This window comes from Cebidichthys violaceus, unplaced genomic scaffold (genome assembly GCF_023349555.1).
Source record: "Cebidichthys violaceus isolate CVI_PGR_0920_01 unplaced genomic scaffold, fCebVio1.0.p SCAF_10, whole genome shotgun sequence".
NCBI lineage: Eukaryota > Metazoa > Chordata > Actinopteri > Perciformes > Stichaeidae > Cebidichthys > Cebidichthys violaceus.
In genome coordinates, this window is record NW_027176263.1 from 17,641,165 (window position 1) to 17,785,343 (window position 144,179).

At 43.5% G+C, this 144,179-nt stretch overlaps 7 protein-coding genes across 8 annotated transcripts in view; 4 read left to right on the top strand and 3 right to left on the bottom strand.

Annotated features, from left to right (window-relative positions):
* Positions 1-3,550: 3,550 nt before the first annotated feature.
* kcnk18 (potassium channel, subfamily K, member 18) lies at positions 3,551-16,829 on the top strand. The gene is made up of 3 exons (XM_068718402.1): positions 3,551-3,893; positions 4,114-4,257; positions 13,141-16,829. Exons 1-3 carry the CDS (start codon positions 3,659-3,661, stop codon positions 13,971-13,973), a joined length of 1,212 nt encoding a protein of 403 aa, XP_068574503.1. The 5' UTR covers positions 3,551-3,658; the 3' UTR covers positions 13,974-16,829.
* Positions 16,830-23,982: 7,153 nt separating this feature from the next.
* slc18a2 (solute carrier family 18 member 2) lies at positions 23,983-46,424 on the top strand. 2 transcript variants are annotated; one of them, XM_068718413.1, is made up of 15 exons: positions 23,983-24,304; positions 26,990-27,326; positions 36,097-36,155; positions 36,245-36,328; positions 37,677-37,769; positions 38,078-38,167; positions 38,304-38,347; positions 38,738-38,798; positions 39,318-39,413; positions 41,211-41,289; positions 42,143-42,194; positions 42,659-42,722; positions 42,805-42,924; positions 44,176-44,309; positions 45,338-46,424. In XM_068718413.1, exons 1-15 carry the CDS (start codon positions 24,022-24,024, stop codon positions 45,443-45,445), a joined length of 1,704 nt encoding a protein of 567 aa, XP_068574514.1. In that variant the 5' UTR covers positions 23,983-24,021; the 3' UTR covers positions 45,446-46,424. The 2 variants fall into 2 exon arrangements, with proteins under 2 accessions (XP_068574514.1, XP_068574523.1); XM_068718422.1 differs by lacking the exon at positions 45,338-46,424 and having other exon boundaries at positions 42,805-42,993; positions 44,176-44,226.
* A 6,721-nt stretch (positions 46,425-53,145) lies between these two features.
* On the bottom strand, positions 53,146-92,010 carry pdzd8 (PDZ domain containing 8). The gene is made up of 5 exons (XM_068728160.1): positions 91,011-92,010; positions 81,624-81,749; positions 77,843-77,945; positions 57,681-57,843; positions 53,146-57,574 (listed from the first exon to the last, which is right to left on the bottom strand). Exons 1-5 carry the CDS (start codon positions 91,898-91,900, stop codon positions 55,215-55,217), a joined length of 3,642 nt encoding a protein of 1,213 aa, XP_068584261.1. The 5' UTR covers positions 91,901-92,010; the 3' UTR covers positions 53,146-55,214.
* A 2,230-nt stretch (positions 92,011-94,240) lies between these two features.
* Positions 94,241-109,182, top strand: edaradd (EDAR-associated death domain). The gene is made up of 6 exons (XM_068728172.1): positions 94,241-94,433; positions 102,711-102,769; positions 103,153-103,195; positions 104,240-104,292; positions 106,802-106,850; positions 107,483-109,182. Exons 1-6 carry the CDS (start codon positions 94,376-94,378, stop codon positions 107,869-107,871), a joined length of 651 nt encoding a protein of 216 aa, XP_068584273.1. The 5' UTR covers positions 94,241-94,375; the 3' UTR covers positions 107,872-109,182.
* Positions 109,183-109,693: 511 nt separating this feature from the next.
* On the bottom strand, positions 109,694-117,116 carry si:ch211-125o16.4 (neuroblast differentiation-associated protein AHNAK). The gene is made up of 5 exons (XM_068718435.1): positions 117,040-117,116; positions 115,236-115,327; positions 115,017-115,137; positions 114,715-114,890; positions 109,694-113,939 (listed from the first exon to the last, which is right to left on the bottom strand). The coding sequence occupies exons 2-5, from the start codon at positions 115,236-115,238 to the stop codon at positions 110,481-110,483; spliced, it is 3,759 nt and encodes a 1,252-aa protein (XP_068574536.1). The 5' UTR covers positions 115,239-115,327; positions 117,040-117,116; the 3' UTR covers positions 109,694-110,480.
* An 8,831-nt stretch (positions 117,117-125,947) lies between these two features.
* On the bottom strand, positions 125,948-137,429 carry exo1 (exonuclease 1). Its single transcript, XM_068718449.1, has 14 exons — positions 137,371-137,429; positions 136,311-136,507; positions 135,750-135,869; positions 134,442-134,565; positions 133,222-133,359; positions 132,353-132,565; positions 131,831-132,018; positions 131,609-131,711; positions 131,310-131,526; positions 129,605-129,791; positions 128,639-129,200; positions 128,381-128,470; positions 127,328-127,509; positions 125,948-126,485 (listed from the first exon to the last, which is right to left on the bottom strand). The coding sequence occupies exons 2-14, from the start codon at positions 136,469-136,471 to the stop codon at positions 126,374-126,376; spliced, it is 2,397 nt and encodes a 798-aa protein (XP_068574550.1). The 5' UTR covers positions 136,472-136,507; positions 137,371-137,429; the 3' UTR covers positions 125,948-126,373.
* A 2,234-nt stretch (positions 137,430-139,663) lies between these two features.
* yipf4 (Yip1 domain family, member 4) overlaps positions 139,664-144,179 on the top strand; it is a 5,148-nt gene continuing 632 nt past the window's right edge. The window contains exons 1-6 of the mRNA XM_068728185.1: positions 139,664-139,904; positions 141,069-141,225; positions 141,884-142,055; positions 142,422-142,499; positions 142,600-142,713; positions 144,092-144,179. The exon at positions 144,092-144,179 is cut by the window's right edge and continues 632 nt beyond it. Coding sequence (XP_068584286.1) covers positions 139,847-139,904; positions 141,069-141,225; positions 141,884-142,055; positions 142,422-142,499; positions 142,600-142,713; positions 144,092-144,179 — 667 coding nt within the window. The 5' untranslated portion in view covers positions 139,664-139,846. The remainder of the gene's footprint in view (positions 139,905-141,068; positions 141,226-141,883; positions 142,056-142,421; positions 142,500-142,599; positions 142,714-144,091) is intronic.

Here is a 144,179-nt window from a genome sequence, read left to right on the forward strand (position 1 = left end):
CAGATGTATTCTCTGTAAATGTATGAAAATTAATGCCTCATTTTTCGCATGAATTGTAATACAAAAAAATAAATGTATTCATGTAAGTAGTCAACTTTGGAAGTTTCATGGTGATATCTGTAAGCTAAATATTTACACGACTCACCTGTAGTGACACAAGCCCTGCAGCCACACTGATTTAAGTTTACACGTACAACACAATGAGATCAGATATGAACAGAACACAGTCTTCATGGATGCACTAGCTGGTCCCAGCTCAGCATTAGCATCAACAGAGTCAGTGAGGCAGATTGTTCAGAAGGAACCAAACTTCTGAAGCAAGCTGGTCTCCATCTAGTAAGTGTTCTGTCTCTCTGACCAGATGGTAGCAATGTGAAATGTTGGTTTAGTGGGTGATCACTGTCATTTGATGGCTCCGAGGTTCATACTGTACGATAGCAAGCAGTGCTAGACCACCAGCACGTGGCCTTCAGCATGGTCCCGCACCATGTTGCATTGCCTTTTTAAATGTTGCCTCAAATACAAACATTTAGCAATAAGAAGGGTTTCCCCCAAGTTCATCCAACAATAAGTCACAGTAACACAAACACAGCTGACTCAGTCTGCCTTTAAAAGCTGTGTGGTGTCCGGGGCCAGGGCCAGCGTCACCGCGCCTCATCCCTGACTAGCTGCTCTGGTATGGTGTTGCTGTTAACGTGATGAGTGGAGGCCAGAGCAGCGTGACTTTCTGCTGGGTGTTTATTTTATCCAGAACTTCAGCCACGATGTTTATTCCACTGATGCTGAGCAGACATAAGAGCTGTTGAAGTGATTTAGATTAGAGAGTGACGCCAACATTCCCTGGACCTCCCCTGTGCTGTGGTTCGCCCGTCTTACGCCGGTTATGGTCATTGTCACAGTGAACTGGGAAATTGTCAAAAACGATCTTATTTGAATCTTATTTATTCTAACCTGTTCATATTCTTTACACTACAGCAGCTTCTACATGAGTCTACACCACTGCTTTTGACAGTGTGTTGATTCAAAACAACTAAAAGTATGAATGCCTTTGTTGACCCCCAGCTTTTCATGCCACCATGAGAGTGACATTGTTTATTTCTATGACTTCACAACTGTTTGATGGATTGCCATACAGTTTGGCTTAGACGTTGATGCACATTTGGTGTATGACCAAATACCTAAAAACGAATGGCATGCCATCAGCCTCAGCTGTGCTTTGTGTTTAGACTTAATTAGCAAATGTTAGCAGCTGTAGCTTCAATCAGCGCTGTGTCTAACATGGAGCTCCTGGGTGGCTGCAGATCTATGTGGAGATTCTATAGCATCGAACAACATCACACACAAAATCATGCAAAGACATATAAACAAGAGTCAATATGTTTTCCAGATCGTGATCACAGTCCCTCAGTGTTTACAGCTTTTCATTGTAACTGTGGAATGTACACTGGTTGATGTACTTTTGCTAGTTAAATGCACTTTACTAAGTTGAAAAGTTAAAGGTATAATATGTTAGATTTGTCTGTTGCTCTTTGTAAACACTGTAGACTAGATATAAGAAGTGGACGGAGCATTGGTTTGTAGACTGCCGTTGTGAAGGCTTGAGTTTGGCGATTTCACCGTCGCCATCTTGGAATACGGCCGTCGACATCTTGGCTTATTTGCAACCGATGTACGGAAGTTACCATATATGGAATGGGGAGGAGCGACGTAGACACACCGGATACGTCTCTGGTAGCGCCAGAAACCTGTCAATCACAGTAAGCCCCGCCCCTAAAGCATCCCCTGCTTTATGGTCTGTCTGACTCTAAATGGAGCATAATGTACTAAATGAACATGAAGAAGACTGTAAACTAGAGATTGAGACCATAAACTCATGTTTACAATGTTTACTGAGGGAATAAATCAAGAGAGAAGTAGAGTCATTTTAGACTAGACTTCTATACAACCAGAGGAGTCGCCCCCTGGTGGACACTAGAGAGAATGTAAGTTTAAAGACACGCATTGGCTTCACTCTGCAGAACCGGAGGTTGCTGCCAAGTAAACACACAGCATTCAACGTCGGCCACTCCTGCTGGCTCCAAAAAGAAGTCAGTCCCCATAGATCCCCATGGTAAAATGTCCAACTTTACAGCAGAATGTAACGTCTTTACAGCCTGGTGCAACTAACGTTTTCATTATAGCTAATATCTCTGTTCATGACACCTGACCGGGGGGAGAATTTTTATATAAGTCACCGGTTTAAATTATATTGAGGCTTAAAGTTAGGCATAATTGAGGGCGTGGCCGCTTTGAGTGACAGGTGGGTGTCGTACCAGGTTGCTAGCTACTAGCTGTCTTCTCTGCTGCATCACCTGGGCCTGTCTCAGCTCCACCGACCATCCACCGTGCTCTTCAGAAACCTATGGGCGACGGTGCGGACACCACGTCCATATTTATTGCAGCGTATGGCAAGTGCCTGCTTGTGATTGGAGGAGAGTATTACCCATAGAGTCCAGTGGAGGGCGGAGCCTGTGTGGGTTTGAACATTTCCATGGCGTCCCTCAACAACAGCTCCACAGAAGACAGTCTCTGTTGACTTCACCAGCAACCAACTTCTTGAGATGTTCCAAGATTGTTAACCCCTAATTCCTTAACTACACATTTCATTTCCTTCTATACATCAAAATCAAGCCTAAATGATAAATTCCGTGTAAGCACACCTCCTACAGATGAATATGTAATAAAGTCAGTGTGATTCTCTTCACAATAAACTGGGTAACTTCACCAATTGTCAGTTACAACTTAAAAGTAGTCTAGTACCATCTTAACTAGAGTGCCTCGGCACATTCAATAGTCTCAACATATTTACTGTACATAAAGGGACCCAGTTGTTCTCTGACCCACAGTTGGTCCTCGCATGGGTCACTAAATATAGAAATCCTGCAGCACCTGTTGTCCCTGGTGCTTAACAAGGGCAAGCCTCTTTGTTTAGAGACATAATTGCTGTTGCAGAGAGTGGGACTTCATAAGAAAAACGGATCAAGCTGAATTAAGGCATATTATTTGACATGGTTGTAGACTATTAGTCCTTTACTAATTGTACAGGGATTGATTAGGCTTATTCCACCACTGGCTATCAGTCTGGGTGTTGGATGGATGGAATAAACTGGTAGAATGAGTTAAGTTGATATGCCTCAATGAGAAGCCAACAAAAGTAAAACGTGTATCGAGTTTAGTATTTAAAATCCACTAAACTCCTTGTGTTTTACTTTTGTTGACTTGACTGCTACATTTGTAATGGGGGTCATGTCTAGGTTACGGCTGCAGCTGTAACCTAGACATGACTTACTGCTTATTGTGATACTAAAAACCGTATCACGAGAAGCTGGTCTAGTGATGCTGGTATGTTTGTCAGGCTCAGTCAGAGGATGTAGTAATGGACAAGAGGCAATAAGGCACTCCCCGGAGGCTTCATCGCAGTGACTGAAAGGCATGTATGGATGATGTGGTGTCCACCGCCTCAGCAGCCTCTGCGCACAGCATAAAGCCACGCTGACGGACGCACAGCTGCTCTCCACACGGACTGAGAGGACTGCGGTGCAGCTGGAGGAGGAGGAGGAGGAAGAAGAAGAAGAAGAAGAAGAAGAAGAAGAAGAAGAAGAAGAAGAAGAAGAAGAAGATGTCAGTGGCAGTGAAGAGAGGAATCAGCGCTAAAGCCGAGTCCAGAAAATGCGCAGGGCGTTTCTGGAGGCTCTTTCCTCACCTTCTGCTGTGTCTGTCCCTGGTTGCATACGCAGCGCTGGGTGCGCTCATGTTCGAGCGCATTGAGGGAAAGACGGAGTCATCTAGCGAGAACCGTGACGAGTACCTCGACTTCCTTCGTCAGATTGTCAGTACCGTCCAGAACCTCACCAGTAAGTGACCACAAATATCTGATAACACTGTGCAACCAAACTTTTACAACTAACCTATAACATCAATGTACTCTTTATGATTTCTGATTAAACATGTGGCTGTTTGTTATATTTGCTTCCCATTCTATAATTATATAATTTTAGTAACTTAGGCATGCATAAAGCTTAAAGCACATCATTTGCTCTACACTGAACATCTTAATATGTTCTCTTTTTTCAGACAACGCCTCCTCCACACCTGTAGCCATGATGAAGGAAATGGAGAAAAAGATGCGTGACTTCAAGTCTATATGGTTTCAGAGACCTGACAGATGGGATTTCTTTGGCTCTATGTTCTTCTGCTGCACTGTATTCACAACAGTTGGTAAGTCATCATGATTGTCATAGCTGCTGCAAGTTGATGGCTCATATATGAAGGTATGTGTATGTGATGTATTTCTGTGAAAGTAATATCTCCCGTGGCTCTGAGGCAGAAAGTAACCCTGATGGTGTCTTAGTGAAGTCATCATGGTTAGGTATTTCAACTTGGCCTAATATATTGGCTCAAGCTTTTGGAACTTGACCCTCGAAGAATATCTCAGACTCAACGGTTTAAGTTCAGGTTTATCGGGCACTGCACAAGTTTGTTTGACTCTTATTTTCAACATGATCTGATACCATAAAAAAGTGATGAAAGTTACAAATGCAGACAGCTAGATGTTTCCCCTCCCAGCTGGCTCTCTGGCAGGGTGTCACCATTAAAGGGCCACCTTCACAAACACCCTGAAACCAAATGAAGTACACTGAAGGATCATGTTTCTTGGATAAACATTTTTTGCCTTCTGCATACATACGGTGCAATTAGCAAACCCTCGAGGTCTGCGTCGCATCAGTGACTTAAAACACCCTCTTAGGCCATGTCCACAACACTCCGTTTCCATTTGAAATGCATATGTTTTGCTACGTTTACACTGAGCACCAAATACGGAGGAGTTTGAAAAAGCTCCCGAGGACGGATTGAGTTGCCTCTTCGTGTGGACGATCAAAAACGGATACGGTTAAAAGCGATGACGTAGACGCCCATGTTCGGTACCTGATTGGTTCTTATCAGTCACGACGTGTCCTTCCCTGATTCGTCACGCCTCTATCACGTGACCGTTCACGGAAATCACAAACAACAACATTGATTACCGATCGACTACCAGGTTAATTCAACATGGAGAACTGATTACAGGTGTTGCTGACCTTGTTGTCTTTACTAGCAGCTGTTGTTCAGTTAAAGTCTGCATTATTACGGAGGAAGCAGCTGTTAATGGAGCGATCAGTGAGCGGCGTGACCAGCGGAGGAATCAGACCTACGGAGAACTTTCCTGTCCTTATTAATGATTATTTTGTTCTGCATAACTATTGTGAAATCCACACATAAACTATAAAGGAACTAAAGCAGTAAATGTTCTCCAGTAGGACAGAGACTTCAGTCACCAGCAGAGCTACGAGTGAGAACAGAAACAACTAAACAGAGGAAACGATGAGACGAGTGTTCACCACATTAATGACCCATAATCTAGTACACTATTATGTGTAAGTGTTGATTTAAAGGAAATTTGATGAGAGAGAGAGAGAGAGAGAGAGAGACCTGCAGCGCTGTAACTAAGTCTGAAAATGAAAATGTCTAAAACTTTCCACGAACTGTGTCTGTTTGAGTTTATAGAGGAAGACTTTAGAGAAGATCTTAAGTATCAAACACGATCTTTTATTATTAAGAACTACATTATTACTCTGTCATATTTTTTTTAACTAAGCAACCAATCTACTTCCTGTTTACATTGACACCCACATGCCCAGTGTACGTGAAGAGTCACGTGATATTGGTTGTTCAGGCGTTGTAGTCTGGACGGAGATCATTTAGAAAACGATGCTGAAACGCCGTGTGGACGGAGATGGTTTTCCCTCTAACGTTCTTCACTATTGGCTGACTCCAACGAGGCTCCTCTTTGGCACCCTGAGATAAATCATACTCACTACCTCATCAGGAGCTGGAATTCACACACTATAGACCACCAGTGCACCCGCTGTTTATTTCCCTGTTATACATAGCAACAGGAATAGAACGGGGGCCTGCTGGGCTTGATTACTTATAAGTGGAGTTACATCTAGTAACTACTATTTCTATTTTATACATGACGACCTCTAACACCCTTTGCTATCATTGACCACTGGAGACGAAGGCTCCAGCACTGGCTGAGCCATACAACCGGACGTCATATCCCTGTGGTATGACAGCACAACGGCAGAGATGGGAGACCGTGAAGAAGCCAGGCAATGTCCTCCAATGAGCACCGTAGCCTCTTAAGCAGGAGGGCGTGGACCGAATGTATCCTCCCCAGTGGGGGTGTGTTGCTGAAAACAGAGTCCAACTTCCCTGCTAGCAAACAGGTTGACCAAATCCACTGGCATATTGAAGCAACTCTGTCAGGAAGAGTTCAATTCAGTTCTGTTTTAGATAGCCAAGACCAGGAAAAAAGTCCCTCACTGAGTCAGTCAGTCAGTCCAGTCAGTCTGAGAATCCGGTCTGGGTTTTACTGCTGGTTTGTGGATGAATCACCGGCTTCTGTAAACAGCTGAGGAGAGTGGCTTTGTAGCGATCCAGGAGAATGAAGTTGAGTTGGATGTTTGATATGTTGGAAGAGCTAAAACAAAAAGATGGACAGATCCATTATTGACCACATGTCTTCTGATTGTTCTTGAGGCGGCTGTAGCTCAATGGGTAGAGTGGTTGACCTCAGCACTCAGTGGGTAGTCCCAGTGTCTGGAGACAAGTTGCTGCCCACTGCTCCTAATGCTTAGGGTGTGTTTAATGCAGATGTCAAATTTCATGTATGTAGCGGTATATATGTGACCATTGAAATAAAGTTTCCTTCTGAACCAGAAAATCAGAAGACTGAAGTCCCATGTGCGCCTTTATATAAGGAACCTATTTTGTCCTCCAGTGCCACTGTCCCAGTCAGGAAGCACCCTCCGCTTCTGAAAAGTGAAGCCAATGCAGAAGTGCCTTGAACTTGCATTTTTTTTTAATAGTCAGCAGGGGACAACTCCTCTGGTTGCATAAATAATTCATACTGTTTTAAAGTATATGAGAAAATGACTCCACTTCTCTCTTGATTTATTCCCTCAGTAAACATTGTAAACATGAGTTTATGGTCTCAATCTCTAGTTTACAGTCTTCTTCAATACAGCATGATGTTCATTTAGTACATTATGGTCTATGGTATGCTTTAGGGCGGGGCTACCTTGTGATTGACAGGTCTCTAACACAGCTTTTTCTGGTCTAGGAGTCATCCATTTTTTCATCGGACAACTTTAACCCTTTCATAGTGTGTTTTCAGTTCATGAAAGGTAATTGTAACATTTTTGGTTGCCTAAAAACGGCAGTCCACACAACAGTGGGTGACGTCAAGGTGACTACCTCCACTTCTTATATATACAGTCTATAGTCCTAGTAAAGCTGGAGTTGGAGATATGTAAGATGCCCCAGGAAGTTGGCAACAGAATAGGAGAGCGTATCCCCTCCTCAACATCCTGTCCTCCACGTCCACGTCGAATAGTGACGCTCAAGACATGAGAAGAGAAAGTTGAGGGGGGCTGCAAAGGAGGAAAACGTATGAGAGGAGGTGCTTGAAAGTGCCACCTTCAGGTCAACACTCTCCACTGCATCAGTAGAGAGGCTGTGTGAATGAGCGGAAATGAATGGGAGATTGGCATAGCTCAATTCCATGAACATTATTAAACACAATGGTATGTGAAGAGTGAGTTCCACCGGCTTTGACTCTACTCCCAGTATCAGTGTTTTAAAATCCACATCCTATGTGGGGAAAAAACTGCACTATGTCACACCATTTTCTCATTTTCACCGCCACAACCAAATTGCTGTAGTAATAGAGTGGAAATAGTGCATGTCAAACGAGTTGCCTTAAAGCGGGAGAAAAGTAACAGTTTCAGTGATAAAAGTCCCCCTGTCACCATGCACAATCACCAAGGGTCATTCCTGTGGGGGCCTGGAACAGTTAGGCCACAAGAAAAGGTGGAGGATAATAATAAAAAGAAATGGAGAAATGGCTCCCCTTGCTTCGTCATCACATAAACAGGAAGCCAGATTAAATGCTACATGTCAGTTAAAGACTCAGTCGATCACTAGGGACCTAAGCTATTCACCCAGTGTGCGGCCTTGCACCGTATGGCCTTGCACAGTAGCACTCCCTTGACCGCTGTGGAGGGATTGTTGCACCAGCTGGTGTTGCGAGCTGAGACAAATGTTTTACTGAGAGCTGTGTCTGCGTTCAAGGTGGCCAAGTAAAAAAGGCACGCTTGTGTTTAATAGTGGGTAGTTACTAACTACTGATTGGGCAGTGAGTGCAAAGATCCATGTCAGGCTGCCGAGGTGGAGCCTTGATGGGGTCAACCAATAGGGAAGCCCCTAACCAATAGCCAACAGGGTGTAGCAAATACAAAATAGAACTGATAGCAGCAACTTCTTGGTGTGCAAGTGCGACATATAATGGAGTATGATGTGATCTGAAACTGATCTTTTTAAGAGTAGAGATACTCCAAATTCCATCCATATTGTTCTCAAGCTTTCAGTTTTACTTCATCAACATCATGGTTACACCAAAACTGTTGCTGTAACATGGAACACTTTGAAAGCCGGCTAACGGTAAATGCTTCTTTAAAGCTGCTATAATCCCTTTTTTCATATTAACTTTTGATAAATGACCATATGCATTGTAAACGGTGTCACTCCACATAGCTTGGAACCCACACAGAATGGTTCACTAACTCTAAAGTCCCCTTCAGGTCTGCTGAGCTTCTCATTCACTTTCAGGTCATTGTTGCTGTGTTGTAACACGTTTGATGTATATATACATATATACATACATACATATATACATACATACATACATATATATATATATATATATATATATATATATATATACATACATATATATACATATATATACATACATATATATACATATATATACATATATATATATATGTATATATATATATATATATATACATACATATATATATACATATATACATATATATATATATACATACATATATATACATACATACATATATATATACATATATACATATATATATATATACATACATACATACATACATACATACATACATACATACATATATATATATATACATACATACATACATACATACATACATACATACATACATACATACATACATACATACATACATACATACATACATACATACATACATACATACATACATACATACATATATATATATATATATATATATATATATACACATACATACATACATACATACATACATATATATATATATATATACATATATATATACATATACAGTTGTGGTCAAAAGTTTACATACACTTGTAAAGAACATAATGTCATGGCTCTCTTGAGTTTCCAGTTATTTCTACAACTCTGATTTTTCTCTGATAGAGTGATTGGAACAGATACTTCTTTGTCACAAAAAACATTCATGAAGTTTGGTTCTTTCATGACTTTATTATGGGTTAACAGAAAAAGTGATCAAATCTGCTGGGTCAAAAATATACATACAGCAGTGCTAATATTTGGTTACATGTCCCTTGGCCATTTTCACTTCAATTAGGCGCTTTTGGTAGCCATCCACAAGCTTCTGGCAAGCTTCTCGTTGAATCTTTGACCACTCCTCTTGACAGAATTGGTGCAGTTCAGTTAAATTTGATGGCTTTCTGACATGGACTTGTTTCTTCAGCATTGTCCACATGTTCTCAATGGGATTTTAAGTCAGGGCTTTGGGAAGGCCATTCTAAAACCCTAATTCTAGCCTGATTTAGCCATTCCATTACCACTTTTGATGTGTGTTTGGGGTCATTGTCCTGTTGGAACACCCAACTGCGCCCAAGACCCAACCTTCGGGCTGATGATTTTAGGTTATCTTGAAGAATTTGAAGGTAATCCTCCTTCTTCATTATCCCATTTACTCTCTGTAAAGCACCAGTTCCATTGGCAGCAAAACAGCCCCACAGCATAATACTACCACCACCGTGCTTGACGGTAGGCATGGTGTTCTTGGGGTTAAAGGCCTCACCTTTTCTCCTCCAAACATATTGCTGGGCATTGTGGCCAAACAGCTCGATTTTTGTTTCGTCTGACCACAGAACTTTCCTTCAGAAGGTCTTATCTTTGTCCATGTGATCAGCAGCAAACTTCAGTCGAGCCTTAAGGTGCCGCTTTTGGAGCAAGGGCTTCCTTCTTGCACGGCAGCCTCTCAGTCCATGAAGATGCAAAACACGCTTGACTGTGGACACTGACACCTGTGTTCCAGCAGCTTCTAACTCTTGGCAGATCTGCTTTTTGGTGGTTCTCGGTTGACTCTTCACCCTCCTGACCAATTTTCTCTCAGCAGCAGGTGATAGCTTGCGTTTTCTTCCTGATCGTGGCAGTGACAAAACAGTGCCATGCACTTTATACTTACAAACAATTGTTTGCACTGCTGCTCTTGGGACCTGCAGCTGCTTTGAAATGGCTCCAAGTGACTTTCCTGACTTGTTCAAGTCAACGATTCGCTTTTTCAGATCCATGCTGAGCTCCTTTGACTTTCCCATTGTAGCGTTTGTGGGCGTTTGTATCCAATGAGCCCTATTTAAATGGCCTCAGAGAAGTCACCAGCTGTAGTCACTCATAATCACTCACAAGAAGTTAAGAGGCCATGCTATGAAGCTCATTTCATTGACACAACTTTCTAAGTCACCAAAATTGCTAATTCATGTTGCTGTATGTATATTTTTGACCCAGCAGATTTTGTCACTTTTTCTGTTAACCCATAATAAAGTCATGAAAGAACCAAACTTCATGAATGTTTTTTGTGACAAAGAAGTATCTGTTCCAATCACTCTATCAGAGAAAAATCTGAGTTGTAGAAATAACTGGAAACTCAAGAGAGCCATGACATTATGTTCTTTACAAGTGTATGTAAACTTTTGACCACAACTGTATATAAATAATAGTCACCAAAGACAAATTGTCTCAAAGACAACACTGGTTCAGTTCATTTCAATGTAAACTAGTAAGTTTGCAAACACAAAAACATATACATATATACACTTTGAAAACGATTACAGAGACACCTGCGTTCGCTACTTGATTGGTTCTTAGCAGTGACTACGTGTCCTTCCCTGATTCCATCCACATGTCTGCTCTCTCTATGCCTGTCTGTGTCTCAACTTAAAGAGTTCTCACCTGTTCAAACGTCCAAAACAACAGCAAAATAAGGTCGCAGGTCGACCCGGTCAGTTGGTCGACCTTCTTTGGTTTAGACTGAAATCTGTCAACAAATATTTGATGGATTGTCGGGTAATTGTGTACAGATATTCATGTCCCCTTCAAGATGAACGTAATGCAAACGTCAGCATGATAGCATTTAGCTCGAGGTACCGCTGTGTTTAAGTGCAGCCTCACAGACAGGCTGTTGTGTTAGCTTGGAACCTTAAACCCATTAGCTACCGATGTATCTTAAGATGTTTAATAGTTTCCTAATATTAGTTTCAGTTATTAGTGATCCATTTGTAAATGATTTTCTTTATGTTTAATATAATTTGTTAACTAAATTATGATCTTTGTTTTGTGACAAGTTTGATTCGTGAGAACTTTGTGAAGATACATTAGTTTGTCTGTTTCTTGACATGATAAGTGGTGGGGGGAAGCCTACTAATGGCCTTGCGGCTTTAGGAAGCCCACGACTCACTGGAGAGAGAGCACTCTCAGAGGAGAAGGCTTTTTGCATCACCACAAAAAGCATATTAGATGTTGTTAGAGGTTGGAGGTGAATTGTCTTCTGTGTCGGCCTGTTAGTCGGGAACATTATTCATCTCTTCATCGCCCGCATAATTCAAGTTTAAGACAAGGCTCCAATAGATCTATTGTTGTCTTACATTGTGTCATTGTATGAATGCTCATTGTTTTGAAAAAGTAGCATTTCTTGATTGATTGCAAGGTGTGTATTTTAAGACCTACATGCATCATTAGGCCCTGCAGGATTATCAGGCTGAGACATAACACATCTTCTAACAGGCAACAACATTCTCTGACCCTGGACTAACGCACCTTTAACCTGCCGTCCTACTCTCACCCAAGCAAAGAGCAGATAGTCTGCAGCTTCAACCTGCCTCATATCTGCTTACACTAAACGTCTGTGTTTGATGGCAGTTTAATTTCTCACTAAGTGTCCTACCAATATCACTATACCTGGTTCAAGTAAACTTTCCAAAGGAAACTCTGCTGTTAATGTTCCCTAACCTGTCTCACCAAAGAAAAGAACATGGTTTTATTATGAGTGTAAAGCGTACAGGCTTGGACAACCTCCAGGTCTACAAAGTGAAGCCAATGCAAAAGTGCATTACACCTGCATTCTCTCTAGTGTCCACCAGGGGGCGACTCCTCTGGTTGTATAGAAGTCTAGTCTAAAATGACTCTACTTCTCTCTTGATTTATTCCCTCAGTAAACATTGTAAACATGAGTTTATGGTCTCAATCTCTAGTTTACAGTCTTCTTCAACACAGCATGATGTTCACTTAGTACATTATGGTCCATTTAGAGTCAAACAGACCAGAAAGCAGGGGATGCTTTAGGAGCGGGGCTACACAGTGATTGACAGCTCGCCACAATGGCTTTGTCTGGTCTGAAAGTTGTCTGTGTTCACTCGTGTGTTTTCAGTTCATACAAAGGTAATTGTAACCTCTTTGGTAGCCTAAAAATGTCTTGTTCAGTTTGTTTGTACTTCATCCACTCGTGTCACTTCTGGTTCCAAAAAGCCACAATAGCGACGTCCGACGAACAAAATGTCAAACTTGAGGCTTCAAAACCAAAGTCCACAAACCAATGGGTGACGTCACTGGGACTATGTCCACTTCTTAATTGTATGTGTAAACTGATCTACAGACCACAAACGATGAAAAAAAGACTATTTCAACAAAATGGTGATGAATATTTTCTAGAATTCTAAATGGAATTACATCATATTAAATATATTAAGGCCATGGTTTTATATTTCCAGGTCCATTAATCAAACCTTAAATATGCTTTTTGGTTTTAGAAGTACACATTTACATGATTGTAACTTGAGCTCATCCACAGATCCTACCATTGCCCCTGTTTCTAAGTACTAAAGTGCTCATTCTCTCTATTGTTGTTGCAGGGTATGGGGAGATCTATCCCGTTACCTTGACCGGTAAGGTGGCGTGTGTCTTGTATGCCATGGTGGGCATCCCTCTCATGCTTTTGGTCATCCTCGATGTGGGAGACTTCCTTGCTATGCTGATGTCCAGGGCCTACATGCGCATTCACACCCTCTGCAAAACCCTCCGCTCCCACACCTGGTCACCGTGGAAGACTCAGAGGAGGCCAAGGGACTCAAGCGACCAGGCCCTGGAGGATGGTACCTTTTTTTACAGCCATGACATTGTGATCCATGAGCCCCTCGACATCCGGCAGGTACTTCACAGCCAAGCGGATGTACGGCAAAAGTCCATCCAACTCCAAAACAACAAAGAGATCTTTGAGAAGATTCTCGCCAGGGAGAACTTACTGAGAACGAGCCCACTGCTCAGGACCCTGTCCTGCCCAGAGCTAGACCGGCTGCCACTACCACCCAAAGGATTTGCCATTTGGGACTTCACAGGGTTAGGGGTTGGAATGGAAATGCTGGATGTACCCTTTGTGCTGATTATTTTCATTGTGATTGCCTACATTTCTTTTGGCGGTTTGATTTTGCCATTGTGGGAAAAAGAATTCAAGGGCTTTGACCCCTACTACTTCTGCTTTATCACCCTCACTACTATCGGTTTTGGCGATATTGTGCCACATCACCCTAAGTTCTTCATGCTGACCTCACTCTTCATTATTGTCGGCATGGCCATCATGTCCATGTCTTTCAAGCTATGCCAAACACGGATCGTAAGCTGCTACCGCCAATGCATCAAATTCATCAGCAGGGGAAATATGAAGACTTTCAAGAAATTAAGAGAATGACTAAGTAACCCGGAGATTCTCTGTCTCATGTCTAAGAGCTGTATGAGCTGCTTTTGACACATTTCAAAAGCAGGGGTCTGTGGGAACTGTCCCAGTGTTATTTGAGCTTTCTGCACAGTTATCAGCAAAATAAAAAGTGTGTATGTGCCAAACGTTTCGCCCAGTGAAGGAGAGTGATATTCAAAATGAGTTACAGTATCTCGCCATGGAATGAGCGTCAGTACTATTTGGTATTCTGGCAGTTGTTCTGCCTCACCGGACTGCAGAGGGTAGACAAATAGTCTTGCAATTGATTTCCAGTCAGAACTCTGGATTTCTGCACTTTCTCTCCGACTGGCACTCGTTATGATTGGGAAAACCCAAAACATACGTAGAGCGAGGTCTAAAAGTGTGCTTTAGGTAATAGTCAACGAACTGCAGAACAGAAAATAGGTATTGTGAACAGTGACACTTCAATGTACTTCATAGATTACACTTAATGTAACTTGTTTTTGAAGGTTTCATCATAACAGAAATAATACTCTCTTGATTATTTCTGCCTTCTTAGTATTTTTGCTGCCTTGTCGATAGATCAATATACCCATCGTTATTATCAACAACCGGAATAGGATATTCACATCGCGGCCCAGTGGTGATGTCCATATACTGTATCATCTTTAATTCTCTACCACTGTATTGTACAAGAGGAACTGGCAGTAAAGTGATAATAGAATATTAGAAAATAAATGTTAACATGCACATTTGGAACACATCACTAAAGAAGATCCGTTTTATTTTGGGCTTTCTCTTTTCTTATCCAGCAGTAGCCAACTTGCGATAGCCAATGCCGCCCCGATCGACCCGATCATCATCACATCAACACGCCACCATAGTCCCACCATGGGTCCAGCCAGGACAGCAGAGCAGAGGTTTCACTCCGTGTGTCCCGGGCAGCTTCTCTCATCTAGGGCTGGACCCAGGGCGGCACTACGGGGGCCCGGTGGCCCGGTGTGCCACTGGACTTTGCTGTACCAGCAGTGAACCCCGGTGTGGGTGATGGACTGCTGCCCAGGCAGAAGATTACTCACAGCCTTTAGTGGCACATTACACAACCACAGTTCATTCCCATCCAGAGCCTGCAGGGATTGGGCCTCATGTTTTAAACGGGTTTGTTCTTTAGTGGTTAGTATGGGTGATGCAGGAGAACTTGCCACATTCACCAATTTTCTTTTAATAAATTCTCCCTTCGGTAAGAACGCAATTTGAGCCATTTTTTAAGCCATTTTCAGTTTTTTGTTCATATTTTGCTGACATGAACCTGTCTCTGCAATTTGAATTACAATCCAATTCTAAATGTATTCATCATTAAGATAAATTGGCTATTTAATGGTATAGTATTGTATAACGCTACAATATCAATATAAACATCTCAAGCTGCAAAATGACTGAAATGAAGCACTAATTGAAGGTTGATTCGTCTCTGTATACGGTCAAAGGGAGGTGTAACAAGGCGTGTCATGGCTGACTTACTTCTTTTGGATGCATCAGCACGTCAATAAAAAGACAGTGTGGTGATATGTTGGCAGAGAAAGACGTTTGTTGTCGCGGTTTAGATTGACTGTGCTTCCACAAACCTGGAGCTTGTTAGTGTTTTAACTCCGCAGACAGATGTGTTGGCTATACAAAAATAAATTGAATCTCTGATTGATCCAACCTTATTTCACCATATGTTCAGGTACTTACCACAATTGGATTCATGGATGCGTGTCCCAGTCTACCATGAGTCATCAAAGGCCTCATCAGACTGTCACTCAGGCACATCTGGCTCACGATACCTGGAGTCAACTCACAGAGCAGACCGGAGGGCTCCAACGCTGAGCGCCTTACATGCACCTGTGCAGTGGTAGAGCGCACAGCTGGAGTTTTGAAGGCCAGGTAGCCTTGACAAAGTTGGTGGCGAGCTATTCTACAGCCCAGAGAAGCATGTCTGATTATTTCTAGCATATTCCACCAACTGCCCCAAAGAGGTTCATGTTTTTGCTCGCAGCACTACTCATGATAAGTAGTAGTAGTAGTAGTAGTAGTAGTAGTAGTAGTAGCCAACTTATGTAGTAATAATAGTATTTGCATTTAGCTCGTATATATACATACATATATATATACATATTTAAAAGCATATTCTGTGGCTTCTGATCATTTACAAGACCACAGTACATTTAAAGACCCTTGTTAATATAGTTATGTACTTTATGTTGGTTTTGTAGAGATATTAAAGAGTATTCCTCATTGTTGGAAGAAGCTGTTAACCAAACAAACACACACACACACACACACACACACACACACACACACACACACACACACACACACAGTTGTTTTAGTCTGATGCATGAACAGCCATCATGTGGTGTTAATGTGTATCAGAAAGCATGCCTCCCCTCACCTGATGACATTAAAAACCAGATGACAGATATTTTAATGTTCATCATGTCTCAGGACATATTTATTGGCTTTTAATCGATGGACGACGCAGACTACAGGAAACAGGTTTGACCAGCTGGGCTGGCAGAATCTGTGTTTCTTTGACGTTATATGGATTTATTACAAAGTGACTGTGGAAAGATGAGAGGAAATGAGGCCAGATAGATATGACTGACATGTGCCGAGATGCTGAAGACCTGAAGACCTGAAGACCTGAAGACCTGAAGACCTTCTTCTGAGGGCGGGTCTTAATTGCTCACAACATGTTCTGTGGAATTGGAACACGTTTCCATGACTTTAAAGAAAGGTTTTCTGTATTCAGTGTTTTTCTCTGTGCTCTTGTTAATGTTTTGAAGTGGGCGGGGCTTGGTTGGAAAAATGTGCGTCAGAAGGCGTTAGCGGGATTGTATTGACTCTTGATAAGAGTCAACAAAGAACTGAAATAAAATGTTGACCAATGTTTGATTATGTTTTGCTTATTTAGTTATTCATATTGATGTTACAGAAAAAAGAATAAGATTAGAAAGTAAGTTCAGGGGCCCACCAAGGTGCTCTGAAAGTTTCTGATTAACTCAGCCCTGGAGACAGTGGTCAACAGACATTTTATATTTCATCGTTTCAACTCTGCCAACAGGTCAAATGGATAACAATGCTGTCAGAATCACAGCTAGAAACCATCTTGTGATGGGACCCACCAGCGGCGACTCCAAATTGGGCAAAGGGCGTGAAGTGGGGGGCCAATGGGGGGCCAATGGGGGGCCAACTCTACTTTCATTTTGATCTCAGCACACGCCTGTAAAGTTTCGTGACTACGTCTTTCACGGTTGAGACAAAGTCTGTCCACAGACAGACAGAAATATAAAGACCTGGCAGAGTCCTCAAAGCCTCCTCTGTGGTAGTTCCCGGTGCAGCAGGACATTTAACACAGCAGTCGGCCTTCTTCTGCTCCGGGTGTCCCTGTCCACACAGACGCCGGCTCTCCGGTCCCCCTCTGTACCTTCATACAGAACAGCAAGGCGGAATAACGGTGCCAAAGGGCTAAACCTTCTATCTTCCTCTAAATCAACTCATGACTAATCTGAATCATGTAATGTAGCATACATTATATGCTGGTATAATAAGACATGTATCCTGGATGTTTTGGATAAAGAATAAGAAGTAGGTTCTGACCATGTTTAAAGAGGTTAAAGTCGTGGACAGTCCCTGTCATGGCACACCAGCATAGCACCCATTTACAGGCTTTAATGTGAGGAGACTGAATAATCAACAAGCATTAATACAGAGTTAGTGGGATGAGAACATTTAGAACAAACAGTGTGTGCACTTGTAGTTCTGTTAGCTTCTGTTAGCTTCTGTTAGCTTATGTTAGCTGTTAGATGCTATCAACAAAACAACAGTGAGCCGCAGAGCAGCGGCCAAAAGGTGAGTCATAAACAAACACTTATTGAATAAAATACTTTCTACAGAGTCTTAAGATGAGTGAATGTTAGCTTTAACAATAAGACATTTTCAAAATATAAAATGTAGTGAATAATAAAATGTAACAGTGAGCTGTGGCTCTGCTGGATGTGGATCAACTCAGTCTGATCCTCCAGCATCTCCTCTGCTCACAAACCTGAACATGATGAATAACAGTACTGTTTAGACTGTTATCAGCTGCATCAGGCCCATTCAAACCGGCTCCCCCAGACTTCCTTTCATACATTGGACTATGTATACTATGGCGTGGCTGAATGGGCGACTTCGTGCTTATTCTTTATTGAGGGATGTGCATGCTTCCATCCTGCAGTATATGCCCAGAAAATCAACGCTTTATCCGTCAATCCATTGCTTTCCATCTTGCATTAGTCCAGAGTTGTAACCTGGACTGAGAGACTAGAGTTTTTAACTCATTCTATATTTCCGTTGTCTCCAGTCATTCTCTGTAATTTGCTTAAGTTCAAAGATAGGTAAATAAATCCAAATGATGTATGATTCAGGATTTGGAGTTGTGCTGTACAATCTTAAAGTCACTACTAATAGCCATAAGTTAAACATATAGTGTAGAAAATAAGTATGAAGTACCGTACAAACCTCGTACAGAACTTGAGTTAATGCACTTGTTATATTCAATATGTTTTTATTTAGAGGCACACTTTACTACATGTTAACAAGTTATAGTATTTAGCTCTTATGAATTACACAACAGTATGTGAGTGTTTCTGCGCTACGTCAGTGGAAACCCCGTGGTAGTAGTGTTACTAGAGCACTAGATGGCGCTGCTGTAACAGTTTAGCAGCTCCCCACTGCTAGGAGGGAAGGATGGTGTTCCCAAGGTGTCTCTTTCTTTCTCTCAACCTCTCTCACAGCTTTCAGGGTGAAGTAATAAAAAAACACGGGAAACTCATCAAATCAAGCAAATGTAATTAGATACAAATGTCATTTATGACACCAAAATCGTAAAGCTGAAACTATTTGCAGTTTTTTTGGCCTGAATATTATGCTGTGCTTTGTTACCTGTTTTCTGTGTGATAATGTTTTTATTTTTCTAAGGCACTAAGAGCCAATATGCCTCAAAACTGCAATTTTATTTTCCCTTTGAACCTATATCCTATGACCCCAGTGGTAAACAAAAAGAGTGGGATCCAGAGACCATCTCTCAATCTAAACCCCTTGGTGTCCCTTAAAGCAATCATTTTCCTTTATTTTGAAAGCTTAAGGAGGATGTGCGCTCAGCTACCTTAAAGCTGCTCTCATCGATATCAGTGCAATGGCTCAAATGACTACATGTAATGTGTTGTAGTGATAAACACAAAGAGAATTATGACCCAATTCTGCATTTTTCCCCAATGTTCATCAACCTCAGAATGAACTTTTCAAAGCAGAAGTATTAAGGAAATATGTGTGAATTAGAGAAAATATGAGTGGGAATGCCGGAAATGTGTAAATAGTCAAAATATTGCAAAAACTAGTTTCCACTTGGCTGAGGAGGAAAAGCTGTATGTATGGATAAACACTAAATATGACAAAGTGCAGAGGAGCTGGTGTAGTTAATAGATTAGTGAATAAATCATAACCTACATGAAGCATGCGACTAAAACGTCTCAAGCTTCTGTTCCACTGAGGAAACTAAAGCATCACATGAGGAGTCATCTTCTCACACTGATGCATGAAAACAAACAGGTGTGCAGGTGATGGTCCATCGCTCGAGTTCGTCATGATTAACTCATAATAATAACAAGTACAATAGTGGATGGAGAAAATGCAATCGATCTTTTTGCTTATTTTCTGTAGATTTGAAAGGAAACTTGAGTGACCAGAGGTGATGAGTACATGTAGAGACAACTCTTTGACACCTCGGTCAAACACACTACTTCCTGGTTACTCAAGACGTAAGCCTGTCTGTCTGCTCGTCTTCTTCTTGTGTGTTTGTGTAGCCTGTCCTCTCTCTAGGTTCCATTATATATATATTTCATTATGTTGGTTATTCTGTTCACACAACATCTATTGCATGTCTGTTCTTCAGTCAGTTGCTCTTGCTGAAGTCCTGTTCATTTTTTGCTGTATTAGTGTTTTGGGGAATCTTTGCCCATTCTGCAGGACAGATGGTGCTGTTTTCTGTACAGATTGTAAAGTTCCTTGGGGCAAATGTGTGACATTGGGCTATCTGAATAAAATGTAGTTGGCATTGACTTGTGAAGACGACGCTGCAGATGGCAGCCTTGGCACCGCTCTCTCTCTCTCCTACTTCTTCTGTTTGTGTCTCGTTTCCAGCTCTCCCTCTCTGAGACGTTAGGATCCGCCGCCCTGTGCTTCACTGACACCTGGCGTGGTGAGCACATCCCGGACTAGTATTAAGAATAAAAAGAATATGCAGTGAACAGTCCAAAAAGATGAATGTAATGTGTATGGAGGGATGACAGCAGTGAGACCTCTGATAATCTGACTCTCTGTTTCCTCTCATACCAGTGCCATACCAAAGGTTCCCCAGCAGATGTCACCATACGGTAGGTTATCAAACCTTCACAACAATGACTGTCGACAGGTGTTCAGCTTTATTAGTCACATACACACAGAGATGGGCAAAAATACATCAAAAGGTCAAATAAATGTATTAAAATAAAATACAAAATACTGGTGCCAGAAAATGTAACAAAATACAATACATGTATTTTGTATTTAAAATATAGGAAATACTTTTTTCTCACAATTTGGTATAGCAGAGCATTCAGGTTTGGGATATATATATATATATATATATATATATATATATATATATATATATATATATATATATATATATAGAGAGAGAGAGAATATATTCTATATATATGTATAGAGAATTCTATATATATAGAGAAGTGAAAAGAAGAAAAGTGAAGAAGAAGAGAAGTGTAGAAGAAGAGAAGTGTAGAAGAAGAGAAGTGAAGAAGAAGAGAAGTGTAGAAGAAGAGAAGTGTAGAAGAAGAGCAACGACAGAACAACATGAACCGACCCGTGGGCTCTCTCTCGCCCCCTTCAGTGAGGCAGAGGTACTGTTTGCCTCTCTGTACTTCACTGCGGTTTATTGTCAGATCAGAAACACTAAACATGTTCCACACAGACGTGAAATACATTATTCTATGTAAAGAAAGGACATCTAATAAAAGAGTCTCCAGATATTACAGTGGTGACAAACAATGAGACAGAAAAAGACTCAACAGTTAGTGAGGATTCACAGTGAGGAGAGGAACAGCTGGTCTCTGTCTCACCTCACTGTCTCCTCTGTTTGAACAGGACATGACATCATTCAGAGATTATGATTATACAAATTATTGAAATGATTGGAATCATACAGAAATCACATTTATAGCACAGATCAGTAGAGAAATATTAATATTTATTTTATTTTAGCATTATTAGTTTTTTACTCTGCCTCCCCTGATGTATACTATAAAAGCAAAATATAGAATTAAAACCAGTTGTTCACAGGTAAAGAGCCTACATCAATGACTGTACTGAGACATGTTGTCCACCTGGCCAACTGTAGAATGTATGAAATAATACAACTAAGAATACTTTCATAATATGCCTATTAAATAAAATAAATTGGATATTTAATGTTTCTTAGTTATTCTAAATCTCTCGATAAGGTTATCATGAACATACAAGCTCCCAGTTTTATGATTCGTGGACAAAGTATTTTGAGTATTTTAAAAACAAAATTACTCCACTCTAAAGTATTTTGTTACAAATTACGTTAGATTAGGCAGTAAGCAGTACAGGCAGTAAGCAGTATAGGCAGTAAGCAGTACAGGCAGTAAGCAGTATAGGCAGTAGGCAGCAGGCAGTATAGGCAGTAGGCAGTACGCAGTATAGGCAGTAAGCAGTACAGGCAGTAAGCAGTAGGCAGTAGGCAGTATAGGCAGTAAGCAGTATAGGCAGTAAGCAGTATAGGCAGTAGGCAGTAGGCAGTATAGGCAGTAGGCAGTAGGCAGTATAGGCAGTAAGCAGTATAGGCAGTAAGCAGTATAGGCAGTAGGCAGTAGGCAGTATAGGCAGTAGGCAGTATAGGCAGTAAGCAGTATAGGCAGTAAGCAGTAGGCAGTAGGCAGTAGGCAGTAGGCAGTATAGGCAGTAGGCAGTAGGCAGTAGGCAGTATAGACAGTAGGCAGTATAGGCAGTAAGCAGTATAGGCAGTAAGCAGTATAGGCAGTAGGCAGTAGGCAGTAGGCAGTATAGGCAGTAGGCAGTAGGCAGTAGGCAGTAGGCAGTATAGGCAGTAAGCAGTATAGGCAGTAGGCAGTATAGGCAGTAAGCAGTATAGGCAGTAAGCAGTATAGGCAGTAGGCAGTATAGGCAGTAGGCAGTAGGCAGTATAGGCAGTAAGCAGTATAGGCAGTAAGCAGTATAGGCAGTAGGCAGTATAGGCAGTAAGCAGTATAGGCAGTAAGCAGTATAGGCAGTAGGCAGTAGGCAGTATAGGCAGTAGGCAGTAGGCAGTATAGGCAGTAAGCAGTATAGGCAGTAAGCAGTATAGGCAGTAGGCAGTATAGGCAGTAAGCAGTATAGGCAGTAAGCAGTATAGGCAGTAGGCAGTAGGCAGTATAGGCAGTAGGCAGTATAGGCAGTAAGCAGTATAGACAGTAGGCAGTAGGCAGTATAGGCAGTAAGCAGTATAGGCAGTAGGCAGTAGGCAGTATAGGCAGTAGGCAGTATAGGCAGTAAGCAGTATAGGCAGTAGGCAGTATAGGCAGTAGGCAGTAGGCAGTATAGGCAGTAAGCAGTATAGGCAGTAAGCAGTATAGGCAGTAGGCAGTAGGCAGTATAGGCAGTAGGCAGTATAGGCAGTAAGCAGTATAGGCAGTAGGCAGTATAGGCAGTAGGCAGTAGGCAGTATAGGCAGTAAGCAGTATAGGCAGTAAGCAGTATAGGCAGTAGGCAGTAAGCAGTATAGGCAGTAAGCAGTATAGGCAGTAGGCAGTATAGGCAGTAGGCCCACAGGGTGCTCAGCAGCGGGTGAAAGTCAGCCCCAGATTCACACTTGTTTTGGAACAGCTCTCTCCTTTATTCTTTATCCGTACTTTATTTGCATTTTTCCGACGTTGTATTTTGTATCATTTTTGTAGCTCCTTCTTGGATCCGTGCTTACGACCTCGCTGATGGTCACTACCTTTTTATAGAGGTCGAACTCAGAAGAATCCAGCCAGGGGGCGGGGTCTCTGCAGACACACACACCTCCACACACATCTAGTGGTCTTCAGTGATGATGAAGAGGGTTTGGTTTTGTATGAGTCTATATGCAAATTACCATTGATTTCGTTGAGGAAAATCCTTCCCATTCAGCCTTTTAATTATTAAAGTCCTGAATCAGATGTTTATGGCTTTACTTTTGGTTTGGTGTTAATTCTAAGCACAGCTGACCTCAGATAATCCAGTCAATCAGTCAGTAGTTACTATGTTCAATTGACAAACTCATCCAGCATACAGAGCTGTCATCCAAAATATGAATAGTCCTGGGAATGTTAAATAAAAAACGTGCAAAACATTGTAATTATACGTTGTGTCTGTTATTATTCTAGTCAGGTTTTTAAAATTATATTGTTGTCTGTGGTTACATCAGTGGCAAAGAAGCAAGATGCTCTACGTGCTGCACTCTGTTTAATTAATGCTAATGAAGGAGCGTGAAAGCAGACCCACAGACACATGAACCATGAACTAGTGACCTGTGAGCACAGGTTGATGTCTGTGAAAACTGTTTGAAGCGAGATTACTTTGAGCTCTATACATCCGAGGTCGCATCGGGTCAGTACTGGTCTTTGCATCATCAGAGGATCTGTGTGTGTGTGTGTGTGTGTGTGTGTGTGTGTGTGTGTGTGTGTGTGTGTGTGTGTGTGTGTGTGTGTGTTGTTCTGCTATCCCGTCTATTGGTTCGGCAGCATCGTTGTGTTCTGATCTGATGTAGTTCTGGCTTGACTGCGGGTCTGACAGGGACCTACAAATAAAGGGTGACTGACGTCAGCAGCGGGTCCAGTCAGTAGAAAGACAGCATCTCCTCCTCCCCAGCTCCGCTCGTGCCGCTGCTGTTGGCCCTCGTGCATCCGAGGTAAGACGTCTCACTGTTTCACACATGCAGCAGTGTGTTCCACATTTCACTTCTCCTCTGCTGCATGTGGACTGGAAGGATTTGTTTGAATTACTGACCCCTCACCGCCACTTGTGTCCCTCCAGGAGGACTTGTGACCCGTTCTATTGTCTTGCTGTTTTCCGGACTAACACCATGGGGAGATTAGACGCGCTTCGGCAGCTTAATTTGATCAAATGGCTCAGAGAGGAGAGACAGTCGAGGAAACTGAGTCTCTTCATTGTGTTCGTCGCTCTGCTGCTGGACAACATGCTGCTGACTGTAGTCGGTAGGTGCACTCCTGATTTTTTTTTCTCCTACATCTCTGCAAAGTTTTTTGTTTTTTTGCGCAACAGGTAGTGCAGTTTACCGAGTCTGTCCAAATGTGCCCAGTTGACTTTCGATTATAGCGCATCGTGTTGCCGCACAGATCAGCGCGTTCCGTGGACCAACCTACATCGTTATCAGTGCCACGGTCCCGAGTGTGACACGTTTAGTAAACTGTCAACGTATAATCTGGTCAGTAGCGTGGCTGAAATATAGTGCAAGAGGCAGGTCACCAAACTGGAACATGATTTATTGATTTATTAGATTCAGTTTGAATTAAGATCTAACAACACGTTGAACGCTACCAGATGTGATTTGAGCTCAGTTGAAATAGTGAAAGCTCTCCAGAGAGGCCATGTCCCTCAGTGAGCCAATAAAGTAACAATAGCAGACTACTAACTGATAAATGTCAGTGCGTATCGATGGCCAGGCTGTTATTTTTTCAAAAGCTATTCTTCAATCATCATCCCCATCATTTCAGTATGTATTTAACACAACCTGCCGCGCGCGCACAATCAGCAGCCTTGTTCTACCTAATAATTCGTAATTTACCCCTGAAGGCACGCCATCATTTCCGCCGATTATTCCATTAAAACATATAGTTTTACATCAGTATTAATGGGGAAATGAGAATGATTTGAAGGTGTAAATGAATGGGCTCGGTTTAGTCAATGGCATATGTCCACAAATGTGGACAAGTTGTACATCTAGGCAATACGATGAGTGTTAGCTGGATAACATGGTCCTTCCTGTAACACGGCACTATTCCCTGCACTTCTCCCTCATGCACAGAACTCCAGCTGTTTGCAGGTGTTGGCAAAACAGATCTTTTCCTCATAGATGGAACCACTCTCATATATATATGGAGAATTATTATAGAGACAAGATCCTGAATTAAGACCAAATAAAGCACATCACTGGTATGAAGCAGACCGTGGCACTTGAAGAATTATTGATTGAATTTAATCATTGAAAGATAAATTACATCTGTCCGTACAGTGCGGCCATCAGAGACTTGGCCAACTATGATACTGGATCATATCATGTCCAATATCACGATCATGTATTTAATCTGGAGATTGTATCGACGACAGTGCCATGCATAGTCCTCCACCACATTTTAAATTCAACATATAAGTGTGTGTTCATTATTTAACAGTTTATTCTTTCTTTCTTTTAAACACGAAATGTAAAAATGATTTATGGTTTTCCATGTTCATCATTTTTGTTACTGTGTTGATGACTAGTTTGTAGCCTTACTTGTACTGCCAACAGTCTGGCTATTGCTTTATAACCTCAGGGTTTGACATGCTGTATTTGAAGGACTTGTTTGAGCTCAGTGAATGTGCCCAGTGCTGATTGATAGGTCTGTCAGTTGAGAAGAACAGCACATCAAATATTTACTGAAAGGGTGTGGCATTAGTGTTGTGCTCATAATGTCTGTTGTGAGGAAAAATCACCAGTTTCGAGAACATCATTTTTTGGACATCAATATCTACAGTAGTTTCATAAATTGTCACATTTTTGTTAAAAAGAAAGTCTTCCTTTGCAGCCTTAACGTTCGCCTGGTGCTGTATCGCTCCCTCCTACCTGAACAGTCCACTCAGCTCTATTTAAATGTTGATGACTAGTTTGTAGCTTTTCAATGTACTGCCAATGAAACAGTCTGGCTATTGCTTTATAATCTCAAGGTTTGACATGCTGTATTAATAACCATTGGCCCAAAGTCATATTTGAAGGCTTGTTTGAGCTCAGTGTATGTGCTCAGTGGTGATTGATAGGTTTCTCAGTTGAGGAGAACAACACATCAAATCTGTTCTGAAAGGTGGCCTTGGGGTTTTGGGTGAAGCCAAAAGACAACATGATGTTGCATGTTGCTCCCAGCGTCTTCCTACTATTATTTTCTGACACTACTCTGCTTAAAATCCCCCAATAAAGCCATAACATTTGCTTAACAAATAAATGCCCCAAAAAATATTTGATATATATATACATATATATAAATGATCTAGGCTGGTACACTAAATGCTCAGCCCTAATGACATCATCTAAGACTTAATTAAGGCTGTATGTTTTTAATAGCTTCACCTTTCCATCAAAATGAAATAATCTACAGGTAGTCTGCTTTGTTCTTTACGTATTTCTCCAAAATTCTGCATGAACTTATGAAACTTCTCCCAACACCCAGAACAGTAGAGGTGAATGGAATGTTTTGTAGCAGTCAAAGATTTGTGACATAATAAAAAGCAGCGATGAACTAGTTACTGTGGCTAACTCACAGACCTCGCTGTCAACAGGTCCTAGGATCACTGTCAGCACCAAGGCTGATTGTTTCTGGATGGTTTTGTTTCATTCCAATGGAAGCATTTAGTTTGAGCACCACAAATGGTGGCATGAATAAATACCACTAGGGCTTAGTGAGAAATGTTGGGTTTAAATTTTAAAAAAGGTAAACAACTCACGGCTTCTTTGAGGGTTCTTTCTTTTTTTAGGGTAGTCCTGGTGATTCACCCTTGAAGAACCTTTCTGTTCTCTGCTGACATGTTTTGCAGGGGCATCTGGATTAGCATCAGGCTAGTGAGCATCAGTCAGTGTCTGTGTACAATTTCATTGCATCAATTTCCTCTCGCCTCTTTATGCCCGCTAGTTCCCATCATACCCAGCTACCTGTACAACCTGGATGAGTCAACAGACGTGACGTTGAAGAACACCACCCTGTCTCAGCCGGGTCCTCCAGCAGCCTTCCACAACATCGTGTCCTTATACGACAACACCGTCAGGTCTTCGGGCTCCAACACCACAGCCAGGACTACTGACGTGGTCCCTACGCCTCCCGCTGCCACACAGCTGCCACACAACTCCTCCGAGTGCCCCCAGTCTACCAGCAAGCTGCTGGATGAGAATGTCAAAGTGGGAATGCTTTTCGCCTCCAAGGCCACCGTACAGCTGATTACCAACCCCTTCATAGGGCCACTCACAAACAGGTAGGTTGTTGTGTCTTCATGTCTCTCGCTGTGTTGATGCTTCATTTAAGAAGCATTTTCAACCTGGAACATTGTTATTGCCTTTGTTATCGCAGCCTGGAAATGCATGTCACAGAGTGAGCAGAAGCAATCTGAAGTCACACAGTTGTCACATAATGAACAGATGTCATCCATGATCATCATCTTTATCTTAAACCACAAGATGCCATTTACTCTAGCATACAATTTAGGAGTCAGTATTGTTTACGTCACAAAAAGACGAGGATAGATAGATAGATAGATAGATAGATAGATAGATAGATAGATCACAGAGTGACATAATGTTTGACACAGCACTGACCTGAGATGGCTTGAAGAGACATTTGCATTTACCTTGTGAAGAATCTGACGTTCTGGTTTGCTTTGAACATAGGACTAGACTTGGTTTGTTGTTGTTACTGAATTATACACTGACTCGTAAGTCTTCCCCTCCTACTGGTTACTTCAGAAATCGTCAATTGTAACATACTGTATACGATGTATCTACACTAGTGTATGCAACTTTAGTGATAATCCATGTCTTATGTGGCATTTGATACAGACCAGCTGGTGTATTTTTTGACATAATGCAAGAAATGTATGAGAAAATAAAAAAAAGGAAATGATTGTATTATATATCAGTTATTTATTAAGCTGCCAGCCCAGGGCCAATATGTGGTTAAAAATTCCCCTCAAGTTTGGAAAGCTGTCCAGAGGTCAAGACTGAATACTATTGATGGTGTTATTCAACATACAGCACATATCGAAGAGCAGTAACATAGTCCCCTTTCAGGTTCTAGGGCAGAAAACCCAGACAGTAAACATATCTGTTTAATGTCATGTTGGTTCTGAGGGTGTAGTCATTGATCATCAACCCTCAGAACACTGTCATGTCATGTCGGCCACAACAGATCCAACCCAACTAAACCTAATTATTAAATACACATTATGTGTGATTGCATGTGTGCATGTGCACTTGTCTGTTTTCATGGATGTTTGGATATGGTAATCAAATTTCAACCAACACAGCTGATGGGATGGCAACTAAGAAATAAATGCACAGCCTCTGCAAGGAAAGCCAAATCAACTCTTTATTTAGAATGAATTCATCTCGCACACTCAAATTCTGCAAGGCAGGGAATTCTATGAAAAATCAAAACACAAATTCTTTACCTGCACATGTCAATTGTAATAATTGTCTATTATTGTTACGACTGAAAAACCCACAAGAAAAAAACAACTAGGTGCAGTTAAACAGATTTTATTTGCCAAAACAGGTTCGGTACAAAGGAAATCCATCACGTTATTAGGCAAAAAAAGAATTAGTGGAACGCTTGACTTGACAAAGACAAAGTGGCACAGAGACAAGAAAACACAGACTGAATACCCAGAGGAGGTGAGGAAGATCAGGCACAGGTGAAAGCAATAAGGGTAGACAATCACACAGGTGGGAAACACACAGCACCAACAACTAAAACAGGAAATAACTGAATGCTGGAGTAAAAGAAACACACAACCCATGGAGCAGAATGTGGAATGGACCCACAAACCGGGGAGCCAACTTACAGGATTCAAGCCACATGGGAAGGTTCCTAGCGAACAGCCAAACCTTCTGCCCAGGCTGGTAGGCAAGGAAAACCCAGGACCCCAGTCCCACACCAAATCCCTTGGGAATCCATGTAGCTACACAACCTCCGCCTTCTCCTTGGCGGTAGGAAACTTTGGTTACAGGATGAAAATCAGTCCACAGCCGTGAGGATGGCAGGTGTTACCTTTAGAGGCGGTAACCCTGTGATGAAACGGTTAAAGAAAGGGCCTGGCATTCCTGGCATTGAGTTGCTTGACTGACCAGATGTATTCCAAGTTTTTATGGTATGAGAGTGAACAGCCCAGACTCGATGTGTGCAGAGATGAAACTCTCCCTCAGCCTGTGAAAAGCCTGATCTGTCTTGGAAGACCACTGGAGCATGAGGTGAGAGAATGAGAAGGAGCAGCGATGGAACTAAACTTACTGAGGCGGCGTGGAAATCACACCTCTCAGCTTTGAGAAAGAGTTGGTTGTGCAGGAGATGCTGCAGGACGCTGGCAAACATGCTGAGCGTGGGTCTACTCATACGGAGAAGGATGAGCACGTCATCCAGGTTGTTAGATCCGGGAGACCAAGCCCCAATACAGGACTATAAAATACACAAGCTCTCCGTTTAAAGGGTCCGGATCACCAAGCCCGTTGGGTTTTTACCCACCTCACGGGATACCTGGTGATCTATTGACGCTGGTGGTCGAGGAAATGCGCCTGACTTTCTCACTGACGTCCCTCCTGACGTCTGCCCTGCTTCTTCTGGCAACTGCACACGGCTGAGAGGCCCTCCTGGCCGAACGCAGCTGTCAGTCGTGGCAGTTAATGGCAGCTTTCGTCTAATGGATCTAGGCTCTTGGTAAGCTGCCGATCGGGGTCCTCTTGGCCGTGGGCAGAGACAAAGTCCTCCAATTCTAGGTTGAGTTAGTCATATGAGGACATATTTCAACAGTCATTTCTCTCTTTTAGTGCTCTTAGTCAACAGAATCATCATTTCAATTGCATTATGGTTATTAAATCACTTCATATTAATTCATGATACATAAATGCATGAATCGGCTCTTAGGTTTTACTCAATTTCTACTCATGTAAGCTCTGTGTTCTCTGGCCTGATCTTTTTAGTCCAGTCTTCATCCCTTTTACTGAGGGCAGCTCTTCTAGGATACACAAAGACTGACTGATGCAGCATGTGACGGAGAACGTCGTTTACCAGAGCCTGAAACACAACTGAGGCGTGGTGAGACCAAATGGCATAACAAGATAACGGCCACTAGGGGTGTTAAATGCTAACAGAGCTTCCCTTGCTGTTAGCCTTAGATTATGGCGATGTCGTCTACAGACATGCTGCTGCTTCCTCTCTCAAATCCTTAGACTCAGTTTCTCCTTTAGAGCCCCATGACACTCATCACTGGACTTAGCTTATTGGTTGCCAACAGGTTCGTCGTAACAACCTTATGCTAATATGTCAGAAGTTGCAGTTACAGCTTGGTTTGTTGCCATCAAATGGCCACAAATGCTGATAATAATTATAATAATGCTGAGTTAATGAACTTCCGGTCTGCAGCTTGGAGACTGTTAAAGAGGTCTATACCTGCGCTACACGAAAAGTGTCACAAGATACCTGTTGTTGTGATCTGTGATTAAAATTGACTCGACTTGCTGCATCATAGAGCGGTACTGTAGGTTCAAAAGTCTGGTTCTGTTCAATCAATATACTGTAAAAAGCTGATTCTTTTGGACCTATAAGACATAGAAGACACATACGACATATAAGACATATACGACATATAAGACATATACAACATATACAACATATACGACATATAAGACATATAAGACATATACGACATATACGACATATAAGACATATAAGACATATACAACATATAAGACATATAAGACACATACGACATATAAGACATATAAGACATATACGACATATAAGACATAAGACATATAAGACATATACGACATATAAGACATATAAGACATATACGACATATACAACATATAAGACATATAAGACATATAAGACACATACGACATATAAGACATATAAGACATATAAGACATATACAACATATAAGACATATAAGACACCTATGACATATAAGACATATAAGACATATAAGACATATACGACATATACGACATAAACGACATATAAGACATATAAGACCTATAAGACATATACGACATATAAGACATATAAGACATATACGACATATAAGACATATACGACATATACAACATATAAGACATATAAGACATATACGACATATACGACATATAAGACATATAAGACATATACAACATATAAGATATATAAGACATATAAGACATATATGACATATACGACATATACAACATATAAGACATATAAGACATATACGACATATAAGACATATAAGACATATACAACATATGAGATATATAAGACATATATGACATATATGACATATACGACATATACAACATATAAGACATATAAGACATATACGACATATACGACATATACAACATATAAGACATATAAGACATATACAACATATAAGACATATAAGACATATACAACATATAAGACATATAAGACATATACAACATATACAACATATAAGACATATGAGACATATACAACATATGACATATAAGACATATAAGACATATCCAACATATACGACATATAAGACATATACAACATATAAGACATATAAGACATATAAGACATATCCAACATATACGACATATAAGACATATACAACATATAAGACATATAAGACCTATAAGACATATACGACATATACGACATATACGACATATAAGACATATACAACATATAAGACATATAAGACATATAAGACATATAAGACATATAAGACATATAAGACATATACAACATATAAGACATATAAGACATATAAGACATATACGACATATACGACATATAAGACATATACAACATATAAGACATATAAGACCTATAAGACATATACGACATATACGACATATACGACATATAAGACATATACAACATATAAGACATATAAGACATATAAGACATATAAGACATATACGACATATAAGACATATAAGACATATAAGACATATACAACATATAAGACATATAAGACATATAAGACATATACGACATATATGCCATATAAGACATATACAACATATAAGACATATACAACATATAAGACATATAAGACATATACAACATATACAACATATAAGACATATGAGACATATAAGACATATACAACATATAAGACATATAAGACCTATATGACATATACAACATATAAGACATATAAGACATATACGACATATACGACATATAAGACATATAAGACATATACAACATATAAGACATATAAGACCTATAAGACATATACGACATATACAACATATAAGACATAAGACATATACAACATATAAGACATATAAGACATATACAACATATAAGACATATAAGACATATACAACATATAAGACATATACAACATATAAGACATATAAGACATATACAACATATAAGACATATACAACATATAAGACATATAAGACATATACAACATATAAGACATATGAGACATATACAACATATAAGACATATGAGACATATACAACATATAAGACCTATACGACATATACAACATATAAGACATATAAGACATATACGACATATACGACATATAAGACATATACAACATATAAGACATATAAGACCTATAAGACATACGACATATACAACATATAAGACATAAGACATATACAACATATAAGACATATAAGACATATACAACATATAAGACATATAAGACATATACAACATATAAGACATATAAGACATATACAACATATAAGACATATAAGACATATACAACATATAAGACATATACAACATATAAGACATATAAGACATATACAACATATAAGACATATGAGACATATACAACATATAAGACATATGAGACATATACAACATATAAGACATATAAGACCTATACGACATATACAACATATAAGACATATAAGACATATACGACATATACGACATATAAGACATATACAACATATAAGACATATAAGACATATACGACATATACAACATATAAGACATATAAGACATATACAACATATAAGACATATAAGACATATAAGACATATAAGACATATACGACATATAAGACATATACAACATATAAGACATATACAACATATAAGACATATAAGACATATAAGACACATACGACATATAAGACATATAAGACATATAAGACATATACAACATATAAGACATATAAGACACCTATGACATATAAGACATATAAGACATAAGACATATACGACATATACGACATAAACGACATATAAGACATATAAGACATATAAGACCTATAAGACATATACGACATATAAGACATATAAGACATATACGACATATAAGACATATACGACATATACAACATATAAGACATATAAGACATATACGACATATACGACATATAAGACATATAAGACATATACAACATATAAGATATATAAGACATATAAGACATATATGACATATACGACATATACAACATATAAGACATATAAGACATATAAGACATATACAACATATACAACATATAAGACATATGAGACATATACAACATATAAGACATATAAGACATATACAACATATAAGACATATAAGACCTATACGACATATACAACATATAAGATATATAAGACATATACGACATATACGACATATACAACATATAAGACATATAAGACCTATAAGACATATAAGACATATACGACATATAAGACCTATAAGACATATAAGACATATAAGACATATAAGACATATACAACATATAAGACATATAAGACATATACAACATATAAGACATATAAGACATATACAACATATAAGACATATAAGACATATACAACATATAAGACATATGAGACATATACAACATATAAGACATATGAGACATATACAACATATAAGACATATAAGACCTATACGACATATACAACATATAAGACATATAAGACATATACGACATATACGACATATAAGACATATACAACATATAAGACATATAAGACCTATAAGACATATACGACATATACAACATATAAGACATATAAGACATATACAACATATAAGACATATAAGACATATAAGACATATAAGACATATACGACATATAAGACATATAAGACATATACAACATATAAGACATATAAGACATATACGACATATACGCCATATAAGACATATACAACATATAAGACATATAAGACATATAAGACATATACAACATATACAACATATAAGACATATGAGACATATACAACATATAAGACATATAAGACATATACAACATATAAGACATATAAGACCTATACGACATATACAACATATAAGACATATAAGACATATACGACATATACGACATATACAACATATAAGACATATAAGACCTATAAGACATATAAGACATATACGACATATAAGACCTATAAGACATATACGGGCCATTGTAATTCTGCTGGATTGAGTTATCATGATGTATTTGGTTGGTTGGGCTTCTGATTCAACAATTGCTTTAAAAACACAACTAACGAGTTATAGCCAAGGAGGAACCATTATTGTGTCTTTCAGTATATATCTATATTTATATATTATTATAGCCCCTACATTCTCAGCACAGAGCCAGGTTAAAGATTCAAATGTTTAGGGAGATGGAGAAACGATGAAGATGAAGATGCTCCAACATTACTGGCACACACCTTAAAAGCAGCATTTAGTGTCTCAGATGAGCACTCAGATATGCCGTAATTGAGGCGAGGAACATTAGCTGTCCTTGGTCACCTTCTCCTGACAGAGGACAATGCAAGGCAAGTCAAGCGTGTCAGGTATCTATGGGGGAATACAGCCGCTCTGATGTGCATGGCAGCTTTTAGCATTTTAATGAAAGAAGATGTTGTCATCCTCCTGCGGAGGGCTAACAATTGTTACTGGCATGAATGTGTCATGTACATTTCTAAATGTGCTTTGTGTTCATGGCGTTACTTGACACTGATTTGCTATGGAGTTTATTTTGACCATTTTGTCAGTTAATGATTTGGTATTACATGGTTGTGTTACTGACCTTATGTGTACTTGGTGTACAGCAGTATCAGCCCTCACTGGCTGAAGCACTTCTCATTTCAATAATCAGCAGTGCTCCACAGCTTCTGTCATGGACATTAGACAAGAAGCTGAAAAGAAAGAAGTTCAGCTTTGATTGAAGCCATTCATTTAATCTATATTTGTGTAGAAACCACAAACCAAGCCAGAAATCTGGGTGTAGTTATGGATTCAGACCTCAACCTGAACATCCACATCAAGACCATCACAAAACCAGCCTCCTATCACCTGAAGAACACATCAAGGATCAGAGGACTTATGTCTCAACATGTCCATCATGTGTCTTCAGTAGACTGGACGACTGTAACGGTGTGTTCACAGGTCTCTGTACAAAGTCAGTCAGAAAGCTGCAGCTGATTCAGAGTCCTCACTGAGACCAAGAAAGTGGATCACATCAGTCCAGTTCTGAGGTCTTCACTGGTTTCCTGTCCAACAAAGAACTGACTTTAAGATCCTGCTGTTGGTTTATAAAGCACTGAATGGTTCAGGGATCAGCTGCTACCTCATGAACCATCCCGACCCCTCAGGTGGTCTGGGACCGGTCTACTTTCTGTTCCAGAGTCAGAACTAAACATGGAGGAGCAGCGTTCAGTTCTTCTGCTCCACATATCTGGAACAAAGTCCCAGAAAGCTGCAGGTCTGCAGAGACCCTCAGCTCCTTTAGATCCAGACTGAAGACTTTTCTGTTTGCTGCCTTTAACTGAACCACATTCAAGGATATGAATCAATTTCCTGCATTCTACTACTGTATCTTATTTCTTACACTGATTTTTAATGTTTCAATGAATGTTCTTCATTGTTTTTAAATCTCCTCTTCTTTTGTCTTGTGTTTTGATGCTTTTAATGGTTTTATGTGAAGCACTTTGAATTACCGTGTTGTTGAAATGTGATGTACTAATACACTTGCCTTGACATCTCAAACTAATCCCTGCTTACTGTATAAATGCAGTCTGTCTTTTTCCTTTGTGTCCCTTTAGAATAGGATATCAACTTCCCATATTCGCTGGCTTCTGCATCATGTTCGTATCTACCATCAGTAAGTTCCAGCCGACATGTCGTAATTACCGGAGCATCAGAATGCTGGCACAATGCCTGACGTCTCTTGTCTGTCTCTCTGTTGTGAAGTGTTCGCCTTCTCGTCGAGCTACACGCTGCTGTTTCTGGCCAGATCGATGCAAGGCGTGGGCTCCTCCTGCTCCTCTGTGGCTGGTGAGGCCTCCTTCTCTCTTCTAGTGTGGTACTCCAGTCCAATGGAGCCTTCATTAAAGCAAATGCTGACTTACAGCTTGTTTGTAGCCTTGATTTTGCAAGGCGAGGTGAAGACTTATGGAAAGAGTGTAATGTTGGCAGGAGAGAGGAAAGTCGCTTTCTTTGATGCTCCAACAGTATAAAAGAGGCCTACTTATAGCACCTATTTATGTATTAATTAAGGATGTCAGAAGTGATTATCACTTCCATTGTAATGCTTCAGACTGATACTGAACTTTGTGAATTTAAAGGTTTTGGCAAGAAAACAACTGGGTTAAGTTTAGGATAAGATGATGGTTTGGGTTGAAATAAGTACGTTAGGTCATTTATGAACGTGGCGTTACTTATGTATGTACACAGACTAGCAAACCTGCTGAAATCTCACAGAAACTAATGGTGGAGAGCTCTCTTGCTTGGTCAGGAATCAAAGAGGCGGGACTAAAAAGGACACGCATGTGAATTCTATGCACAGCCTCCAGAAGTTCATCTGTGCGTATAGAAAATAGCTACTGTACATTACTGAGTGTAAAAGTCTGAGTCAAAGCAATGAGTTTGAAACAAAATGAAGCCATTCCCTCATAAAACGTTACGGTGAAAAAGGGACATTTACAGGATCGGTTTGTTATCTACCGGCCAAGAGCGCCACACACACAGAAACACCTAACTTCCTCAACATAAATTGTATCAACACAAAGAAGTAACCGCTATACTAGCTGTTGATACAGATACTTTTGGGTTGATATAAACGGGGCGGACAAAGTAATAGAAACACCTGTACCTCTCCCTTTAGCTGTCAGTACCAGCGGTTGGGTTTTCATGCGTGAACAACGCCTACAGCTTTCACCACTACCCTACTCTGTTATCTACCACACTATTGTTTCACACTTTTGGTAGCAAAGATATTGCAAAGCGCCTTATATTGTGACAGTATAGTATGTGTATTGAGGTCTTGCAATGTACTGCTGTGGACGGGGAAAGCAGCAAAAGATTCAATATCAGTTCAAGTGTACGCTAGATGTTTTCACCGCTTTGTCTTGCCATCTAACAGCTTTTCCCGACGGTTAACCGACGGTTAAATGAAGGCTCTTTTCAAAGTGAATTTAATCTGCTTAGTTAGAAATGATGAAGTCATCGTCGTCATTAAACGAGCTAACCTCGGCACACGTGAACGCCAAACTGTAGAACTCTTGCAGGATTTGCTGCCCTGTATCACGTGGCGTTAAATGACCCGTCTGTTACACGAAACACCACTAAAAACACCACTAAAGAGTGTGTTGTCATGCAGAGCCCGTTCATGTGTGTGTTTCAGGGATGGGAATGCTTGCGAGTGTGTACACAGATGACGAGGAGAGAGGCCATGCTATCGGGATCGCCCTGGGAGGTCTGGCTTTGGGAGTGCTAGGTATGGATACATATGCATATAGATAGGGCGGATGTGGCTCAGAAAGGTCCGTTTACAATCTTTACTCAAAAGATTACACATTGTACATCTGTCTACGCTAGGGAAATGTGTGGGGCTTCATAGAATGTGTACCGTATTCCATTGTTTTAGATCGATCCATGCAAATATGTCGTTTTGAATCAACTCGCATGTTTTTCAAATTTGAAACCTTTGCAATGTGAGCTGTCGTGTAGGAGGACATCTGCAGCTACTGCAGCGATCATGAAGGTGATCTTTCCACAACTGACCGTCCAGTGTGTCCTCCGCAGTTGGACCCCCGTTCGGCAGTGTGATGTACGAGTTTGTTGGGAAGACCGCACCGTTCCTTATTCTGGCGTTCCTGGCTTTGTTTGATGGAGGTACAGTTACATTGTTTCCTACATGAATAGTCACTGTAGCAGGAAAATATCATTGTTGAATATAATTTCACATATATGTTAAATACTATCTTTCGATATCTAGGCTTTCATTTACGTTGATTCACTGTCTTCACAGCTCTGCAGCTCATTGTTCTTCAGCCCACCAAGGTGGAACCAGAGGTGAGATGGTTTGCCTTGATAATTCATTTTGTTTGAAAAGAGGCCTAAAGGTAGTACTGTCAGTGTCCATATCTGTCTGGTAACTCTCACTGGAGAAGAAGAATATATTACATTACAGTAATCATACAAATACTATCAGTTAGTGAATTCAGTCCAGGCTATGCCAACCGATGCCTGGATTAGTCCTCAGAGGTTCTATTTCACTGGGAGTGTGTTGGCAAAGTGCGTAAGATATAAAGGAAGTATTAAAATGATTCTAATCTGCTTGGTCAACAGCCGATTCTGCTGAGGTTCGTAACCTTATCTTAAGCCTTGTGTGGCGTAGCGCTACGGCGTGAGCTTTCATTCCTCTCTAATAAAATGGTGTCTTTGTGCCTCCGTCCTTCACAGAGTCAGAAGGGGACCTCGCTGTTGACACTAATGAAGGATCCATACATCATAATCGCAGCTGGTAAGAAAACAAGCACAGCAGATGTGAGGAACCCTGATATCGCCTTACATCAGGGGGATAGTGTCGACCCAACAACCAGCTGTGTCCATTACGGCGGGACATTTCTCCCACTCTAGTAATATCTGGGAATTAATTTATTTCACAGGTGAACACAATAAATCAGTCTCCCTGCAGTGGTTTACATCCATGACCTGCAACACATTCCATCTTAAAGTCTCAGACCACCAGAGGGACAGAATCCAAAGGTTCTAGAGGTTTATTTTACGGCTATGAATTATGGATGTGAATCACTGTATGGTCCTCACAGGTAAGCTAATGTATGCAGCAGGACAATTGCACTTGTGTGCAAGTTTGCTTTTCCCGTCACGTCAGTTACTGTGACAACTAAGGCTGCAGGCTGTTTGTATGTGTGTCTATGTGCAGGCGGTGGAGGTCGGAGAAGGTAACAAATAAGGACCAAAGAACAAAAACAGACCATAATTGACACTGGGTCCACTTATCCTTCATCTTTCCCTCCAGGTGCCATTTGTTTTGGAAATATGGCCATTGCCATGCTGGAGCCAACGCTGCCAATCTGGATGATGGAGACCATGTGTGCCAGGAAATGGCAGCTAGGTATTACAGAAAACACACATTGTGCAGTATATGTACATTACATAGCTACAGGTGGTGTTGTTCTGTGGTGGTCATGTTCTGTCCTCACAGAGGTGAGAGAGGCAGATGATTAGAAACACCTCCACCACTACGACCTCGATGCTGAAACATCTGATTGACACCTCTGTGCCAGTGAAGAGTAAAGGACCCTGTCAGTGCTCTGCATTGTTTAACCTTCATTACAAACGCTTGCATGCTTTACATCACCGCCAACCACTTTCCAAAGCATAGTGAGAATGTCTAGAGTGAATCCGTTCCTTTTAGACAACCACTGACTTACATTCATGTTAACATCAGCAGGGTAGTGCATGGAGCCGTGTTGTTGCCTAGCGTGGGTCCGTGCACTATGTAGAGTTGATTTGTAGTAAATTGGCTAAAGCTTCACATACGACTGTTAGAAACGGACTTCAACTTCACACAGCGTAGCTCGTCACACTCTGTCCCCGCTCAGAGGTCACTTCATCGTAATCAGGAAGGCATGGTGTCAGACAACATGGTCTCAGAAGGTCCCATAAGGACCCAAGGCTTAGTAAGCAGACGACATCTCTGTCGTCAAATAAAAGACAATCAATTTCTAATCGTTGTCCGCAGAAGTTAGTCTCAGGGATGTTGTCTTACTAGTTGTACTAGTACTAGGTTTGTAGAGGAACGCTGAAGGCTTAATTAACTCAATGGCTAGATTTGAATTGTGGTTCAACAGGGAGAGCCGTGTGAAAAAACAGCAAATCATTTTTCTTCTGAATGGTCAGCAATAAAACAACCAACCAGGAATAAACACCTTAAAGAGTAGAGTTGATTGAAAGTCAGGCTGTAACAATTAACGAGGATGAAATACTGGAGGAGCCTAAGTTATTTTAAAACCAGACATGACCAGCTTTAAAAGAGTCCAGTCCCGTATAGTATTCAGCACCGCCGTGGTCCACTGTCTCTGGCCTCCTAACACTGGCTACTCGTGGCGTCCATGCTACCGAGAGGCAAGACCCACCATCAAAGATTCCACTGACCTGAGTGCCAGTGATCAACATTGACCTGGAACTAGCCTGGGATAGTGGATTATCGCTCCAGCCTCCGCTATCAACAAGCGCTGGCTCGGCTACTTCTTGACCAGGGTCCAGTGGGCTGTTCAGGTGAACAATCAGCAGCATAGCAGGAAAAGCATGGCCCTTCTTCACCGTGCAGTCCCTCCTCCTAGCGTTACAGCAGCTCTGCTTCCTGCTGACTGGTTGCTCACTGGCATCGCCCCGACTGAGCTCAGTCCTATCGGGTCCATTGTTCCGCTCAGATGTCCCTGTGCAGAGGAACAGGGCCCTGAATCCTGGGTTCAAATGTCTGTCCAGAGACTTCTTTCTGAAGTCTGAGCAGTGTGAATAATCTATATATTTGTCTCATTAACATAATATACATTCATTCTTTTACTTGGTGACTTGACGCAGTGCAAAAGTGTCACTGTTCATCCTGCTAGATATTCTGTACAGAGGCTCCCTGCAGCCTCTGCTGTTATTGGTTTGTTCCAGTTGGTTGTATATGAAGTCTAGGTCAGATAAAAAAGCATGGGGGGGGGGGGGGGGGGGACAGGATATTAGGTTGCCGTGTGCTGGCAGGTGGAAAGCACAAATCTTCATTACAGACAATGGAAGATGTACAGCAGCTCAGTGATGAGGCACTGATAGAGATCTGCTTATCCTGGAGAGCCTGCCCACACCTTCATCTCTCTTATCTGTGTGTGTGTGTGTGTGTGTGTGTGTGTGTGTGGCCCAGGCGTCGCTTTCTTACCAGCGTCCATCTCCTACCTTATTGGAACCTACATCTTCAGCACGTTGGCGCACAAGATGGGGAGGTAGGGAGAGAAATAACCCTTATCTGTGCTCCGTCTGCTCCTCTTCCTCTCTGGATCTCATATCTGCTTCCTCTCCTCTAAATGAGTTTTCTGGGGTTTTTGTGTTTGTGAGGCTGGCTTTATGGAGCCCTTGATAACACAGCTTACATACAGCATTAGGGGAGTTATGTGTGTATGAGAAAGTGAGAATGTATGAATGGATTGTATGTAAAGACTATGAAATATGATGAATAACTACATGTCCTTCATGGCAGTTTATTTATTGTACTTCATACATGTGGGTTTTTGGATCCTTTATGGATATATGATGTGCTCCATAAAGTTTTAGCAAATGTTGTATGATGGAGGGTCAGGTTTCAACTATTGTAATACACGTAATACTTCATGCTAGCTAATGTGAGTTACATTGAGGACTACAGCACAACATGGAGGGAATTGGGAGGTTTTCTTCGTAACGCTTCTCCACAAACTAAGGACTGAGTGCACTGCTTTTGGTTCTTCTACAAAAAGCACCAGATGTGTTTCCATATAAGAAATCACAGCATTTGAAGTAGAATGTTGGCTTTATTACCTGAAAGAAAAGGGGGAATGTTTGGAATGAGGAGGGGGATTTCAGCTTTATTCTTGGGCAAGTCATGATTGTGATTTCTAATTCAATTAACACCTCATCCCCTATCTCAAAATATGTCCTCACCTCCACATTAATCTCATAACTGAGGTCAAATATAATACTGTTTAGATAGCTATGTGTTGTATGTAAAACAGACTCAGGTTCAGGGTTAGGCTGTGATCCCTGTCTAACTTTAAGCAGAGACTACTGGTGTGGACTGACCTCGTCCTCTCTTTCCTACAGATGGCTTTGTGCTCTCATTGGAATAACCGTGGTTGGAATCAGTGTGATATGTGTAAGTATGAGGCAGACAACTGCAGCATAAGTGTGACTTCACATATCACCTTATGCTGAAACGTTGAAGTGGAGCAGAATGACTGGATTGTGAAGGATTTGTAGGGTGTGTAATAATAATACAAGCATGTCCTCAGCCAGTAGAAACACAGCAGTAGATCCTCTGTAGTGCTGTAATACGTAGTGTAAAAGGTTGATTTTCTCAAAACCAGGTTATGATTTGCATGTACAAAGAGAAGCATTGAGTGTGTTGGCCTTACTGTTTCTACGGTAAAAAACAACCAGAATGTCCGAATCATCAAGATCTTGGATCTCATTCATTTCTAAATATCATACTGACAGTGGGAGTCTGAGTTAACAGTGATTATAACACATCCAGCGTCTCTTCTCTAACAGAAGAGTTAGTCCTTTACTCTCACATGGAATACAAAGAAGACAGTTTTAATATTTGTCTCTGTGTTCTAGGTTCCACTTGCCAAAGACATCTACGGTCTGATTGTTCCAAACTTCGGTGTTGGTTTTGCTATCGGTAGGTCTGCTAAATGTGATGCTACGCTAAAGGAAGCAGTGCTGCTCTGAGTGTGTGACACCTGTGTTGTGGTGTGTTTCAGGCATGGTGGACTCCTCCATGATGCCTATCATGGGCTACCTGGTGGACCTGCGACACGTGTCCGTTTATGGAAGCGTGTATGCCATTGCCGATGTGGCGTTCTGCATGGGCTTTGCTTTAGGTAAGCAGGAACCTGAACACCTGAGCAACCTTATCCACTGATGATCTACAGGTCATGATGAGAGTCCAGGTACTGGACATCTTTGGATCATCTTGTGTGTCCAAATGAGGTGTCATTGTGGTACGTTATCGATATTACAATAACCATGTGTGTTTCCAGGTTAGTGAGAAGAAAAGCAGATTTTATAGTTATTCAATTTAAACTAACGTACCGTGTTTTTGTGACACGCTCTCATCCCAATGCTTCATGTACTGCAGCGTGGTTAGGGCTGCTAAGCCTCACATTATGATGCTCTACATCCCCCTCTAGCATCGGTTTGGGATGTGTCAGCGATATATATATATACACACGCTATACGTGACATGCATAGTGACTTTTCTAAATAAACGTGCGTCTTCACTGGAGGTTAGATTTGGGCAAACGGTACCCAGCCATGTTAACGCTCAGTCCACAGGAAGCTGTGAATGCTGTGGGAGAGAACTTCATTCAGGTCTAGGGACAGAGCTGCACCGACTGCACTGATGAAACGACGGTATTTGAGGCATTGGGAGGGAGAACAGATATCACTTTTCAGCATTTGTGTCTTCGTCACGGTTGTGGTACTTCACTCAGATGATGAGGGGGAAGTATTTCTTTCCCCTGTAAATAATCATTTACATTTTGTATTTTTACCCCACTGTTACTCAGTTGTTTAACAAGATATTACCCCACGTCCATATTACCCCAACTGATAAAAATTGTAAAATGTAATTATGCCATTTTTGTTAATCCTGATATATATATACCCTTTTATTATGAGCAGATTAACCTATTACCGCATTATAAACATGTTATTACTGGCATTTCATGACATCCCAATATGTTTACGCAGCCCAGTCAGCGCTCCCTGGTGGAGACGACTGTCTGTGTCTCGTGTGAAACCAAAAGTGAAAGTCGACACGTTGTCTGTAACGTGAGCCGCTTGTCACGTGACTCGTCGGTAGTCACGTGACTCGTCGGTAGTCACGTGAGTTGTGTCAGAACACTCGTTTCCTAAACCTAACTTCCTGTGAAGACGGAAGTTTATTTTAATAAAGAAACAACGCATGCAGGGCATGAAGGCATATTGACACGCCGTCACTGACTCACGCAAACCCAACGGTACAAAGGGTTGGTAGTTTGAAGCTTAGGAGCGCTGAACCACGCTGCAGTGTGTGAGCGGTCAAATAAGCCAAACTAAACTGGTGTGTGATCTGTCCCCGGCTGATGTAGGGCCATCTATCGGAGGAGCCATAGCTGAGAGTATCGGCTTCCCCTGGCTGATGACCATAATTGGGATCGTGGATATTAGCTTTGCTCCTCTCTGCCTCTTTCTCAGGAATCCACCGGGACAAGAAGAGAAAATTGTAAGATCCAAAACTCACTTGAAAACACTCAAATCCTGCACAATCACAAAATACTGAAGCTCTGGAAGACAAGGTCAACAAACATCATTATGAGAATGTTCTAGTTTGGATGCATTGGTGCTTTTTGGATGGATAACTCTAGATAACACTTTTGTCTTGCATTGCCTCTTAAGTCTCAAAGACGTTACTCTGACATGCAGTTCTATAGCCAAACCTCAAACAGGTGCATAATACAATCAAAGTAATTCTGCATACAGTAAAAGGCAGTAAGTGTCCTTGTGACCTATTGTATACTCATTCACACATCAAATGCCAATGTTTTGACGTGCAACAAGCCCTTATACACATCACGGCCGTAGCCTGTTATTTGACCAGTTTGTGGGGTAAATCAGGAGACGTCTTGGATGTGATGCTGTGATTTTATAGTGGAAACAAGTCACACAGCTGACTGGATGGCTGTGGATGGGTGAATGATGACATGTCGTGTTAAAGTGCTTTGAGTGGTCGGAGGACTAGAAAAGTACAGAGTCCACTGACCGTCACCAACGTCTGTCTTTAGCACTTCTAGTGATCAGACACTAGTGACAGGCAGAGCAAGACAGGGAGCTCAGTTGGCGGATCACACCTCAACGTGTTTCATTTAGCTTGTTCATTGGACAATGGCATGAATCGGTTGCGGTAACCCCGGTGCTCCCATCCCCCATGTTTGAAAGAACCCTCCTCTGGTAGATAGAACACAATAGAGTGGCCTCTACCGGGAGCTGAGAGAGAAGAAATCGACTTTCCTTTGAAGTGCCCTGTAATAGCGCTGTTCCCTCAGACACCCTGAACCCTCTGCTGGCTGTAAGCTACAGTGTCTGTTTGATTTTAACACGAGAAGTTGCCAAAGTGAAGAGTTTTCCAATTTTGCACACGGGGGCTTCAAACTACCCTGAATGAACCGTGTCCCATATAAAAGGTTTCACTAAGTAACAAAATGTATTTTGACACGTGGCAGAAACAAGTCTTTCCTACAATTGTCTTTTCAGGCCATTTTGATGGACACCAACTGTTCAATGAAGACAAGGTCCTACTCCACACAGGGGACGCACTGCCAGGGTGAGAACATGGATCCAGAATATGACGACTATGATTAACAGGACACCAGCTACGCAGGTTAACCCTTCAGAGGATCTATTTTGTTGTACAAAAAAGGAACACAGAAGAAAAAAAAAAACAGCAATTTAACGAAACAGTTTCCATGTGAATGTCCCGCATTCTGTCTTCACTGTTCTCTGTCCTTTTAGAAGTTTCACTGGAGCAAACCAAAGTTGTTCTTGATCTGTGGTTGCAAGCGCATTGTGTGAGAGATATTTTTTTAGCCGACAGCCTTATTCAGTAGAGAGACGTGTCAAAAAGCACTTTTTAGGTAGTAGAAGGGTGCTGAGCAACAAGTACGCTTTGCTGGTTTATTTTGGATACAAATCTTTCTTAATTTATGTGTCAGCTATTAAAAGTCTCCTTTTGATTCACTGTTCGTCCATGATGCTGTGTAGAATATTTATTAACAGACCTTGTGCAAGTTGCTATTATATTGGGTAATTGTGCGGTATGTCAAGAAACTGTTTTTTGTTTAAAGTGCGGGTGGACCGGTTGGTCTGATCTATGGTCCTCTTTGCATTGATGCAGCTACAAAAGTACACAGTCAGGACTTCCCACCTGTTCTGGCTGAACTGTGTGGAAGTCAACAGAATGTGAGCTGCTTGAGAAAAGGTGAATAGATACACAATGTCCTCCTGAGCATTATGGCAACTTCGGTTAAAAAGATCATTCAAAGTTGCTGTCCGTAATGTTGTTATTTAATAAATCATTAATACTGTAAATTCTCAAATAGTGGCCTTTATTTACCTCAGTGGTAGGAGAACCAGGCCTAGAACAGGCCTCTGTGTTCTAGTTCAAACAAATTCAAACCTTTAATTAACTTGTGTTGTCTTGATATTCATGAGCCTAGATCCAGTCAGCAAGTCCATCAATACAAGCTCAAAGTCATGTTACACCCACCAGTATGCTGCACTGTGTCTCTTTCTAACAGAAATACTTGTTTTATGCAAAACATTCTCATTCCCAACTCGTCAAATACCGACGCCTGATCAGTGGCCCTGCGTTTCAAAGCGACGCTCTAGGAAACCTGTAGCGTCAGTTATGGACGGGACGCAAGGACGGCGTGTCAGCTTCTGCTCGTTACGTGCGTGCTGTCTTTTTGAAATAAACTTGTGTTAACAGAAAACATACGGTTTATGCTTGTTACATGAAATCTCTTTACAAAAGAAACTTCCAACGTAGGTTTACTTATTTCTGCAACAAATGTCTTGGTTAGGTTCAGGAAAAGATCATAGTTTGTGTTAAAATAAGTACGTTTGTAATGCAAAATAACTGGTGTTAGTAAAGTACATAAGTTACCTCATAACCTAAGAAAACCACCGTAAAATAAGTCAACGTTACCTTAGTTTCTACGCAGGACACGAAAAGTGGCCTCCTGAGGGAAAGTCCTTCGTCTAATAATGATCCAGGTGACATATAACTATTACTGTAACAGTAACATATAACTATTACTATAACAGTAACATATAACTATTACTGTAACAGTAACATATAACTATTACTATAACAGTAACATATAACTATTACTATAACAGTAACATATAACTGTTACTGTAACAGTAACATATAACTATTACTATAACAGTAACATATAACTGTTACTGTTATAGTAACAGTTATATGTTACTGTAACAGTAACATATAACTGTTACTGTTACAGTAACATATAACTGTTACTATAACAGTAACAGTTATATGTTACTGTTATAGTAATTTTCATTTTATGACGTCATCACCCGTTAAAATGGTAAAAGTCAGATTTCTTTAGTATCATGGTGATGGTGCTGTTAGATTGCTGTTAGACTGTGCCTCTGTGTGTGAGAAGCTGTGGACAGTGACAGAGATGAGGACTGAGTGCCGCGTCGTAGTTTTGAGAGATTATTGTTTCTATAAGTTCTTCAAAATAATTTGAATGTCAACATTACGAATGAAGCTTTGAACTATTCGGTGCAGCTGTTGTTCGCCGCGATGGTAGCTTTAATTGTGATGAGTTGATAGTGCTATCACTGCTAGCGTTACCTGTTATCTGTCGCTTTAATCAATGAACTAGATGTTCTATGATACACAAGTTTAACATCGCATAGCTTGCAGTGCACATTCATTTCAAAACGTGTGGTTACTCTATTCGTTGAACAAACATGGACGTCTAAACCGAGTACTGGATCCCTAGCAGAGGCGCTGAAGGCCGTCTCGTGTGTTGGTAACGGACGCTGAGGACCACTGACCGAGTGGCGGCATTTGACGAGTTCGGGGTGAGAACTGGTTGTGATAGTTACTCATTGATTCCATTTTGTCATTTTCTGATGATTGATTTTAAGAGAATGAAAGACGTTCTGCAGAGTTTCAGAGCCGTCCAGCCTTCCTTTTACCGTCACGTTGTTGATGTGAACAATGTGAACAATGTGAAGTGTCAAGTTCATTGACAATAGCTTTAAATTGAAAGAGTAATTAACTGGTAAAAGTATTTCTGTTAAAAAAGAAGAACCCAGCCTGTAATTGTTCACACTAGCCACACTATTTGAATGAAGAAATAGAGAGAAGCCATATGTCCACAAGTTCCACACCATAGTCATGCTTTCACAATGCATTATCATTATCATGCATTATCACCCAATATAGTCTGGCTGATAAAAAGTGGCTAATTTAATAAACTACAAACTTCCACACGATCTCACACACTTACTCGATCTTTGCTGTAGGCCTCTCATTGCTACTGATGCATGTTTTTAAATAATGTAAAACTTCCTAGACAGACATGCATCCAACACAGCATTATCTTAAAATGTATTAATGAATTAATAAGATAAATGAGATAAAGGTAGATGGTGCGTCGCAGCAAATATGATATCCGTTCTGTTCAGGACTCTCCAGCTCTCCGTCCCCTCATCGGTCAGCGCCGTCAACACTGTTTGATAATTGGTCAGAAGAAGCTTAAGTGTCAAAGTTCACCAAAACTGAACTTGAACCAAATGATTTGCACAGATGTCATTGGCCTTCATTTTGCATTCATGGTTTTAAATGCGGCTGTGGCCATTGGGAGGAAAGCTGCCGACGCTGCACACTGCTGCACACTGCTGCACGTCAGTGGCCTCCTTGGACACTCAGTGGAACTGAGGTAGAAAGACCTAGAAAGCAGCGAGCCATTGGTTCTGGAGAAAACCCCTCACGCTTAAAGAAGAGACTAGCAGGTAGTTCAGAGAAGTCCAGACCTGGAAGGGAAGCAAAGTCACACCTGACAGCTGACATATTAGCTTATATAACTTATTATTTTACAACAATGTTATTAGATGCAGCTTCTGCATTGATTTGTATTAAAATAGCCACACGGTTTTAAGTCCAGCTCTCTTTATCCAATAGACTGCTCAGTGAGACGTAGTTGTAGTCGATGTTCAGGCACAGACAGCAGGAGGAGAGCGAAGTAGAAGGTGGGAGCAGGGCTGAAGGCAGTTGTGAAGAGCTGAGCCAGAGATGAAGGCTGGGGAGGCTGGGGAGGCTGGGGAGCTGACGCTTGGCAGACGAGGCACACGGAATGAACATGTACGGCACAGTGTGAGCTAGACCACAAATAGAACACTGTGTTTCATAGTGACACAGGTTCTCTGTGCTAGTGCAATCTAGAGACATGTTGAACATGTATCGCTGAGGTTGGTGAGAGTCGTGGTGAAGACGATGAGGACGATGAGGACGAGTTGAGGGCTGTCACAGCCTGAGGGAAGAAGCTGCTCGTTAGTGTGGTGGTGGTACGGCAGCTGATACTTGGTGAGCAGGCTGCGGCTGGGTGGGTTTTGTCGCAGGCACCTCTTCTCACCGATATCACTGACGCTCAGCAGATGGGTACCAACCTGATCACCTGATTCCTAGGAACCTAAAAGTGTTCCCTTGCTCCACCTCAGCTCCATTGATGTAGACAGAGGCAAGTGTCTTTGTAAAATCAACAGGCAGCTCCTGGGTTTGAGCGATGTTGAGCAGCAGGTTGTTCACTCTCTATTTGAAGTCTCATTTCTGTTTGATGACGGCAGCGTCTTCTGCAAACTTCCCAACAGACTGCTCCTCATGTCTGGGCTAGCGGTGGTGGGTGTACAGCGTGAACAGGAGGGGCCTGAGCACACAGCCCTGGGGGGCTCAGGGGTTCAGCACTAGAGTGGAGGAGGTTTGGCTGCTGATACAGAACTGCTCGGGTTCTGTTTGTGAGAAAGTGTTTACCAGTCTAGACTGGACCCTGCAGACTTGTTAGGTGCAGGGACTCTCTCCTGGGATGAACAGATGGGTGGTCAGCGCTGTCGTTAGCGTCGAGGTCTCCCTCCAGTCGGCTGATACTTTAGCTTTGCCTCCTCGTCACCCGACAACAGTGGAAGCAGCAGTAAACCGCCTTTTGATTGACAGCTCGACGGATCTGCCCACCGGCTGCTGCGTGGGGGAGGTGTCGGCGTTTCTTGGCAACGTTGTCACTTCCTGTGTGTTTCTGCCCCAAGCCGTCATTAACGTTATTACCGACTTGTTTCCCCTGCTATGACTAGTCCAAATGTCAGCTGTGGAAAAGGTTCTCTGCCTCGTGTGCCAAGTGGTTGGTAGTGTATTTATATATATATATATTGTATTCCATTCACCGATACGCAGTGAAGGAACAGCCTGACGTCTCGGGGAACACTGATTTGCTTTCTTGCTGAGAGTTAGAGGAAAAGATTGATCAACTATTCCTTTAAAGTAAAGGTACCATCAGGGAATATTGTGTGTTTATATTCAATATTCTGACATTTACCAACCCTACCGTGAATAAAAAGCCTCTCAAACACTGAGCTCTAATCCCTCGAATAATCCCTCTAGTAATCGACCTCATTGTTGCTCATTTCAACATGTCACACTGGAATCATTTATATTAAGGTTTTTTTATTTCATACAATCATAACCATTAGTTCAATAATAATGATTTTTCTGATAACACTGACCTGAGACCTGATGTTTACTAAAATACCGATATCCGCCTTACAGTTGGGTTCAACACAGCTGACGCCGCTGGTTGCCTCTTATTCACAGAGATCAAAACATTTTCACGGCCAAAGGCGTTGATCGTGTCCTTCAGTCAAATATCCACTTTTCTACAATGGATTTGGGAAAATCAATCACCACCACTGACAGCGTAGGCAGACTAGTCGAGGCTGGAGAGAGGCAGGATGTCAAGCAGCATCTATTTCTGAAGTATTCACACAACATGCGTTTACCATGCCTTACATTGTTGTTGCAGTTATTGTACAATCATTAATGTCTGAATAACTGGACGACGACGTGCTCCACTCTCAGATGGACAGCACAAGGGTATTCAGTGTTTACATGTCTTTAAATGTCTTTACATGATCTCAGCGGTTTATCCTCAGAGGACAGAGCCAACACCCTGCAGAACGTTAGACTGAACACTAACGACGACCGAGGCTGCACTGGTACAACACTGTGGGAGCTGTGGTGTAGATAATTATTATTAAAGTATTATTATAATTATGAAGAGCTAACGACAGTCTTGTCTTGTTCTGTATGTTAACTGCTGTGGTCATGATTGAGTGGAAAACAGCTGTTTTAATGTTCAATTACAGGAAATGTTGCTATATTTTGGCCACATGTTTAAAAAATGGTTTATTTGGCTCCGCCCCCTGAGATTCAACCCTAAGCCATGAGATAACCCCCCCCCCCCCCCCCCCCCCCCATTCCCTTTCATACATTTTTTTTATATTTATGAAAGGTAATCAGATTCCATATATTTGTGAAGTTCTACACTAGGAGCTGATTTATTGGTAGCGCTTGAAGAAGGCTCCTGTAATGTACTTAATGTTCAGAATCTACTAATGTTCCACTGTTCTGTCACATGTAGTGTTCTTTGATTTCCTCGTAAACTTGCTGATGGGTTGTGAAAACTACTCGACTGTGTCGGTGAAACAGCACCACGGTTCTAACGGCACAGAACCGGAGCGGCTGGTCCAGACATGTGGAGGTCTGAGCCGGGACTCAACTCGCTGCTCTGAGCCTCCTCTCATCGAGCTGCTGTTGTGTGGATATTCAAATGTGTGTCGTGTTTGTTCACCCAACATCTATTGCAAATATTCACAAACATACACGTGTGTGCTGATGTCAGTGTGTGAGCTCTCCTACATGTACTTCATTGGCTGGATGTTATCTTTTGTTTCTTTTTGTCTCATGAACCCCAGATCCTCTATTAAACGTGGTGTACTCTGAAAGAAGACGTTTCCTCCTCAGAAATGACATGAAATGAAGCTAGAGAGAGCTTTGGTGTGTTACAAACACTTCTGGTGTTCCTCTAAAGGCTCTTTTCTGTCGTTGACGTGACCGTTAGTGAACAGTAACGTGTACAGGTACCTGTGGAGATATATAAAGGCTTTTCAGTTCGGTAACTGGTGGGAGACAGCAAAATGAGCTGCCGTGACGGGGAGACGTGAGAGCGGACGCACTGTAATCAGCCTGTCCATCTCCACACTGGGCTTCAGTTACTGTGCAGATCCTCACGCTACACCTTCCCTCTGCTCTAAGAACCCAAAATGTCTTTGCATCAGATCTGCACCTACGAAGGGAGACGTGTAACTCTGAGGCTACGTACCCAACGTATGTAAAGAAAAAGAAAAACAGGTTCCTCAGCTTCTTCTGCAGGAGCTCACATCACGACGTCCTCCTCAAGGCCGGCAGCGGAGACGGGACATCACGTCTGAAGAGAGTGGAGACGGACGAGTGACGTGCCGCTTCAAAATGAAATGTCATCGACGTAATCAAACGTACCGACACCACGGTAAACAGAGATTAGACGTCGGTGTTAATCTCCGCCCTAATGACACAGTAGACTCGCTCTGAAAGGTCACAGCCGATACAGCAGAGCGTTCATACGCCGAGCCTCCTTTGTTTTAATGCAGAGCAGAAGACACTGCTGGTGTGTTCATTAAACGTGTTCTATGTGGACACTAAAGAGCCTCGTGTTGCTCCATGTCTGCAGAACGCAACGCACAACCACTTTGACCCAATTACACAAAAAACTGATCTAAACTCACATGGACTTCTGAATGCAGACTGTTGTACACACCAGTGAGTGAGTGAGTGTACGTGTAGTAACTGAGTAAACGTGTAGTAACTGAGTAAACGTGTAGTAACTGAGTAAACGTGCAGTAACTGAGTAAACGTGTAGTAACTGAGTAAACGTGTAGTAACTGAGTAAACGTGCAGTAACTGAGTAAACGTGCAGTAACTGAGTAAACGTGTAGTAACTGAGTAAACGTGTAGTAACTGAGTAAACGTGCAGTAACTGAGTAAACGTGCAGTAACTGAGTAAACGTGTAGTAACTGAGTAAACGTGCAGTAACTGAGTAAACGTGCAGTAACTGAGTAAACGTGTAGTAACTGAGTAAACGTGCAGTAACTGAGTAAACGTATGATCACATACCGTACACAAGAACTCAACCTCATGCTATAAAATACCATCAGCTGACTTGAAGTGAAAGAAGTGTGTTGTGTGTGTTTTATGTAAATGAAGCTGAGACTCAGACTCCAGAGTTAGTCCCCGTGTCTGAAGGTCATCTCATGTGGATCAACAGGAGGTTCAGGTCTTGTGTCTGGGTCTTTGTTGCTGAGGTTACATTGGATCACAGACTGCCTTCAGAAGTTCTTCTGTGTGAGCGGATCAAACCACAACGCAGAGTGATGGGGATTCATTTGAGCTTGTTTATTTAGGTTTATGTACAGTAAAGCTTCATCACATGAGCCTTTTGAAGAGTGTGTGCCACATCCCTCACACACACACACACACACACACACACACACACACACACACACACACGATGAGAAACAAACGGCATCTCGACCTGCTGACGCCGCGGTGGGCGGTCCTACTGTAAGTGCAGTTTCAAAGGTTAGGGATGGGGGGGGGGGGGGGGGGGGGGGCAGAAGCATTTGATTATGAGATCTGTGGAAGAGCACATTGTAACAGATGCAGCAGCAAAAGCAGCGCCTATCAGGCCAGGAGGAGGGGAGAGAACACCTCCACACACACACACACACACACACACACACACACACACACACACACACACACACACACACACACACACACACACACACACACACACACACACACACACACACACACACACACGTTTAAAGAAAACAGAAGAGAAGTCACAGACATGGGGATTCATTCCTGATTATCAGCTTCATTTCCTACAAAAATATTGCACAAAAGATCTGGATATACAGAGACGAGAGAGATTTGACGCGTATAGCAGCCGGCAAGCCAAAGATCACGCGAGCAACACGTCTCCTACAGACAACAGGACATGTGCGTTTGCTTCTCACGGGTTACTTCTCGTGTTGCATTAGCTGGGATGAGTCCCTCTGATATCTGAAGAGAACCGGAGTCCTAGCCCTGATGCCCATCCCCCACCGGACCGTTGGCCCTTTACTGGTCTTTCAGTCCTTCCCAATCCGGACCAAAACCTGCTGCTGATAGTTTTAGAAAGCCTGAAAACTCTTCACATGTACTCAAAACGGACTCACTCGTAGATGTGCTGGAAATGCGTCATGTAAACAGAAAACAGGAATAGTTCAGGGTTCCAGGGTGGATTTGTTCTCAGATATGTGAGAGGGAGCTACTCCCTCCTCAGCCTCACCGTCTCTCTGAAGGTGTGGAGGATGAATGAACAGCTGCTCATGTTAGAAACTCGCTCACAGGCTACGCTGACTCTGGACGGGGAAGGCAGCGCCCCACAACTGTACACACCAAGCTCAGGGCTGAACATACATTCATATGGGCATGAAAACAACTCATGAAGGCAAATAATCTGCACTACATGACATCTTCTGAAGCATGAAAATCATCTCCACACACACACACACACTAAACCAATGGAGGATGTTTACGTCATGAGAGCTCCTGGGAAACATTCATTCAGAGATTAATCAAAAGTTATGCATCAAATATGTATTTCTCACGTGACGGTTTGATCGAGTTTCAGAAGCTGACGGGGTGTTCAGCAATGTGACTCAACAGAAGTGGATTAATTAGGAGCTCCTCACCCCTGTGAGGAGCAGAAACAACATGGTGACGTGTGAGATAGGAGCTAACAGAGCAAAGAAAGACTCACTCCACTGATCAGAGAGCTCAGAGAGAAATATATTACTGTATAAAACAAGGCTCAACTAAAAACACGGACGGCTGGAATAAAACATGAGGTGGACGTCTAAACCTGCTTTTCCCCGGCAGTCTTCACACTGTTACGGACTCAAATATGTCACCTTCATACAGCTCCGTTACTCACAGGAAACTAACATTGATCAAATATTCTCCTTCCCCAAAAGGTTAGACGACTCAGACGAGTCGAGCGCAGAAATGTGCTCATGTTCTTAAGTCAAAGCGGCTATAGACAGGAGAGCGGACTGACGTCATCGCTTACCGTGACATTTTGAAGTTGCAGTAAAACAGAACTGGAGGACACACATGCAGCACTACTGAGGGCGGATAACAATGCAGCTCTCAAGCTTCCCTCAGGAAACCAAGAGCATGGAAACGGCATCATACTGTGCAAATCAAAACACCGACAACATGAATCTTTAGGGAGGGAACTCCTTTACCCATGGAAATAAAAAACGGGTGAATCAAACACCGGACACCCAACATTTCAATGGACTGCTGAAATTCCCTAATCTCCATAAACAAACTGGACACATTTTCATTTGGAGCCCACAGTCCACGTTTCCTCTTCTTTCTCCTTTCTAGTCTTTTTAGTGGAGCGCCTCCACACAGATCTGCTCCTCCGTAATGTCATCCAGCAGCTGCACCTCCACGGGGCTGCATATGTCACTGTCATAGACCTCTGTCCCCATCAGGGCCTCCTCCTCCAGGCCTTCTCCTTTGCCTTTAAAGCCCTGCTGCTCTGAAGGAGAGGTGCTCTCCACTGACTCCAGGTCCTCAATTCCTGCTCGGTAGTGGATCATCAGCAGCGTGAGGGCCTGGAGTCGCTCCCCGGACTTGGCCAGGGCAGTACTAATAAGGGCCTTGCGCCGGGCATCTGCAGCCTCCCTCTCCTCCAGCAGCAGGGCGTTATTGTGCTCCAACTCCTGGTCAATTTCCTGCTGCAGCTTGTCCAGCATCAACTCCAGCTTCTGAGAGCGCTCATCTGTGGGCAGCCCCCGGTACAGGTCGCGGCCTATCTCCTTCACCGCAATGAACACACTGTCGTCCAACCCACCTTCCTTGCGTACGAGTTTATTACTGCCACCGCTGCCGACGGGCTGCTTGGAGGGGCTGGCGCCGCTCGTGTAGGTCTCGGTATCGCTGCTCTCATTGTCTGAAGTGTTCGGCGTATGCTTAGGCGAGGGCTCCACCGCTCCAGGCGCCACATCAGCCACCTGCTCAACCAGCCGAGTCTTGGGCACCTGGCGGAGGTTAAGCAGGCGGGAGCTGGTGTTGATAATGTGACGCGTGAGGCCAGTGGTGGCCCGGTTAATGGTGGACTTGGCTTCAGGGTCAGCTCCGCGACGTTCAGTTGCTGCCACACAGAAGGGATTTTCAGCGAGGCACTTGTCCTGGCATTTCTTGTGGCAAACGTAGGCGCAGACCATACACTGAGAGGCTGCCTTGGTCCAAACCTTCTTCTTGCAGTATTCGCACCACGTGGGGTTCTGGAATTGGGTGTCCTGGAAGTTGTGACGAAGCTCCACCAACTGCATGGCGCTGTAGGCCAAGTCATCGCGCTGCGCAGCGGGGATATGCTCCCTCTCCCTTAGATCCTCATCCTGGAGACTCCCCTCTCGCTCCCTTTCTGCCAGCCCTCCTGGGTACTCAAAGTCCCCCTCAGCTGCGTAACAGAAGTTCAGAGTAACGTCTCCATAACACAGCTTCTCATTGAAGCCCTTGTGGCTGCTGAGGCTCCGTAGCGCAGTGCGACTGACGTTAGCTCTGGGCTCCGGAGGCCCCAACCTGAAGGTGCTCTGGTACTCGGCCGAAGATGTGGCCATGCATTCCAGGGCTATATGCTCCAGCTGGAGGCTGACATGTCCCAGGCACAACAAACTGCCCAGCTTAAAGGGATCTTTGCACCACAGAGCTACATTAAGGTACTTATGGTTGCCCTCTACCTCAAACAGGACAGAGGCCTTAGGCCAGCGTGCCGTCTGGTTACGAAACATGGTTTCTGGGGACTCCCAGAGGGAATGGTCCTCTAGACTGTCCCGTGTGCTGCAGGAGCTCTCGGATGCTTTGTCCTTTGCAGGGTCAGCTTTGTTGCTGCTGGTCCCAGTGGACGGGACCGGCAGCTCATCGCTGGACTCTGCCGGCCTAGTAGACTGCTTTGCCTCAGCCTGTTTGACACAGGTCTTCTCCGTGCTGCTCTTGTCTTCATTGGCTCCAGTGAGAGGAGCTTTTTCTGGAGACTTTTCAGTAGTGCTGATGGTGCTAGTCGTAGCAGGAACAGCAGTGACATTAGTCGTTGTTAAAGAATCAATGCCTTCCAAAAGACTGGTTTCTGAGGAGGCCGACGTCAACCGGATCTGAGGCCTTGGCGGCACTGGGGGGCGAGAGGGAGGAGGTGGGGGAGGGACAGTGGGGCGTTGCAGACCCTCCATTGGATCACTATGGGATTTATGTGGTGAGGGCTTTGGTGATTCTTTGGGCTGGGGCTTTAGTGGTGACTGGAGACCCACCAGGTTCAACTTGCGGTTAAGGATGGGTGATATGGTACCAAGGGGCTTCGAGGCCAGGTTGGCCACAGTCCTTTTGGGGCTTTGGTTTACTGTAAGGAAGGAATCCTCCTTAGTATCACTGGTATTTGTGGTGCTGCTGTTAGGGCCACCAGTCTGGCTAAGTTTGGAGTCTACAATCAACTCTTCAAACTCAGAGTCCATGTCTTTGCTGTCGGATATGTCAGAAAGGGTGGTGATGGGGGCTGGGTCTTCCTCAAAACCCCCTGGCTGCGAAATGAAACCAGTTTCCTCCAGCTGCCCAAACCCCTCCTGAAGAGTCCCGAGGCTTCCAAACGAGGAGGGGGTCTGGTGACGAACGGGTCTCTCATAAAGTACCACCACCCGCTCTCCAGCCTGCTTCAGCAGCTTGGGCACTTGAACCGAGGATGTGACTTTGACACCTGTCAGACGTTCAAGAACAGGAAACAGGTTTCTATCAGTAGTGTGAAGGACTGACATTTTTTTCAAAAACGTTTTGCTGACTAACAATTATCAAACATTTCAAACCTCCTATGGCGATGAGGCGATCGCCCCTCTGCAGGTCTGCCAAGGCGGCGGGAGAGTTGGGCGTCACCGTCTCGATGCTGACATGCACCGCGTCCCCCTCGCTGGCAGGAACGTGTCTGAACGTCATCCCGACGCTGCCGCACGGCCCCTTGGTGACCTCCGTCTGACGCACACATGTGAACAGAGAAGGTACGATGAGGACCGGACTTCATTTAAAAAGGTCAAAGGTCAAGCTGATAACTTAGTAGGACTGTGGTGTGCAAGAACATGAATAATGTATTATCAAAAGCAAGAGGTTCACTCTCCCTTTGTCAGTACGAAGCAGCACTTATTTATTCCTAAATGTGTCTAATTATTATAGATATTAAGACCTGGAGGAGATTTGGTGAATGGTAAAATTGTTTAGCGCCTTTCTTGTCTTCATGTCATCTCTCACACACACACACACACACACACACACACACACACACACACACACACACACACACAGACAGTGTAATGTGTTTAATTTTGGATTATTAATGATTTTGGTTTTGTTAATGAATATAAATGATGTACTGGTTTGAGATGTTTGTAACATATCTGGGTTAGCAATGAATCGACCACAACGGATGTCCATCAACACTTTGCTCAGTAAAAGGAACACGGATTTAAAAGTGATTAAGAAGTGTTCTGACAGAGAGAGGGAGGGACAGGCACAGTTCCATTATGTACACATTATTTCAGTAGAATGGAATAGCTTAACCAGAACATACTGTATGTCTTTAAAATGAATGTCTTCGTGTTAAAGGTCTACAAACAAACAATCTCTTTTGCCCAGATGCAGAATAATAAGAACGGAAATAAAGCTCGAGTTGACAAATGCCTCAAGTGCAACACTGACGTCTGCCTCCAGACGTTTGACTCAAACTGAAAGCAGTAATTCTGTGGCAGGAGAAAGAGCTGCAATTAAACCCCCCCCCCCCCCCCCCCCCCCCCCCCCCCCCCACTCCCAGCTGCCTTAATAACAGCCACCGCACACAGTCCAAGTCACGTATCCCCAACACACCTGTTGTGATGTGGAGGTGACAGGTCCTCCATCAGAGGACGGCCTCAGTTACAGTAGAAGACGTGCGTCACATGCTGGTGATCAGCGGTGAATGGAAACACATGCAGATGCAGTCTGGACTGTGATTGGGGGGAAACTGTCAGCTTACATACTAGAGACACATATGGTAGGATCCGTCCTGGTAGAGACAGAGCTAAATGAGGAGGAGGAGGAGGAGGAGGAGGAAGATTGTACAGGTGTCCTGGTTTAGAAGACAGAAAAGGAGGGCCGACATGATGTGGGTAGACGGAGACGAATGACTGTAATTTCCCCTGCTGTCATTTGTTCTGGTTCTGGTGGAAGGCGGTGATTGAGTTAGGACGGGCTGTGAATGAGCAGATAACCTACACAAGCTGGCACATGGGGGGGGGGGGGGCACCAAAGAGTCCAGGGATAGATGGAACTTTGTACTCATAAACCACTCAGTGTTCTTGCAGTGGTAGAATGTAACTAAGTACATTTAGGTTACTAAAGTACTGCACTTAAGTACAATTTTGAGGTACTTGTGCTTTACTTGAGTATTTCCATTGTATGTAACGTCATACATGGAGTCCACTCAGAGGGAAACACTGTCCTGTGACTCACTACGGGTATTTGACGATATCAGTGACTAGTCAGGCTACTTTACAGATTCAATAACTTAGAATAAGGATTTATTCAGTAGTAACACATTAATGCATCAATAATTATATTCCAATGACATCGGCCTACTAATATAAATTGGCCATTTTGCATAATGAGTATTTATTTCTTGGCTCAGCGTATGAATGGTTCAAAATGGTGTCAACTCAAAGAAAGAGTATATCGTAATCTCAAACAAACATGTTGCGCCGTGAAACATGAGATTACGTTAGGAGTAAACGGATTATTATTTCTCTGTTCTGATCCTGAACTTCACGCTGTTGTTGCGACGCTTGTTGGTACAAATTCATCAAGCGCTCTTCACTGCCGGTGAGACTGTTGTGCAGTTGTGGTGAACAAAGAGCCTGAAGCAGACGTCGGAGTTTACAAATCATCTGTCAGACGACATAGGTTGCCATGGTGATTTATGATGACATTTATTCTCCACGTTCATTCAGATTAAGGCATCATGATCTTTAAATCAACACGTTGGAGCTAAAAGGCAGACAGTCCTGGACTACTACTGAATACTAAATATGACAAATAGTCACTTTCAACAACAAGAATCATTGTCAAAGCTTTGTATGTTCTCAGATGTTTTAAGAACTCTCATCGTGTGTGTGTGTGTGTGTGTGTGTGTGTGTGTGTGTGTGGAGGTTTAATCTGATCTGACCATGTTACAGCTCTTCCACGAACACGATAACAACATTGTAGAGGCAACAGGTTGCTCTGGGGGGGGGGGGGGGGGGGGCGTGAAGGCTGACCGTTACTCAGTGTGGAGGAAGGTTCTGGTGGAAAACACCGTGAACCTCAAGGCTGTCTGCAACAACAGAACACGGACCAGAACGCTTACCCACAATATGCAACCATCAGTTCAGTCAGTCTCAGGATTATCAATCCTACATGCATGATGTTGTGTACATACACTCATGTTCCACTACACTAGCTGTCTTCATAACTGCACACACAAGTAGCTCCTGTGGATCTAAGAACGGTACATTTTGGACTTCTATTTCCAAACACACGGAGGGTCATACAGCAGAAATAGATGGATTAAATCATAATTTACTTCAACCCTATTTCTGAATCTAACATGAATGCATCAGTCTCACGTCCCTTGCTGTACCAACCAGAGTGGCTGGTTGTTCTAGTTATTCATCCAGCACATGCGCTAACAGATGGTAACTCCAGATCCAGCGCCGAGTGGGTCAGCTTCTGCTCGGCCACTCCAGAGTCACACTTTGAGAGCAGTGGCATTGAGCCCATTGAGTAACAGCTGCTGTACGGTGAGTGCAGGTGATGCACATCCCCACTGTGACCGGAGCAGAGCTGCAGCTGTGTGTAGACAGCTGCAGCTCCGGCTGCGATGTGGAACTGAGCCTAAAATAGATTTACAAAAGGTGAGTCCATTCTTCTGAAGTGCAAATAATGGCAATCTCCCTTTTCTGCACACTACACCACCAATACGTGCTCACGATCACAGACACTCGCATGTACCTGATCACATGTCGGTGCACACAGCACTCCAGTGATAAGACCGCTGGGTTCAGATATGAAGCTGGAGGTTTAAGCACTACAATAAACCCATCTTTCTTATCATCATTTTAATATATCATATCGTTATGCGATTGTGAGAACCAGACGGGAAAGGCAGGAGAGAGAGGGGATGTGGTGGGCCGGACTGGGACCCAAGCGGTAGGGACTCAGCCTTAAGGTCTCCCCCTCATCCCTATCAGTATAAACAGCATGTATGATGGTGGAGAGTGCGCCCAGGGAACCATGCCTGCAGCATAGCATACTTTAAAAAGTCCAGAGAGAGACCATGAGAATTAAAACAGAACGTCTTACAACCTAAAAAGATACTTCTTTACCTGAATGTTAAATAAACTCTCTGTTAAAAAGCAGTCTTCCAGTGTAAAGACCACCTAGCCAGACCTGCTGGACCAAACGCCACCGAGAGGGAGGAGCCTGATGGAAGCTAAGCTAACCCAGCTAGGACCCGAGGCCGCTCCACTACCCAGCATGCTCGTAGCGGTCTGAGGTTCGGTCGCAGGGAAACGGGATGCATGAAATCAGACTTGAGGCTAACCCGGCTGACAGGAGGCCAGTGGCTACTGAGCCCACATCTCTAACAGAGAGCAGGACCCGGGTGGACCAGAGGAGGAGGACTCTGTGTTTACATCACCATGCTTGGTGCTCAAACACAGTCAGAGTCGATGAACGATGTTTTCCTCACGTCCAACTATGAATGAGAAGACGTCGGCCACACTATCTGATCAGAGGGTTGGTTTGATTGCTGCTGTTTACGTTCCTCATGATGCAAATGTAAAGAATGCACTACAGCAATGCACCGCTGTTTGATGCATAATGACAATAAATGATCGTTGAATTAGGAGACTGCAGTCATGAGGTGCGTTCACAGCAGACGTTTGGTTCAAACTATCTATATTCCAGAGCTCAAACTGAACACAGAGAGGTTTGGAGAAGGATCAGAGGGTTTGGAAAGTATTCGTAATGAGGACAGTTTGGGAGACGAGGAGCACATTTCCTTGAAGTCAAAGAAACGGTAAAATAGGAGTCTTTGCAGAGAGAAAGCAGCGATGTGGTGCTTCACCAAACTGTTGCGGAGAAGAGTTTTCTCTCAGGGCTGAGCAGCGCTGACTGGACTAACCTCGTTAACATCGACCGAGACAACGAGCAGCTCTCGCTTCCTCGTCTCGGAGCAGAAAAGACGAACAAAGAACGCTGAACTGGCCAGATGTAAATGGAGTAATTCACTATCTATTCCAGCAAATCCAGTCTCTCTTTTATCTACACTGCCACAGAGAACAAATGAAAGGTTAATATGTTCAAATGGCAGCTATCACTGCTTTAAAGCTGCTTTTTTTTACCTCCGGGACCAAAACCCAGACAAGTCTTCCTTTGATCCCTGAATAAAACACTCACTGCAATAAAACCATCAATTTCACTTCCTGTTACACTTTCACATTAATGGGCTGCCTCACAGAGGTTGAGATACCACACACACACACACACACACACACACACACACACACACACACACACACACACACACACACACACACACACACACACACACACACACACACACTTGATGAAACGCGTGGTGTGCTCTGTCAAACAAGAATGAAACAAACAATGTTTACACATACAAAGTCCCGCTGCCCCAAAATACTCACCAGAGCATTAAATGTGGATTAATCCGCTGCTGAAAATAGTCCCAAACAAATCACCTCCTCCTGTTTTGAGCATTGTTTGCTAACATCTACTGTGGCCAGCTGTTTTAAGAAATTACCGAGCCTCTTTTTGAACACATATTTCTGGGGTGTGTTATTAAAACCATATTTTCCACACCCATCTTTGATCTCAACCACATGACCTTAAAGTGCTTACAGTGATGATGCTTTCACAGTTTATTCATGAGGCCTCACAGGCTGAAGAAAGGTAAGCGTCGCAGGCGCGGCTGATAACGAACACCAGAGTCTACAGAGTGTGCATCGAGGTCGCCCTTTAGGCCGTCGCCATCTTTGGCTTTTTGCAACCAGAAGTGACACAAGAAGGTGGAGCCGAGGACACCAAACACTGAATAAGATCACAGAGGTTATAATCGACTCTCAGGAAGTGAAAACACACGGTGAAAGGGTTAAAGTTGTAAGAGGAAAACATGGACCTGACAACGCCACGGTAGAGACCTGTCAATCAGCGTGTAGCCCCGCCCCTAAAGCATCCCCTGCTTTATGGTCTGTGTGACTCTAAATGGAGCATAATGTACTAAATGAACATCATGCTGTATTGAAGAAGACTGTAAACTACAGATTGAGACCATAAACTCATGTTTACAATGTTTACTGAGGGAATAAATCAAGAGAGAAGTAGAGTCATTTTAGACTAGACTTCTATACAACCAGAGGAGTCGCCCCCTGATGGACACTAGAGAGAATGCAGCTTTAACACACTTCAGTATACCAGATGATGGTGAAGTGACGGGATCGCTCCAGTTATCACAATTTATTATCAGTGAACTGGTAGAGCTAGAAAAGGTCAGGGGATCAACAAAGTCAGTAGGATTCATGAACGTCTCTGAACAGAATTTGTATTTTTTAGAGAACAGAAATGCTTTTGTACATAATAATACATAATTTCATGGCGCTCAATCCAATAGCTGTTAAAATAGTCCAGTCTACGTAGACATGGTGATGGACCGACCGACCCTGCCACCCCTAACCTGCTAGCATTGCTAAATAATATCAATTACAGAGCAGTAACCTCGCTAATCCGTATAGAGGTCCAACAGAAAACTGCTACTGTAATATTTGATTTTTCACAGCTGGAACTACACTAGACAACTAGATTTTACCGGTTTTAAAAGGGCACAGTGACTTTTGACTGCCAAAATCTGATCAGTCCATCCTTCTGTGGACATTTTAAGACATTGTCTTTCTAGGGACAACCCTGAAACAAAGAGTCCTGAATCCTTGACCCTTGGTGTAAATCTTCTACCGATTTCAAATAAAGAGACGCTGCAGCATTTTCTGAGAGTCGATCGCCGAGACGTCGCTTCATTTTGGTGAGCTATAACTCCCAAAAGGTGAAAGGGTTTGTTAACATACAGTTGATTTCAAAAGGCATCACACTGTGTCACCATGCTTTATCCACCAGATGAGGTCCACCAGGGTGGACCTTTGATAAACTCACATTGAAGCTCACACCGGTCAATGCGTTCGTGTTCTCGAAGAAGATAAATTCAGGTCAATTATTCATTATCCAGTATTACAACTGTAAACTGACAATGATCCTGACTACGGCCTGGAAAAGTATATTTAAAAAAAAGAAATCCTTATTCTTGTCCAGAAATCTAAAATCAGCTTATGTGGAGATGTTAAAAATGGGGTTATGTTCAGAGATCAAGTGGATCTGACAAAATCAGATCCACTTTCTCCACTGGGCTGTCACAGGGAAGCCACGGCTGAACGGAGCTTCTGTGGATTCTCCGGTTCTCGTTCCCTGATCAAAACCAGCTCCGACTTGACACGGATGACAAACGACTCGTGAAAGTGATGCAGCTGTAATTCACATCGCAGTCTAAATGCAGTAAACTAGCGTTGTCTATACCAACAGCTCTACTCTACTATATATATACACAGGTGTTTTTGAGAGGAATGGGTTGTTCCGGCCTCCGTGGAATAAGTCATCAGAGGGTTCTGTGTATACTGAAAGCAATCTCCAGGGAGAGGCGGCTAGCTGCAGGCTGGTCCTAAACCGCTGCTTGACAGATAGCTCGGGTGGAGCAGCACCTCCTGTTGCTTGGCTGAACATCCCTCTGCTCTCCAGCTGGTCTGGGAGGGTGTGTGTGAGACAGAGAGGGGGGGTGGGGGGGTGGGGGGGTTGAGCAAATCCTTTTCCCTGTCACTGCACCGCTTGGTAATTGAATATAATACCACATGTCAGATCGATTTGTGTATGGTTATAGGGTACGAGTCGCTGCAAGGCAAGTGCGCCGCAATTCCCTGCCACATCCAATTAGCAGCCCCAGTGGTGACGGGGGTGGAGGGGTGGAGGGGTGGGGAGCGGGGCCAGTAGCTCAGGTGTTTACGTGGGTGTATCAGGCTGGTTAACGGTATATTCTGTGTTCTCAAACACAACATCACAGACGCGGTTGAGTTACAGCACAAAGCTATCGGTGCACAGCAGGACTACCGCGACACCATCCGGATGTTTCCACGGAACGTTACTCCATCACTGTCGTCTTTTTAAAAGAGAGCAGCCTGTAGAAGACCAGGGTCTATCTGTGCCACCGAGCACACGTATGATCAGCGGTTTACTCCAAAGAACAAAGAAGATTTCACGTGTGTCTAAAAAATGAGTGAGATCCTACATGAGGGAAATAATCACTTGGGGCGGTTGTTGCATCGGACACCGTTAAAGAAGCTGCGTACCGAGTTCACTCTACGCATCTCATTAGTGACCTCATCATTACTCACTTAGATTCTCTTTTCTCCATTGATGATGAGCATCATGACTAAAAACACACATCCCTCCACGGAGCACCTTCAGTGGATTCATCACTCTGAAGTTCAGTCTACGCTCTCAATCTGAATTCTCAAGTTGCCTTTTTATCATAGGAAGCAGGTTTCAAAAGCAGTAAGAACAAAGGAGTCGTCATGGAGACGCGGGCTAACAAAAAGGTGCGTTGCCTAATTTGCACTTGTATAGATAGCAACAGAGGTTCGGTCGCCCACACGGCCCTTTTTTGTAGCTGTCACTGGCATCAGAAAAAGAATGATCGGTGGTGACGGTGACATCATCCTGGAGTAAGGAGCGACAGCTACGCTGTAAACTACGAGCTCCGCTTTACAGAGGAGAAACGCTTCATTTCCCTCCTTATCAATTTGGCATTTTTAGTCTTCCCTCTCCTTTGAGCACCGTCCGTCACGCAGACGCTATCTCCTCCTCTGCTTGAGACGATGAGACGCGAGTGAAACCCACAGGGAGGAGTCTGACCACTTGACCACATACCATTTACTTATCACTCGTTTAACATTTGCACAGCTTTTCACCTAATCTCACTCTATTGCCATGTTCACAGCGTCCGTTCACACCACAACGGACGAGCGTGGCCGGCTACATTGTCGGCGAAGTCGCCGTTGAAGTGTTGCTCAGGTGTTTTGTGTAAATACTAATGGTATTGTGTAACCTGCTGCAGCATATAGGCTAACAGCTGCATCCACATCTGGTCTCTGCTGGCCCTTTAAAAACATATTCACAACAGCGGACTGACACAAACCCTCAGTGATTCAGGGAGGAAGAGCACGACAAGAATAAATGATTTTATTTCATTTGGCTCTGCTGCTGCTCAATAGATCCTATATAATATCATTTCTGTTAAAGTACAAACAGAGAAATAGTCAGTGGTTAGCATCACTCTAAACCAGAGTGACATAGCAGAAGAAAAGCAGACGGGCACACGTCACGCCAGTCCTCAGATCCTTCAGAGTGATCGCTCAAAGATTAGAAGAGGAATCCATGGAGAGGCTTCCTCTGCTGGGTGTCACTCCAAAGGTCACATCTCAGACAAAGTGTACATGATACTGACACGCTCGGTAATGCTTCCTCTTCATACAGGGTTCCCCAGAAAGACAGAGGTACTTTGGTACCAAGTACAGGGACTATAAAGTTTAATCGGTGCTCTTCCAGTTTAAACGACAGCAATTCACCTCCAACAAAACCCGAAGCTCTATTCATACAGAGGCTCTGCAGCGCTGAAGAGGATCCGCCGCTGCACCAGCTGGGTTTATTCCCACTGAACCAAACATCGGCAGCAGAATGTGTGATTTCAGATAGCATTGTATCTTCCCCTCAGGCTCCGGAACACAAACAGGGAGTGTGTTGGTCCAAGCACATTGTTATTTACACACTTTGTTAAATGCTGTATCTAGATACAGGAACATGCAGAAAACAGATGTTTGAAAGACGTACTGAAGTGTGGCTAATGACCAATCATCTGGACTTCTGTAGAGCCATTCTGACACTCTGCGGTGAGGAACGGGTCATTCCCTCTCTAATGAGAGGCCATGCCTATAGGACCAGAGAAATACATTCCAAATGAAAATGGCAAGGAAGCTGTAATATGGCTGTGGCTTTGCCCGTCATGCACATAGCGGCTGGTCTATTGAGTTTCCTCCGAGGTGAATTGATCCATGGGAGAAGCGATTAGAAACAAACAGCTTGTGGGACCGACCTCTCATGTCTTTAATCTGCTTTCTGCGGCGAGGCCGGCCGTTGTCAAACAGAATTAGAAGAGGCCACTTAATTGGCCCGGCAAGGCGGAAACGAACGGCCAACGCGTCACCTGCCACAAGTCAATGTGTGCGCTGCAAAAACCACAACGCTGATCGTCTCCTTCAGGTACCATTTGATTATGTGCATGTTGACACGACAAACAAAGCCGTCGTAGGAGAGACGAATCATGAGCACATTGTCTCGTTTCCAGATTTAAAGAAATGTACAGAGCTGTTACCTTTAGGTTCCACATATTTCAGTTAGTATTTCATCCTGTTTGTCTATGTTTTATTTCCTAACATGAAGGTCTAAATGCTGTTCTGAACTGCATGAGATGTGTCTGTCACATCAGCATATGTATTCAAAAGTCTCAATGTATTAAAAGGTAGCATTAAATACTTAGTCGTGTGTATATATATATATATATATATATATATATATATCTCTCTTAATATTTATGTGGACAAACGTTTCATAATGAAACTCATTGAGCACTTTGACTTACTTCCTCTCAATAGTCAGCATTAGTTCTTTACTGGTGTCAAAGTCAAATTAGCATCACATTTGCTTGATTAGCTGAAGTCAGATGTTTGTATTTACTATTTACCATCGATTGAGTTAACAGAAAATGTCTCACATGAAAATAATCAAATACACCGCGATGATATTGCCCACTCCTACTGTACTCCAAAAAGTCCTGAATGGAAAGTGAACCTGTGGCCTCTCTGGTGCTTGAAGCACCAAATGACTCATTGTTGTAGGCTGTGTGTGTGTGTGTGTGTGTGTGTGTGTGTGTGTGTGTGTGTGTGTGTGTGTGTCATCGTCTTTCATCGGGTGTTCGGGGCAGATTAAAGACACAAAGACACCCTAAGTGGAACATCAAACAACCACTGTGATGGGGAAGAGAGGGGGTGTGTGTGTGTGTGTGTGTGTGTGTGTGTGTGTGTGTGTGTGTGTGTGTGTGTGTGTGTGTGTGTGTGTGTGTGTGGGGGGGGGGGGTGAGTCAGAGATGCTAAAATCACCTGAATAAATTGTCTGTTCTCCCTCTCCGAGCATGACTGGTGGGGAGTGTGTGTGTGTGTGTGTGTGTGTGCGCCTGTGTGTGTGTGTGTGCCTGTGTGTGTGTAGTGAACATTGGCTGTAGTGAGAGCGGATCAGAAATAGTGCTGTGGCTGATCCTGAGGTCTCAGGTGAGGCCTGTGGACTAGACTCTTGAAAGGTCTCGAGATGAACTGAACAACAAACCCTCTGTAGTAATAGTTACTACGAAGCGTACCGACGACTCCATCAATGCAACATGCGTCTACAAGCACTTTTATTTACGATGAGAGGGAGCAACATTGCAACAAAATTGCCAATGACTTAATTCCCCCCCCCCCCATTTCAAAAGTATAGCGCAGTGTGTTACTGTGGTTTACTGTCATGTGCAGAGCTGCTGCAGCTCACTGTACTTATGATGGTTAAAATCACAAGTGAATCTAACGCTTGGAACAGAAAGAGCAAACTAATGCAGTCAAGTACAGTCACTATCACCAATGAATAATTTACTGTAATCTGCCGTCATTATCCATACAATAAAATAAAAAAATTCTACTTCTTACATCTGCATGAATTGCTTCAGTCTGGAATCTGCAGTTTCTGAATAGTTGTTTAGATAATAGACTAGAATTAGAGATGCCTCTGATACAGCCTAACATGCTGAACCGGGGGTCGGCCGGTCAGAGTCAAAGCACTGATCCGTTATCACATCAGTTATCAGCTCATTTACGCTACATAGGAACAACCACAGCAGCACACGTCGCTCGCCACCCGGTCCGTACATCCTGCCCGATTCCTGCTGCGCATTCAGCAGCTCGGGTTACAACATTTTACACCTAAAAACATGTCAAACTATATAATAAGAGAAAGTTCTACGGCCTTCATTCTCTGTATGTGCAGTATGTGTTCATGTTCAACCTGATCCAGGCCATTCAACATTGACAGCAGTCATATTATTCCTAAAATCAGAAATTAGATCAAAAAAGAATTCAGGTTCAGCTGAAACGCCTTCTGCTCAGACTACAGCAGTCCACCACGGACAGACCCAGATCCGGCCTTCTACCCGCAGTCGCAGCTCAGAGCCTTTGCAGCAGCGTCTCCTCCTCCAGCCAGGAGCCGAGCCGAGCCGAGCCGCTCCACCGGTCCACGCTAAGAGCCGACACCGACACCACGCTGCTGGAGCTGCTGATACGGTTTGGCCCACCGGAGGGAAGGGAGGCACGGGACAACCCGACCCAGGACTGAGCGGGGCAGACTGGCAGACCCTGCTGCAGTAGAACTTAAAGGTTTACTGAAGGGACTCACGACTGTGGGTCCCACAGGGACCACGAGAGTCAAGACGAAACGAAAGCTCTTTGGAGTGTCATAGAAAACACCGTGTCTTCACCGTGCCCTCTGTGTTTAGGATGAAGAAATATATTGGCACGTTTTAAATGACGCTGACAACTTCTGATCGTAACAATGTAGTGTATTTAAAATAGAATGCAGGGACAAGGCAGCAGCGGTCTCACTGCTATACAATAGCGAATAAACAACCTAATTCTTACATTTTTAAATTAAATCTGTAATCTTTCAAAAATACCATATCAGATGTCTGAATGTCTGGCTTTTACTGGTCTAAGCCTTGAAAGTGCTCTCTGACAGAGACCCTAAACAGATCAAGATGCATGATGGGAAGACGTCCACATTTCCTGACTTCCTAATCACTGACGTCACATGCTGTGTGGAGAAAACCCCGTGCCTGGGAACAGTCTGGGAAACTGGATGATTTTGGGCTCCGGGTCACGAGACTAATCGCACACAACATGCAGCGGAACATCGGGCCTCATGCAGCTGTGAACACACACACACACACACACACACACACACACACACACACACACACACACACACACACACACACACACACACACACACACACACACACACACACACACACACACACACACACACACACACACACACACACACCGAGCGCAACCGGCTGCTGCTACACAACGAGACGGTGAGCCGTAGTGCTGCTGCGTACGTCCCTTCGGTCAAGCTGTCAGCAAGAATCAGCTTTCAGGGCCGACGATGGAATCGACAGGGCAGATGTGCAAACACGCCTGACAGAGCCCCCACCCCCCCCGACCTCAACACACACACACACACACACACACACACACACACACACACACACACACACACACACCTAATCTCACACTCTGTAATGGAACAGGCTTCTTTTACCCAGTTCACAGGTGGTCTGTGGTGTGCAGACTGAAGCTCACAGTACAATGAAGAGGCTGAAGTAAACGTTGACCAATGGGAGGCAGCAGAGATAAACGGACGACTTTCTGTGCCTCGTATAACAAATATATGATGGAAGAAGAACCCATCCACAGCTACAGGCATGGAGTCACCTCATATACATTCATATACACATACGCACACATTATATATATATATATATATATATATATATATATATATATATATATATATATATATATATATATATATATATATATATATATATATATATATATATATATATATATATATATATATATATATATTTAATTTATAAATATATAATTTCTACATATTTATAAATATGTAGAAATTATATATATATATATTTCTCACATATTTATAAATATGTAGAAATTATATATATATATATTTCTCACATATATGTATGTATGTATGTATGTATGTATGTATGTATTATATATAATATATATATAATATATATTAATATATAATTTATACATATGTAGAAATTTATATATATATATATATATATATGATAAATATTGAATATATTAATTTATATATATATATATATATATATATATATATATATATATATATATATATATATATATATGATAAATATTTAATTTATAAATATATAATTTCTACATATTTATAAATATGTAGAAATTATATATATATATATTTCTCACATATTTATAAATATGTAGAAATTATATATATATATATTTCTCACATATATGTATGTATGTATGTATGTATGTATTATATATAATATATATATAATATATATTAATATATAATTTATACATATGTAGAAATTTATATATATATATATATATATATGATAAATATTGAATATATTAATTTATATATATATATATATATATATATATATATATATATATATATATATATATATATATAAATAAAATAGAAATATATATATATAAATTAATATGATGAGCAACAAGGCAGCAAATCCTACAACACTAGAAGCTAATATTAGGGGTTTGGTGTTTGGGTTGGACATAGTTAACTAAATATATCGAGTCTAATTGAAATCTGTCTACAAAATACCAAATGTTCATTCTGAAAATTGTGAACGGTAACCCCCTAAGTTGCTAAAAGAGGACATGTCCTTAGTGTCTTCAGAGGTAACTAAAGACTCCCTGCAGCCACAGGGTTCTAGGTTCCCATCTTAAGACTGATCACCTGTTCCACATCCTGCTAACAAACAAGCAGACAGTACAGGACCAAAGAGTTCACCTTCTGGGTCCGGTTCATGCAGTGAAACTATCTTTATTCAAGAGTGCACTCTTTCAATTTGAGAGCATGACTGATTGATTTCACTTCAACTGTTGTAATGCTGTCCCTCAAAACCCCGTCCTCCCACTCAGACAGACCCTGCTCGGGCTTTGAGTTCTGCTCAGACAGACCCTGCTCGGGCTTTGAGTTCTGCTCAGACAGACCCTGCTCGGGCTTTGAGTTCTGCTCAGACAGACCCTGCTCGGGCTTTGAGTTCTGCTCAAACAGACCCTGCTCGGGCTTTGAGTTCTGCTCAAACAGACCCTGCTCGGGCTTTGAGTTCTGCTCAGACAGACCCTGCTCGGGCTTTGAGTTCTGCTCAGACAGACCCTGCTCGGGCTTGGAGTTATGCTCAGACAGACCCTGCTCGGGCTTTGAGTTCTGCTCAAACTTGGATATAATATTAATCAATACTCAGATATATGTTTTGCTCGTACAGGTTTCCTGCGCTGCAGCTTCAGCCCTTCTCCTCAGGCTTCCGTGTGCTCGTGAAACATCTGTTCTCAGGACTTCTCCTCTGCTGTTAGATTGGTTTTGGGCTGAAGCTGGAGTGCAGTAAATCTTTGCAAGCAACCATGAATCTGCTGCAGCTTTACAGTTTGAAACAGAAGCGAATCCAAACGTGAGCAGCGGCGGTTTGAGAGCAACACCAGGGTTTTCAGGGAAAGCATTACAACATCTGAACGAAAAATCAATAAGTCATGGGCTCAAACTGAAAGACGACGCTCTTATTTAAAGATAGAAAAGCTTCATACAATAAAAAGTCTTTGATTATTTTTTATGTGCCCAAAATTCAAAATTGAATCGAGTAGATCTGCGACAGCGGGACAGTGTGTGTGCAGCTCTGCTTTAACGGACGACATTGGGACCGTTGACGTTTTCAACAGGCCTTTATTTGGACAAACTGATCATATATGGGGAACATAACCGGGTACTGTCTCGCCTGAACAATTATTACAACTTAATAACAGCACTTTAAGCACTTAAAATTATTTTTTGGCAAGCAACCTTCCTGTTGTTAGACTGTACAATAAATCACTCAGGACAGATACAGGAGAACCTTCCTGTTAGACTGTACAATAAATCACTCAGGACAGATACAGGAGAACCTTCCTGTTAGACTGTACAATAAATCACTCAGGACAGATACAGGAGAACCTTCCTGTTAGACTGTACAATAAATCACTCAGGACAGATACAGGAGAACCTTCCTGTTGTTAGACTGTACAATAAATCACTCAGGACAGATACAGGAGAACCTTCCTGTTAGACTGTACAATAAATCACTCAGGACAGATACAGGAGAACCTTCCTGTTGTTAGACTGTACAATAAATCACTCAGGACAGATACAGGAGAACCTTCCTGTTGTTAGACTGTACAATAAATCACTCAGGACAGATACAGGAGAACCTTCCTGCTGTTAGACTGTACAATAAATCACTCAGGACAGATACAGGAGAACCTTCCTGTTGTTAGACTGTACAATAAATCACTCAGGACAGATACAGGAGAACCTTCCTGTTGTTAGACTGTACAATAAATCACTCAGGACAGATACAGGAGAACCTTCCTGCTGTTAGACTGTACAATAAATCACTCAGGACAGATACAGGAGAACCTTCCTGTTAGACTGTACAATAAATCACTCAGGACAGATACAGGAGAACCTTCCTGTTGTTAGACTGTACAATAAGTCACTCAGGACAGATACAGGAGAACCTTCCTGTTGTTAGACTGTACAATAAATCACTCAGGACAGATACAGGAGAACCTTCCTGTTAGACTGTACAATAAATCACTCAGGACAGATACAGGAGAACCTTCCTGTTAGACTGTACAATAAATCACTCAGGACAGATACAGGAGAACCTTCCTGTTGTTAGACTGTACAATAAATCACTCAGGACAGATACAGGAGAACCTTCCTGTTAGACTGTACAATAAATCACTCAGGACAGATACAGGAGAACCTTCCTGTTGTTAGACTGTACAATAAATCACTCAGGACAGATACAGGAGAACCTTCCTGTTGTTAGACTGTACAATAAATCACTCAGGACAGATACAGGAGAACCTTCCTGTTAGACTGTACAATAAATCACTCAGGACAGATACAGGAGAACCTTCCTGCTGTTAGACTGTACAATAAATCACTCAGGACAGATACAGGAGAACCTTCCTGTTAGACTGTACAATAAATCACTCAGGACAGATACAGGAGAACCTTCCTGTTGTTAGACTGTACAATAAATCACTCAGGACAGATACAGGAGAACCTTCCTGTTGTTAGACTGTACAATAAATCACTCAGGACAGATACAGGAGAACCTTCCTGCTGTTAGACTGTACAATAAATCACTCAGGACAGATACAGGAGAACCTTCCTGTTGTTAGACTGTACAATAAATCACTCAGGACAGATACAGGAGAACCTTCCTGTTGTTAGACTGTACAATAAATCACTCAGGACAGATACAGGAGAACCTTCCTGTTAGACTGTACAATAAATCACTCAGGACAGATACAGGAGAACCTTCCTGTTGTTAGACTGTACAATAAATCACTCAGGACAGATACAGGAGAACCTTCCTGTTGTTAGACTGTACAATAAATCACTCAGGACAGATACAGGAGAACCTTCCTGTTAGACTGTACAATAAATCACCTTTCAATTCATTCATAATTAAATCACGTGTTTGATAAATATCAGTACACTTTCTTACAGAATTGTGACAAAGACATGAACTGCGCAGCATATTTTAAAAAAACAAAGTCTGGTGGACACACTATGGACGTACAGTGTCTCTGGAACTTCTGTAGAGGCGGTTCTTCTCAGTGGCTATGTAGGCCAATACAACATCATCTGCAATAAGCTAATATTGTCTGATGCACCAACCCGGCCTCTGTCATTGTGTTGAAGTGTTTCCAAGCACGAGCACACACAGCGTTCGCTCATTGAAAGGTACCGGCTATGTAAAAACAGAAGAGTCCGGCTGAATGACACATTATCGTAGAGCAAGCAGAGCAACGAGGCTTTTTATGTTCAGTAGCGGTAGCATGAACGTATGCTACAACCAGCTAGCTAGCCACAATATGACTAGAATAGGGCCATTCACATGATGCATCTCAGAAACAAAACAAAAAACACTACTTTCATCCAAGTGGCGATGTGAGAGTGATATTTAGAGAAGAAAGAAAAGATATCTGAGCACGCTGCAGCGTTCAACAAGTGGAACTATTTCTATCCTGGAGCGAGCGTTGCTTCATGAAGAATAGGCTGCTGGGAACGCCTTCACAAGCCGCCGTTCTCACTTCTAAGCGCGCTGTTGTGCGTCTACATTGGCGACTTTGACGCAGAGCACACTGTTGTCACAGCGTAGCAGAGCACACTACCATCCCCCACCCAGCGTCAGAGAACAAGCACAACCGGTTTGAGGCCGCAGGCTGTGGCGAGATGAATGAATGCTCCAGCTGATGTTCAAACACACTGTGATTCCAGGTACTAGTGGACAGTAAAGCAAATATTTTTATTTAAGCATTCAAATAACACCGAATACGGTTTGGCAATTGAAGCACTCGACAAACATCCTGTGAGCTTGAATAGCTCGTTAAGAACCGGTACTGTGACTTTCTATTCGGTGTGGAACCAGAAGGTGAACATCGGACACAAAGTGGTCGGACCGCTCAGCCGGCTGTGTGTCTGCATCGTGACGCTCGGTGCTCAGCGTAGTCAGAGTCGACGCACAACGTTTCCCTGATGTTGAACTTTTATGTTATCTTCCCGATGCATATTAAAAAAAAAAAAATGCAAAACAGGAATTGTGTGAGGTCATCAGCAGGCACATGACAAGCTAACTGGATAATAACACACAGGAGCACGTTAACAGGAATATTCCTGGCAGCTACAAAGCCCTCCCCCGCCCCCACTTTGGACAATCAGATCATACTCCCTGCTGCTGCTGCCTACATACCCCCAGCTAACTGAACCATCAGAAGAAGCTATGGTCTGAGTGTGACGCCACAGCTGTTCTTCACAACATGCTTTGAATGTACAGACATGTTCAGGGGATGCCGCCACCCAGGAGAGAGAATACACACGGAATATAGTTGTTTCTTGGGATTTTTCTCATGTTGTAAAATCTGCATTTTGTTGTACAATGACAATAAAATAGCCTTGTAACCCTTTTTTGGACGATATAGACGTTAAACCAGCTAAAAGCGTGCTGAACACAGTCCCCGATGAGAGCGGCTCTCGCCTTGGGGAGACGGACACATGGTGCGGTGAAAAGCAGGAGCATGTGGCTCACGGCGGGTAAATTGAGGGGATATGTAAATGGCATGAAAAACCATTAACATACACGAGACAAGCGGCTGTTTTCATAAGAGGAGCTCATATCTGGCAATCATCAGGGGGAAAAGGGAGACAGCCAGAAAGACGGTGAATTGACCTTTTCCAGATGGTATAGCCTTTAATCTGTCCTACAGAGTCCTGCAGGGGACACGCAGACTGCACAAGTCTGATAAAGCGGGCTCAAATGCCACTGTGAATCTGCATTTCTATGCCTATATTAACAAAAAAGGGACACAAGTGCTTTGAAGTGGGTCCACTTGGAGCGGGCCGCGCTGAGCGGTTCACATATTCATTACTCACTGGATGCCGGCTGCACCTTTAACCACCGTGAGCTCAGTCCTGGAGAAACGCTGTTGCTAGCTACAGTATGTATTCTTACACTGTTGAACGGCATGCTGGGTAGAGCTCGCTCTCCTTCACACGCAACAGGATCAACAGACACGTCGTTTCTCAGGGATTCAGACGCTGGACAGTCACGTCTCCCTCTAACAAAAGGCATAACACGCCCCACAATGCTTTTCACATGTTACAACAACAACAACTTCAAAATGAACTAACGTACGATTAAATTGATAATTGAGAAGCTAGGTGGAACGTCTGCCTCGCTCGTGACGGACAACGATCAATTCAATGGAAACCCATCAAAGATGAGAACAGAGAACAATCGTCTTGCTCTTCTGTTATCACAGAGCGGTCATGTAATAGAAACGTCTCAATTATCCTGATTCAATAATTTCATCTTGATAATCATCAAAATATGCTTAAAACTCCTATAATGGCAGTAAAACCTACTGGAATGTTTTTATTGCATCCCATATAGTAACCACGTTTTTTATAGTGAACACAATTCCCAAGAACAATTTTACTCATAAACTTATTTGTAATATTTCAGTCTACAAACAGAAACACGGAGCACATATTGTGTAAAAGGACAATGAGCTGCTGCTGCTCTGGGATGAAAGAAGTGACAGAGTAGGATTATGTGCTTAGTAATGAGAGGCCTGATCTCTCACTGCCCCCTGCTGGACGACGATGACACTCCTCCAACGTCATTCAAAGCACAGCGCCCAACAATTACTGCTCGACACAATACAAATCTTTGAGCCGCTGCAAATGTCATTCAGAAGTGTGCGGCGAGGACAGCGGCGGCATTAGGCTTTGCCGGAGCCAGAGCCGGTGATTACGGCTGACATTTCACTCCAGAAGCGTCATTAGTCACTTCCAAACCAGCCTGATGTGATAGCCGTAATATCTCTAAATTGCAGCAATTAGAAAAGGTTTGCCGGAGGGGCCTGAAAATGTTCTGCGCCGCTCAAAATGTCAACAATGGGACAATCTCATCAGTGCAAGGATGATGAAAATAAGCTCGTATTAATGTGTCAATAAAGTGTCCGGCGTGTGTCATTAGAGGAAGCGTCTGTTACGCGCCTGAGAGGCTCTGGTTTGGATATTCACAGCATTAATATAGCAGCAAACGATTATCCTCTATGCAGAGACATAGAGGAGTAAAGTGGAGCTCCCTCTGCGCTTCTCCCCGCTCTGTTCAGTGGGCCGGATGCGTGCCGTTCAGTGCATGCGAGCGAGCGCGCCGCTCAGCTCACGGCCGCCGCTCAGCTCACGGCCGCCGCTCTCACACGGCCTAACGGCCGATAACCGTCGATGTGAGTGTAGGAGGAGGAGGAGGAGAACCCACCCGTTTGATGGAGCTGCGAGTCTTCTCCTTCCACTGGTGGCTGCTCAGCTCCAGGGTGCAGTGCACATAGGTTTCTCTGTCATAGGAGCCCAGGATGAACAGTCTGCAGGGACATAGAGACAACTGAGAGTCTGACACAAAGACATTTAAGCACCAATTAAGTCAAATCCAGGTGATTTGTGCTTCTTAAAGGAGCAGTGTGTAGGATCTAGTGGTGAGGCTGCAGATTCTATCTGATTGTCATAACTGCATAACCCTCCGCTCACCCCAGCCTGTAGAGAGCTACGGTGGCCTTGAGGCACACACACACACACACACACACACACACACACACACACACACACACACACACACACACACACACACACACACACACACACACACACACACTGAAGCTGAGTCTTTGACTGTTATACTTCAAAAAGTACTATCGCTTCAGTAGAACTCGAGTTTGACTTTGATTGTTGCCCGTTTAGTAAATACAATAATTAATATAACTAATAATTTTACATGTTTTCGAGGACTTTAATGCCTTTTTATGTCATATGAAAAGCACTTTGAATTGACTTTCATTGAATTGTTTGTTTGAATAATTTAAAATGAAACAATAAAACACTGCAGTTCATACCAAGAATCTAAAATGCAAACCAGCAGTGTTTGATCTACCAACACCACTAACCGCTGCTGTGTGGTAATGATCCTCGTAAAGAGGATCCGATCAGGTTTCGCTCTTAACGCAACGACCCGAGGTCATAAAGGCTTCATTGGTCTTCACCCCCGCATCATGTGAGAGGGTTGATGACGTCCTGCATCGATACAGGACATCGCTCCTATTCACTGCCAAGCCTCAGACATCACCTGCCACTGATTTGAGACATGAAGATCCGTTTACTGGCCATTGCTCGTGCAAGAACTGCAGTAAGATTTTCATTTTGAGATCTTTACATTGGAGAAGCTAGAATGAGCCATAGTTTGTCTTTCTGCTTGAAGGAATGACTCACAGAGCTACCATCACTTGAGTTATGCTTTCTTATATTGTCCACTCATTAATACTGTAGCTACAAAAGGATGAAGCTGGACTTGAAGCAGTACACAGGACCTGCTTGTGTACTGTGACGCTGGAAAGAAAAGTTGATATATGGTTGGCTACTGCTGCCCCCTGCTGGGCAGAGGAGGTCAATGCATCCAGCGCTGAAGAAAAGGAGTTCCCTGAAACTAAAGACACTCCAGCCATACTTCAGGAGTAGAGTGAGACCAGTACGATCATCTTCAGGGACACCATGCTGACTTACCTCAATAAGACTAACTGTTTCACATGTCCTGATAAATGGGTGGATACACATTTACAGCATACAACAGTAAACCTCTAACAACCGCTGGTTGAGCTGAGGTGTGATGATCTCACTGACCAGGTGGAACACAGGCTCAGTGCTGATATAGAAGAAGGTGATGTAAGAGGGTATGGGGAAGAAGAGAGTCTGTACCATTTTAATGGGCAGGACATGCATTTTTAATGGATGAGCCTGATCTGATCAACCACATCCACACACACACACACACACACACACACACACACACACACACACACACACACACACACACACACACACACACACACACACACACACACACACACACACACACACACACACACACACGTGTGTCTCTCAAAGGCAGCTCTATCAGGGTGAGCCTGGGCTAATTGATTTGACTGTTTGGCCAATTAAAATTTAAACATGCCAGCTTCATCTCAGTAAGGAGAGCCTGGTGATGAAGAGTGTGGTCTGTCCAACATGATGGGGTTTGTAGATGCTAGGGTTAGAAGACACTATATGATGGAGACTGCCTCCGGCACAGAGATGAAGAGGAAACGGGTCAAATTCCTCTCTGTAAAACGAATATGGGCGGCAGGTTTATTTTGTCATTTTCTCTCTGAAAAGTCTGCTTGGAACTCCATTCTCAAATGCTGATTCAGTAAAATCACACGTTACCTCGAGATATCCGATATCAGATATCCGTCTGATACCGACTCAACCAGCTGGATCTGGTGTCTGTGACAATAAGCCGCTCTGGCATCGGATACCATTATTTAAATAAATACTAATTTGGTGCGTTTATATCGTTGTAGTTATTTGTTACATTGTATGTTACAAAGTTAGGAAAGCAATGTATAAGTCAAGTCTGACAGACTTGAATATTAAAGAATGCAGCTTGTGTTATCAGGTCCAGGGCATTAGATGAATAACCGGCATGGTCATACTCACTCTCACCAAGATATGAAAATGAGAATGACTTGATGATAGTTTGGAGCCGTCTGACTGGAAATAAATGTGCATGTCAGCATAGTTTTTTAAACAGGCTTTGTCACGAGTACTTTTACACAGATCGTGAATATTACGTGTTTACAGGTTGATTTTCTGAACTTTCATACCGCAAATAAAGGCCTCAACCAATCACGTAGTGCAAACTGTTCTCGTCTGCAGAACAACACAGAGGCCTTGGTGACCGTGACAAAGGCAGCGCAGAGTCGTTGCGCTCCTTCCGATCGTACCTTTCACAATAAAAGCACTGGACATATGCGCTGCCTAATTGTTTACCAAAGGAAAATTCACTCAGAGCCTTTTGCTAAGAGGAAAGGTTTAAGTTATACGCTAATTTGCATCGCTGCTGGTGTGAATAGTTAAAAGTTAATTGTCATGTTTGTATATTTGTCACACCCCTGGCTTAAAAAGCCTTCCTTTGGTATTCCGGAGGGACTTTGATCATTTTGATCAATTCTCTGTAAGAAATGGTATCGACCCGACATTACTACAGCTCAGGAGACATAAATGAGCAAGAGAACGGCCGTCATATACCTCCATCATAATGTTCTTATACCCTCTAAACCAGGTTGTATCTGGACCTGGACCTTCAACCGATAGATAATTGAGGATTATTACATTTTGACGTAGCGCTTTTATTTTAACCGGCGCAGTTTTTTAAGATAAGGATAAGGATGAGGAAATTCTCTTTGAATGGACCTCGCTGAGTCTGCTCTAAACTGTCAACAGCTCAATAAGCGTGTGAACAAACAACAATGTTTATTACAGATTTATAGAGCGGAACAATTGACTGCTGCGTCTCAAATCTCCAGGTTCACAGGTTCCAGATAATGCTATCTCCCTGACCCCCTAACTAGACTCAAAGGGCTCCACGGTGAAGAGCGCTGGAGGTTTAGTGGGACAAAGAAACCAATCATTGCATTAGCTAAAACTGCACCGCATGTATACGCAGTGAAAACCAACGTGTAAAACATGTCATATTGAATTTTTCATTTGAGGGTTTTAAAGGAAAGTTTAACGGAGCTAAATGCTGTCCTTTGTTTGACAAGAAAAAGTTAAACTCAAGTAAACCGGTAAACAGGTGATAGGATGATGATTGGGTATGAAAGAGACATCCTGGAAAGGCTCAGTGGCTTAGGAGCAAAGACGAGGTTCACCACACTGTGAGAACCGTGTGGGCCAACTGTTAAAGAACAAAATGCTAGAACGGTTCCTAAAAGTGCAACCGGCAGAAGTAAGAAGCTGCTGTTATGAACGACACGTCACCACTAGGCTGTATTGCGATGGGGGGGGGGATTGTCATTTTGAAAGCCTCGCCCTGAAGTACACCGTCGTCTAAATATCACAGGATGATGTCGCATTTCATTTTCACAAAATGGAACAAAGGGGCCCCAGACTGCAACACACATCGGTGTGTGGACAGCGGTGCCCAGGTCCATTCAGCGTGTGGGAGGTCTCACCTGCTACATTCATTGAGGGTGACTTTGAGTCGGCCTTCCACCAGCCTGCTGTCCTGGACGGACAGGTCCAGATCACAAGCCGAACCCAGCAGAGGCTGCACTTGGAACGGGAAGAAGGGCTTGTATCTGTAGAGAGACAGGAAACAACCTTTCAATTCAGGACCTCCATGATGGCACGGGTACAAACTACCTGAATCACAAAAGAATCTCTTAGCCCTTACATACTGTTCGGTGAATTTTGACCCGTTTTGACATTTGACAGCAGTAACAAACACCCCAAAGCCGTTCTTCTAGCCTGACAGTGTATGACGGGGGGGTACATCCAACGTTTTCTCACTGAGCAAGCACAGATAAGAGGAGAAAATGGAACTGAAGAGCTTTGAGAATGTCAGTTGAGTGTTGTCAACTGATCGGCCGATCAATTTCATATTTATGGTCCATTGTATGGAGCAAACAACCCCCATAGATGACAATAACAAAGTAACAGGATGACATTTAGACGTCTGACTTTAGAATGGTTGAGATTATTTAGTGGGGAACAACAAGTTGCTGTCGGAATCAGCTAAAATCGAGAGGTATAACGAAGCGTTATTGTCCAAGAGGTCATAGATGAAGTCACGGATGAAGAATCTTTGTAGGCCAACCCAGACGTTAGCGTCAGCCTGGTTCCCTTGACAAAAGGCCAGCGGGATGCTCTGTGGAAAACAAATGTTTAGGATACAAGAAGTCAAATGTTGGCACTCAATCAACCAGACTTAATTAGATTGGAGGAACCTGTCCACCGGCTTTAAACCCACACGGTGCGGAAGGCATCAGCTCTGGTTTGCAATAGGTTGTCTGTGGAGAATGTAGGCGGGGTCACAGTGAATGCTGGCCACACTGTGACTACCTCTGCAGGGTGTGGTGCCCGGTGGACAACTTTGTGTTCATGAAGACACTCATTGTAAAGTATAAACATGATGTCTGAGAGCACACACCCGTCCTTTGCTATTTTGGGCTCTTGGAGCTACTGTCGTCTGCCTGGGGCTCTGCTGTTCTAAATAGTCGACTTTGTTCAAATTATCCACATTACTGGTGAAACTGATGTTACAGTCCGTCCATTCAAATACTCTGTGGCCACAGACACACAGTCACGGTTCTGTCAACCAAAAGAGGGACAACTCTCCCACTGTTGATGCGAGTATCCTCCTCTGTTGACCAGACCAACAATGGTCACACTACTGACCAGAACCAGACAAACAATGGTCACTCTACTGACCAGAACCAGACAAACAATGGTCACACTACTGACCAGACCCAGACAAACAATGGTCATACTACTGACCAGAACCAGACAAACAATGGTCACTCTACTGACCAGACCCAGACAAACAATGGTCACACTACTGACCAGACCCAGACAAACAATGGTCATACTACTGACCAGACAAACAATGGTCATACTACTGACCAGACAAACAATGGTCATACTACTGACCAGACCCAGACAAACAATGGTCATACTACTGACCAGACCCAGACAAACAATGGTCACACTACTGACCAGACCCAGACAAACAATGGTCATACTACTGACCAGACAAACAATGGTCATACTACTGACCAGACAAACAATGGTCACACTACTGACCAGACCCAGACAAACAATGGTCACACTAATGACCAGACAAACAATGGTCACACTACTGACCAGACCCAGACAAACAATGGTCACACTACTGACCAGACCCAGACAAACAATGGTCATACTACTGACCAGACAAACAATGGTCATACTACTGACTAGACCCAGACAAACAATGGTCATACTACTGAGTGCCAACCAATGAGCTTCTAATTAGAGGACAACCCGCTCTAGCTCTGAGCCACAGATGCTGAAAAGTTTTGGAAATTAAAAAAAAAAGTTTTTCCCCACTGATATCCAAACACACTTTTTCGTCTTTCCAATTTGCTCCGTTAGCTACTACAATCCACCCAAGCGTTCCTTTGATTGGCTGTATTTGTGTAAACTTGTAAGAGAGCAGACAGAAGCAGTGAGTGAGAGGAGACGGCTGAAGCTGGAGCGCACCAACAACATATCAGAGCAGAATCAGAGCCAATCAGAGCGCCAGCAGTGGCTATCTCAGTGTGACGAGCTTTGATGGAAGCAGTACAAAATCTAAAAGGTGAAACTAATGAGTCATGCTTTCTAATCTAAAGACCAGGCTCTTAATTAAAGTCCCATGTGAGAGCAGGATGAGTCATCGAACATCTAAAACCACTTTACAGGAGAAAAGACACTGATACTAATGCTTTTCATCTCACTGGGTCTTTATAGCAGACATTGTGCCACTGAATGTTAAAAGCAGGAGGAGACAAATCACTTGTAAATAGGTAATGGATTAGGTATTGAGCCAAACGGTGTCCAACACTTCTATAAGAACAATGTGTATTTGGCCACAATTCATGAGAAACATGACCAGTGAACTGAGAAGAGTTCAAACAGAACGACCCGCAGGAGGAGATCTGAAGTCTTAATCAAAGTGAGGAGCGTTAAGAAGTGTCTTCAGCATGTCATCTAAAGGTTAGTGTGCGTGCTCAGGATGAAGTAGTGGAAGGAGAACTTCTAGACTCTCTGGGTCACGTGACCTCTGGGGAAAACAATCACCTTCAGCAGCTACTCGAAGGTGCATTTGAGCACTTTCTAAATAAAAATACAGTTTTGTATCCATTGATCAAAAAGTAGCCATGTGCAGTAATATGGAAAACTGAGAATGCGATACATTGAGATACAGTGAGATGCACCTCTATCTATATAGAGCTGTGAATTTTAAGATTCTCTTTATTCTTTTGTGCTGGTCCGATCTGATCCATGACTCAAAACCGTGAGTTTTATGATCTGATGCACCTCTAGTGTCCTCCGACAGTTTTAATGTGTGTTGTTAATGTGTAGTGAGCTGGACATACACCACCAATGCAGCGTCTCAGCTAAATGAGGATCAGTGTTAGCGATCAATAACTGTGTCCTCTGTTGGAGCGATTGGTAACCTGTTGTGATGTTGTCCAAATCTATCTATCTATCTATCTATCTATCTATCTATCTATCTATCTATCTATCTATCTATCTATATATATATATATTCGGTGATGACATATTGCCCCCTAGTATTCATTGGCTGAACGGTCAATTCATCATTAGACTTTTGCGACATCAACATGCATCATCTTTAACCATCTAACCGATTCACCAGCCCCAGTCCAATGATCTGTAATCAATATCAGTGAAGTCATCTCCCGGTGTCTCCGTTCACGTTCCTCTCTTGAACAGACAGATTGGTATTTGACTGAGGGGGGGGGCTGATAGGGGACATCTGGCTGTGCAGTAGACGTAACTGTGGCACTATTTGCCGTGACACTGCAAAAAGAGGTGAAAGTAACATTAAAGAGCAGTTAATGGATGTTGTTAAAGCATAGCTCTGCTTCCAGCTCCAGGCTACAGCGGTGTTGTTCTACAGACCTCGTCGTCTCTGGCTGCTGGGCCGTCAGCCCAGCCCAGAGCTGAACTACAGCGACGGTCCAATCAATGCACCCGTCTCCTTCCGTCTATGGGACAAACTGAGAGGCTGCAATCAAATTAGTGAGCAACAGCAGATTAGAGTCGGGTCGATTTCTGTTTTTTCCGGTCCGGTCCGGTCCTTAAACTGGTTTGATTTCATGCAAACTGGCTGAGCCGGCATCCGTGATTATGACACGTTCTGGCAAACTAAAAATATTGTTGATCAACTCTGACTAGATATGAGCACCAAGCATCACCAGCAGGGCTGTCAGAAGTAGCCAGAAATGATGTTAAAATATTTGTACATACATTTTAGAATAATCTGAACCTATTGTTGCGCATCATGTTCCACTAGTGGAGATTTTGAGCTGAGATTTTGAGTCAAATGCCTGGTTTCTATTTATTCCTGTCGCTCGATTTGAAAGTGCAGCGATGGACGAGGAACAGCTGATTCCTTGTTTCCTACTTGGCTTCCTATCTTGTCTGTCATTTCCAGTAAATATAACGGTGTAAAACGTGGAGTTTTTATTGTTTAGAAAGTACAAACGTCAGAAGACGGCGAGCAGCGGTTGAAGCGGTTACATCTCCAGTCTGATCTCGAGCACAGCTGATAGGTAGGTGGTGTATTTACACGACGTGAAACAACTACAGACACACACACACACACACACACACACACACACACACACACACTCTCTAATAACAGAGCACGGCTTTCACTTCCATTCTGTGCTGCATTCCTGCTGATGTAAACATATTTGCATTAAAATAAGACGGGTCATTTTTCAAAGTGCATCTCCAGGAAGCAAAGCAAAAAAAATTTGGAACAAAACTTTTTACCAAAAATGAAATCCACAGAGCACTGCTGTCACATTGTTCATCTAAGAGCATTGAGTAACACTCAGTACTCTTCTACTCTGGACTGCAGCTGTAGGCTGCGTGCAGCATGACGGCTCCCCAGAGGTGAAGCCAAAACATCTGGATTGTGCTCCTGAAGCGCTTTCTACGAGAGGAGCGCGCATGTTCAACGACATCGCAGCCGATCTTCACCGCTTAATTGTGGGAAGCCAAAATTGTGAATGCGATGAACGTCCCATTAATTGTGCGGCCCTAACCCTAGCACACGGCTCCTCTGCTCTCACCCTCATCTACACAAAACAAATTCATGGAGCTGGAATGATGATTAGGGCGAAATAAGACCATCCCAGATTAGGCTTTCAGCATCGGACTCCCCCCCATAGCTGAGGTTGGGACTCGTGGGTGCTGTAATGCCTGGATTACCTCCAGTGGGCCGCGGTCCCAGACCAGCCCTGCCCTCCACAGAACCACCATCTGTGCCACTCAGCAAATCCCAGGGTCCAGTGCTCATTCTCTGAGGCTGCTCTTCATTACGTCATCTCATCACGCTCACTCACTCACTCAGCACGGTTGTGGGTGATACACATTCACACACGTTTAGAGGTCCTCCGTTTGCTGCAGTTCTCTCCCAGACAAGTCGAGGCCAATAAATAAGCGTTTAATAAGGCAACACGGATGCTTGTAGTGTCAAAGGTCAGTCATAATGGAGGCGAGTAACAAGGTCTCCTGTAGTGTTTGTAGATAAAGAATCCCTCCACTAACGTCACAACAAACTATCACACTCTTCTGAAACACAATCTTAAGTTTAGGGGAAAACAACTGGATGGTTGAGGAGAGCGTTCAGGAACTAGAGAGGCCATTACTTCAGATCAACGAGGTTGATGCATTATTCAAGAATCGTGCGTAGGTTAGCTACGTCAGGAAAAGGTGCTCCAACTACAGTTGTCGAGCTACATCCTGTTCCGTCACTTCAGTTCTTTTAGTGTAGCCCGACGTCACACACCGTCCTCAGAGGGCTTCACACTGCGTAGGACACAGGACGTCCTGTGACCCCCGCTGGGAGAGGAAGACCCCTCCAGGACGTCAACAGACCTTCTCCTGGGACACAAATAATGAAAATGACTACGCAGTCGATCCACAGGACAGACACATAGAACAATATCACAATGATTACTACTGCTAATAACAGCAGCGGTGGACAGACTAGAATGATAAGCAGTGACAGTAACAGTAATGTTCAGCGTTATTGTAAATAATGCTGAACATCTCAAAATTTCGACTTACTATCTCAACAGCTTGCTTTCACAGCAGAGTAAGAAGCTGCTATAAGGCTGTATAGACATCAGCCCACAACGTAAATCTAACTGTACTGCAGACGGCATTCACAATAAACAGTTCAGGACATAGATATATATATACACAATAGTCGGCCTAGCTGACACTTTCTCACAGCGCATACCTCATTCCCCAGCCCATGAGCAATCATTTGATGACGTCTGAGATAAAGGTCTGTAGTTTCACACACATCATCAGACATCGCCAGGCTGTGCTCTGCCATCAGTTCCACACAGGGCGGAACACGTCCTTAAAACAACAGTCCTGTCGACATACTTCTGTGTTCATTCAACAAGTATTCACAGATGTTTATGTACAGTATGTACTGGAGCAGAGAACAAACCAAGGACCAAGGTGACGGGCTGACTCCACATGTGACTCCATGTTACTGATGGACGCTTGTTTATTGAAACCCGTTGTTCCCCCACAGTCCAGCACAGCAGCACTGTGGTGTGAACTGATGGTGCATATTATTAGTATTACTGATGGTGCATATTATTAGTATTAAGAGCCTGTATTCATGTCATAAGGTCCTGAGCTCCTCCTCACACTGACAACGCTTCATAGAACCTGGAGGAGCATGCTGGTGACGTGATGAAGAGTAAACCGGGTGTTTATGATGAAAGGGTTCAGCTTTTACTGAATCAATTCATAAATTATGAAACATATTTCATTAATCTGCCCGTCAGTTAAGTATTTAAAGGCTGCCACACCTGTAATATCAATGTGATACATACAATACTGCATCAATAATTATCAAGGACTAGTAGTAGTTTGAATACTTTTGTGATTTCAGTTAAGTACGGTTTTGTGTGTGTGTGTGTGTGTGTGTGTGTGTGTGTGTGTGTGTGTGTGTGTGTGTTCTTTGTGAGGTGGTCTGATACTTTTGAAAGGCGTGACTTAATAGTTTCATACAAGTTTGGCCCCAAAACAGAAGTAAAGGAAGAGATGATGATATGACGATGAGGAGGAGCTCCTGTGTCTAGAATGAACACGGTGGTGGTGTGACGGGTGGTGGTGGTGTAACGGGTGGTGGTGTGACGAGTGGTGGTGGTGTGACGGGTGGTGGTGGTGTGACGGGTGGTGGTGGTGTGACGGGTGGTGGTGGTGTGACGAGTGGTAGTGGTGGTGTGACGAGTGGTGGTGGTGTGACGGGAGGTGGTGGTGTGACGGGTGGTGGTGGTGTGACGAGTGGTGGTGGTGGTGTGACGAGTGGTGGTGGTGTGACGGGTGGTGGTGGTGTGACGAGTGGTGGTGGTGTGACGGGTGGTGGTGGTGTGACGGGTGGTGGTGGTGTGACAGGAGGTGGTGGTGTGACGGGTGGTGGTGGTGTGACGGGAGGTGGTGGTGTGACGGGTGGTGGTGGTGTGACGAGTGGTGGTGGTGTGACGGGAGGTGGTGGTGTGACGGGTGGTGGTGTGACGAGTGGTGGTGGTGGTGTGACGGGTGGTGGTGGTGGTGGTGTGACGGGAGGTGGTGGTGTGACGGGTGGTGGTGGTGTGACGAGTGGTGGTGGTGTGACGGGAGGTGGTGGTGGTGTGACGAGTGGTGGTGGTGGTGTGACGGGTGGTGGTGGTGGTGTGACGGGTGGTGGTGGTGTGACGAGTGGTGGTGGTGTGACGGGTGGTGGTGGTGGTGTGACGGGTGGTGGTGGTGTGATGGGTGGTGGTGGTGGTGTGACGGGAGGTGGTGGTGTGACGGGTGGTGGTGGTGGTGTGACGGGTGGTGGTGGTGTGACGGGAGGTGGTGGTGTGACGGGTGGTGGTGGTGGTGTGACGGGTGGTGGTGGTGTGACGGGAGGTGGTGGTGTGACGGGTGGTGGTGGTGGTGTGACGGGAGGTGGTGGTGTGACGGGTGGTGGTGGTGTGACGGGTGGTGAGGTTATTCTCTCGGCTCTGAGGTCTAATCAACCGTCTGCGGCGTGAGGTCACACACTCAGGAGGTAGTGTATCAGTAGGGGTCAGGTTAGCGCGCGGCTAACTCACCGGTGTTAGCATCTTTCGACGGCTCTGGTGAAGACGAAGCTAAAGTAAATCATTAAAACCATATTTTGGTAGAAAGGATGAGACGTTAGAGTTCAGTTTTACACTATTAAAAGAACTCTTGTAGTTCACAGAACGTGGTGGTGGTGGTTAGGCCGGCTCAGATCTAACCGGACCTACGTCACCTCCAACGTCTGCGTAGCGCCTAGCGACCGGTCTAAAGTAAGTCAGAGCAGCTCAGCCTAACGCCAAGAGCTAGAAAACAGAGTTCCTTCTGGAAAACAGGAGGACCTGGTATCAGAAGTCTCCGTTTAGTTTAGCTTTCTCTCATAGAAACGTTGACTTCCCTTTCCTCTCAGTCTTCTGTTTGTCTCACTTCTTTAAACTCAATTCCCATCCCTACAAAACAAGTTCTAAAACCGAGTCTACTAGATCTACGCTGCACCCAAAATCATATTTCATAATCTACCGAAATGTTGCTTGAAATGTTGCGATGTCACTGTAAAGACAAGATCTGCGTTTAAAAGAGGAACTGAAAGCCATCCTGTGGACTTCTGTCATGAAAACAAAACAGAAAAACTCAACCTGACGTCCATTTAGTAGCTTCTTTCCAGAGCTTTCAACTGCATCTCACAGTCTTCAGCGTCTACATCCGCATGAAGAAGACTGTGAGATATGGTTGAAAGGTCTGAAGAAAAACAAAAACATCAATAAGTGGACTGTGACTTATTATTTTAGGGTCACAGCACCAGTTCCACGGTCAATAATTAACTTTCAATCTACGCAAACACGGACGCAAAGCTTGTCCAACCGGTGAGCTGAGGAAGATCATTGTGAAACACTCGAAAGCTCCAGAACACATTGGACCTTGTGGTGGGATTGACTTGTGAAGATCAGGTTTAGATGTCCTGATGATTCCATTACCAGGTCCTCCTCCTCATGCAGCCACAGTTAAAGGACAAATGAGCCATGTGGGCCTGTTGCATACCGACTCTAACTGGAGCAGTGTCGTCACAGCAGAGGAGTAAAGGCCCTGCATGCGGAGAAGAAACAATGTTGAAAAGACGCCATTGTTCCACAACAGAACTCAAATGGAGAGGAAGGAGCTATTCACTGCTGGAAGAAACGGACAAGAGTGGGAGGCAGAGCAGCTCCAGTGACACTTCAGACAACTAGGAAGAAAGTCAGAAATCCTTCGTTTTCACTTCCTTTACCAATCAAGTCAAGCAGTGCTGTAGTCGCCCACTGTTCTGACAGCATGAGCTGCTCTCTCTGGATGAACTAGCGGAGGAATCAGAGTGAGAAACGCGTCACGAGATTCTTAAATGTCATTTGAAAACTGAATGAAGCCACTTCTGTACTTTGTTTCAGACAAACGCACTTCCAATGGCGTCCTCATGCTATAAGACGGGGAAATGCTATTAATGTCATAAGATGTTATTGTTACACCAGTGGTGTGTTTCATGTCGTCCACTGTAACAGCCTAACCCACATGAGAGGATAAGACATGTTATTATAGGCCTTATCTCCTATCCTTAGGAACGGAGGTGTTTGCTATCATTCCGGTCTCTACAGTATCAGCCGTACTGGGCCTCTGTGGGTCTAAAGCTCGGTGAGGACTTCCTCAGCCCACATTGCTGTAGCGCGGTCACATACACGGTGTGTGCTGGAGCCTACCTGATCTTGTAGTTCGGTAAGGTGTGTTTCTTTTTGATCACCCGTTTCAGCTGGTTCACTATGATGGAGGTGAGCTGAGGCAGCGGCCTTCCCTCAAACTGGGACTTCACCTCGAAGTCCACCAGCGGGTCCTCGAGGAAGGAGAAGGACCAATGGGAGAAGGGCATGCGCGTGAACTGCAGCCTCAGTCTACCCACCACGCGCCTCATCTTGACGAACAGGTAGGCAGACTTCCCAAACACCAGCTCGACGTCGATGGCGAGGTGGAAGCCGCCATTGTATTCGATGTCCACCTCGAAGTCGAGTTCCTCGGGCATGCCGTCCTCGTTCAGGTGCACCGGCTTCATAAGTTTGGCCGTTTTAAAGACCGGCAGAGAATTGCCCAGGGAGATGTCCCTGAGACTGAGACCCTCCAGGAGCCGACCTGCCGTCTTGGTCTGCAGCAGCTCCTCAAACTCCACCTTGATCTTCTTGGTGAGCCAGTGTCTGACCGCGGGGGTGTCTCGCAGCTCTCGGAATAGGAACAGAAATATAGCATTTAGGAAATTGCACGTTTCGGGTCTGGCCGCATCCGCGGGCTCGCTGACAGAAGGCGGTGGCGGCTGTTGTTTGGGGCTGCCGCTGCTGACAGCGGCTTCCTGCTGCCTCGCGGAGGCGGCCTCCTGCTGTTTAGGTGCGCTAGCGTTCGATGCCGTGCCGTCCTGCTGCTGCTGGCCTGGTTCGGCATGTTGGGTATTAAAGTAATCCTTCAGCGCGTTCTCAGGCACTACTTTGACATACTGCACTGTCCTGCCTACGGGCTCGGGGCTTCTCCGGTATATCAACAGGAACTGTAATATCAACGTAACGACCGCTCCGGAGAACGCGGAAATCAATATTATGTAAATCATGTCGAGCGGCTACCGTCCCGAGGAAAACGCGTTTTCATAATCAAAGGTTTAGCCGCGTTAACAAAGCAAGTTCCACCTGGTCGCTCTCAAAGCTGCCATATCATCTGCTTCTTTCCTGAGCTCCAGGCTCCTCACCTGATTGGACGAGCGGATCACGTCGCTGTGCGTGATGACGGAGGCGGAATGTGTTTCTTCTGATGCGTTCACGGTATGTCGGATTTACCACCCGTCCGCAAGAAAGACCGGTTTGAGTTGACCTTATCCACCATAATACGTCATCTGTTTTCTCCGACCTGCCCAACGTGTGTGACTACAAGCGACTAACACTGATACTGCAGCAACTCAGTCCGGTGATCTCTGAGATGGCGTTATCAAAGAGTAGAAGTCATATGGGGGAAAAGACGCATTTTTCCTGGATGATGAAGTGAGCTACGAGCATACGTGTGTCCGCATATTGCTGCTAAATGAGCTGCTTTTACTTGTTTTAACAAGTCGTTTAATATTTGAATGTTCGCTATTATTGAATTTCAAGTTATTCCATCTAACCACATATTGTCAGATCAGGAAACGTCCTCGTTGTTGTGCAATACCAATGTATGACAATTAAACAAGAAACATACAAAAATGTGATGAGCTTGTATGTTGTTATGTGAGATCAACACACACACACACACACACACACACACACACACACACACACACACACACACACACCTCTGAACATAATGGTTCCTTATTATTTTTACTTTAATGCCTCAGTTTTAACTAAACATGTCACCATAAATCGAGTAGCAACATTTAAAGGTTGCCTTATATTTCTAAAAGGTAAATGAACACTAAACCACAAAAAAGCATGCTTTGCTCTCTGTGGGTTCAATTTTGCAAGTCTTTTACAATTGTTATAAAAGAATATTTTCCATCATGTATCAACTTAATGGCTTGTTCACTGGCAGTGGGACATAATAAAGTTGTCCAGGCCACACCGGTTGAGTCCTCAAAGGTCATATTTTGTCTCTGAATACAACTGTGTCACCTGACACGTCCCGCATCTTAAGGGGGAATTCTACCATTTCTCAACCTGACCTTTACAGTCAGTTTTGCATCAATAGGTAAACATAGTAGAATAGCCACCATTACTCCTGAGGACATTTTACAGTCAGCCAGAAGAAAATGTGACCTTAATGTAACAACCAGCAGACACATGCACAGACTCTTTAAGGGACAATCAAATGTGGAAAGAGGAACCTCTTTTGGGGATAAAGAATGGTCATGTAGGCCTCACAGACGCCTCTCTGGTGTGATATTAGGACCAAAATTCAGCAGAGAGCGCCAAGTCCAGCACTTTTTGGGGAAACTTGGGGGCAGCAGGTTCATAAAACATCTGTGGAAATCTGTGAAAAATCAGACGTATAGCTTTGTCTGACAACCAGTCCAAAACCCAAATATATCCAATGTATTAAGTATTAACTTATATATAGCAAATTCTCACATTTTAGAACCTGGAACCAAACTTTTGTCATTTTTGCTTCATTCTAAAAAAAAGAATATTTTCCATGCAGACCTACGGTTATTGTTTGCAGTAAGTAAACCGTATCAGTAGCTAAATTACTGAACATATGCAATACTGCATTTATCTCTCAATAAAAGTACATGAGCAGTTGTTGGGTTGAGTGTCACGGTATATATATATATATATATATATATATATATATATATATATATATATGTGTGTGTGTGTGTGTGTGTGTGTGTGTGTGGTTTGTGACTGAGGGAAAGAAAGTCAGTTAGATTTGATGAAAGGGGAAAGAACCTTTTCAAAACGTCGTACCTTTGTATTTACAAGTAGCTCTCAGATGACTCTCTTTCAAAGAAAAATAGATCTTTAAAACGAGGTTTTTGCTGCATTTCTATTTTCACATCTTCTATTATGACGTAACTTTACGTTATAAAGACCAGGACGCTGTTTTGACTTGAACTGGCCAGCTGGTGGCGCTGGGTGCAAGTCTAGGAATGACCAATGACTCTAGGGAACACTAAAGTTCCACGTTCCATGCCAATACATTGAGTTTTTGTAGATACATTTATGTCCACAAGTATGTGGACACTAACTCTCCACTCTGAACCAAAGTGGCGTGGGTGAAACGTGTGCATTGTCAGGCCTGCTTATTGGATTGAATGGTTCAAAGCTGCGCTTAAAGCTGCGAGGTGTGCAGCGCTTTTACGCATTCGCCTATTAACGACTTCCGAAATGAATATTGTTAAATTTCCGAGGGGACTGTGAAGGCGGCATCGGTCCTTGTGGGCTACCTTTTCATCACCAGGTGTTCCATTGGTGTGAGCTGCCGCCGCTGCGCTGCTATCGGCGCGTGCTGTGACTTCAGAGAGCAGGATTACAGTTAGTTTAGAACCTGTACACCTTACAGACAGACGTATACATAGATTATACATATATCTCACCTTGATCCATTCCCCTGCATGGCGGACGTCATAGATTCAACAATGAGCGGTCTGAGGGCGTTTAAGGAACCATTTGGTAAGTCAGATATCTCAGAGTTTTCATAGACTCGCTGGCTGTATTCGGTAGTTTAAACATACAGTGTGTTACAGTGTTGACTGTTTTATTCAAATCCGCTTTTCTTGTGTTTTACATCATCTCAGTGAAACATTGAGAGCTCAGTGGATCCTGCCACGCTGTGTGTCGTATTGTCTTTGTTGTAAAATACAAATCATATTTTACCATTTGAAATATTTCATTTTATTAGCTTAATTGATATATATGTGTATATATTTGTAACATTTTAATTCTTTGTTTCTGCACCGTTCGTTTGACGGGAAACAGTAGGTGTTTCCTGGTTGGCCATCTGCAACCACAACCAAGAAAGTTTCCACAATGTAAAAATTCCCTCACTCTAATAATAATAATAATAATAATAAACCGTTACCTTTTGATACATGACTACGTCTTCATCCACGCTGAGGCTCCGATCAGTAAAACGTGTGAGTGCAGATGTGTAGCTACGTTTGCTGGGGGTCTTAAAAAGTAAAAGAAAGAAGTGAGACCACTGGTGACCTTATAGCTGGTTTAATAGATAAGCCAGATGTGGTGATAAGAGCTTGTACACAGCTGTGCATAACGAGTCCATGGTTCCTCCTGCACTCAGCCCACCGAGGACATTTCTGACTCGTCGTCAAATTATCTGGTGGTATAGAATTTTGATGCACATGTACGTTATTTGCACAAAGCTGCAGTACTGTTGCAGTGTTTTTATACACCCGTTCAGACGTCAGCTGTGTGCTCGGACTGTGTGGAGACCAGTGTGTCCATCAAATCATTATGTCATTGTTTTGGAAAATATTGACTTCCTTGGTCCCCTTTATTCAAAGGTTTACTAAAACAGACTGAAATACACATTCATCATTTTCTTTTGTAATGTGTTCATACCAGATATTACCTTGCTGTCCTCACTACTACCCAGGTGGCAGATCCCACACTTGTTGTCAACGCTGCCTTATAACTGGTATATGCAGCATTAGTAAGTGATGTATAACCATTAATAAAGACGTTAGTTACCCTGCCAAAAGGGTGCTTTGTTATTCCCTCAGCACTCAGCAGAGAAGACATTGTCTGGTTCAGTGAGTCATGTGAGACAACTCGTCCATGAGCATCATGGATGTACGCTTTCTGTTTCTTCCTGAGGCAGAAGCTCTCGTCTGCTCTCCGGCGCGTTGTGTAACACTAATCACTGAATGCATTAGTGTCTACAGTGGACTCACTCCTCTGTGGGCCTCGCTCAGCTGAAGAACGTCTCTGGTACCCTTTGACACTCTCCTCCATACACACGTCCATGTTTCCATCAGAGAAGTGTGGCTTTCCAGCGCTGTCTCAGCTCAGTCCACATGTACATGAGTGTACTACAGCGTTTCCTTTAGGTGTAACCTTTTCCTGCCTCTAGTTACCTAAACCACTTTCACACACTGCGTTTGGATGATGAGCTCGTCTTTAGTCGCACTGCAGGTTAATGGCTGTTTGTCTGCAAGCCTATATGATCCAAGTGTACACTGTAGTTCCCTTCCCCTCTAAACTGTAACTCGTTGCAGATCTTGAGTCGGTCTAAAAACTATGAGGCAGGATGTGTGGAGTTTTGGTTGAGTTGTAACTTCATTGGATTTTCATTTGTTCATTTGGAGACCTTATGCATGAGGAACCGTGATCTTCTTTTTATCAAGCGACAAGGATTGAGAGCAGGAAGTCAACTTGTGATCAGTTTTTATTATTTAACAGCACTAGACTGGTTATGGACCTTTGACCCCACAGCTGAGCAAAGAGAACACACACTAATGCGTTCACACTCATTGCAGCTGTGACAGTGGTGAGCACTGGTGAGCAGATGACATGTCGCCTCTCTTTCAACCTTTTGACTTGACCTTTCGTGTGCAGTGGCTGAAGCTGTTGGACCTCCTGTGAGTAGCTTTGTGCCTGCAGGTGGATGGGCTGACTGATGTGATCTGGTGTTGGCTCGCATTAACAGAGGTATGGGTGGTTTAAAGGTGATCTCGTCACTGAAACTTGAAAGAAGGCTTTTCTCTGGGCTTTGTAGGTGTTTTTGAAAGGTCTGTTCACCCCAATGACACACTAACATATTGTCATGTATGTAGCCATGTAGGTAGTTTTGGACGCTTTGTCCTGAGACGTGGGTTTTCCCCAGAAACAATGAAGGGAAGGGGAATTTTGACAAAATGACGTCCCAAATCGTCCTCAGCGTACTCTGATTTACCATTTCTTTGGTAGAAAGTAGTTCCAGTGAAAACTATTGACACCTTGTTTTGGGATTATCTTGAGCAACAATAATAATTGTTGAATTGTTGAATTGCTGAAACACAAACAAAAATGTGAAAATGTCCACGCTGCACTCCATCTTTGACCGCAGCGCGGGTTGCCATATATGATGGGGATAGGCTTGCGTGATATGACGGTGTGTACCGTGTGATGGTGGAAATATGTCCACCAAATAGAGATTTGGGAATACTGTTTCCACCGCGGTAGAATGTGACTCTAGCAGCCATGGAGGAGGAGAGAGTAGATACAGAGCAGGAGGAGGAGAGAGTAGATACAGAGCAGGAGGAGGAGAGAGTAGATACAGAGCAGGAGGAGGAGAGAGTAGATACAGAGCAGGAGGAGGAGAGAGTAGATACAGAGCAGGAGGAGGAGAGAGTAGATACAGAGCAGGAGGAGGAGAGAGTAGATACAGAGCAGGAGGAGGAGAGAGTAGATACAGAGCAGGAGGAGGCGTCACACAGTGGTTTGTGGACTACGGTTTTGAGGTCTCGAGTTTGGCATTCTGTCCGTCGCCCTTTTGGTTCTTGTTGTTTTTTTTGTGGTAGCAACCTGTCAATCAGTGTGTAGCCCCGCCCTAAAGCATACCCTGCTTTATGGTCTATTGTACTCTAAATGGCCATAATTTACTAAATAAACATGGTAAATTATAAATGGACCTTTCTAGTCTTCCAACCACTCAAAGCTCTTTAACACTACATGCCATCATTCATCCATTCATACACTGATGACAGGGGCTACCATACCCATTCACACACCACAGGCACCGCCTTTGGGAGCAATTGTGGGGTTAAGTGTCTTGCTCAAGGACACATCGACATGGACTAGAGGAGCCGGGGATTGAACCGCCCATCTTTTGGCCATTTCGCCTACTCCTAATCAGGGAACATGAAGCGACCAAACCTGGCAACTCTTCACTGTGATGACACAACTAAAGTGTCCTATTTATATTTCTCTTTGATTAAACCAACTAGATACAAGTTGGTTGCATCTAGTTGCCCCGAACCCTGGTTTCAGTCTTTATGCTAAGCTAAGCTAACCACATCCTGACTTTAGCTTTATACTTGACACACTAGATCAGAGTGTTATCAGACTTCTAATCTAACTCGCAGTGAGAACATGAGTAAGTGTAAATCCCAAAATGTTACCCAGGGCACAGTACAGTGCATTAAGTTATGTTAAAGAGTGTCGTGGGTTTTGTAGAATGTTTGTATGTGACTCAGAGGAGCATCCAGTGTTGTTTGGGAGGTCATTAAAGAGGTGATATCAGCATTAAAATACCCGTCTGATCCAAGAATACACACACACACACACACACACACACACACACACACACACACACACACACACACACACACACACAGTGAAAGAGTCACACTGTCAGCTATGTACTACAGGGTTTGTACAAGGTGTGTGTGTGTGTGTGTGTGTGTGTGTGTGTGTGTGTGTGTGTGTGTGTGTGTGTGTGTGTGTGTGTGTGTGTGTGTGTGTAGCTGCTCTCAGTCTAGACTTCACTGTGGCACGGGTCAGGTATTGACATGCCATTCACCTCCATTCATGTGTGGAAACAAACCCACGACAAAGCAAACAGCCCACGACACAGACTGGAGACATGGGTGGTCAAAACACGGAGAAAAGCCGGGTTCAGCTGTGTGGAATTATGGCCCTTAGCGATGTATTATGATGTGGTTTGTGTTTCATCTCTTGAACCTGATCCAGAGCGTGCCGCTACATGCCCCGCATTCCCAGAGAGGGAGAAACAATGCTCAACTGATCTGAGGGTCGACTTACACTTGATAATTGGGTAACTGGCTCTAAGTCCTAATACTTCACGCGCTATATTTATAAGAAGAATACCACCCAGGGGTGCCACGGCTAGTTGTGTACTGGTAGTTTTTCATTTTTTAACATATTAACTAGAAATCACCTGCAACTTACATTACTGCATAATTTCCCTAAAAATAGGAATCTCTCCAACTATTACTCCACTGAAACCCTGCTGGAGACAGTTAACCCATTACAGTGAGCACCTGCTCACCTTTACATTACGATTGTATCATGTGGTGCTACTATTTTAAACCTGTTTAAAAGAGTTTTGAAAGCTTTCTGCATTCGAGGAATTTTAAGGTTCGTCTGCTGCTTTTGTACCAACAAGGACTGTTGTTTGATACCAAATGGAACAATTCATCTCTTAGTGGAGAATGTTATTACATCTTTAATCCAAAATAAGAAATATTCATTACAGCCGTTAAGTTTTGATCTGTGCCTCTATGTACCAATAACTACCATCATTCAGTTGAAAAATGAAACGTCGTTTATTGAAGCGATTACATCTTCAAGGTAGCAAAGAGGGGCTCAGGTCGTCCAGGCCAGTGTCCCAGAAGACATCGAGTCCACATCGGACAACGTCACGTCTCACCCGATGCCGTCGTTCAGCGCCAACCGAGAAGCATCGTCTTCATGTAGTGAGGTAGAAAGAAAGGCTGTGGAGTGACACAAAGGAACACCAGAGTGTAGTGTGTTCAAGGTGTCAGTCAGCCAATGAATTATTGATTCAACACTCATATGCCCCCATAACTGATAGAGACTAATATAGACCAAAAGCAACGTGTCAATATTTCCTAGTTCACTTGTGTGGGCTGGGCTGCAGAACTGTGGTGGAGGGGATTTACCTTTCATTTCCTCCGTAGTGGATCAGATCGTCTGCCACGTCCTGTGTCTCCTCTGCTCTTTAAAAAAAGTGAAGCGGTTCAGTTCCATGATGAGAAATCCACTGATGGTGCAAGATAAGACGCTGGAAGTACACCTAGTAACTCATGAAGAGATGAAGTATCATACTGGCAGCCAAGAAACACAGCGCCACACACTGGAAAATACCACTTTGACATGTCGGGCGTGTGTGTGTGTGTGTGTGTGTGTGTGTGTGTGTGTGTGTGTGTGTGTGTGTGTGTTGTTTGAAAAGGCACAGTAATGATGCACATGTGCTTACATAGAAAGTTCTCTGTCTGGATCATGACGAGTGCTCACGTATGTGGGAAGCTTTTCAGAGCTGCAGCTGGAACGGTTGTCTTGTCTTGTGTGTTCAGAGCATCATGCCATCCAGCTGTGTACACTACTGCACTTTGAACATTTACTTTCTATGAATGTGTCGCATTTGAGCAGGTGAGGTTACGATATGGTAACCCTAGTGCTATAAGCACAGAGGGAGCCCTCTACTCGCCTCTGTGGGTCACGAGTACGCATCAGCCACTGAAACTTGCATTGGCGTAGTCAGTTGCTCAGTTTGTGTGTTGAAGCTGCCTCAACCTGAAAGTATACACCTTTTAATACAACGCTGGAGAACCAATCGGCCCGCTGAACCCGTTCCAGGAACGTCTTGATTCTTTACGTGTGGGAGCCCACGACGGCTAGAAACCTCACATGGCCCACGGCTGTTTAATGCCCTGAATCAGAATATTCAGTTGGCCGAATCTACGGTCTAAAAGGTCAGTCTGAGGTAGCGGCGTCGATCACGAGCTCCGGCTCGCTCTCATTGCAGTGAAGCATCGGAAGTAATCCCGCTGCCGCTGGCGTGGAATCTTAGGCGGCGCTCGGCAGGCCGGTGGCTGCTGAATAGCGCTCTCTGCGTGGTCTCTGCAGAGCCACTCGAGGCAGGTCTCGTGAAGATCTGTCAGGACATGACGGGAACCGACGAGGTTCTTCAAACAACAATTTCGTCTGTGGAGGTAGGCACTCAGAAGGCAAAACAGGAAGTGAAGAGGCATAGCCTAGCAGCAGGTGTGCTCATGTACCGTGGGGTCTTTTCCGGGTTGGCTCGCCCTGATTGGGCGGTTAAATGCCGATGCACATTTGCAGTGGGCAACCTTTGGGGAGTGCAGCAGATTTGCTGTTTTGTGTATGTATCATCAAGTGTGCTGTAGTTTTAGTGGAACATACGGTAGCGTAACATGGCGCCAGTAAATCTTACCAATGTCCTCTTAAAATGTTGCCCAGTAGAACAAATAAATGCACAGATGCATAACCTCGTTCAATATCTTTACTCTGAGGACAATCCAAAAAATCTGTACTGAAGACGGAAAATCAAATGAGTACTCGTCGTCCATTATTTCTTGCCACACCTATTATTTCAGACTGCTTGTATTCTTCATATAACATTTCCCCATTTCTAACTATAGAGCAAGGAATCTGTCTTCATGAATCCCTCCCAACAAGCAAGCTGTTCCTCCTCAATAGCATTTTCTTTTCCTCCATCAGACATGTACAGAATATTGCACTATACAGAAACATCGACAACAACTGCAGTCAGGGGAGCAATGAAAAGACAAGTCTTGTTTTATTCTAAATCTGTCTCATCGTCAACAAATCCCATGAAAAGACCCAAAACCAAGAATGTCTTATTCCACCTCAGGCTGGTATTCTTTGGTTTCTCCTGATTTGATTTTGATTCTTGGGCTCACGATTGGATTCAAAATTGATTCTCAACTCAAAACCAGTTGTGGATTCAGTGCTGATTTCAGGATCAGTTCCTGTGTGGTGTGTGCTAATAGTTTTTGAATTTTATTTCAACTGATTCCAATAATAGAAACAGACAAAGACAAAATGTAAACAGTTATTCATGTTAAACTTGCACAAAGACACGTTTTACTACTTTTTTTGTATTTCTCAATTCAAGGTATTACATTTCTTTGAAGTGTCACTGTGAAAATGGTATCTTGTGTGATAAGTCACACAATAATGCTGGACACAACTTGGACTTGATGTGTAGGATAACCATCCATCAGTAACAATGTCTGGGTTCTTTTAATACATAAAAAAAGACTTTTGTAAGCTGTAAAGTTTGAAGTCTTTGGCCCATTGGTTCCTCTACACAGTATTTAGGATACTGAAGACATAAACTGTAGGACGGTGTATGAGGGGATGACCCTAGACTACAGTGTGTGAGTCAACAGCTCTATGGCACAGAGGAGGACGATTACCACACAGTAGTTGTTAGTAGACTCCATTAATGTTGCTTTGGTCTATTAATGATATGATCCTAATAATCCTTTGACGGTTCCTGTGAGGTGTGTGTTTTTATATGTCTCCTGAGCAGTACTCAGTACTTCACCGTACATTAGGAATCTATTTGAGATATTTCTTTCTAAATGTGAAGTACAGTATACAGAGAAATCTAAAGGAAGAAGTAGCACTGCTAAATGCTGTAATGACAATGTGACTATTAAGCCAGGATCCAAAGTAGGTATCGCTTAGAACCGGGCTGAGCCGGGTGCTTTAGGGAGCCGTGGGCTGATGCTCTGTGACCTACATACATGACTGCTCTCTCTCAAGTGAACAACACCTCCAACGCAGCATGGAGGACACGGCCCGCTTACACCCGATCACCTAATCCTAATTCTACTGCTCCATGCAGAAATGAAGTGTCATCGTCGTAGAGTGTAACCCAAGAAAGGCCAGATGAGTTCTCTGTGTGGAGCCCTTTGGACACAATGGCTTCACAGTGACGCGGGCCGATGAAGGCCCGCATAGCCCCGCCCCCCGGAGCTGAAAAGCTGCCTTTGTGCTGCTCTCCCAACTCATCCGTGAATGTGCTCGTTAGAAATACTCCTTTTCAGCGCTGAAGGCGTTTCATTTCTCAGTTTTCCATGTAGGAACAGTTGTTTCATTGTTTCTAAGAACTCGTACGCTCTGAAGCACTAAAACCTGGTTTGCTTTTGGAGGGTAAACACAAGACTGACATAAATCAATATCATGCTTTTACAAATGCCTGTTTAGCTCCTGTCAATGCTCACGATGTGTCATTACTACCCAGTGCTACTGCCGACATTAACTCGTCCAACACAACTAGAACTCACTCGCTGGCTGGAGGAAGTGTTTCTTCTGCTGTTGATAGTCTGGTGATGAGTAGGACGAGGGTGATAAGAGTGGAGGTGACAGCATGTGGATGCCATATTGAAGCCTTTCCTTCTCTTGTAACAGACAGAAGCAGCTCTGAACCTGTGGAGGACACAGACACCACCAGCTTTGTGGCACAATTTGTAAGCACCCTTTTCTTTGATCTCTGCTCCACTCATGTTGTCTCGCTGCCTCATTGTCTTGACTTGTCTTCTCTCCAGTTTGCTTTGCACTGATTTCTCATTGTTCCTCCTCAGAAAGCAGTCTTACAGTAATCTGCTAAGAAATGTACCATAACTGAACACACTGTGCTGTGATTGGTAGAGCCCCAGGGCTCACTGGAGAACAGGTTGCGGCAGGCCGGTCTCTATCTTTGCACACTAGAGAGTCGTGTTCTTCCACAGGCACAGACCACATCTTGAATGCTGCTTCAGTCGTACGAACAGACTGACGATAAAGCCCCTGAGAGAAGCTTTCTCCTCTGAGCTTTGTTCACGTTCTCTAATGTCTCTTGTCTCTCCCACAGTCCCTGGAGGCCAATTATCCAGTGCAGGTGACGGATCCTAATGGTAAATAAGGGTCAGACCACGAGGTCCCTGTTACACAGCATATCATACACACTGTACATTGTCAGGGAACAGAGTGGCCAGCACAAACAGAACAAGGCATGGTAAAAACAAATACCTTCACTGTAGTAGGTCACATGGTAACCTCCGTCATACATCTATCCATCCATCTAATAGTCTCTAGTTGCTTCTTTTCAATCATTGTCAATGAAACAGATCAAGACCAGCAGGGATTGTGCCTTTTGAGCCCCTGGAAGGCTTTTATTGTGAAACATTTGTGCAGCAAGTGTTGAGCTCCATTGATGAGAGGTTAACAGCGATGTAAGAAGATGTGTTGAGTGTGTGTCAAATCAAACTTGGAAGTTGAGTTTGTGTTTCAGCAGCCAGGTTACAAACATGACAAACAAAGAAGGTGTGCAATAATAACAATAATACATGACAACAATACGATCGTAGGAATAGAAACCCAAAGCTGGGACTAGAGCTAGGTGTGACGTGGAGGAATGTTTGCATCGACAGCTGAGTCCTCTGAGATAACTACATTAAATATGTGAATAACACACAGGAACCTGTGTCTAACTTACAGCTGCACCAAATGACAACGCTGTTTTCTCCAAATATTAGTTCCCAGACAACTAAACTGCATGAACGTGTTTTCTCTCAGATTACGGTCGCAGTTTTAAACACGTCGTGAATTCAAACAGAACGATTTGGTTTAGTGGTTTAGTTTAGAATAAGAATGTTTGCTTCATTATTGAACTGTAAATTAAAACAAGTGAACTATGACTTTTGAGTTCATAAGGGACACAGACAGCAGTGTCCCGGGTCAAAGACTCCCTCTTTATGTAGACTAGGGTTAGAAACAGATTTGTGATTTGTGAAAAACAAACGTAAGAGACAGTGGATTTTTAGGAGACCAGGCCTCTACTTGAGACCTGACAGAACATTTTAATCTGCCTTCTGTTCTAAACCATTTGTCAGTGGTTATCAGTGTTGCTGCCGTGTTGTCCTTCCTCAGAATACACTGATGTCATGTGTCTCATGCAGATGCTGTGACGCTTCACCTGAGCTCCATGCCCTCCCCAGACAGAATAAGACAGGTCAGTGTGTGTTTGAAAGTCCCTCATCATCATCATCTTTCACAGAGACATCACTAAGGACGTATAGAAGTACACAGAATGATGTGACACAAAAGCTTCATTTGTAGCACCTCAGGCCCGCTGATCTTCCTCTTCTTCTTCTTTCTGAAAGTTTAATGTTTAATGTTGTTGAATATTCAACCACAAGCTGCTCAGCCTGTGGGAAGCAAGCACGCTTCATCATCATGAAGAGCATTAACATACTGAATGTCCCAGGAGTGTTGTAGATGCTCTTATTCCCTTTGAGCTTATTTTTGAAAAGGTCATTGGGTGAGAAGATGAATCACACTGTTCCATTCACATTGACCACCGCTGCACCTTTAACTGCGTTAGCGGAGATGCAACACACTTTGTTCCTTTGATTCATTTCCTCGCGACAAAACTTTCATGTCATTTCTCAAACAAAGAAAAAGAAAAGCGTGACTTATGCAGAAAATATGATTTAATGCACATACGTTTTAGGCCTCTCCAGTGGCAGTTCTAGATATTTTAATAGGCATCAAACAGAATAAACAGCCAATGAGATTAGAGAGATTCACACTAGCAGCAACAAAGAACCAGTGGAGATGTGTGTCCGTCCCCTGTGGTTCTTAACAAGGAGTGAAATCAGTCAGTTTATGTCTATGTATAACTGACACCCACGTGTGGTCCAATGTCTAACAGTCTGCTGGGCCAGAGCTCAGCCTGAAAGGTCTGTGCATTATGATATATTAGTGTATTCTCCAAATACATGACCCCATCAACCAGTCACCAATCACTATCATTACTACGCATCTCTTGATGCACATTTGGATCTAAATGCAGACAACCCTTGTTTTTTCTACCGAGGCTGAGGTGCTCTCTGTGGGCACTTCCTCATCTTGGCGGAGAGCTACAGGATGTGGTTTTGCTCCACTGAACCGGGGGTGCAGCTCTGAGAATCGCTAATAACTCAGCAGGAGCACAGAAGAGCGTTAACGTCATTCTCTGTCATGCAGCTTTGTTCAGAAATAGACTTGTGAGGAAATGTGAGTGTGAGCAGTGGTCCTCACCACTACGATGTACACACGCCTCCAGGCGCGGTGTCCCCATCCTCTGTGCCGTGTGCAACGTGGCTTTTGTTGAGGCATGTTTAACTGAACGTATCCACAGTTTGAGGCACATAACTTGAATAAGTGGAGACATGCACCGACCACAAGCTAACGCATATAACAAAAAACAAGTGGAGGAAAAAGCAATATAACGTGACAGCAGCCTACTGCTGAAGGTCGTCAAATTAGCCGGACGTCAACATGGAAAAACAGCTGATTCGTCTGTTTATGAAGCTTTGAAAATGTAACCAATAAACCAAACTTTCAGGTGAATTCTACAGTGTTTTCAACTTCACCATATGAGGATATTATCTTAGTCCAAAACTGTAAGGGAGTAGAATATATATATACAGTATATACCCCCAATATATTATATAATATCAATATAAAGGCCCATTCATACAGAATCAAAGCCAGATGTACAAATACATATTTAACTTAAAACGATGAAGACATTTAAATATGCTAATATGTTGAATTTGATTCTTTCATTGTCTTACGAGTCAGAATGAAGTTATCATTGAATTTGTACAATGACAACCAAAACAAACAGGTTGCTGTTGATGTGTGGAGAGAGCACAGACGTAATTTAAGAAGTGGGCGTGGTCACCGTGACGTGGTCACCCATTGCTTTGTGGACGTTTTAAAGCCTTGGGTTCATCATTTTGTTTTGTTTTTTGCATTCAGAAGTGACACGAGAGGGCGGGCGCTAACATGAACTTTTATGACGTGAAAACAAACGGTGAAAGGGTTAAAGTTAAAGATGAAAACACCTGTCAATCACTGTGTAGCCCCGCCCCTAAATCATCCCCTGCTTTATGGTGTGTTTGACTCTAAATGGAGCATAATGTACTAAATGAACATCATGCTGTATTGAAGAAGACTGTAAACTAGAGATTGAGACCATAAACTCATGTTTACAATGTTTACTGAGGGAATAAATCAAGAGAGAAGTAGAGTCATTTTAGACTAGACTTCTATACAACCAGAGGAGTCGCCCCCTGGTGGACACTAGAGAGAAGTAGAGTCATTTTAGACTAGACTTCTATACAACCAGAGGAGTCGCCCCCTGGTGGACACTAGAGAGAAGTAGAGTCATTTTAGACTAGACTTCTATACAACCAGAGGAGACGCCCCCTGGTGGACACTAGAGAGAAGTAGAGTCATTTTAGACTAGACTTCTATATAACCAGAGGAAGAAAGTTCAAGACTCTTCTGCATTGACTTGTCCTCCTTTTATATTTACATTGTCATAGTAACTAATGTATAATCTGCTGATGTGGTCAATGGTGACTGTTTCTGATGTCTTCATATTACAGTTGAGGTTGAGCATATGAAAGGAAACCGGTACACAGGATGTGATGTAACTATTAATCATTTGTGTTTCCCTTTCATTGTAGCCAGTTCAAGATGTTGAAGAATGTAGCTGCCCGACATCTACTTCTCCAGGTATACTGATCTGTTGTAATGATGATGTAAAATCATGACTTAATCTGCATTAATGATGCCTTCATCTGTTCATGGATTATTAACTGGACCAAAAATATTCACAGCATCATCAGCCTTATCAATGCTAGGACACTTTGAAAACATTCTGAATTTGTTAGCTGTGACGTTTTATAATTTGACATAGTGATCAAGTTCACATTTCTCTCAGCTTCTGTCTCACACGTTTGCTAGAGTGACGGTCAGTGTCTATCTGTGGACTCATGGTGGACGTGTCCCTTTATGGGTCCTCTTAGTGTCCCCACTGGGCACAGAGGTGTCTAATAAAGTCTCTCTTCAAAAGGCAGACGCTGAAATTCTACACTTTCTGTCTTCTTTAAAAGAAATACTTACTTCTGCCAGCTGTGAGCAAATGAAGACAACAGTACTGAGGGAGAACAAGTACGACCCAAAATGGCCGTACTTTGCCTTCAGGGGGCAGATGGTCTAAGTGACTGAATGAGTGAATTAAGAAATGAACTGAACATTAGTTGAGATATTTATTCCATTTCAGATTCTACGTCACTATACTGTAATTTGCAATGTACACACTCTCTTGTGCTAACTTAATCTTCCTTGTCCATCTCTGAGCTTAGACTACCCCAAAGAACTGCAGTTGCTGAGCAACCCCTGTGAAAAGTGCTGCTGCCCAGCACCTCCTCCCAAGATAAGCGATCTCATGAACGACAAAGATCTCCTGGACTTATTGCGGCTCAAGCTGGATCCGAATCACTGCACCATCAAAAACTGGAAGAACTTTGCAAGTCGCTGGGGGATGAGCTACGATGAACTGACCCTGCTGGAGCACCGGACCCAGGGCTCCTTGTCCCACAGCCCCACCCAGGAGTTCCTGCTGCGCTACAACCAGAAGACGGTCACCGAGCTCACCGAACTTTGCCGCATCTACCAGCGCATCGATGTGCTGCGACTGCTGCAGAGCTGGATAGAGAAGGACTGGCCGTCACGCTGGCAGCAGGCTCATTAACCGCCTGCATGTGTCCCTTTGGTCGGGGTTGTACTTGTGAGGGATCTCTTCTTCTACGTAAGCTTTTCATCGTTAGTAACTTTAGTACGTGATCTTCAGAAAAAGATCAAACAATGACCAACAGACAGGACAGCCATGCTGTTCTGTCTGATGGCCGTTCTGTCAGCTGCTCCACCGCTTTGGTCCCTGGTTATTTAACTGTTGGATGGAGCACCCTAACATTTTGTACAAATATTCATGATCTGAATGACCTGAATTCCTCCACTAGGGACCAATAAAGGCTCCTCCGGTCCCCGGGGCATGACTCCTATGACTTTGGGGAGCTCCTTACTTTTCCTATAGCGCCATCAGCAGGTGAAGATGTTCTCTTATCCAGTGTTATGGCTCAACATTCACTACATGGATTGGTGCATATTTTTGTACATTCATGGCTCCTAGATAATGTATCCTAATGACTGCTGATCTCCTGACTAGCACAACCAAAAGGTTGACATTTATAGTTTTGAGCGTAACGTCATAAAAACTATTGGATGGTTTGCGAGACATTTGGTGCAAACGTTCCTGTTCCCCTCGGGGTGAATTGTAATACATTTGGGGATGCTCTGCTTTTTTCTGGAGCACCATTACCACATTTTAATTTAATGAATCTAATACTCTGGTTTTTGACCATCAGCCTCAGCTGTACTTTATGTTTAGTGATATTAGCAAACATTAGCATTCTAACATGCCAATTGAAGATGGTGAACACGGTCAAAATGATACCTGCTAAACAATGGCTTGTTCATCATGTGCATGTTAGCATGCTGCTGTTAGCATTCACATCAGGTATTCATAGAGCCGTCAGCACGGCTGTAGACTCTGTCGTACTAATGACCATCTGACTGCATATGTCTGGAGAGCAAACAAGCCCAAAGGGAATGTCAGGGTATTTATTTTGTATTAAGTATGTTGTTTTATATTTGGAATGAACACTGATGCTCATACAGCATAGACGCCATGTCAGCAGGATATAAGTCACAACCTTTGAGTGATAACGGCATCGTGTGTCTTTTGTACCATGTTCTATTATCTATCATCCAGTGTGGCGCTGAACAATATCAGAGGAAGATTCTACTCACAACTATAATTATTATTTCATAGATATCTCCTTCATTTGGTCAAATCAAATTAGTTCCATTTGCAAACCAAAACTACAGTTTAAACTTTTGCTCACCTCAATGTTTTTTGATATTCAGTTTGAAGAAACAACAGAATTATATTTTTGTATTGCACTTGTTTTGTCAGTATGAAATAAACACATGTGAAACTCTGTCACAGCTTTAGTCATTTTAGGAAAACTAAGAAGCAACATCAACCTGAAAGGCAGCTGTCTGTTGAATCACACACAGTTACAACAGGCCTTTTGTTTTGAATAAGGAATTCTATTTTTATATTGTTTTAACTTATTTATCAGCAAAGCTTTATTTTATTAAAGCTCCTCAATTCACAAATCATTTCCAATGAGGTTCTTGGAAAGAAATACGGTACTATTGGTAAACTAGAGACGGCGTTCAGTTGGTACACTTCCAACTGACTCATTCCAAGTGATGCTACTGCATCCTCTGGAACGTTGTATTCAGCATGCAGTAGGTTAGCTGAACAAGTTGTTAAATGAGTAAGCATTCAGATCATTCTTCCAATAATTAGTACCAATTTACATTTCCTAGAAATGTCTTAGATAAATACGGATTTGTAGATTAATAACTTCTAAAGCATGCATTAATTTACTTTGCATAGAAACCAACAAATCATCAGTTTTATTATAGAAAGAATCACAAGCATATTGAATCAACTGAGTTATTTATTGAACAAAAATATCCACAAACACATTCACACAATTCTCTTATCAAGTAAAGATGTAAAGGTAAAGTAATGCTCTTCTTAGAAACTTAATGTGATCACATGCAATACTGAGGCAGTTATGTAATAAGTAACTTACTTCCAAATCAACAATGTTGGGGGAAAAAAAAGCTTATATAAATAACAAGAATATACACAGTTTATAACAACAAGTTTGTTCACTTTGCTACCCAGAGTTCTAACACAAGACGGATACTGTAGCTGGTAGTGATGCGTGGGTCAACCCGCGGGTCGGGACAGCTCGGGCCAAGCTTATTAGAAAATATCACGAGTTCAGGCTGGTGGCTATAAAAACTGAGAACAGAGTGTTCCAAGTCAGGTATTAATAACTTTGAGAAGCATTGTGTGAAATAGTCCACCTCTTCTTCCCCTTGTCCGTCCGCTTGTCTCTGTCCTCGTCTCAGACCTCAGTCCTAACAATTGTGCTAGGCTTCTATAATACATAAAGTTGCAGGTTTGTGGGTCAGGTGGGGCGCTACAAATTGGCTCTCATAACGGGTCCGATGGGTGCTGGTGATAAAGAACGCTGACCGACGCATTACTGGTAGCTTGCATTATTTGCAGAAAACTGTGGCAGGAGTAAATTAAACAGTTAATATATGTAATGGTCACAAACTAAGGCAAATAATTGGTTAAGTCACATGTTTTTACAATGTTTCCGGACTGAAGCTTTGCTTATCAGGTAAGCCTAACAGGAATCAGTCAGCATCTCAATCCTTGACATTAAGGCCAAGCATTTTGGAGAGGCCCAATGAAAATCTTTCATGTTCATCTGTGGGCGAAACTTCAGGGGCAACCAGGCCCAGTGCAGACTCTGGCTTCTCTACTTTGAAAGTTCCTCCTCTCACCAAAGAAGAATCTGCATCTGTAGAGGTACTGACATCAAGACTCGGGGCAGAGAGCTTCAGATCAATATCTGTTTTCGCTTCGGTTGGTGAGTTGTTATCTGAGTGTGTTTTTTCCTTTGACTTTTTCAGTCTCTCCATAATGTCAATCTTTCCTCCTGTTTTTGTTGATGCATTTAGTATTGGCAAGCGGATCCCTTTGCTGACGACATAATCTTTTGCCTCCGTGTCAAGTTTTGATAAGCTTAAAATATCCTCAATTCCTCCAATGCCCTCAAGGCTGTTCCTGGGCAGTTTGTGGGTTTTGAATACAGGAATGTCCTTCTCAGCATTAGACACCTCAGTTTCAGAGTCATCACCACTTCCTTCTTCACTGGGTACTGAACCAGACTTTACTCCCCATTTGAAGGGCCATCTTGACTTGCTTTTTGGAGAACCTTTAACTTCAGCATCTGCTTCGGCTGTGATATCCAGTTCAGGTGTGTTGAGGCTTGTCTTCACGTCAGGAGCAGAGACACTTACATCAGGTGAACTGATTCCTCCTTCAACACTGGGAGCTTTGACCTTCACATCAGGTGAGAATTCAAGATTTGGAACTCCTGGTCCTTTGATGGCTCCCACAGCAGTGCCTATGTTGACCTTTGGTGCCTCGATTCCAGCCTTCATTGAAGGATGAACACTGGGAACTTCTACTTCAGGACTTGAAAGACCAAGATTTGGAAGCTTGAAATGAGGACGATTAAAGTCACCCAGATGTGAATCAAAATCTAGATCTGGTGTTTTTAACTGCGCGTCAGGTCCTTTGAGTTCTGCTTTTGGTAGATCCAAACTGGGTCCTGTTACATCAGCTTTGGGCAAATTAAGGTTGACATGTGGACCCTTAGTATTCGGGGTAGAAAAATTGACGTCTGGTACACTGATGTTTGTGTTTGGGGCAGAAAGGTCAATATCTGTCTTAAGGTCAGCATCAAGATCTAGATCTGGAGTACTGAGATCTCCTTTAATAGTAGAAAGATTCAAGTTAGGTGCTTTGACATCAGCTGTTGGCAATTTAAGATTTACATCAGGAAGATTGACATTGCCAGCATCAACATTGAGATTAGGTTCTTTTACTTTTGGCCCTGATAAGCCTAATCTTGGAAGATTTATTTTGGGTAGCTTTAATTTTCCAGCTGAGGCATCAACCGCTGGAGTTTGAAGGTCTATACCAGGACCTCTCAGATCAGCCTTTGGTACATCAATGTCAAGATCTGGTGCATCAAACCCCATTTTTGGTGCAGACAAGTTGAAATCTGATGCTTTGAGGCCTACATTAGGTGCAACCACATTGCCTTTAGGTAAGTCAATGTCTGGGTTGATATCTGGACCATTAAGATTGAGGTCCATGTCTGGTACCTTCACATCAGCATCAATGTCACCCTTTAGACCCTTCAGTGTACCAAATTTGGGTTTCTTGAAGTTGAACCATTTCAATTTTCCAGAATCGTCAATATCTGGAGCATTAATGTCTAACTCTGGGCCTTTCAGGTCAGCTTTGGGTAAGTTTAGATTAACATCTGGTGCATTTATCTTACCATCAATCTTTGGAGCTGTGAGACTCAAGTCAGGTGCTGAAACATCGGCATCTAGATTTGCATCTGGACCTGAGATTGACCACATTGGCTTCTTTATGGTAGGCCATTTGAACTTCCCAGATGGACCGTCAATGTCTACATTTGGTGCTTTAACATCAACATCAGCTCTGGGTAAATTCAGATCAACATTGGGACCATCAAGTGATGCTTTAGAAAAGAGATTGAGGTCAGGTGCTTTTACATCAGCATCGATGTCAACATCTGGGCTTTTCACCTTTGGCCCAGAAAACAGGAACTTGGGCTTTTTGAGTGTTGGGAACCTGATTTTGCCACCAGCATCTGGTGCTTTAACATCAATATCAGCTTTGGGTAAATTCAGATCAACATCTGGTGTGCTTATTTCACCATCAATTTTAGGAACCGAGAAATCCACATCTGGTGAGCTCAGATCTGCATTAAGGTCCATATCAGCATTGGGGCCATGAAGTTTGGGTTTTTTCCACTTCAGATGAGGCCAGTTAATTTTCTTGTCAATGTCAAGACCTGGGGCCTGAAAGTCTACATTGGGGCCGTTAAGGTCAGCTTTTGGGAGAGTCATGTCACCATCAATCTTTGGAGTTGAGAAATTTAAATTGGGTGTGTTTAGGTCTGCATCTATGTCCAAGTCTGCTTTTGGGCCTTGAAGTTTGGGCTTCTTCCATTTGTGGTGAGGCCAGTTGATTTTGCCAGATGGAGGCTCTACATCAATGTTTGGGGCGTGCATGTCTAGATCAGCCTTTGGCAAATTAATGTCAACATCTGGGGCATTTATTCCACCCTTCACTTTTGGAAGAGAGGGATCAAGGTTTGCATCTAAGTCCAGATCAGCTTTTGGGCCATGAAGTTTGGGTTTTTTCCATTTAAAATTAGGCCAGTTGATTTTACCAGATGGGGTATCAATGTCCCCATTGAGATTTGGGGTTTGAACATTGAGATCAGGGCTTTTGATGTCAGCTTTGGGAAAGTTGATGTCAACATCTGGTGCATTTAGATCCCCATCGATCTTTGGTGTGGTGAGGTTGATATCAGGTGCAGACAGGTCAGCATTTAAGTCGGCATCCGGTCCTTTAACTTTGGGACCTCTCCATTTCATATGGGGCCATTTGATTTTGCCTGAGGGTGCCTCAATATCAGCATTTGGGGTTTCAAAATTCATGTCAGGACCATTCAAATCCACTTTTGGCCCTTTCAGGTCCAAATCTGGACTTTTAAGATCTAATTTTGGGGCTGACAGATTGAGATTTGGTGTCTCTAGATTTCCACTGACGGAAGGGAGATCGAGATCACCAGAAGCATCCATGTCTGCTTTTGGTGTTTTAATGTGAGGGAGATTGAAGTGGGGCATTGAGAATTTCGGGGCCTTGTATTTCAGGTTGCCTGTCTTGATTCCTGGTTTCTCGATGTCGAGTGAGGCACTGGGGGTGTTGAGCTTGGGAGTTGAGACACTGACATTAGGTGCTTTGAGGGTGCCATCTAGGTCTCCTTTTACATCTGGTCCAGTCAGTCCCAGTGAGGGCATTGAGAACTTGGCTCCGGCATCAGCTGAGGGCTTATTTAGACTGAAACCGGGAAGGTCTCCATTGAGAGTGGGACCACTTAGTTCACCCCCCAAGCCCTTTGAAGCATTTAGCTTTCCTCTCAGGCCATCAAGGGAAACAACGGGTGCGTCAGCTGATGCATCCAGTGACAGATCCTTTTTTAAGTTGAGCATCTGTTGGTAATGGAGTGATAAACAAATTAGGTTAACATTGATTAAAGCTCTTCAGTGTCATTAATAAGGTATAGCAAGCTCATACTGTTATCATTAGGGATGCCTTCCGACACCCGGTTCTAATCGGTAACCGATAAGACGGTAGTAAATGCCAGGAGTCTCGACATGGTTCGGCGTTAACGGTTCTGCTATTGGTACTTTTGAAGTTACGGAGTAAGATCACCGCGTTCAAACCTCCTCTCTCTGTCTCTGTCTCTCTGCTTTACTCTGACACACACACACACACACACACACACACACACACACACACACACACACACACACACCATGGCCGAGAGAAGAAGAAGATCCAGAGTGTGGCTACGTTTGATATTTCAGTAGATGCTGAGAACTCTGAGGTTGCTGTTCAATAAAGGCTATTTGTTTACATAGGATTAATGAAGCAATGTTGATTCTTTTTTAATTAATTGTCGTTTTTCCTCACAAAATAATCAAAAAGAACCGATAAGAGTATCAATAAGGAACCGAACCGATAAGAGTATCGATAATAGTACTAGCATCGATAAATTCCTCACGATACCCATCCCTCGTTATCATTACCACTGTGTTGGAGAACTGCTGTTACTATTAATATCATTTTTTCCAATTTAATTGTTTAAAATAATGTGCAAAGGAAGCATTTGTCATGGGTTTTAGGGATTTTTGAAGCGCCCTAATAGAAACTAGCATAGTAAGTCTCTCTTTTTTAGGGTGAACCAACCCTTGGGAATATTACCTTTGCCGGGTCTTTGAGATCTAATCCAAAGGAGCCAAGGTCAGCACTGGCGCCCAGCTGCTTCTTTGTCAGAACCTTCATGTTGCTATCATATGGCTCCAGGACCTTCAGGATCGTCATCACTTCATTCTTGTTGAGGTGGTCTAGGTGTATAGTGGCTGCAGCGATCTCATCCCCTGGAATCAAAAACAGCATGTTTCTATCTTTTCCATAAATCCTTTACCTACAGATGCTACTTGAGATTTCCAAAACTGCAGCAAGAACACCATGTGAGTTTCATCGTTGACTTGTTTTTCTCTTACCTGCTTTCAAGCCGCTCCTTGCAGCGACGGTGTCATCTGTGATTCCGGTGATGACGACTCCTTCCTCAGAGTCACCTAGGACCAGACTGTCTGAGAAAGCCCTGCTCTTGTTGTCCCCGTTCTGTGTTTACAAGTGGTTCACAGTACACAAGATGAGACGTTCACATTGTAGCAACTTTTATTTTGTGACAGTCACAATGTGCTTATTTTCATACTTACCATATTTCTTAGTTGTGTTTACATCCACATATCCTGGAATGTTTTACCAAAACACAAGAAACCATGGAAACTCCACACCACAGCGAAGTTATCTGTGAAACACCAGAGAACATGTATTTGATGTTAATGTAACTTAAATCAGTGACATAACTATATCATGGAAGATGAAGATGCAGGGAGGAATGCAGAATTCAACAAATAGTCATCGTCTCTATGAAAATCCTTTCCCTCTTTTATTTAGAGTCCTCACACAGAATAGAGCGAGCAACATGGTTTTCTGCTATTTCTAAAGCACCAGTTTAGGTTTCCAGTAGGTAATCAATTACCAAACAAGTCCACTAGGAATATGAAGGACATGAATGTTGACAAGTGATGGAAAACAAGCCATGAAGTCACAATAGTACACACATTATCATCAGAAGTCATGGACATAGAGGAAGAGCTTCATTATAGATGTTTGAACTGATCTCCATCAGCTGTCTGCAGCTCTCACTGGAGGTCAGTTCAGGCCTCTACCCAGAGCCCAGGGCTGTTCACCTGTCTGCAGCTCGAACACTTTCTGACCCTGACTGACAGGAGCACCGACGCCCACACACCACATCGCCTCACACTTCAGGAATCCACAGCTTCTGCCAGGCTTGTTCATGGGGAATGTGTGCGTCTGAACCGGTTGGTCGGGATGCATTCTGACTAACACGCCACGCCACTCAGCACGCATACGCAGACCTCCCTCAACCACACCCCGACATCTCCACATGGGACTGCCCATGTAATTCACTTGCAGCATAGTCGCATAAATAACGGCAGATAAGGCTGAAAGAAGTCCTAAAGACGGAGAATAGAGGATGTTCTGTTCCACTGAGATCCAGACTGTCCAATAATAGAGACGCTCCTCCAAAAGCTAACTATCATAACTGTTCAATATAAAATCAACAGCTTTGCTATGTGCAATTAGAGGCCTTAAGGAAAAGAATTAGTCACCTGTTGACAGGTACGCTTGGTGCATTGTTGTAAGAATATATAGATCAGGGGACTGAGCTTATTAGATCGACACGATTTCCAAAGCTGAAAGAAATATTGAAAAGCGACAGAAGACTCTGTGCATACTTTTACAAACCAGAAATCTGCAAGTCAAAAAAAACAAGAAAGGCGAGAAAGTCCCGAGAGATTGATAAAAGTGTGGTTAATATGAGTATTCTATAAAACAGGGCGGCGACGTCAACACTGATACCAACCACATCGCCTCACAGCAGGGTGTGAGCCAATGACAGCAGGCTGATATGTCCCAGTCAGAACAGAGTCACACTGACAGCTGCACTCATGAGCCATACTGAAGCTAACATCTGATCGACTCTGGATTCTTTACCTACAGCTTTGTCACTTTATTTGAATTATTAATTCATTATTGCCAGAAATCACAACATGTTTCCAAAGATCTTGACTTTGCAACAAGGCCTGAGATTTCTTTTTAAATAAAATTCAAAAGGACAGATTTTGAAATGATTACAAGGCAATACTAATTCCAATATATGTCAGGAATAAGGCTCTAGAACACTTTGATAGGATTCCTTTAAACCAACAATGTATCCTTGCACCGAGTCACCAAGTTAGTTTTCAGTTACAGTTTTCTTCCTAGAGCAACGCAGCATAAATGCTCTGAAGACGATAATAACGCACAAGCTTTCTATGTAGACATTTGATTTTCTTAAGTCACTAACAACTTGCTTTTTAAGACCTCATTTTAGCAAATGATCTTATCATGAGGTCCCATATCAAGCAGAGACAACACGTCTGATGGACTCACCGTATGCTGGAGAGACGACAGATATTGACTCCTCAGATTGTCACAGCAGTTCTGACGGGCAAGGCGGGATGGATCAGCCACTTAACTGGCTATAAGCTTAGAAGCGAACCAGGAGAGCAGGTTAGGCCGCATCAGCACCGCCTCCTCCAGCGCCCCCTGTTCCCCTTACGACACACACCCACACGCCTCGCATTCAAACTATGTCACAGAGACTTTTGCAGGCTTTTTCGGCAGCCGAAACCTGACTAGAGAGAGAAACACCACTCCTTCTTAACAGGACTAACCAGGTCTACAAAGAAATAACAGACAGCAACACTCCGATACACAGAAACTTGGCTCGCAATCACTTTTCAGCATTTCTGCTTTGACGACGCCTTCGCTCTGGCATCTCGAGGGTCTCAGGGGTCTTTTGATACGTTTGCAGAGCAGGGCCACAGAAGGACAACTAGATATGTCAAGGCCACTCATTCAATAGTAGTTTGTGCGCAAAAGTTATCATTAGCAACCTCATTTGAATTAGTTCATTCTCACATTCTGAATCATTTGTGGGTGCGGATAATGACTTTATCACTTTGGCATGCAGAAAGCCAAGTGATGCATTGCAGCCGCCCCCTGCTGAAGGCACCTGGTCAGAGGATGAGTTATCAACACAAGCTGTGTGAGACATTATTCTCTGTAGCTGTCTGTATAGTTGGTCAGGGGAAGGCCCTGGAGAACATCATGGTGGACGGAAGTGTTTGGATGGAAGCTAGTGTGTCGGGCTGGAGCTCTGTGTACACACTCATGAATGAACAATGTGACTGGATTCAGGATAAAGGCCTCATGTGCACAGATGAATAAATTGTGGCCTCAAATGTTCTCTTTGACCACTCCCGGGCTCAAGGATCGTAACACTGTTTCTGCATACGTTTCCCAATTACAATACAAAGGTTATTGATTTTTGACTTTCCTATTAGGAATAAAAGAATACTTTCATTATTCCAAGCTACAGTAGTTTTGATTTGTTTTGGTACATTATGAAAATCCAGTTGCAGAGCTTTAATTAATGCTCTTGATGTTTGTACAGACGTCACAGTCAATCGACACATTACCACACTATTTATAGCATTCAGCTACAGGAGCAGACATGACTATCATGTGTCAAACAATAGTGCTTGAATTAAACATGAATTATAAATACATTCTGTTGGTGAGTCAATATTTGAATTTGATTTGATTCCTAACAAATCTGCAGGCAGCACTGGATCTTTTATGGCACGTCTCACATAGATACTGGTTTGTGACTGGATGGTGGCTGGGACAGGACAAACACCTTCACCTATGTTCTAACTCTAGTAACACAGAATTACATAAAGCAATAGTCCCATCAGTGAACCAGTGAAACAAAGGTGGAAGGTCCATTGGTGGTCATGTAAATGTGCTTCAGTACAGAACTTAAGTACTACGTTACTTGAGATTTGATGGTACTTTATTACTTCATATCACTTAAATATCACACGTTCTACTCCACAGTAAGATTTTAGATGTAAAATGAAGGATCCACTTGTAAACAATACAGATGAAGAACTACTTCTTATTGGTTTAAACTACCTCTACTGCAACAGCAGCTGCTTACATTCAACACATCATGATAGTGATTCAATAACAGGAGACATTCTGCATAATGAGTACTTTAAAACGTGACCTGTGTCTGGTCTTTAGTTGAAGGCAGGACTTCAACCTGTGGTGTGTTTATGAGTTAGTGACTGACGGCTAATCTCAGTCTGCTGCAGCAAACACGCATGAGCCGCATGCTGAAGGACCGCTCATGCATGTTTTCTCAAAACAACATTTTGAGAAAACAACCTGACGCAATGTTGAACACAGTCTTGAAGTCTGAATAAATGCTTCAGCTCACGTTTACGTCTGCACAGACATCTGCACAGATAACGATGAGGAGGCGTGAGAGACGTGCAGGTGAAGAACACGTCCGATGCTCTGAACAGACGTGTTGGCCAACTGTCCACAGTTAGCCAACTGTCCACAGTTGTCCACAGTTAGCCAACCATTCGGCCTTTGCAGACACACCTGGCAGAGATCCTCACTCTACTGAGTGCAGTGTTACAGTGTGCTACTACTAATTTCACTTGAAGGGTAACTTTGATATTTTTCTAACTGGACCCTATTTTCCGATGTTTCTGTGTCTAACTGTAGCTTCTGAAGTGCATCCATTCACACCTTTCTCCTGAAGTCTGAAGTAGAGCATCTCCAAACATCTTGTGGATGTGCAGATGAGTTACAAGAGGAGCTCCAGTGAGCCGACCTTCACTTCTATTTCAATAAGTGACTAATGGGGACGACGAGGTTTCAAACCGGTCCTGACGGCTGTAATGTAATCGCTCCTTACGTCAATGTACAGTTGTGGTCAAAAGTTTACATACACTTGTAAAGAACATAATGTCATGGCTCTCTTGAGTTTCCAGTTATTTCTACAACTCTGATTTTTCTCTGATAGAGTGATTGGAACAGATACTTCTTTGTCACAAAAAACATTCATGAAGTTTGGTTCTTTCATGACTTTATTATGGGTTAACAGAAAAAGTGATCAAATCTGCTGGGTCAAAAATATACATACAGCAGTGCTAATATTTGGTTACATGTCCCTTGGCCATTTTCACTTCAATTAGGCGCTTTTGGTAGCCATCCACAAGCTTCTGGCAAGCTTCTTGTTGAATCTTTGACCACTCCTCTTGACAGAATTGGTGCAGTTCAGTTAAATTTGATGGCTTTCTGACATGGACTTGTTTCTTCAGCATTGTCCACATGTTCTCAATGGGATTTAAATCAGGACTTTGGGAAGGCCATTCTAAAACCCTAATTCTAGCCTGATTTAGCCATTCCATTACCACTTTTGATGTGTGTTTGGGGTCATTGTCCTGTTGGAACACCCAACTGCGCCCAAGACCCAACCTTCGGGCTGATGATTTTAGGTTATCTTGAAGAATTTGAAGGTAATCCTCCTTCTTCATTATCCCATTTACTCTCTATAAAGCACCAGTTCCATTGGCAGCAAAACAGCCCCACAGCATAATACTACCACCATCGTGCTTGACGGTAGGCATGGTGTTCTTGGGGTTAAAGGCCTCACCTTTTCTCCTCCAAACATATTGCTGGGCATTGTGGCCAAACAGCTCGATTTTTGTTTCGTCTGACCACAGAACTTTCCTCCAGAAGGTCTCATCTTTGTCCACGTGATCAGCAGCAAACTTCAGTCGAGCCTTAAGGTGCCGCTTTTGGAGCAAGGGCTTCCTTCTTGCACGGCAGCCTCTCAGTCCATGGAGATGCAAAACACGCTTGACTGTGGACACTGACACCTGTGTTCCAGCAGCTTCTAATTCTTGGCAGATCTGCTTTTTGGTGGTTCTCGGTTGACTCTTCACCCTCCTGACCAATTTTCTCTCAGCAGCAGGTGATAGCTTGCGTTTTCTTCCTGATCGTGGCAGTGACAAAACAGTGCCATGCACTTTATACTTACAAACAATTGTTTGCACTGTTGCTCTTGGGACCTGCAGCTGCTTTGAAATGGCTCCAAGTGACTTTCCTGACTTGTTCAAGTCAACGATTTGCTTTTTCAGATCCATGCTGAGCTCCTTTGACTTTCCCATTGTAGCGTTTGTGGGCGTTTGTATCCAATGAGCCCTATTTAAATGGCCTCAGAGAAGTCACCAGCTGTAGTCACTCATGATCACTCACAAGAAGTTAAGAGGCCATGCTATGAAGCTCATTTCATTGACACAACTTTCTAAGTCACCAAAATTGCTAATTCATGTTGCTGTATGTATATTTTTGACCCAGCAGATTTTGTCACTTTTTCTGTTAACCCATAATAAAGTCATGAAAGAACCAAACTTCATGAATGTTTTTTGTGACAAAGAAGTATCTGTTCCAATCACTCTATCAGAGAAAAATCAGAGTTGTAGAAATAACTGGAAACTCAAGAGAGCCATGACATTATGTTCTTTACAAGTGTATGTAAACTTTTGACCACAACTGTAAGTCCACTAGGAGAGCTTGTTCACTACTGACAGGCTCAGACTGTTATTCTACGTGTCTGACAACATTATGAAACTTCTATTGTGAAGATAATATTGCTTCAATATTGGCCTTATAAGATGCATGCCAAGTGGTGCAGTATGAGTCACTACCCAACCCTTCCAACCAATTAATACAAAGTCTCATACATTGTGTACAGAAGAGACTAAGCAGGGTGTTGTCAGTATAAGACAATAGCTAAACGATGAGCAATGAAGATTAAGAGTAAGCTGGTGAGTGAGATTCCAACTCAATGTGAAGTGCTTTCTGGTACAACGACCTGCTAAACGAAGGATGTCTCAAATAAAAGCCGTGTTCCACACATGACAGGAGTCACAGAACACATTACATTACATTACATTTACAACACTGATAATACAGAGAAAAGACAAGACGATCCCAGCTGTCATTGGGCAAAGGCAGGGTTCATCCTGGACAGGTAGAGAGACACAAACCATTCACACCCACAGCCACACCTACGGGCAACCTGAGCTGCATGTCTTTGGACTGGAGAACCTGGAGAACACAGGCACAGAAGGCCCGTCCAGCCCGGGACTGGATCTGGGCCTCTACTGCTGTGAGAACTACAGGTACCTCAAAAACAAATGATTAAAGCGTCACACTTCAAATCATGAGCTCAGGGTTAGTGTCCAGGGTCCAGCTCCAAACACTGGACACCACACGATGAAACCAACAGCTTCTCTTAGTGTGTGTGTGTGTGTGTGTGTGTGTGTGTGTGTGTGTGTGTGTGTGTGTGTGTGTGTGTGTGTGTGTGTGTGTGGAAGAGATGCATTCAGAACATCCTCCTGAGGAACGTATGTCCGTCTGTGGTCCCACTCCCCAGATCAACAGCAGAGACCAGTGACAGGGAAGCTGCATCACACTGGACTCTGACAACATGTTTCCATCATTGACTTGACTTCAAATACAGTATGAAGATATGACTCATCCTGATATTTCACCAGAGTTCATTCAGTTTACTAACTAATTGAGTTGCATTAGAAAAAACTGGTTGAACCTCATGACCACATGAGCTTTGATAGGCAAACGACTGATGGGCCTACGTGTGTCGAGGGTGTGACCGGCCCATAAAACAAGGCATGATCAATCACATCCTCCCTGAGAGCAGAGCCTTCCTCAAACAGAGCATCTGCAAAAAAAGACAAAATAAAAGACAGTAGCAGAATGGACTGAGCCCCCGACTCTGTGTGTGTGTGTGTGTGTGTGTGTACAGGTCCAGGTGGAGACAACACGGCTCAGTGTTTCCCTGTCCCCCCCTGAATACACAGCACAGGAGCATCATCTCTTTAAGCTTCTTTAAGCTTCTCACTACGTCTCACAAACACAAACTACCTTTCAACATGTTGTACAAGGCGGCATAAGCCGGCCAGCACCTCTATCTGGACCACTGGCCACATCTGTATTCAACAATGCTTTACTGTTTTGTTTGTCATGTTTTTCTTGTGAAGCAAATTGGCTGCAACTGCATTTCGTTGTGCAAACCTGTTTTGCATAACGACAATGTGTTGTCCTTGAATCTTGAATATGAATTCACAGTGATTACTGTCCATAACTTCATAGTTTCATACCCAGCAGCTGAGGCATGGGAGCATCTGGAGCATGTGTACATCGATAGAAAGAAGTGATGGAAGCTGCTGAAGTTACTCGAGATTGTTAAAGACGCCCAAAGTTTCTCAAATAAAACACGTCTAATTCTGAAAGGACTTTTGTTGGCTGGTCCGTTCGGCTCCAGACTGTCAGCATTCCCCTTAGACTGACATTTGAGACTATCTTGGTGTGAGATTTGGTGAAATCAGATTTACACAGATTCACTGTGAAATAACCACGAGGTTACCGTCCTTTGTGAGCGAGGGGTTGACGGTGACTTTGTTGCTACACGTCTCTTAGCCGACGGCTGCTTTTTGTGAAGTCAGAGAGAAGGAGAGAAAAAAGAAAACAGGAATTCCTCGATTCATGTTTCATTCACTGCCTCAGATTCAGGCCCAAACTTGTGCTTTTTAATGAATACCTGTGGAACTGGTAAAACAAAGATGCACACATAAACACCTCTTCTACTGTCACAACAGCACACATGCTCCGTCTGCATTCGTCAACTTAACTGGTTTGTCGCAGGCGATGCGGCAGAGGATTTTGTTGTCCGGCCGGTGAACAGCATTCCCCTCATAACTTCTTCTCAGTTCAAAGCAGAATTCCTCATTTATCAGCACTGCATCCTCTGGTGGGGGCTGTGTACGTGTCAACTGTGGGTGGATTCCACAACCCAGGTGCTGTGTTTTCTTCTCAGCTGCACTGACGGAGAGTTTGGATCTGGGCCCTGCTCGTGTCTCTGACCGGCCTCTTAGGCCTCTTAGGCCTCTGAGGCATCGAGAGCCGTCCGACACGCCACGACACGATTTCTCAGAAAGCATTGAAACCGGTGGCCGTGAGACAAAGCTGTAGGGAGCTTACATTACCAGGAGAGGCCTGTGTCTATGTTGAGCAACAGTAGAGTGTCTCTTTTCTTTTTTATTGTGCAAAACAACTAAGGTCTGGATTCCAACAGAGCAGTCTGAGAAGAGGAGGACTACTCACATGTTCTCAGTGTGTACGAGGTCAAAGGTACATCCCTCCTACACGCCTGTATTAAGATGTGTTAGGGTGACATCCACCAAACCAACGCTGACTCCTTATTAGTGAAGCCGTTCCTCAAACAAGGCTGGCATCTGACAACATGTAGTTCAGAACAAGTGTTGACTGCTTCAGTCAAGGAGAACACTTTTCTCACTTTTGCAAACCAAGACCAACTCTTGTCCAAGACCGACAGAAATACGGCAAAATAATCACCGTGAATCTACGGTAGGTGTGTGTTTACCACACAGTGTGGATGGTCTGTGTCATTACTGTGCAGCTCACAGCTCTGCAGTAAAGGCATCAAAGCGTAGCTGTGCAGAGCAGCGGCTGAACCAAAACTGACAATCAACGTAACAACATTAATTATTAGTTCTGAAGACGCAGGTTTTTATTAGAACACCACCAGGAGTAGGATTCATTGATTCACTCATTCTGAATGTTCTGACTCAGTCCTGACAGCCTGAGAGAACCTCTTGTTGTGTGTTTGACTTTAACTCCTTCAAAGAACCAGTCCGTTTGGAAGCAGGGTGGAAATAAAGTGCTCAGATTCCAAAACACGTCTGCTTTCTGAATTGACAAAAACAAGTCAAGCTTCACGATGTCACTGTGATTCAAAAATGTCTAATTGTTGGGTACGTATGTACAGCCTTTAGCCGGCAACAGTGACATCATGATGAACTCATCGATGAATGATCGATTTTGGATCGTTTGACTTTCTCGTAACAAAAAAGAGTCAATCGGCGAGTGTTGATACAGTCTCTGCTCGGGTCATGTGTTCTGACGGGAATGCTGTGAAGCTGCATTCCTGCCACACTAGTGCGCAGAGCAGAGCCTCCCGACTGTCTAAACTCACTGAACACCGTCGGATGCACCCGACATCTAAAGTAACCAATTACGTACGCATGCTCCATTCCACACATTCTGCATCCATTACACAGCGGCAGCTTTACCTCCGGACGTATTCCAAACAGGTCTGGAGGATCCTAAATCTATCTCCATCGCATCGACACAAGCATGAAGAAGTATGACGTGAGCTAACCCTGGAACATGAAATACATTCACTGCCGATTCAGCTTAAATATTTGTCTCCGTCTCTCATAGAAGATCCAGAATAAGAATATCTGTTTGGAACAGTAACTGATTGGAATACATGTGACCTAAACACTGCATGTTGACCAGCTGCAGTCCACCTGAGGCCTCATGAACCTCTGATGAACCTCTGATGAACCTCTGATCCACACGCTGAGCAACAGCTTCCCTCCTCCGTTCACTGCAGACACACACTTCTGGACGTCGCTGTTTTTTACGTCTGTCCTGACTAAAATATTGTTGAATGTCTACGATTACCATTTGTTATACTATCCTGCGTACGTCTTGTGTTCAGGCAGCATGGTGACTGAAATAAAATGACAGAGCAGCTAGAATGTGATTAAAGACAAACACACCTCTCTGATTCTTAGAGGAGTGGTGTTCTGGCTGCGATGGACGCGTCGGGCCGCCGTCTCTTGTGCAATGAATCGAGCCGGTTGAAGTGAAGCCTCCCTGGTATTTGGGTTAGCTCAGGTATTCTGCCCCACAGAAACTCTCCTCCATCCATCTTCTCTGACAACTGCTGAAGGAATTCTCGTAGTCAAGAGTGGAATTAAAAAAATCGACACGACACGAACCACAGCGCAGCGATCGGTACGGACATCACAGACCAGAGGTCAGCCTGCTGCACCTCCTCCTGTTGTGTACATCAGAACTCGCGAATCCTCAAACCTCCCAGAGGCAGATAGAAAGTTACGGTTTAGATTTAATGAACAGGTGTGTGTGTGTGTGTGTGTGTGTGTGTGTGTGTGTGGGGGGGGGGGGGGGGGGGGCCATCTGAGGTAGTCAAAACCAAAACATGTTAATGTTTCCAACAGCCAGAGTTAGGAGTGAGTTAAGGATAAACCTCCTGCAGAAATGATCAAATGAGCATCGTGTTGGTTGAATCAGGAGGTCGTTCTTACATAGCAGGGCATCACTAGGAGGTGATGATGTGTGCAGCAGGAGCTTACCTTCAATCACACACATCAATGGGGATCTTATCAAATGTCTACATTCCTCCCCAGTGTGCACAAGGGTCACAAACATGGAGCCAAATGAAAACAAAACGTAGAATTAAACTGTTAACTAGTTTAATACAAAAAAACAAACATAAAATGATACATTTCTTCTGACGCTTTACATCTTTAAAAATAATTGAAATCAAACAATCTGAAAGGGAAATACTCCTGATCAGAACTGCTTACTTCATCGCCACATTCCTCAGCTTGCATTGTGGGTAGGGCCTTTTTCAGGTAAACACTCAAGTATGCACTGAGCATTTTTTTACTAGGTGACACATTCTTTGACTGGTGTGTAACGCAACAGACAAGAAGATGTGATGTGATGCAATGCCACACACACACACACACACACACACACACACACACACACACACACACACACACACACACACACACACACATTAGAAGACAGTTGCTTTATTTAAAACTGTACATTGAAGAAAAACAGGTTAATGAGAAATCATTCACATACATGGTGTGTTTAAAAGCTTCACTGTCACACACACACACACACACACACACACACACACACACACACATCAGCAGCTGGTGGTTACGGTGATGTCCGTGTGAGGACAGCTGGCCGGCAGGTTGTCTTTGACAGGAGACATGGGTTCTCCTTTCTGACGAGCAATAGTCCTCCGGGAATCTCTGAAAAACACAAGAGCGGTTTTAGAAGCGATCCACTGAAACAATCGGCGGTTAAAGGTACCGGCGTTACAGCTGTGACGTCAGCGCGACAGTTTGTTCAGACTAGTCTCCACATCTAAGTGGGAGTTAGCTGAAGGTGTAAAACGGTTCCTCTGTCCCACCGCCGCTGTGTTTCTGTTATCTTCACTGAGATGATGGGATGGGGAGTGAGTGCACGAGCGTCTGTCCACGGCTAGCCTCCCATACCGCTGCTCAAAACCACACATTTTTGGGTGCTCAGTTATTGCTGCACACTTCATCAAAACAGCTTGTAGTGCCTCTCTGACGCTGCACTGAGTGACGGCTGACCTCTAGCTCCTCACTCGTTGGTTGCGTACATCCCTGGTTGTTACTTGGCTCACTTGTATTGTTGCATATGGTCTGTTTGGAACGAACTGTACACGCACGTGCATGTGCAGTAAAAACTATTTGCCCGTCTTTGTAAGATCTTCAGACAATTAGTTGCTAAAATTCTGAGGTGCGACTTGCAGAGCCTTCACACACACAAACACAAACACACACACACACACACACACACACACACACACACACACACACACACACACACACACACACACACACACACACACACACACACACACACACACACACACACACACACACACACTGACGTCATTTCCTGGAGCGCCCTCCTCAGGCCTGCTTCACTACAGGAGGATAAATGAAGCTTTACGATGCCGCTGGTTACCGTCACACCTCTCCTCACAACTGCTTAACAAAGCGGTTATTCTTGTAACTAGTGTCGTCAATAATTCTATTTCTTTACAGAGTTCCTCTTTTACTTTTTGAAGCTGAAATTCTTCCAGAGGCTGCTGATGGTGGCCTGGACCCCCGGGTTGTTTTCATTAGTGGAGGAAGAACCCACAGACCTCCTCCTCAGTCCACTGGCTCTGGCCGGGCCCAGCGGCCGGGCCTTTGCTGCGTGACCCTGGCTGCTGGACTTTGGCTTCCACAGCCCTGAAACCTGGAGGGACAAAGACCAACGATGTACGAGAGACCAGATGAACCAAAACACACACACACGGGTCTGAACATCGCATTTCTAAAGCCTGAATTAATAAACAACGAGATGATAGAATCAATACACTAACTCCATCGCCAGAATACTTTGATACTGACTCAACACATAAACAGAAATGTTGTTCTTGTTTTTGGTGAGAGAAGGAGGAGAAACACCACATCCTGCCTCCAATACTGTCCTTAACACGCAGACTTGAGATCAATATCATCTAATGCTCCAGGAGAACACGTGTCACAGAGCACCAGATGTATGTGAGAGGACTCCACAATCACAGAACATGTAGATGCTGCTGAATGGGAAATGTGTTTAGCTTCACTGTATGTTGAGATGTGTTTTCAGAATGTACAGCCCTGTGTGAGGACTTCTTCTCCTTAGTTACATGATGTTAGCCTGACTTACTGTGGGACACTGTGGGACACTGGGGGACACTGGGGGCCACTGGGGGCCACTGGGGGCCACTGTGGGTATAAGCCAATCGGCTGTCACTGTTCTCCCTTTTCACTCGATTTTGCTCCGTCGCGTTCAGCTGATGGTGATTGGTTAAAGATGTACAAACAATCAGTAGTGTTTTCATCCCCTAAAGCGGACTGCTGTGGAGACAGGTCTGGCTATGTATGCAGGTTCAAGGCTCCTCTTGATCCTGCATACATTCACAGTGTAATGAAGGGCATGCTCTGCTGGGTATGAAATGAGTTGGAGACTTACAGCTCTGACACTGTCTAATGGTAAAGAAACTAGGGGACGACTCAGAGCCTTTAAAGAAGAATTCAAACTACGATTTAACCACTAGTCCACAACTTGGACACAAACCCACCTGTGACCTCGGCGGGCCGGGTTTCTGACATGCTTCTGCTGAGTGTGTGGGAATCTGCTCTGGCTCAGAATCTTTGCTTGAATTAATTTCCTGAGGAAGTAGATGAAAGACATGTAAGAAGACAAAATTAGCATTCTGCACACCAACGCATGACCCATGACACTCTGACGATGACGATGATGAATGTGCGAAGGCTGACCCGACCACAGGGGAAGTAACAACATCGATAAAGTTCAGTGGAGATTTGTAGGAACGCACCGTTGCAACATCCTCCCGGTAGGAGGAGGGGAAGCCCTCGGTGAGGACTTCCTCTTTGTGGCAGGAAGTGAGGCAGGGCTGGGACTGGGAGAAGTAGGCGCTGTCCTGCGAGGGAGGGGAATCTTGGAGGTCATCCTTTGTCACGGGTTCTCCATCGGTGGACAGACGTGGGGGTGACGTGTCTCCAGGGGGTCTGCAGGTTTTTGTGGACCAGGAAAAACTCTCCTTCTTATACTGAAACTGCTGCAGGGCGGACAGGCCAGACCGGCCCGACGTGGACTTAGGCATTTTCAATTGTTCAGTCGTGGAGGAGCGGCCTGACCACTGAAACAACCCGGGGCCCCGACTGGCTGGACTGGGGGACGTGGTGCTAGGCGATGCAGGCGGGCTGGGGGTGTCCACCGATGGAACGTCTGGACCGTCACTGTCCTGGGTCTGGTTCTGGGTGCCGGGAGAATCGTCCCGAGTGGGACTCCCCGCTCTGTTCTCTTCATCCGGAGGTGAATCCTCCCGAGCGGACGTCTTAGTGCTCAGACCGGCTGAACTGGACCCGCTGAAGAACCTACATGTGGATATAAACAGGACCGCATCAGGATGACATACAGAGTTGTGCACGATGGCGCTGCTCCAGAGACAGCCTGCTGCAGAAGCTTCTGTGACTTCCTGTGTGTTTTGTTGTATTCAGTTGCCTTGTTTTTACATCATTGTAGCTCATACTGTGAATATGGAGATCTGGAGGAACAGGATCAGGACGTGAGCTGTGAGAGTGTGACCGTTTGATCTGCGTAGGGAGTACATGCTCTCTGGTATCGGTACCATCCCACCGTCATCACTAAACCAAAGACTCAACACCACAACGCTTGTATCGCCATTTGAGGAGAGCCAAACCAAGCACCGAGCTCAGAGATGTGATGAAGTTTAAGCACGAGAAACAAACATTAGTCCGATCATTAGCCGCGAGGTCACCTGCTGCATGTGGCCGGGCCGTCCTCCTCGGCCTCCTGGTTCCTCCTCTGCAGCAGGGTGGCGAAGCGGTTGCGAGGCCGAGGAGGACTGGTTAATGTTGGCTTGTCTGGGTGCTGGTCTGACCTGGACCGCTTGTGACTGGAGGACGAGTACTGCTGGAGCACATCCTGATCCGACACCCTGGAGTCTGTGGGAGGAAAGAGACAAAGACAGTCCAGGTGGTATGAGCTAGGCTGCTGGTACTATGTGCTTCAGTTCATCATTCTGAGTGATATTCCCTACGGAGACTCTGGTCCCTAAAGGACCAATAACAGGACCTGCAGATGATTTCATTAAAGGAGGACTCGATCAGGTGAAACTGTAAAACCACAATCTAAAGTAAAGTAAACCGCAACACACTCATCATTGGCTTAATGCGGTTATGATGAATCTATAGTAGTTATTTATCATTTGTTTCCATTTTATTTCATGAATTTCCTTGTTTTTGCCTGCAAACTATATTAGAAAGCATATTTTTTCAAACTGCTACGAACATTAAAAACATAAATGAGTTAGTCGAAAAGGAAAAAGCTAAACAAAAAGGCCCAAAACAGACTCGACTAGTCAATAACTCAAGTCTATGTGTACATGTCCTGTAACATACAAACAATAATAAGTGCATTGAGAAACAAATGAGCCGCAGGTTAAATAAAATGCTGCTCTTAATCTAGTGCAGGGCCCGGTTGGTACCGGCTGACTGTTTGGCTCCCGGTCGTCATCGTCATCGTCGCTCGTTAATTCCAAGGAAGTGAGGAGGAACTTGGTTGTAACGAGGAATGTTAAAAATGTACCGTTTAACTGATAATCTGAATTTTGACCGATTATACTATAATTTAAACTTAAAATTTAAATTGAAAAAGCTGAAAGGAGAATAGCTGGTCCATCTTAAAAGGCCTGAGGTGAACTTGTTGATAACCTTTTCTTTAATCAGCAGCTCGCCAGCAAGAGAGACACAAGAACTAATCCTGGAGGAGTTGTAGGATTTATTAGACGACAAATAAACTAAACGTTCACTTCACACCTTTACCTTACTAACATCTCTCTCTCTCTCTCTCTCTCTCTCTCTCTCTCTCTCTCTCTCTCTCTCTCTCTCTCTCTCTCTCTCTCTCTCTCTCTCTCTCTCTCTCTCTCTCTCTCTCTCTCTCTCTCTCTCTCTCTCTCTCTCTCTCTCACACACCAGGCAGACACACAGCCGACAACACGGCAGCCTAATTAATTACAGTGGAGACTTACTGACAAAGTGGCTGCATTCATCCACGGACATAATATTGTGGCTACTAACTCTGCCAGATGGGCAATCTGCAGATTTAACCCGTTTGTGTTTCAGGTTATCGGGGCGGCTTGTTAACCACATCAACACATCAACACATCAACACATCAAGCACAGGGACTGACCGGTTAACGGTTAACGATGCAGAGATTCCTTACTTTAGAGTTCGATATTATCAGATTACCAAAAACCCATTCACACCCTGTACAGATGAGCAGTGGGGACCAACTAAGACATCTGGAGATGTTCAAACCTAAACCATGTCCTTAGATTGTTCCACAGCCTAACTCGCCTTGATCATCAGCCGTCATCAACCAATCAGATTAGTGCGCCGAGTCGACTTCCTCACCGACGGGGTGAAATGGGTTCATTAGTGGTAAAAGGCATGCGGCTCACCTTCTCGTGGTCTCTTCACCTGCAGCTCTCTGGAGGACAGCATCAGAGCGCCCAGGCTGATGGTCCTCTCCTTCCCCCTAGTGGAGGAAGGCCGGTCTGGGGAGGCAGCAGACGGGGAGGGCGGGGCAACTGCTGCTGGCTTTAAGCCTCCACTCCAGACACTGGGCCCAGCGGGGGCTGGGGAGCGGTTCCAGCTGCGACTGCGGGCTTTAGAAAGCTGAAGAAGGGACATTTACAAAGTTAAATAACACACTTGGTTAAAGGAGACCTGCTTATCAAAACCGGCTGTGATCCGATACCTGTGGAACGGGTTTGTCTGGGCTGAAGTCATCGATCCTCTCCATGGTGTTGATGTCAAGGTTTCCCAAGGCCATCTGCAAGCCTTTGTCATCTCCTAGATTCCTGGATTCAACGTCATCAAGGAGAAAACACTTTGGAGAGGAACTCACAATTTCCCTTTTTCTAAATGACCGTTTGAAAAGGTGCCGCTGCACACGGCGGGACTCGGGACTCGAGGATACAGTCCAGCGTAGCCGAGGGTGTCCGGGTCGACGTGCTCCGGGTACGGGTTGAGAGGTACGACCTGCCTCCTGACAGGATCAAACACCAGCTGGTAGAGGAAGGTGTTATTGGCTCTGACGAATCCCTCAACGTACTGCTCGGGGATCACCAGACTCATCTTCAGATATTGGCCCATCTTTCTGATCACCTGACAGGACAACGAAAGCTCACAATAAACCGGCTGCCACTGGACCACAGCTGCCAGCTTTTACCGACTTCATGCTCGGCATCGGCGCCACCGGGTATACGACTCCGGCACCAAAGAACCAGAACCAGGACGGCACGTGACAGACTGTCAGTGAAATGAATCAAATATGACATTTTCTAAATAGACTCTGGTGCTCAGAAACACTACAGTTCTTGTCCACAGGGACCGAAAAAAGCATCAATGTTTTGTGTTTTTTTAAGTGAGGTACCTCTTAAACAGTAGTAACCTTGCAAAATGCATAATCCGACGTCACCGTCTCACCATCGGGTCTCACCTTGAGGATGTCGGGGTCTTTGGCCAGTCGCAGCAGTTTGCAGGCTTTGCCTAGGCCGATGCCATGAAGGGAGGCCAGGTAGTCGCACCCAGAGAGGATGCACATGTAGCGGAACTTCTCCTCCGTGAAAACGTTCCCCAGAGAGCGACAGCGGCCCATGTTGCTTTGGTCTATCTCCAGGCCGTTGCCCTGCTTGTCCATTTTGAGGATCACCTGCACGGTCGTGAAACATGATTGATTTAGAAGTCGGTGGCAGTGTAAGAGCGATGGCAGTACCACATGAGGCTATGTTTAAGGGATGGTTTAACTCATTCAGACTGACAAGCTGAGGCTCAATAATCCTGTTCACTCTTAACCTGACAATTTAGTTGATTGCCAGCAGTTTGAGAATTGATTTGTAGATTATGGATGGAGTTATCTTGTGTGCTCTTATTGTGAAATAAAGGCAAAATGAGTGGAGTGCTGATCATGTGACTGTGGTTTAATGAGGTAGGTGAACTGAGAACAGTCAATAAATCTATCTGTGTACGTGTTCCTGCATTGCTGGTGGCTTTTTGTTCTACATTGTGCTCCACAACATATCCACGTCACTGTTAAACAGTTACATATCAAGAGCGAATGTGCTCCAACTGCAAGCACCGGTCTGGTGCATGATTGTTGAGGCTCTCCCTACTCCTTCATGCACGTGTTTCACAGCAACACATCTGGGTCATGGTCCAGCTGACTGTCAATAAGCATGCACTTTTGCAGATTTGGGCTTAAGGACTTGGCTACAGATGGATTTTTCTCTAATCTGAGCGCTATCCCCGTACAAAGAGGGGCTTCTCTATGTAGCTGGAAGCGGACCCTCTGGATCTAGTGCTGCATACCTTTTTGCATCCGAATGCCAGCAGGTCAGAGTCTTCTGTGATGACAGCCTGGGCCAAACCAGACTTAGTGAGGTACGCTAACTGAGCATCAGCTTCATATGGAGCCACAACACAGTCCACTCCTCTTGCCCTGGCAGCCTGGTTTAAAAAAAAACCAACACATGTTCTACACAACTACACCAACATCGCTGGATGTAACCACTGAGAACACAAGAAACAGAGAAAGCAAAGCATGCAGCTGTGGGGTCTAAATGGCCAAATGAAATATTGTCACAGCCGTTCTCATGCTGGCAGGGTTGACATGCAACCTGGAAGAGAAACTGTAGAGGGTCTGGAGGGTCTGGTTCAAAAGCAGTTTAGCTGACTTCACTGAGAGTCAGCACCAAAGCCCAGAACATAGAAGCAGAAATGAGGGGCGCTGCCCTCCGGTTCAATCACATGTTTCAATCACATGATTCAATCACATGTTTCAATCACATGTTTCAATCACATGATTCAATCACATGATTCAATCACATGATTCAATCACATGATTCAATCACATGTTTCAATCACAGTAGGCTTAGGTGTTCAGTCATCAAGACTCAGTTTGTTAAGTTTACAGTCATGTCGCTCTGTGTTGCTCCCTGTTGCTCTCTGTTGCTCTGTGTTGCTCTCTGTTGCTTTGTGTTGCTCTGTGTTGTGTTGCTCTGTGTTGCTCTCTGTCGCTCTGTGTTGCTCTCTGTTGCTTTGTGTTGTGTTGCTCTCTGTTGCTCTCTGTCGCTCTGTGTCGCTCTGTGTCGCTCTGTGTGTTGCTCTCTGTTGCTTTGTGTTGCTCTCTGTCGCTCTGTGTCGCTCTCTGTTGCTCTGTGTGTTGCTCCCTGTTGCTTTGTGTTGCTCTCTGTTGCTCTGTGTGTTGCTCTCTGTTGCTTTGTGTTGCTCTCTGTTGCTCTGTGTTGCTCTCTGTCGCTCTGTGTCGCTTTGTGTCACTCTGTGTTGCTCTGTGTGTTGCTCTGTGTTGCTCTCTGTTGCTCTGTGTGTTGCTCTCTGTTGCTCTGTGTTGCTTTGTGTTGTGTTGCTCTCTGTTGCTCTGTGTTGCTCTGTGTTGCTCTATGTTGCTCTCTGTTGCTCTGTGTTGCTCTGTGTTGCATGATGCAGTTGACGTGCTGTCATTGACTGACTGATGTGAGTGGGTTCTGGGTCTTCTTGACTAAGAGTCAGGAGAGAGAGAGCGTCCTCACCTTGATGAGGTTGTGAGCCATGGCCGGGGTGATGTTGACACAGCGGGTGAAACACTCTCTGGCCTCGGACAGCTTGCCTTCACGCAGCAGCTGTCGGCCTTTCCGAAGGTTGTCTTCTCTGCGCCTGAAAAGCACATGAATGAAGCGTTGCTTTGTTTGCGGAGGGGCCGTCTGGTCTCACCTGGCCTGTACATTCCTCTCTGCACCTGCACACACAGCAATGTTGCTCCGTTGCCGTTTAGGAATGCGGTCCTTCTAACAGGCCGAGCTTTGTCTGAGCGTGTTCGTTAGCAGGTATGAAAAACACTGCATGATCGAGTGCATTCACTTGTTCTCAGGAGACAATGCAGCTTCAGTGTCTGTCATGCTCACAGACGGTTTCTTTCTTCATTCAACCTTCTGTGCAGGGGTTGTTTCTGTGTCTGTCAGTATTTATTAGTTTTCAACCAGCTGAGCTCAGTCTACTCATCCCCTCCTATATGAATGACATTTATTTGATGAATCTCTCAATTATATTTTTAGATCAATCCTATAATGGTCTGAGCAGCAGTCACAACCCAAAGATACAAAACAGACAAAAGGAATGCTTAGTTGAGATGCTGAACCGGGTATTGTTCAGCATGTTCAGCAGTTTTTACTCTGTTGATTGAGTAATAATCAATCAACCAACAGTGTCTGCACTGATCCAGTGGTGAAGCTCCTCCCAACAGAGGGCATGCAGTGCTTCCCTCTCTCCTTAGTCTTTACAGAAACATGGCCGCCGTAGCATTAAGCCTTCCATGCATGTCGTCTGAGCTGAGCTCTGTTTTATAATTCAATGCGTCTTACTTGCTTTGTCAGTACCATGTAAAAAAAAATGGCATCACATTACAAGGAAAGAATTAGAGTTTAATAACCGGCGTCTCCCGGGGAGAAGCTATTAAAGTTATGATGAATAACTTTCTGTTATCTTCAGAGTCCATTCAGATAAAAGGGAAAACATCTTCATCGCTGAATAATCAGTCCATCATTGATTAAAACAGTCGTTCTGTTCCAGACGTACAGATGAGATGTATTCATTTTGTCTGATAGTAACGGCATCAGTGCACACGAGAAAACAAACGACGAGGACGAGCTCATCAAGAGATGCCTCAAAATGATGCATGAATCGCAGAAGTAATGGGTGAACATGTTTATTATGTAGAGAGGAGAAGTGGTTTATAGATCGTGGATAATTAGCGGTTAGCTCCAGCTATCTATGGTGCACAGTATGCTGTCCATGAAATGTATGCGTCGTGCATCTCATGCACTATAAAGGTAAACACTCACTCTCTGCGAGTCCTCTCCACTTCTCTTTTTGAAGGAAGATTGCGTCCATCAAACACCAGAATTGGTTTGACACTGAAGGCCAACAGCATTTCCACAAACTTCATGCAGTACCACACATACCTAGGAGTGAACACAAACAAACATGACAATATCAGCGGTGCACATTCAAACCTCACTGCCAGATGACCGTTAGAGTCATCGACACCATAGATCGATATTCTATCTTGCTGTGTTTGGTCTGGTCAGGAGGAACAGGTACCCGTTTCACTGCAGAATGCTTCATCAGGGAGATAAACGAGTGCAGTCAGCTGACTGGTTCAAAGATGTGACATGCTGTGATTATCATGCTTCTATAGTATGTTTAACATATTTTGTGACCAAATGATATTTTGGTTTTGAAGAAGAAAGCTTTTAGTAAACATCTGAAAAGCAGAACAGGACCTCTGAGTGTCACTGAAGCAGGTCAGCTCTATGCTCGGACCTCACAGCAGAACCCCACCAACAATTACAAAACACAACAGCTTTCTGAACACGTCCAGCTAGAAGAACACAAACGCTTACTGGTCAGTTGGTTCTCCTTTTGCAAGTTTCTCAGCGCATGAAAATGCTCCTTTGTGCAGCCAACAGTAGGTGTCCACGGCCACGGTCTGGCCTTTGTATTTCTGCACATTGACGGGCTCTGCAGCATCTTTGATGAACTGCAGCAGTCCAGAGATTCCCATTCCCAGCCGCTGATGTGAGCCACGCTGATTCTGCAGCTGCAAAACAAATCAGGAAAACACTGATAGAAACAACTGCTCTCAAGAGCCAAGTCCACAACAACACCTGCAGACAGGAGGTCCATCTCCACGCTAACAATGCTGATCCTGTAGATGTCTTGTTTTTACATGCCCTCCTGTGACTGTGGTGTCTCTGCAAAGGCCATCTCATCGTGTGGCGTAGTCTCTTTTTAGAGTATTTTAGGGGACAACTTGTACCTTTTTCATAAGACTGACACAGTGGAGAGACGACAGGACATTTAACGACGTGCAACTAAAGTCCCCGGCTGGAATCAAACCGGAGACTTTGTGGTTCATCCTGTAGGTTTGACAATTGATTTGTCACATTTGGACGCAAAATCTGTTGTCCAAATACAAATTTGGAACCCGTTGTCGATTTTTTTCTATTATGATATTGCATGCTACCATATACAATATATCAATATCTATATCAAGAACTTCCAATGTGACCCAGTAGCTGAGAAGATGCGTTCATTCTGCTGACCCCATCCTGTGTGACCGACAGAGTCCATGTCAACGAGCAGGGTTCACACAGAACTACTTAGTGTCAGGGACTACGTAGGACTACAGGACCACTGAGAATGCAGCTCGCTAATGGAGATGGAATCCTGTCATACTTACATACTGAAGTAACTTAGTAGTATAACACACAGTGTTATAGAAAGAAAGTACCCGGATCAAACGTTAGCCAGCTGAACATTGACTGAAAGGCGTCCGTTATCTCATACATTAACGTTAGCTTAACTGAACAAAGTGGCCCGTTACACGTGTAAAAGATGACGCACACCGACCTGAACAACACGCGAAAGCAATATAATAACGAATGTCGAAGTAAAACTCACTTATTTCCTGATTTCATCGACGCACAGACAGCTTGACAGGAGAGAGAGTCGAAGCGAGTTTGGTTTTAGCGGCAAAAGAAGGATTTCAGTATGCGCTGCTGCTATTGGCCAAGACGGCCGGAGGAGGCGGGTTTAACGGCAGGAAGTGAGATGCGCTCCAAAACGTCACCGGTACACCCCGTGACGTTTACGTGATGTGTTAACGACCTGTGCTTTGTTTACTATGTACTTGTTTTTGTCAAAACATCTTTGATGACAAAAACAAATATTCTATGAATAAATAAATAAATATCCTCTGACCTCATGTCTACTTTGTTCCATCTTTAACCCTTAATGTGTCTGAGTAAATATAATAAGACAGGCTGAACACACGTGAGCCGTCCTCTTTGTTTACCTTTTTTAACGTCTCCATGTGTCTACTGGTTACCCCGTGTTTAACGTCACATTGAAATGAATTGTGGGTAATTCCCTTGGGCAAAGTCTGCATCTAATGCTGACTTACAGAAAGGGTTCATAAAGGGCTCAAAATGTGTTCCAGAGAGCCTCAAACACTCGATGATGTGACAGAGGGACAGAACTAAACCCTCACGTGAGTCCGTGAGTGTGGAGATTAAGATTGGGTTTATAGTCTGTGAAGTGGATCACCTCAGAAACACCAGAGACACGCAGAACAGACAGATGTACTAAAGAAGCCCACATAGACCCACATAGACCCACACAGACCTGTTTTTCTACATCATCTGAAAGCTGGCAACCTGAAGATTAACTTTAGATGCAGCTCAGCAGAGTTTGCATGTGGTTCTAGTAAATGACATATTATTACTCATGAATCACACAGATGCGGTGCTAAATGTAACCATTTTTGACTTCTTGAAATTGATCAAATTAAAGAATCAAAATACCACATTAAGACACTAAGACCTATATGATCACCATAGAACAATCCATACACATCTTCATTCATAGATCTCGAGGTGACAGGTCAAGGGACCCCTTTTGAAAGCGCCATGTCAGTTAGCATGACACGGCCGGTACTAATGGATTAGCTCTTCTAGTTCCATATGATTCCAGTATCAGGGCATTCAAAGAAGTGCAGGTAATAGCTGCCATGCGCCTGGCTTAGACTCATCCACAGCACCAGGGAGTATAGAGGAAGTCAACCTGGCTCCAGGCTCAGCACTCAAGTCTTAATCAAAGGGACACTTGCTGAGAGGGACTTCAGATTGGCAGTTTCTCTACGGATCATATCCAGCTGCACAGTCAGGAGCCATGTGACATGTGGCTGTATCAATGAATCAACACATATAGAGGCAAGCGTAGGTGTTTTAAAAATGTAATGAAGTGCAACAACATTTTGACTTTTTACTTAGAACGTCATTACTGTACAATTATGAGTTGTTGAGCAGGGGCCCTACTAGTGTGTGAGGGTTGTCACAAAATCACATTTTCACTACAGAATTATCGTGGTTAAAACAATTCACGATGAGGATATTATCCCGATATTCATCACCAGTTCATCTGTAACTTTGTTTATTGTCTCTTTTATGGCAATTTAATTTGATGCAAAATCCAAGTGTAGGGAGGTGGAGAGAACGTGTGCTTTAAGAGGCACCGGATGACTTACATGATATTATCATATGTGTATTGGTAACACGATGTAACATAAATATAGCTGTTGTCGTCAATACCGGTCGCAATATCCTTAGTTGCTATATCACCTGAGTGACTATGGGGTAATGCAGGGTGGGCATGCAGGCGGGAGGATAGTCCAAGAGGGTCAACTGCAGACCTCCTGCCTGAGGAGTCCAGGGTGGGCATCAATGAGCTCCAGACAGGATGTGCTTTACACTTCTGTAAGATTTTAGAGTGTCTCCGCTCAAGACTTAAACATTAGCAGTTAATAATAATAATAATATAATATTATGCTGTGCACTTGAACATATTCTCAAAGCCTGAATTATTGATGTTTTTCAAAAGAAAGGTATTTGCTGCAGACCCACACACTGCACACCAATAATCTGAAAATCATCTTTCATTATTATATAATCTATAATTATTAAAATGTCTTCTTCTTCTTTGACAATCTCCCAAGAGAAATGACATAGTTACCTGAAAACGCTTACATGTTAGAAGCAAATGACTTATGACACCAAATGTGTGGGTTTCATTTTTACATACATTGGCCGATAAATAGGATAATATATTCCTCAGTCGAACTGGATTCTGTAGTGCCATGTCCCAGCTTTATGTCAGGACGTGAACGCATCATAAAACGTGTCTCATTTCCCAGCCTCCTCTGCTCTTCCTGCTTCCCACCGCAGAACACTGAACGAAAACAAAATGCGATAGTTTAACTTCACCGGTGAGCTGTGATCAATGACAGCGTTATTAACGCTTCTCGGCGTATTTCACTGACCGTACATTTAAATGTCACATCTCTGTACCCGAGGCTTCTGGCAGTAAATCCAACGTAACCATGCAGTTCTCTCCCACCAACGGAGACTTTACGTTCGTCTCTTCGACGGAGGCTGAAGGTAAGCTAATGCCCGCAGAGCTCCACAGCTAGCGGGCCTCGGAAGAGCCGAACCTCTTACCAGTTTACGTGATGAGTTACAGTAGAGCAACCAGCCGAGTGCTAATGCAATCAGTCTAAAACGTGTACTTACGCGTGGCTCCACATTGTGCTATTCCAAATCTCTTAACGTCACCTGTTTAAATGGACAAGCTATCGTTAGCTTCGCTAGCTAGTTCGGTACCGATACGTGTCGTCCGCGAACCTAGCAAACAATCAGCGTTGGAGAAGCTGGACTCTTTAGTGCTTATTGTCCACGTTACGAGGCCAAACAAGACGCTTAAGACCAAACGTTACCGTTCAAGTAACTTCACTTAACGACGAAGCGTAAAACACACACAGCGTACACACACACAACTTGTAAACACCGGTCAATGGCAGCCTTCCCATCACCCCGTGTAGTTAAGACGAGTACAGTTAAAAGGTCAGATTGTACACAATCACCAAAACCAACTAAACGCAACGTAAAATACAATACTGTGAACTGAGAATAGAGACTCAGAGTGGGGCTAACACGTTCACTGTAATCTGTACGTTGACATTATGAGATGACGCGTCAAGTGAAGAGCATGTTATTAAAGCTGGAGAGTGAGGCGCGCACATGTCCTCAGATATTAAACAGTGCATTGGACACATGTATAGTATATGAACTATGCACATATAGACGATATGCTGCCAGAGGAGACATGTTGAACCTGTTGGTCTGTGTTCACAGCAGAGCTTCAACCAACCTTCTGTTGTTGGCTAAGTCAGTTACTTCACTGATCATGTGTTCACTCGGTCTGTAAAACACCAAAAAATAGTCCAAGATGACGTCCTGGCCTTTTTTTTGGACAGCTAAGAGTCCAGACCCAAAGATATTCAATTTACAGGAACAAAAACGCACATTGTCCAAATAGTTGACGATTAATTTTCTGTTGATTGGTTAATGGTTTCAGCTCTAGGTTGATGTTTTTCTACTTCAATGTTCTATGATGTTTACGCTGTACTGATATAAAATTATAAAGTGGAAATATGGATTCAAAGAACTTGAGCTCCATGTGTGAATTGTTGTTTGTATGCGTTTCCTGCTCTGCACCCACCTGTGACTAAACGTTAACTCTGCAAACCAACGTGTTTCCCTCAGAGCTCAGCGGCACCATCAGTGCCCCCGACATTAAGCTGAACGTGGGCAGCGAGAGCGGCAAAGACCCGTACGCCACCACCTTCCTGAGGCAGCGAGGCTACGGCTGGCTGCTGGAGGTGGAGGAGGACGACGACGGTGAAGAGAACAAGCCTCTTCTGTGAGTGTGTGTGTGTGTGTGTGTGTGTGTGTGTGTGTGTGTGTGTGTGTGTCAACGGGTAGGGATGGGTAATCGGTCAACGAGTTATCAAAAGCAACATTCTGACTTGTTTTAGTAACTCATTCCTTCATGCAGGTTGTCACCTACTCCTGTAAGGCATCTAAATATATAACAGCAGCTCTAACCCTACAGGCCTATAACCAGTACACAGCCAGTACACAGCCAGTACACAACCAGTACACAACCAGTACACAGCCAGTACACAGCCAGTACACAGCCAGTCAGCGTACGTTGATATAAAGCCGGTCTGGCTGTGATCAGGATAGGCCGGTTTGCTGGCTTGTATAAAGAGTCTCTGTGTTCCTCCACAGACTCTGGAGGCTGGAGCTGGTTGTTGATTCAGACGTTTGAAAGAGATAACATCTCTGCACGCGCTAAACGTCCTGCTGAGGAAATACTCTGACTGTCACAAGAGATTTAAATCAAACACATTTTACTTTGATATTCCTGTTTTAACAAAGGGATCACTGAGTACGTTACATAAATGACAGATCTGATCTCCGTCAGCCCTGCTGATGAAGTCCCACTTGTTGCTGTTGTTATGTTGTTCTTTTGCATCGTCTCAGTCATTATGATGTCATCTTGTCCGTGTGAGAAGGGAGGAGCTGGACATCGACCTGAAGGACATCTATTACAAGATTCGATGCGTGCTGATGCCAATGCCGTCACTGGGTTATAACCGGCAGGTGGTCCGAGACAACCCGGACTTCTGGGGCCCTCTGGCCGTGGTGCTGCTCTTCTCCATGATCTCCATCTATGGACAGTTTAGGGTGAGCAGTAAACACAATAAACACCACTGTGTCATAACTACGTATGTGGTCATCATCCTCGTTACAAGTTGCATTTCCAGGAACTCAGTGTGTGTGTGATAATGGACACGCACAACGTTTGTGTAGTTCCTGATGTTGAAAAGGCTCATAAGTGTCTCAGGACTCTGCATCACTCTCTGTCGTTAACAACATTTAGCAGCAGCCTGTTTATATGCTTGAGTTAAAGGCAGAAATCCACAACTTCACTTTAAAGACCTCAGAATTCACGTAAAGACATGTTTGTGGCGCTGTTCTTTACCACATGTGGACGGTATGGTGTGGGTGTCGGTTCTCAGAAGGACTCTAAACTGTGCTTCTGTCTCGCAGGTCGTGTCTTGGATCATCACCATCTGGATATTTGGGTCTCTAACGATCTTCCTGCTGGCTCGTGTTCTCGGTGGTGAGGTAAGTGCCGCTGACACCCGGTCGTCTTCTGCAGCCGGTCGAAGTTTAGTCAGACCCGACTCAAACTGGTCCTCATGGAGTCCGTTGTTCTCCTGAGCAGGTTTCCTTCGGCCAGGTTCTGGGAGTGATCGGGTATTCCCTTCTTCCTCTCATCGTCATAGCCCCCCCGCTCCTCGTGATCAGAGGGTTCGAGGTGGTCGCCACACTAATCAAAGTGAGTGAAAGCATCTCCATCTTACTTCCCATGTTGTGTAGAACTATATAACTTTGATAGATATTCATGATAACTAGAAATGGTTATTTTTTATTTGACTTTAAAATTCCACACGTGTTATTAAAAGCATTTATTTAGAGTGTTGATAAGAGTTGCTCCTCGTAGTAAAAGAATCCTAAAGAGGAGGATTTAATTGCTCGCAATTGGCAACCTTACCACAAGATGTCACTAAGCAGTCTTATTGTTGGTTAGGGCGAAGCTGCTCATTGTGGACGTCTCTGATGATTACAGTGGCCAGCAGGGAGAATCAGACCCTGCTGTCTGAAGAGTCATTTGATGATATCTTACACAGCTGCAGCATCTCGATGCACATTGACTCCAGAAAAGGCCCAGTTTGATCACTTTTACTCCCAGGATCGAGACGTCTGATGAGGAAGTATTAGGTAAAGCTACACAACGCGCTCTGTGGAGTTTGACCGTCAGCCGTCCGGAGAAAGAAGCACATGGTGGAGCAGCAACTACTGTGAAATCTTGGTACAGGTCAAAAGGCAGAAAGGGCATCAAATATCTTAGTTTTTCACTGTAGATTTATGATGATTATTCTTTTTTTATATATACATAATTACATAATATGCTGTAAATCTTCATTTTATTCACACAGTTTTGCTGAATAAATTGAAGTTTGAGTTATTTACTGCAGTTGCAAGTATTCCACTGGGTCCACATGGATTGGTTAGTTATTACATACTGTATATTCAAAATGATTACTCCACTTTATTCACAATTTGTTACGTTGCCCTAAATCATCCCCTCTTCATGGTCTGTTTGACTCTAAATGGAGCATAATGTACTAAATGAACATCATGCTGTATTGAAGAAGACTGTAAACTAGAGATTGAGACCATAAACTCATGTTTACAATGTTTACTGAGGGAATAAATCAAGAGAGAAGTAGAGTCATTTTAGACTAGACTTCTATACAACCAGAGGAGTCGCCCCCTGCTGGACACTAGAGAGAATGCAGAACTTGATTTCACTTGTCGGACCCAGAGGTTGCTGCCCGGTGCCTCAGCACAATCCTGCCTCTGAGCTCTGCAGGCGGTTCCTTCCACTTCATAGCTGTGACTTATAAAGACGGCCGTGTGTCCTGACTCCACTCAAGGGTTAGAAACGTCTCAAAGAGCAATCGAGAGAAGTCACCTGAGCTACATTTCAAGCGTCATAGCAAAAGTTCTGAATATGTCAATGTGGTATTTCAGTTCCTTCTTTTTTACTACGTTTTCAAACATGTCTGAAGTCCTGTGTCTCACCGTCCTCCGTGCTGCTTGGGTTAGTGGTGGACACACTGATGAGTAAATGGGATGATTCTGTCTTTCAGCTGTTCGGAGTGTTCTGGGCTGCTTACAGCGCCGCTTCACTGCTCGTCGGAGATGAATTCAAAACGAAGAAGCCCCTTCTCATCTACC

Coding starts and splice junctions, on each gene's coding strand:
- edaradd (XM_068728172.1), top strand. CDS start 94,376: ATGGCGGACGTCATAGATTCAACAATGAGCGGTCTGAGGGCGTTTAAG. Junction 94,434..102,710: donor GGCGTTTAAGGAACCATTTG/GTAAGTCAGATA, acceptor CTCTTGTAACAG/ACAGAAGCAGCTCTGAACCT. Junction 102,770..103,152: donor CCAGCTTTGTGGCACAATTT/GTAAGCACCCTT, acceptor TCTCTCCCACAG/TCCCTGGAGGCCAATTATCC.
- slc18a2 (XM_068718413.1), top strand. CDS start 24,022: ATGCAGCAGTGTGTTCCACATTTCACTTCTCCTCTGCTGCATGTGGAC. Junction 38,168..38,303: donor CCTGGCTTTGTTTGATGGAG/GTACAGTTACAT, acceptor CTGTCTTCACAG/CTCTGCAGCTCATTGTTCTT. Junction 44,310..45,337: donor CGGGACAAGAAGAGAAAATT/GTAAGATCCAAA, acceptor TTGTCTTTTCAG/GCCATTTTGATGGACACCAA.
- si:ch211-125o16.4 (XM_068718435.1), bottom strand. Junction 114,891..115,016: donor AAGGAGCGGCTTGAAAGCAG/GTAAGAGAAAAA, acceptor TTTTGATTCCAG/GGGATGAGATCGCTGCAGCC. Junction 113,940..114,714: donor ATCTCAAAGACCCGGCAAAG/GTAATATTCCCA, acceptor CATTACCAACAG/ATGCTCAACTTAAAAAAGGA.
- pdzd8 (XM_068728160.1), bottom strand. CDS start 91,900: ATGATTTACATAATATTGATTTCCGCGTTCTCCGGAGCGGTCGTTACG. Junction 81,750..91,010: donor TTACCGAACTACAAGATCAG/GTAGGCTCCAGC, acceptor GTCTCTCTACAG/ATACAAGCCCTTCTTCCCGT. Junction 57,844..77,842: donor CTCGCAGCTCCATCAAACGG/GTGGGTTCTCCT, acceptor TGTGTGCGTCAG/ACGGAGGTCACCAAGGGGCC.
- kcnk18 (XM_068718402.1), top strand. CDS start 3,659: ATGTCAGTGGCAGTGAAGAGAGGAATCAGCGCTAAAGCCGAGTCCAGA. Junction 3,894..4,113: donor TACCGTCCAGAACCTCACCA/GTAAGTGACCAC, acceptor CTCTTTTTTCAG/ACAACGCCTCCTCCACACCT. Junction 4,258..13,140: donor CACTGTATTCACAACAGTTG/GTAAGTCATCAT, acceptor TTGTTGTTGCAG/GGTATGGGGAGATCTATCCC.
- exo1 (XM_068718449.1), bottom strand. CDS start 136,471: ATGGGAATCTCTGGACTGCTGCAGTTCATCAAAGATGCTGCAGAGCCC. Junction 132,566..133,221: donor TGGCATTCGGATGCAAAAAG/GTATGCAGCACT, acceptor ACGACCGTGCAG/GTGATCCTCAAAATGGACAA. Junction 132,019..132,352: donor AAGACCCCGACATCCTCAAG/GTGAGACCCGAT, acceptor TTGTCCTGTCAG/GTGATCAGAAAGATGGGCCA.